The sequence below is a fragment of the Chaetodon auriga genome, chromosome 11 (assembly GCF_051107435.1).
Source record: "Chaetodon auriga isolate fChaAug3 chromosome 11, fChaAug3.hap1, whole genome shotgun sequence".
Classification (NCBI taxonomy): Eukaryota; Metazoa; Chordata; class Actinopteri; order Chaetodontiformes; family Chaetodontidae; genus Chaetodon; species Chaetodon auriga.
Window position 1 is genome coordinate 3,019,608 of NC_135084.1, and position 144,179 is coordinate 3,163,786.

General features: G+C 40.7%; 3 protein-coding genes across 6 annotated transcripts in view; 2 read left to right on the forward strand and 1 right to left on the reverse strand.

The window, feature by feature from the left end:
• The window catches only part of macroh2a2 (macroH2A.2 histone), a 9,719-nt gene extending 1,003 nt beyond the window's left edge, over positions 1-8,716 (forward strand). Inside the window, exons 2-9 of the mRNA XM_076743007.1 lie at positions 504-681; positions 1,481-1,587; positions 2,840-3,037; positions 3,793-3,891; positions 4,126-4,225; positions 4,328-4,417; positions 6,691-6,865; positions 8,182-8,716. Of these exons, the coding sequence (XP_076599122.1) occupies positions 510-681; positions 1,481-1,587; positions 2,840-3,037; positions 3,793-3,891; positions 4,126-4,225; positions 4,328-4,417; positions 6,691-6,865; positions 8,182-8,347 (1,107 nt within the window). The 5' untranslated portion in view covers positions 504-509 and the 3' untranslated portion in view covers positions 8,348-8,716. The remainder of the gene's footprint in view (positions 1-503; positions 682-1,480; positions 1,588-2,839; positions 3,038-3,792; positions 3,892-4,125; positions 4,226-4,327; positions 4,418-6,690; positions 6,866-8,181) is intronic.
• Positions 8,717-10,006: 1,290 nt separating this feature from the next.
• On the reverse strand, positions 10,007-102,697 carry gbf1 (golgi brefeldin A resistant guanine nucleotide exchange factor 1). Of its 4 annotated transcripts, none has more exons than XM_076742629.1 (41): positions 102,427-102,697; positions 99,233-99,337; positions 96,008-96,074; positions 57,412-57,543; positions 47,962-48,080; positions 46,714-46,822; positions 46,121-46,181; positions 43,567-43,621; positions 40,537-40,572; positions 37,797-37,944; positions 37,025-37,254; positions 36,594-36,762; positions 36,133-36,344; positions 35,842-35,940; positions 35,564-35,758; positions 34,904-35,096; positions 34,499-34,636; positions 34,313-34,401; positions 34,004-34,206; positions 33,698-33,821; positions 31,971-32,096; positions 29,598-29,680; positions 28,581-28,817; positions 27,711-27,804; positions 26,182-26,358; positions 25,923-25,987; positions 25,699-25,822; positions 25,070-25,141; positions 24,781-24,875; positions 24,458-24,611; positions 23,036-23,261; positions 21,518-21,675; positions 21,070-21,319; positions 18,766-18,974; positions 17,389-17,539; positions 16,075-16,205; positions 15,774-15,875; positions 15,227-15,340; positions 14,610-14,787; positions 14,249-14,437; positions 10,007-13,616 (listed from the first exon to the last, which is right to left on the reverse strand). In XM_076742629.1, exons 2-41 carry the CDS (start codon positions 99,326-99,328, stop codon positions 13,363-13,365), a joined length of 5,664 nt encoding a protein of 1,887 aa, XP_076598744.1. In that variant the 5' UTR covers positions 99,329-99,337; positions 102,427-102,697; the 3' UTR covers positions 10,007-13,362. The 4 variants fall into 4 exon arrangements, with proteins under 4 accessions (XP_076598744.1, XP_076598743.1, XP_076598746.1 ...); XM_076742628.1 differs by having other exon boundaries at positions 18,754-18,974; XM_076742631.1 differs by lacking the exon at positions 40,537-40,572.
• Positions 102,698-119,619: 16,922 nt separating this feature from the next.
• pitx3 (paired-like homeodomain 3) lies at positions 119,620-140,445 on the forward strand. The gene is made up of 4 exons (XM_076743218.1): positions 119,620-119,830; positions 128,115-128,232; positions 134,265-134,470; positions 138,947-140,445. Exons 2-4 carry the CDS (start codon positions 128,124-128,126, stop codon positions 139,514-139,516), a joined length of 885 nt encoding a protein of 294 aa, XP_076599333.1. The 5' UTR covers positions 119,620-119,830; positions 128,115-128,123; the 3' UTR covers positions 139,517-140,445.
• Positions 140,446-144,179: the final 3,734 nt, after the last annotated feature.

Sequence of the window (144,179 nt, forward strand, 5' to 3'; positions counted from 1 at the left end):
TCTAAGTGCAGGGATTAATGTAAAAGTAGTTAATTACCTTCATTTTTGTCTAACTGTAGCACGTCCACCCGCTACTGTACACCACAGTTATACTCAGATGTCGCCATTATTATCATATTAAAGGCTAAGTTCACCTTTACTACAGAAAGGTGACTGAAAAAAAAATCAAAATAAACAATGTTGACAGTTTTTGTTTTGTTTGTCCAGATTTTGAAATAAAAAAAATATTTGAAGAAGTTGTGTACAGTGTTCAGTTCCACTTCTGACCACAGAAATAGTCCCCGTGAAAACTGTTCTGTGGATTAGATCAATGCAAAAAAAAAAAAAATTAACTCCCCTCCATTGTATTGGCATCTGTGTGGACTGAAACCACTTTTTTTTTTTTTTTTTTAATTTAGCAAACCTGAGCTTTTGACCATACATGCATGTCTTCTGTTTGACATGCAGCAGGGATCATATGTTATTTCTGTTATTCACTGGCTGTGGTTGTACTCTGTGTCCAGAGCAAGATGTCAGCCAGAGGAGGAAAGAAGAAGGCCACCAAGCTGTCCCGTTCATCCAGGGCGGGTGTCATCTTCCCCGTGGGGAGGATGATGAGGTACCTGCGCACCGGCACGCACAAATACCGCATCGGTATGGGGGCACCGGTCTACATGGCAGCAGTCATCGAGTACCTGGCAGGTAGGGCGGCATCACATGACTTGAGATTCATATATACCAGCTTCAGTGTCTGAAACAGCGCATTTATGGATGCTAATGAGTCTAGCTGTAAGCAAGTTGTGAAAAAGATTCAGCACATATGTTGAAAAGCTGCTTCCTTTAGCATTGAAATAGTCAAAAGTATTGTGTTATGTTATTATATATTGCATTTAATTTATGGTGAATATGTTGTGGTGTAATAATGCCCGATTGTGTTGTGTTTAATACCCTTCACTTGAAACAGTCATATATTTGTGTTAATTATATTTCTATACATTTAATTCACATCACGCGACACCTAACAAGACAAAACATTGACAGTTACTAAAGAAAAACATACCAGGTACTTCACGGGCATCTAACAATGTTATTAATTACTTTCCAGTACCTTCCTGGAGTGCCATCTACAAAACTTTCTGATCAGAAATTACACAAATTATAACACAAACAGCGATCATATATAGACTAATTCCTTTAATAAACAACAATCAAGTAACAATCATTAAATAAATCTGTTGGAAATAGGAAAGGGACTTAGTCTGCTGAACTTTAAAGAGGATTGCAAAAGAGAACAAAAAGGCTTTTTATTTTGTTTGTTTGCTGTGTCTATGTCCACATCACTGCTGCAACAATCCTGTTTCTCAAAGGAGACGCTCATCTAAATGTCCCAACTATTGACTGATGGGCTGGAGTCCACACAGTGCAAAATAAATAAGTTTAAGTAGCCGAACACACACTGTATGTTTGATGGGTCTCCACACTGTGTTTGCTCTCGTCTAAGCTGAGATCTTGGAGTTGGCAGGAAACGCAGCACGGGACAACAAGAAAGGCAGAATAACTCCCAGGCACATCAAGCTGGCTGTGGCCAATGATGAGGAGCTCAACCAGGTAACACAGTGCTGTGCAAGTGGCTGACAGATGTTTGTGTGTACACCTTTACCTTTCAGGTAGTACAGTAATCACAAGTGGGCTATCATAGCAGCTTACCAGCAAACTGGAGGTGCGTGTTATTAATGCAATGTTTTTATTTGTAGTTTTAAGTTGTGTGTCTTGCTAAAAGAAGACACTGTTCTCTGTAGCGTTTACAGTAAATGTGTCTTCTTGAAGTCAGAGACTGTTCAGAATATGTTTTCATTAGTAGCAAGTTAAGAGAAAGGTGAGGAGAAGCTTCAGTGTGCTGCTGATACTGCAGCGGGAAGAGGAAGAAGCTCTTAAGGGTTAAACTCCAGCATTTAACTGATATGTTTTTATCTGATTTTCACCCAGTTTTTTTATCAAATAGCTAGAGTTAACAGCAATAAATTCATGTTTTTTTGAGTAGCAATCACAACATCTGACAGTATTATCACTTTGTAAAGTCAGCAGGGCTAATGGTTAACAAACAGCTGTCTATTCCCACATCACGTTAACATTCATTTGGAGTTGTGTTGAATTTAAGTCCAATATTCACTCTCCTTTTAGCTCTGTTTTTGGTCACTACCTGCTCCTGAGAAAAATCTCTGGCTCTTAAGCTGCTAGATGCTCCACTCTGGTCACCAGCTGTGTCAGTCTGCTGTTTGGTGCTGAGCAGGTAGTGTACAGTGGGTTCATCAGAGCTGAAACAGACAGTGCTGAGGGGTCCATCACTGAGCTTCACATTCCACACAATCATTTTATCCAAAGCTAAGGTTGACTCATCGATGAGTGTGGCTTTGAATTAAGTGTTTGTTTGGTCATTGTGGGAACATGTCTCCACACCAGAGGTGATATTCAAATTATTGACATCATCCAGCATGATCTCTAAGTAAAGAAGACCTCTCCAGTGGATCAGGTTGCCTGGAACACTTTTGACCTGGTCTACTGTGCCAGATCGTACAGTTTCCAGTGATATCAGATATGTCACAGAACAATTTGTACAGTACACTCTATGTATAAAATGCATACCATAACAAATGGAGTTATGTAAGTATTGTAACATAAGTAATATAAGTGTTCTCATGATAATGTGAGTGAGTGATTTTCCTTGTATTCATGGTGATTGTGAAGGCTTCAGATGACGCTGTTTCTCAAAGCTTGCTTATGAAGCAATAAGATGTGTAGATGTGTGATATAAAACAGCACAAAGTCCAACTCTTTGTCTCTGAAATGTTGTCTCCATCAGCTTCTGCGGGGGGTGACCATATCAAATGGAGGGGTTCTGCCTCGGATCCACCCAGAGCTGCTCTCCAAGAAGAGGGGAGGCCGAGTGAAAGTGGACAGCCAGGCATCCGTCCCCGAGAAGCAGGAAGAACGCGCAAAGAGCAAGAAACCCGTGAAATCCTTCAAAAAGGTCAAAGGCAAACGAGGGCGCAAGCCAAAGGTCAGTCAACTGAGGAGAACGGACAGAATACACAGGGAGACGAGGCGCCATACAGACCTCTGTGTGCTGTAAAGGAAATGCTTGTCACACAGTAACACACACACCCAGAGATGAGTGTGTGTAACTTGTTTAGAACTATTAATTAACAGCAGGAAAAACAAGTGTGTGTGTCAAATGATCAGTGCAAGAAAGTCCTTTTTAGTCCTGATGCCAAAAGGATCTTTTTCCACCACCTGAGTTCTGACAGTAGAATCATCTTTAGTCAAGGTTCACTTCTCAGCTGTTTCTGGAGCTTTCAACCAAGACCTCTGAAGTCAACTCTGACATGAGTCCAAGACGATGCAGCTCAGATCTGATCAGATGAATTTGCTTAAAATACAGAAGATATGGTTGAAAGCTCTGGAAAAAGACTAGTGAGTGGACGCTGAGTTGAGATTATTTTGTCAAACAACCTGTTTTTACCTTTATTTCATTGAAGAAAGTATGACAAACTGCAGTGCATCTGTGATAAATCAAGAAATAGAATCTGATAAAGCAACAAAAGCTCATATCTGATCAGATAATATGGAAATAAACCCAAGAATCTGACACAGCATCGGATGCCATTTTTGGATCCTTGACACTTCTTTGTCAATGTCGGCACTCAACAAGTAATGAGGTTTGATATGCAGCTCCGTTGTATTTGTTTAAGCTGTACACTCTGTTATGATGGAAGTGTGGTTTAAATATGCTGTTTTTCTCTCCACCTGGCAAAGAGCACAGACAGTGAGTCTGTACCAAACTCCACACTGGAAGACGGTCCTGGAGATGGATTCACCATCCTGTCAGCAAAGAGCCTGTTCCTTGGACAAAAGGTACCAGACTCTGACTCACTGCTCATAGTTTGTGAAGCTGCTGATTAACTCTGATGGGTCATAAAATGACCCATCAGAGTTAATTCATGTTGAGGTCTTCCAAGTGGCAACCACTGAAAATATGTAATCATTGGAGTAACAACAGTGTGAATTTTGGTAAAAGGTCAACCACCATATCAGTGTAATCTCTGACAACATCAGCTGCTGTCTCACACTGTGTTGATGAATCCACAGCTTTCACTAACAGAGAGTGAAATCAGCAAAATTGGAACAATTAAGGTGGAGGGGATAATCAACCCAACAAATGCAGAGATGGACCTCAAAGATGGTGTGGGTGAGGAGTACATGTTCAAATTATTTGGTTTCTTATCAAGCTTTCAGACTACCCTCTGTTCCTCCGGTCTTGTGCTCACCAGCTGCCGTGTGCTGTTTTCAGGTAACGCCCTGGAGAAAGCTGGAGGCCGAGAGTTCCTGGAGGGAGTCAAGGAGCTGCGGAAAGCACAGGGGCCTTTGGAGGTGGCATCAGGTGGGACAGAGTCTTCAAACATCTAAAACTGTGTCAGCTGGGCTGTTTGACATGCTGTGTGAGGTTAGGTTTGAAGAGCTATGGCTGGAATTGTGTCAGGCCTCCAAGCAAATTGGTCTTCCACCACGATCGAAGGCACATAATGAGCTAATCCCTGCACACTGTCCACAGCATTTCGAGTCAGGAGAAGTCGTCTGGGTTTGGTTATTCATGGTTTTGCTTCTCACTTGAAGACTTTTGTGGCAATCTGCCAGTGTCCACCAAAGACAGGGCCTCATGCTGCAGAGCTTCAAGTCCTGCTGTCAGAAATGAGCAAACAAACAAACAAACAAACAGAACAACTGAGCTGCCCAAAAAACTTTCTCTTCACCTCTCAGTAAATAGTAAAGTAAACCACACTGATCTGATGAACAGTGTGAGTGTTTATTTTATATCAGATTTTATTAACGGTCGTTTTTCTTAGGTTTGTTGATTTTATAAGGCTTAAATTTTCAAATAGATGAGATGAATGTATGATTGTCTACATTGAGAGCAGTGTTGTGTGAAGACAGGCAGCCTGTATGGAGCACCGTTAGGCTCAGATGACCAGACAATGCATCTGAGCAGCTTCCTAAAGCTGGAGAAGTGTTTCCCAAAAGCATTTTAACTAGCGACACTTTTAGACATGATGGTAGATTAATGAGGGCCTCCTTCCCACTCGCAGGGGCCCCAGAGCATCATCACAAGCTCCAGCAGCAGAACCACAACTACATATTTAAGCTTTTATTGTTGTTCATTTTTGAGTCTGTACTTTGATCCGGACGCTGATGGTCTGTTTAAGGCACTATGTGTGAGATACGGCCACAAGTTTAGTTCAAAAGTAAAAAAAAAAGAACGTCATGAACAGAATGTGAAGAAGTAACAGTTCTGATGTATTTCCAAACATGTTGTGCCTTGTGCTGCTGAGATATCTACTGAAGTTAGCATGCTAACCAGCTAGCCTCAGCCAGTCCTGTCTTGTAATACTACTGGGTACTTCAAGAGGTGATAGTCTGATGGTAAAGGCCACTGTGGGCTTTTTTTTTTTGCTGGCAGCAAGTTCACTGCATTTCACAAGGTCTCCTCCTTGTTTAGTCAAATAGATAAATGAAATAAACTCACAAAATGTCAAGAAACCAAGGTGAAAAAATACTCTACTTTTAAAATACTCTACTACTACTACTTTTTGAAGAATGTACTACACTTTGTTGCCTTCAGCTGTACTTAAGTGTGCTAAAATAATCCTTGAGTACCACCTGAGTACATGTGAAGTGTAAATATTTGCCAAATTGGCACAACTTTTTAGAAACTTTAAGTGTACTGAAGTGTGCTGTTGAAAATCAGGATTCATGAGCATTCAAAACATACTTGCTATACAATTCTAGTGTATCTCCAATGTGTTGGAAATGTACTTCAGTGTACTTGATGCTGGCCTCATGACACAGAAAATGATGCACATTCATGAAACCGACATGGAGCAAAGCTGCCTTTCTTAAAGGAACGTGGATATAAAGCTATAAAGCTGTAGCTTTTACTGCACACTAAGCTTTGTTTTCTTACACATGTATGAAACAACACCATGCGTGTGTTTTTAATGTACAGCACGGCGTACAGGCAGTGAAGTGCACCCAGCCTCATTCTGAGCAGCACAGACGCTGACGTTAAGCTCTTAACAGCGTGTGCTCGTAGAGAACTCTAAACTGCTCAGGGAAGGGGCCCTGGAGCACTTGTGAGTTTTGTTTGATCTAAAATTATAAGTAGAAGAAAATTGTTAAAAGAACAAGTTCTTTTAAACATTTATACGTGCTACTTAAACTGCATGTGTTCATTCAGGTGGTTGTTACATGAGAGCAACCTTTGAGCCAGACATGACTCCAGAGCTGGAGTCTTTAGAGAGCAGAGATTTATGTGTCACACCAGCACTGCTACACCATGTTACTGTGACCCTCAGAGAACAGAAATACATCCTTTCTTATGTCCATGTTACTCTATAGCATCAGTGACACAATGAGGCCAAACAGGAAACATAACCGTATCTGCTACCTAATCACAGTACCATGAAACAAAACCCAATACCCTGACTCCACAGACCTCAGGTCTGTAAAGCCTGAATAAACCTTTGAGAGAAAAAAGTAGAAAACACAATTTGGACAGAATCAAATTAATAAAAGATAGTTTGAAGAACATAAGCGACCTGAAGGCGTCAGTGAGATGAACGAGTTGAACGCTCGTGTTTGTGTGTTTGCTCCCTGCAGTGGCAGTCACCCAGGCCAGTGGGATGGCAGCCCGCTTCATCATCCACTGTAACGTCCCTCAGTGGGGTTCAGACAAGTGTGAGGACCAGCTAGAGAAGACAGTGAAGAACTGCCTGTCAGCAGCAGAGGAGAAGAAGCTCAAGTCTGTGGCTTTCCCTTCACTTCCTGCTGGACGGTAAGCTCCGCTCGGACAGCGCTCCCCTCAGAGCGTCTGTGTGGCAGTCAGCAACAGCCAGTGTCCACTGAGAGGTGACAGGCGGACCGTGAGAGCTCACCTAGTCCTGACTTAGCACACATTAATTTCATTTAGGCAAACGTGTGTGAACATTTAGCTGTGTGTGAAAGACCAAAAGGCTCATTTTAAACAGTTATTGTTATTAAAGTCAAACCAGCCGCTGTGCTTGGTTGTTTTGATGTCTCTTATGTCTGCTCGGGTTCAGGCTGTGTTCAGACCCTCTCTAGCCCAGCGTGAATACATGCAGCCCTTCATTCATTTGAATGAGGCCAGTCAGTCAACACAGCGGGGTGCCAAACACACTGTCACCTGGCAACTAAACCCATCCAGGCTCCAGCTTTGCTGCAGCATCTTGCCAGATGATGTCACATACAAGCACATGTGTAAGTTCATATTTCTGGTGCATCCCATATTTTCAGTGCCTGACTCCACCAAAACTCCCAGCTAGTCCTCTAGAGAGGTGGAGCGTGGGTGGAGCTGAGAGGGTCAAATGAAGCCTGGTAGCTGACACCTTGCTGTCTATCAGAGCAGCCCATAATTCTACATAACTTTAAGCCTTAATATAGAGAGATCTCCCTGTACAGCTGTCATGAACGTTAGATTTAGACATTTAGACATTAGAGTTAGAGACCAAAAACATTTTTTGTTTCAGGCTGTAAAGGTGTTTCTTTCTGCTGTCAAGTTGGGCAGTGTAATATGGGGTCTATGGGGACTGACTCACTTTTGGAGCCAGCCTCTAGTGGCCATTTGAAGAACTGCAGTTTGACTTCATTGTTCAGCTCTGGAGGTCTGCCGTCGCTTCACACTCACTGATCTGTTGCTCCAGCCACTTCCTGGATGTACAGTATTTCATGTCTCTCTGGTTCCAGCAGCTCACCTCCCTGACTGTTTTTCATGAAGAGCTGTTTTCACTAAATCACTCCCCCAAACAGAACTCTGGCTGACATGACGTCTGTCAACCTCAGACATGAGGCATTATCACTCTTTGCACAGTGCTGACAGTTTGAGTATTTCAGTGACTCCTTTTGAAACGATTCCATGCAGCTGTGAGCAGCATTTATCTTCAACAGCAGTAATGATCTGAGACTTCTGCTTACGTTAACATTTCACATCATTATTGTTTACAGCTTTGTTGTTTCTCGCACATCAGTCTTCATTAGTCCAGTATGAACTTTTAAAAGTGACTTTTATTCACTGCTGTTGTCATTTTTGCTGCTCTCTTCAGATTCATGTAACAACCTGAATCTCTCTCACAGGAACGGATTCCCAAAGCAAACAGCTGCCCAGCTCATCCTCAAGGCCATCTCCAACCATTTTGTGTCGTCCACCAGCTCCTCTCTGAAAAACATTTACTTTGTTCTGTTTGACAGTGAGAGCATCGGAATATATCTTCAGGAAATGGCCAAGCTGGACGCCAAGTGAGGATTGTTGTTTTAGGGGTTTGTTTTTCTAACTGTTGTTTGTTGCAGGTGGTGTAGATAGGTGATATGAATTTAGGGGTTTTGATGTGGAATCTGTCTCGGTTAAAGAGGAAAAAAACTATTTGTGAGTGGAGTGCTGTTCACGTTTATGTTCCACTGTCCCTTCAAGAGGTTGCATTTCTTTCTAGATTAGATAATTTAAATTCGTACAGTTTGCCATTATGGTTCCTCGTTTCAATGATGTTTTTACATTCCATGTACAAATATAACAGTTTTTTTCCTGGCCTCTGTAGTTTCTGATACAGTTAGTTTACTAAAAAACTGTGGTTCATTCTGCTTTGAAATAAAAATTCAGATGTTTTACACCAGAGATCTGCTCAGACTTTCCACACTGTTCTTTTTTCTTTTTGTCTCATTTTTGAGTGTATTATTTTACAGTACAGTAAAAATCACACACACTTTCTAGAACAGGCATGTCCAAACTATTCCACAAAGGGCTGTGTGGCTGCAGGTTTTTCCTCCAACCAATCAAGAGCACAAAGTCTGACCAATCAGCTCTCTGAAGACTGAGATCAGCTGATGAAATGAGTCAAGTCTGGTGTGCTGCTGCTTGGTTGGAAAGAAAACCTTCAGCCACTCTGCCCTTTGTGGAATAGTTTGGACATGCCTGCTCTAGAATGTCCAGCAGACACTGATCAAAGCATGAGCTGTTGATAGCAGACATCAGTTGTAATTTAACCATATGATGCTGGTGGCCAAATGCACAAAACATCCCAAGGCCCAAAGTGGCCTGAAAGAATAAGGCTGGTGTTATTTCATGTTTTTCTTACAGCCCATAAATCCCATGTGCAGACTCAAACCAACATCAGACTTCCCTCCTCTGTCTGTGGCTGTCAGCTCAAAGCCTGTCTGTCCCACTGAAGGTCTAAATCTTTAAATATTCCTCTTACATAAGTAGTTTCATTAAAATAGGGTCTGTAATTTTCTGCAACAGTGATTGTCTGATGTGTTTATCATGGAACGGAGGAGTAAGATAGATCAGGCTTTGACACACAGTAGTTGTTAATAGATCGTTGTACGTTTAGATCAGCACATGGGACTTCATGCAGAAATAGATAGAAGGCCTTTAAAGTAAGACGCGTGTCTGTCCTAACCTTTATTCACAACACGCTGAGAGCCGGTCCTCCGTCTCAGAGACGTTAGAGTCAGTCCACAGTCCCTAGTCACTACAGGCTGCTCGGCTGCTCAGGACTGCACCGCAGCATCAGTGCTTTGGAAACAAGAAGACATTTTAAAATGATGTGCTGATGGATTTCAGGAAATAAAGACTGAATCAAAATGATCCGTAACACAACTTCCTACTATTGTGACACTAGAAAAATACTGAACTCCTCTCCAGCTGATGTCATGGCTGTCACTAGATTGCAAAATCTGGCTCAATTTGTTCCTTGAAATGTAATTTCTTTCACATTCTCTCACAGAAATGATCCAGTGTCCACCAGTAACTGTGTGCGTAGTGAGGACGCTCATTGAAACATGGAGTTCAAGATCTAAAACACGACATCATAACGAGGTCAAGCCCAAACTTGTCAGTGCAGGGATAAGATCCTTTGTGAACTCTGTCTGAATTTCATGGGAAAAAGAACACGACACAGCAGAATGAGCATTTTCCTTATATTTATTACATAGTAAAAAGTACTTTACCTTTCATTTATATATACACATTATATTCATGTAATTTCCTGTTCAAGCAAGAATCAGCTCCTGATATATTTAAGAGTCCCGTACAACAAATAAACACAACTTACAAAATGTCTCATGTTGGTGGCTCTATAAGGCTGTAGTGTTACCTGACTGACACACACACTGTATCTATGTCACCTGTACTGCAGTGGAAAGGTCCATCTCTTCTTTCCCGACTCAATAAATAACATTAAACATCACTGAGAGAATCCCAGGGCCACTTTAAAAGGATGTTAAGCTTTCTGTCCACATCTACACCACAATCTAAATCACATATTTGGCATTAAAATGGTGAATTAGACTCAGTTTGTCAGGGTTCATGTCATTGTACACAAGGCAGCATGCAAGAAGGTCAAAAGTTCAGTATGAAAGCAAACTGGAGCAACTGACCACCTCAGTGTGGAATCCCACTGGATTTATAGCACTTCAGTAGATTACCTTGAAATCGAAAACTTGAGTTTCACATTTATGTTTTATATCCAAGTTTCTCAAATGAAGTTGAGATCATCAAACTCTGATGTAAAGATTCAAGTCAGGTCAAAAATCAGAAGTCACGCAGTGACACAAACAGGTCTGAGTCACTGTGTGGTCCTGCTTTGACTCACTTTTTACAGTGTGCCTCTGATGTATCAGCAAAAATCCCTGCACTCACATGCTGATTTTTTTGTTGTTGTTGTTGTTGTTGCCATGGCTACCAGATGATACATTTTCAATTTAAGACAAAATCACACATCTACTCTCACACATCCTGTGTGTGTCCGCTTTGTGTGTCGGTGTCACAGCCAGACACACTTCACGTGGGTTTGACTGACAGCTGTCAGTCGGACATTAAAGGTGAAATATTTTGAAACAGCTGCGGTTCCGAGCAGAAGCAAACGAGCCTCAGTGAAGCGGCTCACACCTCTGTCCAGTGAGTCACATGATCTGATGAGTGATGAGTGTCCTTGGTAGATTCAATATTTCATTTTGAATTTTAGCTGACTTGAATTTTTAGATTGAACTGTTCCATAAATGATTTTTTATTGTATTATTTTGTCCTGTGCGCTCTGTGGAGCCGCTGTCTGTGTGTGCTCGGTCTGCTTTTTAATAGTCCCACTGCAGAGGAATAAAGTTACTGAGATGAAATCGTGCTTCTGAAGTTAAACCATTAGAAATAAAAAGCGGAAAAATTCAAGCTACATAAATGAGATGGATGTTTTCAAAGGCAAAATAGTTCAATGCTATAAATTCAATGGTTCAGTGAATTTCAACATGAAGAATTCAGTAAAAATTAAACTTAACACGGTGTTAAGTTCCTGCTCTGCTCAGCTTCCACACGTCCCTGTGATGTGATGAGTAACCCAGTGTTGTTACGCAGAGCTCCTCAGGCCCTGGGGATTAATCATGAGTGGACTGCTGGATGCAGTGAGCTGCACAAACATGATAAATTACATCTATATTCAACTCTTTAAATTACTTGTTAGACTTATCATTGAACCATAAAAGTGACTGTTTGGATCTCTACCTGTCCCGTGAACAGTGGAGCGAGCTCACTGCACTCAACTACCTACATTTTGGAATGTTGTGGATGTGACATCTCCAGTCCATCTGAGGAAGGCTTCATGTGCACACAATCCCCAAGTCAAAGCCTCTTTTTTCTTTTGGGGGCAAAAAACTCACATGGAATCCAAAAGAAAGTGGTAGAAAGAAACAGTGCAGGCCAGCGTCTCTGCCTTCGGCTGTGACAGGAGAACAGGAGAATTTGGGTTCTTCAACAAGAACTGACTGATATAAATAAAGCTGTTTTTCTGTGCAGTGTTCAGTCAGACGCTGAAGCCTCAGTGGTGGGTGAGATAACGGCTCTGTTCAGACCTCTGGGACATCCACCTGAAGTTAAAGCTATGGAAACCCACTTTAATCAGCAACATGCAGTACCTAAAACCCAAATAACTTACTGTGTGAAACCTCTAGATTAATTTGAAGCACAGGTGTGCAAGCGAAGCCATGAGGTCAGCCTGGTCTTATCAAGTTGGGGCAGGGGGTCCTCTGACAGAGAGAAAACACTGCTGCCCACCGGGTGGGAAATATATTCTGTTCATCTGTTCTGTTGATGAGAAAACATCAGTTTTATACCACCTCCAACTATTCTAAAAACATTAACCTGATGTTGATCCTGACAGGAATAATCCCACCCTCATATGAAAACTGTTCTACATATTTAATCAATCTGTGATATCAAGTTCATTCAGGAGCTTCTTTTAGGGGAAAGTGTTCAAATCAGGACTATAGCCAGAAATTAAGACATGAGACCAAGTCTCCCAAAGCAGGTGAAATTTTAGATTTTTCTTACTACCGACTGATCACGTGTGCCAGTGAACATACCTGCTAACAAGCCCTGTGTGTGTCTTATATTTTCTTCCTCTGTACAACAAAAAGTCATCAGTGAGCCACACTGTCGCATTGGGTGACATGTTCATTCATTACCATGAACACACACACGCACTGGAGCACATGTGGATTAATCCGCTGTTGAAAATAGTCCCCAACAAATGCTCCATTTCCTTTTTTTAAACAACAAAACTATGTATTTAAAGACTGACATCTTCAGTTGGAACCACAGGAGCTGAGAAGTACGAGCACAGAAGTCAGGGAGCAGTGGGAGATGGTTTGGAAATACCGGGTCTCAATTTGTGTTTGAATTTTGCATTTAGTTTATTGTATTGGTCTAAAATATATCTGATGCATCAAATTTAAAAATTCTGGGATCAGGGGGTTCAGTGTTCACCGTGTGCAAGTGCAACATGAACTCTGCAGGTTACCACAACCCCAAAAAGCAGCGAGGACAGGACCTCAGTGTTCTCAATGGCAGCTACAGCCCTGCTTCCCAATTACATTTCTGGCAAATCCACTTTACCTCACTCAGACTTTCACTTGTAATATTTTCCTAAAATGACTCTGATCCTGCATTTTCTGTTCCCAGACACCCGGACATGACGCCACATTGTCTTGAAAGGAATAAGAATATGCTAAACACAAAAATGGCACAAAAAGGCAAAGTGCACCAGTAACTGGTGTTTCTTTAACAGTGTCGTGTTTTCGGGGATTTTTTCCTTCACTAACTGAGGTGCCTCATCTAACGTGTCCTCTCGTACATATTACATCATTTCAAAAACCTGGTGACAAGCAGATCTTAAAGTTGCAGCTGAAGTCTGTTGGGTCCAGTTGGAAAAGGGGGTGGTGGTCTGGAGAGACGATGCAGAGGGGAGAGGGGGGTACAGGGCAGCTGGACTTCTCTTACTTGACCTCATCAGAGGGGCTTGTAGGTCTGGGACTGGGAAGCAGCGGTACGGGGGATGTGGCTTCGATGAGGGCGGGGTTCAGGATGATTGGCAGGGACATGGGCGGGACTCCCACCTGTAGGGGAGAGGCAAGGGGCTGCAGGATGAGGGGAGACTGGCTCAATGGTGAAGAACCCTGGGCAGGGGACGTCGTTAACGGCACCGGCATGGGGGGCATCGAGGGTGGGACCGGAGACGATCGGTCTGATCCTGGAGGACATGAGCACAAACACAACAGAGACATTCAGCACACCTCACTAACTGCTCCACTACACAGCAGCACACAGCTGTGACGGGGCTCTTTCATGTTTAGCAAACTTGTTAAAAAAAAAAAAGGGAATTAAGGGAAAGATGAAAGTAAAATGTTTATTGACAAATGCAAACTTTTCAGTCACTGCTACACGTCATTTTCCCTGCTGGAAGTGTTGCAGATTTCACTTGTCGTGCAGCCACTTTCTACTCTAGCCTCATTGGAGCATGTTTAAGTGCAATTCTCAGAGGTTTAACAAACACAGACTCTGCGCTGGCCTCATACTATGTCCTGGATATGATGCACTTTGATTGGCTGGAGTATTTAGAACTTGCTGCACAGTCTGCTGAGGGAGACCATGAAATGTGGTTAAAACAGTGAGTTAGTAGACCTTGAATAAAGTTTCTATTATTGTATATGCAGTGTAAAGAGTGTGTGTCTGCAACACTCTGAACAGCTGTTACACATAAGACTGATTCAACGTCAGCATGAGACTTTGGGCCTCCACTGATTTACAGATTGATCTCTACGTTCCCAGCATCAGGCGTCATTGGCATGACGGTCTGTGCTCAGATGGGTTCAGTGTTTTTACCGTTGGCACTGGCTGGCTGGGACTCCTGAGGTGACGCTGGCCTGCTGGGGGTCTGGGTCTCTGCGGGGGTAATTGGGACTGGGACCGGGGAGGGCAGCTGGGCAGGTGGTGGAGATGCTTGAGGGGATGGAGGGCGGCCTGGTGCGGGTGCTGACTGCACAGGTTCTGCTGGAGGACTGGGTACTGGATCTGAAGACAAAGATGATACATGAGAAACGCTGGTGTCCACCACGATGACAGATGAATACGCACCTTTTGTCCTGGCATTACATCAAGCTGTACTTCATATTGTTTGTCACATGCAACGTGTGAAAGCAGATAGAAGTTCTATGTTCCTCAGCCCTGCATGTCTGCTGCGTACCTGGTAAGACTGTCTGTTTGAAGAGCTCCTCCCTCAGGTGAGGCAGGAAGCAGACGATTCGTTCCCAGGTTATTTCCCACAAGTCTGAGAATCCTGTCCTGGAGTCAGCGCTGTGAAAGATGCCTGCTGTGTCCATCACCAGCAGCATGTTCTTCAGAGATTCAGGGATTGCCTCTAACTACACATACAAACACACAGCCATTCAGTATCAGGCTCACACCTTAAAATATGGGAAATATATTCCTTTTTTTTTTCCAAGTTTGGTGGTGGTGGTTTACAACTTGAAGGGAAAGCTCTTTTATTTCCAGGCTGACAAACCCTTTAAGCCACCAGAAACCACCACCTTCTATTATTCAACAGGCTGTTTTTCTTTCAATTTATGTGGATCAGATATGATAATGACTGACAAACAGCTGTATTTCTGCCTAATTCTAATGAACACACATAAATCAGTCTGTCAAATCATTCCAGGATTATTCTTGATCCTGATCTTTAAATGTCATCACATCTGAGGTGAACAATGACTGATGTGCACACGTGAAGAAAGGCATCAGCTACCAGTCTGATATATCTGCTGTAATCCCATTACAATACTGTATGTTAGTATTAACACTCACCAGTAAGTCACTGGATCCTGCATGCATGTACTTGTCCATGAAATCCAGAATGGTGAGCCAGAGGGCAGCAAAGGTGGGCAGGGACAGCAGAGGAGAGAGGTGCTGGAGGAAAACCTGGACAGATGGAAAACAATCCAAACTCAGGCAGAGCAAAAAGCCTTGAGAGCCCAAGGCCAAAAATAAGATCACACTGGGAAAAGACAAACAACAACAAGGACTGCTGTAGTGTCTCTGCACATGTTGTGTTTGAACATGTCAAAGTGGAGCTCATCAACAACCAGCTACTGCGGATGGTTAACTCTGCTTATTTACGTTATCTATCACTTATTTGATTTTTATTAACCGTGAATGTAAAATTCACCAAACAAAGGCAACACAAAGATTTTCCACACAGAGCCACAAAAAAGAGGAAACGCAAACACTCCGATGAGTCTACGGTCAAATCTCCAAAGACCTCCAAATTATCTCTGCATGTGAGAACTCTTAATTCAATATACATGACACTGGTTGGCTGTTAGTGTGTGCTGTAGTGTGTGCGGCTTTGAACCTTTGACAAGAGTGTGCAGGCTCTCATTCTGGTCTCTTCCATACCGCCCACATCTGCTGGACTGATGTTATCCAGCAGCTTAGTTAGCAGGGGGAAAAGCACCTGCAAACACACACACACACACACACACACACATATATATATCAGTAAGCTCTTGAAATCTGTAAAAAAAAAACTGGTTCTAAAATGAACACAGGTGCAATCAAAGTTGTGAAATTAGCACGCTAATTATTCGTTACTCTGTATAATGTGAGAGCAGGAATGTAAAGACCAATATGTAGGTTCTCCTCTCCTTTCTTACCTTATTGAAGCACGACTCCCACTCAGTTGCGTCAAGTGTCTGCAGATCATGGACCAACAGCGCCCTCTGGAGGTACGTGAGGGCCTGCATACGAACCTGTCGTCTGGCATCACAGCACAGCCAAGCAATGCCTGGAGAGGGCAACAAAAAGCCAGACGTGAGCTGTGGGGGAGATTCAAACTGACCTAAACCCTGATATTCAACCCTGATATTCAACCTGGGATGAACTCAGAACAGACAGAAAGACATGTGGGGTCCATGTCCACTGAAATCCCAAAGAAATGTTGATGGTAATTTAGAAACTACCTAGCTTGAGAGAGACCAGAGAACACTGACAAGTTTATTTTCACATCTAAAACTTTGTGCTTTATATTTAACATCCCTTTAACCAGTGAGTCTATCTAAATGTCACAATACTTTCTAGACAGCCTTGTGTAAAAACATCTCATTGGTGTCTGACATGTCAGACGTGAGTTTAAAAGATTCGGATGAAAGTAGTCTCTTGCTAAAATGGAAATAAGTTTATGAGACGGTGGTTGTGGTTTGGCAGCAGCTGCAGGTGTAGGTTGACACACCTGTGAGTATTTGGGCTGATTGTGGCCATGTGGGAGGCAAGTAATGTGCTTAAACAGCACAGTGAAGCTGGGTCCAAGGAGAGGACTGAGACACAAGCTGGCAGAGGCCAGGTGCACGGAAGAAAAGGAACAGAGAGCTGAGTGCAAGACAGGCGTGCTGTCTCCATGGACATATATGTACCGGCCTGTACGGACGCTTTGTTTGTTGTCATGAGTTTTGTTGAAATTAAAGCCTGTTCACCTGCCAGTCTGTATCCGCTCCGTTAGTCTGAGCGCTCCAGTGGCACTCGCTTGTTCCAGTTTCAATTACAAGCACAGCATGATGAGAGGAGAAGCTCTCAGACCAATTCAACTGAGGGACTTTCATTTTCCAAGACTCTGACTGCTGTAACAGTCCCTTCAGGTAAACTTGAGTAAAACACTACAATACAGTCCATCATCAAGATGTGTCATATACATACATACTCTAAAACATGTATAATTTCAAACAGACACCATGTCAGAGACTTTTGTCCAAATCAGCAGCTGTCAGTGTTATGACCTACTGTAAGTGACTTGAACTGTACTACTGAGGTGAACAAAATGCACCCCAGTAAACACCACAACAAAGTCCAGCTTTAGAAGTGATCATGTCTGAACAAACATTATAAGCTACATTAAGACACAGTCTTAGACTTAGTCTTTAGACTAACATTACAAGTGCCGTTGGATTGGACTGCATTAGATGGTCTATCTGTACCTTGCAGCAGCGGACACCAGCAGCTGGTCCACAGAGTCTGGGAGTCGGCCTCGATCTTCCTGCCTACCGCCTCCAGATGGTGCTGCTCCTCTGCCCAGGAGCTGTAGATGCTGGCAGCCCGGGTGTGCAGTGTGTGCATCAGATCTAACAGCTGCACCATCACACACACAAACAGCATTGTTAATAACAGGATGTATGGGTTTATATCTGCAGTGTCAGACTAAATGTCAGGTGTGGAAAAATGACACAGTGACAAGTCAATACTGAACATATACAGTGATATCATGAGATGTGGAAGTTTAATCATTTACTACCAGCAACAAGCACTGAAGCCCTTTATATATCTTTAAATCTCTCTTTAAAAAGAGCTGTTGGTCTTTAAAACCACGAAGAATAGCTTTCAAAGACAAATTTCAAATTTTAAGGTAGTGATGAGGACATACAGAGTACATACACAGACTCCCTCAACCAGATAATATAATGTACTGTTTATAGTGTGTGTGTGTGTGTGTGTGTGTGTGTGTGTGTGTGTGTAAGGGAAAACAGGGTTCACAGAACTGTCATGTTCCCTCCAGCTGAAATTAAAGGATAACACTGGTGTATTATTCCCCTTTTCCTGATGTCATCCAAGAAATACTAAGCATGTATGCCATCCTGATTTTTCACTGAATCCAATCTGACACTGCCTTCCATTCTTCATTTACAGCTACACTTGGCTGCCCAAGACATCAGTCATCAAAAATAAGACTTTACACAGTTAAATTTACATGTGCATATTCCATATTCACATATTCAGCCTCTGCAGCCTGACTAATATTTTGAACACTGACATAGAAAAGGAAACTCTAACGTAAAGTTTGATGCTGAACTACATCACTGCTGAGTGTGACAATAATGATCAACTGATGGGATGATGTGCTTTTTGAAGACTGTCAGAAACTGGATAGTTATAACAGCAAAAGTTTATAAATACACTGGTATTATCCTTTAACCCTACATTCCCACCCAAGTCAGTACCACACCGGAAACACAGGACAACTGGGAGACTATCAGGAGGGGTGTAACGCACTGTTCAAATACTGACATCATTCTGAATGCTGCTTCATTCCACACTACGTAACATTGTCATCATAGTCTTCATATAAAGTTACACCCGTCCTAAAGGTTCCTTGGGAGCCAAAGCCATAGTTTCCCAAAATCATCTTGGTGCCACAATCCTCTTATTCTAAAGCTCTATTTATAGAGCCGCTGAAGAGACAAGAGGGAGCTGAGTAATAAACATTTGTGGGTGAAACAAGATACTTTTGGGACAGCTGGGCTCAAATCAAGAAAAAGTAGAAGGGTAAAGAGTGCTGCTGTACTTACGTCCTGACTAACCTGTAATGACACCGTGTGGTAGCTGGCCGGGACACCCTCGTCCTCCTCATCATCGCTGTGGGAACGTGATGGACGCTGGCTGGATGCCCGGCTGCCACCGCGCCTCATGCCACCTCCACCCTCCTTCTCCCTGCCCCCGGCCTTCTTCCTCATCCGGTACTTGGAGGAGTCATACTTATGGCTCTTCTTCTTGTCGTGGTTGCGGTAACCTGAGCAAATTAATCAAAACAGAACAAAAAAAATGTTATTCAGGATCTAAAACTAGAGGCAGTCTTAGTCTTCATTTTACATTTTACAGAATCTACATTTTTCACTTTTTAAATTTGTCCTTTGAGGGGATGAGGGGATAACGTCTATATTAAAATATCATGTATTTGTCATCTCATAACTATTCTGAGAATTCACCTCTGTGGTGTGGACTGCAGCAGGTACTACAGCAGTACAAAACCGTCTCCCTGGACAAAACACACCCCAGGTTTACACAGTTAATGCTGTGTAGCATGAGCCAATCTAGACATCTCATGATCGGCCTGCATACACTGCTGCTGTGCAATACTTTAGAATGACTGAAGCACTGAAAGAGACTCTGATGGTTCAAGACAAACATCAAACAAAATATGCTCACCACACCCAGTTTTCACTGGCACGCAGCCGTTGCCCACGCCCCGGTGTTAAGTGGCACGGCCCATTATCATGCCTAAAAAACCCAAGATGGCCTGATGCTCAAAACAACCACAGAGCTATAGACCATTTGCAAAACTTTCCATTTATCTTGAAACCACCTCTAACAAAAAGATATGAAGTCAGACCACAAAAGCTCAATAGAGTAATAGCAGGTTTTGCACTTTCTATTAGTATCTCATACAGATTAGCACCATCCTCAGCCCCGTGCTTTGATCGACCCATTGCTTTTGTCTGTCTGTGTAAAGCTCTGTTGACAGCATGTATCCAATGGCCTGAAGCACTAGGAGAAAATGAATAGGCCATTAACTATGCCAAAGCATAAGTGTACCACTGCCCTTTCTCAACCCTAATCCCTGTCTTACTGTAGATCACAAACAGCACAAGAAGGGATGAATGGAAAAAGGGGAGGTTTGAGAGGCAGACGACAAGGATAAAGCGCAAAGAGAGGAAGAGGAAGAGGGGGAAGAATGCAGGGCAAGACGCCGAGGTGGAAAACATGAGGAAGGACAGACCTCGTGGTTTATGCCTCTGCCAAACAGTCAAGGTGCACTTTTTATCCATGTCTGTCCAGACTCATATATGTAGTGAAGATTTTGAAAGAACTGAATAAAAGGCATTAAGTGTTTTTTTTTTTTTTTTTGGTCTAAATGGAGAGTATCACGATCATGACGTGTGATCCAGTGAATCATTTCCAGTGAGAAACATTCTGTCTTCACTTCACAGAGACTGACTAGGACACAGAGGGTCTGACCTTCTACATGTAAACCTTTGCAAGATTAAAGATCTGGTGATTGAGAACAAAAAGCCATTTTTGCCACACATTCATGATTTCACATGTTTTTGGTTGACATATTTTCACGACATTCGCCCTTAAAGCTGCAGTAGGTAACTTGTATAAAAGTAATTTTTTTGTCATATTTGCTAAAACTGTCCCTATGCCCAGACAGCAGTGCATGAAACATGTAATCTATGAAAAAAACTGCTCCATTGGTCCCACCTACTGCTCCTACTGTGATTTGCATGAATCCACCGCGCCCGACACAAAGCAACCAATCAGAGCCAGAGGAGCATCTGAGGGAGTGTCTGACATCTGTCAATCACTGCTGACACACGCTGTGAATCGCCCCCTCCCTCCGCTCATGCTGCCAGCTGCCGCTCAGTCAAACAACTCTGTGAGCGGCGTCAGGAGGCTACTGAAAGCTATGGCGGAGCAACAGCCACCCGCAAAGAAGGAACTACCCATACAACCAACAACAGCATATACAGCTAAGACAACAAATAACCAGAAAGCTAATATGGTGATTGTTACAGTAACACTTCGCAGCGCATACGATATGTTAGCAACTGCGATGTAGCGGCTGGGCAGAGTTAGCTTGTTTCCGATGCTAAGGCTAACGTTACTGGTTGTCATGGCAGCTGTGCACACGCCGCAAGGAGGAGGGGCTTGGAGGCAGGGCATGAGTGCAGCGGAGAGGGAGGGGGAGTGACATGGAACTTGTGTTTTTTTTTCAGGCTAAATCCGCTCTCTTCTCCATCTTACCTACTGCAGCTGTAAGTACTTCAGAAATCTTGTCTTTTAAGTCACTCCAGTGAAATTCAAAATGTATTTCAATGTCTCACCTCCGTTGAGGCTGGCCTCCACAAACACTCGTATAGCTCGAACACACAGCTCAAAGTTGTCAGGGGTAACGTGGGCAGCATCACGGACGATGAACGACAGCGTTTCCACACACTTGATGAGAGATTTGGTGTCGTGCTGTCCCAGATCCTGACCCAGCGTCAGACTGTACTGGTTGACCAGTGGGTGATTCAGCTGAGCTTTGGAGCTGACTAGAGGTGTCTTACTTGTCTCCAGGTCATCTTTGCCAACCTGGAAAAAAGAGAAATCAATAGAAATTCTGCAGAATTTGAACAGACACCAGTCCAATCTTTTATATTCTTCAAAAGGGAAATTAAACACAAGAGGTCTTTAGGAAGGTATGAGTTTATCCTGTTTTATCCCCAGCTCATTTGGCCTGACTTTGACTCAAAGGTTCTATACAAATGTGCGTGTGTGTGTCATGCTGACCACGAGCCATCCACTGCTTGCTACATCCACGTCTGTTGTGGAGCGAGGGATCCTGGTCTTGCTGTGCTCAGTGTAGACCTCTGAGTCGGACGTGTAGCCACGGTCTACGCTCACTTCACTAGGATGATGAGGTGACAGCTCGCTGTCTGACTGAGCTCCTGGAGATACCAAGCAGACAAACATATTTTCAATTATTTTCATTCTTTGCCACTGATTACATGCTTGACTGTTCTGTGGAACTAGACTCATTATGTGTGGCTGTTTACTTAGAATAAAAGAGAACAGATGAGTTGGTTTTCATGCATTTAGTTTGTTCATCCACTGGTTATTGTTTGGTGAGTCATGTTCACTTTTCCCCTCATTTTCTCTTTATTTTCTAAGACTGAAAGATTTTCTGAGTTGATCATAACAAGACAGTTACCAGAAACGACAGTAAACACTGTTTTCGTACATAAAAACACGTTAACGCAATCTGCTCCTTTTACAATACAGAGATATTTCTCAAATCCATTAAAACACTGATGAGCTTTTAGCACACGTATGGTAGCATTTTGTTTTGAACTGCTTTGAGGGATGACGAGAACCTTGTTGTAAACTAAAACAGTCCAAAGGAAACTGACTTCTGATGAACAGAAAGGACCAAACACTAGAACATTTTACAGAAATACTTCCACAATTTCAAATGAAGAATTCCTAACCATCATTACCACTGATAGAGTTTGCATTGAGTTACTCCAAACAAATTTTCCCACTTGTGAGATTTCTCATGCTGAGACTTTTCCTCTACAGCAGGTGCATGGACTTTGGTTTGTGTCGCTGAATGACATTCACACAGACTTCACAGCCCTGTCTTTTCAAAGTCAAGGTGAGGATTTCAGAAACAGGGATATCATGAGTCCAAATGCCCCCAGCACACCGCCAACCCCCTCACACTTTCAGCACACACCAAAAGGAAAGTCTTCTAAATACATTCAGATTTGATCTATTCAACTGTTCAATTATTGATTTTAATATCTTCCGTGCTGTGGTAGGAGTACAATTCTGGCGGGAAAATAATAAAATCCTTTATTTGTTGCTGTTTAATTTTTAATTTCTTAGCATAAAAATAGTTAAAATAAACTGTACAATGTAGATGTGCCAAGTTGCTGAAACTCCTAAATTTCAAGACTGTGTGGTAGTTACAGCCTCTTTGTAGAGAAATGTCCCAGGTACTCTGGATTATCCACACACATCACTGTGTTTTTACCTGAGAAATACTGACAGTCACAGATCTGTTGATCATCCTGAGTATCCTCAACATTTTCAACACAGTTCGGGCTTAAGAAATCATCATCAACACAGACCATTTCCTTTAAATTTAAAGGACAAATGTATGCATTTCAACACTGGTTTTGGAGGTTGCACAGAAGTGGTGTTAAACATGTGTAATGATGGTTGGATTGAATATGTGCTCATCAGTATAAAACCATTGGCTGCCGCCACCTGAGTCGAATCAAGATACTGAGAGAAATGCTGAACCTGTGTCATTGTCAGTAGTGGTGGAGGCAAGCTGGAAAGAGGCAGGAGGTTTCACTCCGGCACCGATGGACTCCAGCAGGGAGAAGAGTGTGTACCAGTCGTCTGTACAGTGGATATTAGCTGCATTAGTCTTCAGCAGCTCATGAAGGCCATAAGCCACCTCCCTGCTGACCCGGGACAAGACGTGATGTTTCATCATCAGCAGGAGACGCAGGGAAAGGAGAACCTGTGGGTGCACAAGGAGAGGTAAGACCAGGGCTGGAGGAGAATGGTGAGTTTGCCTTAACTTTAACAGATCTTTTCAGTACATTGAACCCTCTTCATTCTTCAATAACACCTTCATTTTGGTGTAGTTTTACAAGATAATGTATTCAAACACATTTAAAAAGGACAAATATCAGTTGTGGATGTGATACTTGACTCCAGCATAACTTTGCCAGAATTACTGAAGCAATTTTATTCGCATTTCCTACTTTTTCTCTTTAATATTTATTTTTCTTTATTATTCAGTTTATTTCAAGGCCTACAGTCATGGTCAGAAAAATTTAAACAAGAAATATTTTTTTCATTATTAGAAATACTCCCTTTAGTGAAATTGTACTTTAATAAATCAACCTGAAATGCATATTTGAAAAAGATGTTTATATAATAGTGTGGAGGGTTTTTGGTGTGTGTTACATTAACAAATGTCTTGACGTGTAGAAACATGCAAGTTTAATCGTCCTTTCTGCCCTCCGGTCATATTATTTGCAAGCACAGGCTAGTGTGATTTAAAATGCTGTGTGACCAATTGGAAAAGGTAAATCCTCACTCTAATAAATCAGGAAAACTTTCATTATTTAAAAGCATTCAGTGATCTTGATTTTATGTCATATTACAGTTCAGACTGTTTTTACAGGCAAGCAAACATTAACCAAACACAATGATGAGTATTAGATCATGAGGTTGAAATGTAGGCCACCCTCCTCGTATGAGGTCAGGTCAGCATTAAATTACCTGTTTATCATTACACTCAGTATACGCAGTACTCAAAGTCTTTGTTTGGATACAGTGGAGTTTTAGTATTCAGACAGTGTCCAACTGGAGTAGAGTGGGAACAAAACACCAACACTTGTAACATCTAGTGCAGTCCAGTTCAATAATTAATACTTTTGAGAGGTTTTCTACATTATACTGTAGGTCATCAAAGTTACCATGGTAACATGCCTCATCCCTATTATCAGTGACCCCCTGATATAACTGTAGGATTATGTTACTAGCCGTGGTGGCAGGCTTGGTGTGGACCAACACCACAATCAGCTGTTTGGACTTGAGCTGAGCTTTCAGGGACAGTCTGCTGACCTGAGATGATTACCTCAGCCTGTAACGTCAGTGTTTGTGTCCAGGTACGTCCGTGTGAGTGCGTGTGCGTGTTTGGTGTACCTGAGAGCTAATGTCTTCTCGTCGCAGCAGGCGGATTGCAAGTCGAAGGAGTCCAACCACAGCCCTCTCCACCAGGAAGCAGCTCTCGTTGGCATGGACACAAAGGTGATAGAGGTGGTCACGCACTGTCTGCCACACACACGACACACGGTCTCTACGCACGCGCACACGCCCATACACACACACACACACACACACACACACACACACACACACACACACACACACACACACACACACACAGAGGTTTGTTGTGTTAAAAATGACTCGGACAACACAAATGACAGTGTGTGAAGGTCTTACTGACAGAATCTCCTTCCTACCGGTTCTCCAGAACTATACGCAGCAACATCTCCAAGCAGAAGGCAGCATCCTCTTCGTCATAAGTCTCTTCATCTGGGGTGACTGATATCAGAGCCTTAGGAGGAGAATCTAGTTAGTTTTGCTTGTTGTCTTTATGATTGACCATGTTAATGCCATTTATTAGATACAAAACTAGCCTACAAGCACCCTGACCATATACTTCTACCCAGGAAGTCAAAATCAGTACACAACAAGACATATGTTGATAAGAAATGCATGAAAAAATAACAAAAAAAAAAAAATAACAACCTTCATGAGCTCCTGTAGAGACTCCAGCTGTAGAAATTTACTCTCTGTGATCAGCTTTTCTGGGTCACATTGCTAGAAGGAGAGAGAGAAACAGAAAACTCAGGGCTGCTGTGACAGTGAAAATCTGAATGGGTGATGTGAAACCACAGTGGGTTTAATATACAGGATACAAATTACTACCACGGGTTTTAAAAAGTCAAAGTAAAAAGCTTTGAACAGCTTAAGACCTTTGGGAGCAATGCAAAAATAAAACTAATGAAACAAAGCAGGTAAAAACATCCAGTTTTAACAGCCGACATAAGTTTGAAAACTGCTTAAACTATTATATCGGTATTTCGATAAGACAAAATATTGGACAAATAAATACAGACTGAGAGATGAATCATGAAGAAAATTATTTCTAGTTGTGATTAGTGAAGCAGATAGGAAGCTGGCTGTACCACAAACACTGTTCTGCATAAATCTCAGAGTGATCTACAGCAAGAAACCTGCTGTCACACAGTGAAAACATGAGAGCTTCATTAACTTTCTAAGGCTTTGTAATCCACTTTGACAGGTATGTATTTCAAACATTGTTAGGATGTGGCTTAACAAACAAACTATAACAACAACAACAATTATAACCTCACATTTATGCAGAGGATGGCAGCCTGCTTGGCCTCCTGGTTCTCCGTGGACGGTCCTCTGAGTCCTGACTGCTCGGCTCCACTCAACGTCAACCAGTTGACGAAACTCAGCACTGCCGACTCACCACTGACACGGAACAGAGACAGAAAATTGACTTCACTTTTGGCCCTCTGGGTCAGGTGACTTCAAAATACATCGGTGGATGCTAGATGAGATTTGTGCATACCGATTTGAGGGTGTTTCCTCTCTTTGAAGAGAAATTTTCCCATTAGGCTCCACAAAATCCTCCACCTGAGCCAACAAGCACAGGGTTTGAGCAGTGAACAGTAGGTGGCAGCAGAACATGTAGAATGCAATCTCTCTCTCTCATACAGAGAGAACAGGGCACAGACTGTAACTGCAGTCTGATCACAAAGCAGATACTGTATTATCCAATCAGTGACAGAATGGAAAAGAGCGTTTAGAGTTTAGAGATGGGCACTGACTTCGACCATGGCTTTGGGCAGGAGCTCAGCTCTGAACAGCTGCAGCATGGAGTCCATTATGTTCTTCCAGCCCTCCCTCAGGATGTTGCCGTGCCGATGAGCGAGGTCAAACACCGTCTTGGCTGCTGTCTGTGCCTTGCTGTTGCTGCCAAACACTGTCGGAAGGTTTTCCACAGACTGCAGGGAGAGACGACGCGCCGACATGCAGTCAACAGATATTCTGACAGTTACTGTATTGAAAAATCACTAATACAATTTTGGCTGTTTTAATTACAACACAGAATTTTGTTTACACACACCACAACATTAAATTAATTAATTTACAGCTGGTGTTAGACAGACAGCCTTTAATGTCCCGGGAGGGAAATTTGTACATTTAGCTGCTGACTGGCATTTCAACAGTGGTGCTTACCTTCTACAGGCTGTGCGAACAGCTTTTGTTGCCACAGCATATTTATAAGTGGCCAACAGAATAAAAAGGTATAAACACTTTTTCTTTAATTTTATAAAATACCGATGAATTAATTAGTGACAAACTAGTGTTGTATTTTCCATTTAAGGACTTTTTTCTATTAAATCAAAAGCTGAAAAAAAGAAACATGAGTGAGGAACGGTCCTTTTTCTGCCAGGAAAACCATCACAATGTACAGCATGAAAAACAGAAGGCACCTGCAGTGTTTTTGGGAACGCTATAATTTACACAGCACAGTTTTGTTCTCAGTTCACCTGTGTCTCCTTGGCGCAAGGTTCCAAAAAACTGTTGCACTTTTAATTGCAAGGAAATGTATGACAATGAATTGTCAACCTGAATATTCACCTACAGTATAAAACCTCACATTCATTCACAGAGAAAATTCATGGCCAGCAGAGCCAGTCAGCATTCTTTTTTTTATTGTTAATACTGTATGTATATTGGTGTCTATGAATGTAAATGTGAATCTTTGGACTGTATATGTGCTTTGTTTCCTATTTTGCTGTTACTGTGATGTGTTCTGTGTTTCCACAGTACATTGTGTTGTGATAACTGTTTGAGCTCCACTCACCGAGGGCTTGGGTTTTGGAAAGGACGAAGCATGATGATGTATTTGTATTACAATAAATAACATTTTAAAAAAGCAAAATAAAAGCAGGGGATCAGGTTTCTTTCTATACCTTCCTTTTTCAAAGTCTCACCTGTTTTTGAGACACATTAAGAGCAGCATTGATAAATTCTACAATAAAGACGACACATCTACCACATCAGAGGAGAAGGTCACCATTATCAAAAATACAAGCTGAAACTGTCAAATCCATTCATTATTCTAACCTCGGGCAGTAAACAATGTTTACTAATGTGTCATTTTGTAGTTCAGAAGAGGATCCTGCTTGTAGTTTATGTTCATAATATTTTACTTCAATATGTTCAAGTGTGAAAAAATGCCACATTTAACGACAAACTGAAGTTTGCTATTCACATTCTACACTGGCAGGACAATCTGGAACACTTCGGCAAAACAGGATGGCATGGACTTTTTCTTAATGGGCCTCACCTCACTGCTCAGGGTGGTGAACTTGCAGAGGGAGATGATCAAATTGTCAAAAACATCACTGAAGCCATAGTGAGCTGCTATCATTGCACATTTCCTGTAAAAACAGAAAGACCGATGACTGTACACCTTAAAACCTCTCTCACACTCACACTCACACTCACACACACACACACTCACACACACACACACACACACACACACACACACACACACACACACACACACACACACACACACACCTGAAGGAACAGAGTAACATTACCAACAACAACATACAGTATTAGAAGAGAGAAAAAAGACAAGATGGCTTCATACAAATTGCATTCTAAAGGATTTCAGTGCTGAAGGTCTGCTCTGCTGTTGAACATGGGTACATAGATTCCATTTCACCCAAATCTCAGAGGCTCCGTTCTCAGACCAATCAGAAAATTAGGGATTAAATTACACAACTTGGCCCCTGAAGAAACTCCTGAACTCTTCGAACCAGCCATCGTGGATATAAAATAGTGCATGTTATAACAGCTGCATAGATGCTTGAGTAGAAATGTGACAAGGTTTCCAGCAGAGCCAGAGCATTTTTCAATTTTATGAATTAAGAGCTGAGACCAATCACAGCCTCGGGAGTGCTGCAATCATTTAATCGTGTTCGGTTAAAGAAACAGTGTGCAGCCAATTGACATGATGCCAAAAGCAGAGCTAGGAAAGCAAAAATTGTGGGCTGGACAGGTGAGTTACAGTGGCCTAACTGAAAAAAACAACTCCAGTGGGTGAAGACATTTTGAAGGACTGCCAACTCATAGGATAGATGAAGGTTGTTTCATGCTGTGGTTGTATGTTTAACCACCTCGGCTGCTGACTCTTAAACTGTACCTGAAGCCAGTGATGGCCTTCTGGATGATGTTGTCATCCAGGCTCTTGTCAAAGACGTAGGAGAGGGCAGCGATGGTGGGACCCCAGGTCATGCTGAACAAGTCGTGGTCATAGCTGCCAGGCGGCAGGTGGAGGAAAACACCCTCGGGTGTGGCACCGCGGTGAAGCAACACACTCCACACGTAGTTCTCCTTCACCAACCCTGTCTGCTCATCTGGCATCACAATCTCCTCATTCCTACAGAGGAAAAACCACGTCAGCTCTAACACCACCTCACTCATGTCAGTTTATGAATGAAAGCTCCCGAAAAAGCTAATAAGTGAATCTTTGTCAAATCTGATGAATGGATGTTTTTTTTATATTACTGCAGATGTGACTCCTGTGACGCCGATATCAAAGCAATCATTTATTGATGCATTAAGCAATCAAGGAATTTTTCGTTTCACTCTGGTTTTTAAATTAAATGATGTTCTCAAACGTTTAATGCTATCTAAACACACAGATCTGTGAAAGATAAATTAGCATTTGCAACAATCTGGTCAAATAATAAATAAACAAGATTAGGAACCTAAACAGACATTTGATGCCAGCTTGCAGTAGAACTGAACGATTAGTCGATTCATGGATTTGCACAAAATGTCTGCAAAATTGTGCTAATCCATTAATCGTGTCAACATCTTTAGCAAAGCTACCCAACGTTCCACTGGTGCAGCTTCTCCAGTATGAAGTCGCTGCTTTCCTTTTCGTCCTAAATTAAATATCTTTGGGTTTTGAACTGTTGGTTGGACAAAACAAACAAGTCCATAAAGTCAGAAATTCTGGCCGCATGTTTGACTTCATATTTTGACCTTTTCTGGACTAAACTGGTGATTAAAAAATAGAGACAAAGCTGTGGAGAGCAGCTGTGGATTTTTAGATTCAGATTGGAGATTTTTCTCTTGATAGGTAATAGTTCTCTGCTGGCTAGATGCTGGATAATGAAAGTCAGGTGAGTGCTTTGGTGTGATGGCAGCTTACTTGATAGCAACATAGATATCCTCTAACATGTCCTGGTCAAAGTCTTTGTTTCCATTCACTCCCTTCAGATTTTTCTTGAATTGCTGTTTTAGGAAAAAGAATAATACAGTTAGCGGCAGAATAATCAACCTTTATTTCATGGCAGAAACTTTAGTCAATCACCTAATGTTCTTCTGGGAGAAAAATGGACTGTCATTTCTCCACCATCAACATGTCAGTCAATGCATCTCAGAACGGTAGCTTAACTCAGACACCCAAGCCTCTGGCATTCAGTGCTTCATTAACTGTGCATCCAACCAACAATTAAAAGGGCTCGTGTAGAAACATACTCGTTATGTGTCACTTAATACGCTTTAGTTGCAGCATTAGGAAAACACGGATTAGAGCCAAGAGCTTCCTGTAAATAAACATAACCACCCTGTGATGACTGACAGCCTCAAGCCTCAGTTTTATGCATTGACTGGGCAGGTTTGTGCTTCTGGCATGTAGGAAAGGGAGAAACAGGAGCTTCTCTGCAGGAAAAGATAGAAAAATAAACATCGGCAGAGACAGCCAGAGAAGCAGAAGGCTACAAAGGATCAAGCCTCTATTTGTCATGCTCATATCAGGGACACGCACTGTCTAACACTCTCACATCTAGTTACTTGCTATCAAACAGCAGCTCCTTGGTTACAATGCCTCATGCTCAAGCTGCCAAATGAGCCACATGCTGTGTTTTATGGACAAAATGAATATTATCCCACTGACCTTACCTGTGCCTCACTGAAAACATGTCATCGCATTGTCAGATCTTTGAGAGTAGGATCTGATTTACACACAGTGATGCTGGGCATAGTTTTCCCATCTCAAAAATAACTCCACCGCCAACACATGCTGTGGTGAATACTACACATGGCAAGCTGCTAAGTAACTAAAGTGCTCGGCGCCACTTTTCTTGGCCCTCTCCAAACTATTGTGTGGAAGCCTCTGCCTGTTGTCTGAGCCCAGAGGTCAACAAGCCTGCTTCAACAAACCACAACTGACCTTTTGGGAATGTGTAGGGATAACGTAAACACCATACTACACCAGCTGTACGATGAGGTATGACTCGACTCAAGAAAGATCAATTCTACAAAGTATGTGTACATAAAAGAGAGTGGGGTGGAAAATAAGAGAAGGCAAGTGCTTGCTATTGTTTGTTAGTGAGAGTGGCCCACCCACAAACTGTTCACAGGCTGCCCCACAGACCCTGTTTAGTCTTCATCTGCTGTCAATCAAAGACAGAAAAAAACAGAGACAGAGACGGCAGATGAAGAGAGACAGAGACACACACACACACACACACACGCACGCACGCACACACACACACGCACGCACGCACACGCGCACACACACACACACACACACACACACACACACACACACACCACCACCTCCTCCTCCTCCTCCTCCTCCTCCTCCCCCATGCCGCTGCCGCCTGTTTAAGATGAGTTCACCCCTCAGGCGGACCACCACTGGCTACAGCTGTTGGCTGTGGGCTTTCTGAGCCGCCAAGCTGCACCAGTGCAAATGCTCACACTCACAGAGGAATGTCATACCATCAGACACAAATACTGGCATGTCCCAGTGAAAGGTAAAAAATAGATATGTGAATACAGCTCAGCTTTTCCCTTTTCAGAATTTAAATCTACAAACTAACATATGTTACAATCAAAGGTAAATTCTTTTTACCATTTTTTACAGATGTGCATAGTAGTGTCATTCTGCACAGAACAACATGCAACAAATTGAATCTGATACCTTGACATAACTAAGATTGGTAAGCAGACCATGGTGAAGACTCTCACCGATAGTTTATACTCTCTCTCACTCTTTTTTTTTGACCATGGCACTATGTTTCTCATTGCTTAACTACTTCACATGAGCATGTTGGTAGTGACTTTTCACTGGTCTACAACCAAATTCTAAGATCTTTGTGCCTTCATCCTGGTTTTTGCAGGACAAAGACACAGGAATTTTACTGGCTAAATGACAAGAAATGGAAATACAACAGGGTCAATTACCCAAATCACACATACACTCATGTACGCACTCACACACACACACACACACACACACACACACTTTGTCACTTTTTGAGACAATGACATTATTCTATTTATTTTGTAAGAAGCACCTCTGAAAGTTGGGCTACAACAAAAAGGAACTGAATGACATTCAATGTGTGCTGCTCAGAGCACAGAAAAATGACATTTGAAACAGTCAACTCTGACGTCTCTTTCCAGAAGAAATGTCATGGTTACTTTGGAAAAAGGTTTCATCGGGACTGCTTATTCTGTAGAAAGGAGCTCCACAGAAAACTGTGTGTGTATGAGAGAGCGAGAGATCACTCACCTCTACAGTCATGGGGATGTTCTGCTTGCGGACATTGTGGTTATGCTGGTCAGTGTTCAGCATTATGACGGCGTAGGCCAAGGCGAAGCCTGCATCGTTGGTCATGAAAGGAGAGCCGTTCACTTTCTGCAAACACACACATACAGTGCACACAATCAACAGGCATCAAATCAGAGGATGGTTTTACTGTAAATTACACAAGAGCAGCTACCCTTGTTTCTCCAGTGAATCTCACCTTGCACATCCTGCTGATATTACAGTGACCCCATAGAGTGGAAAACTCATTTACAGTGTCACTGACTAAAATTACTCATCAAGGCCACTTATTTGTGTGTATGTGGTCAGCCTAAGAAAAGGACATTACTAGGAATAGTTTCCAGGTCACATGGTTCCTCCTGCTATTTTGAGAAGTCAAAATTCTCCCCTGTCGACTTTGTCCTTTGCCTACCATTGTGTACATGTGTCTCAGTTAACACTTGTGTCATCCTACTACTAGAATCTGGAGGGTTAATTGTGACATCAGATAATTGTGTTCCAGGTTGTCGTTCCTGGATGGAAAAGGAAGAAAAAGGTGTGTGTCTGCGTCTAAGTGGGTGTGAGTTTCTGTGTGTGCGCATGTGTAATGAAAGCAGGAAATTAATGAACCAACATAAATCATAGTTTTAAGGTACCATGTATATAGCAGGTGAGAACAAGTCAATCACCATTTTGCAGAGGTGAAAAAAGAGATTCTTGTTTTGTAAGCCACAAGTCAGTCAGGTCTTGGTTACGGAGTCCTACGTAGGTGGTAATGGAATTAGGAAGAGCGGCAAAGTTCAGCTAACTTTAACTCTGGGCACCCATCAATGACAGATAATGTCAAACCAGTAAAACATGGATTGTTTATTGATTTTAAAAGATAAATTTAGGGAAAGAAGTCCTGAATGCAAAGATTTTGTAATGGCCTGGCTGTGTTGAGGGGGTTAGGGTTAAAGTTAACTACTAAATGCTACATCTTAGCTGATGTTATCTTAAAACATAGTAGGGCAGAGACCATTAATGTTACATGCAAATAACCATTCTTTAAGAAGCCTCACATGTTGAACATAGTTGGATGTTGTTGCTGCTGATGGATTGATTAAAAGTATGACCTCTGTCAGGAAAAGGCTAAGATAATTCACTGCACAATTTCAGGTTTGGTCATTCCACGTCAAAAGGCTGAAGACATGAGTCACTGGTGGAAAGGTCAAAGTTAAGGCTTTTTGAATTTTGTTACCAGATTTGTGTTTTCAGTCCAACTCAAATCAAGTCCTGTGTGAGTCCCTATCTCTGCATATATGTCACAAGTAACAAGCTGACAGAGGCAAATCTTAAATCCCAAGTCCTATATTTTCAGTTTATAATATACGCTTCACCAAAAGTAGTTCTACTTCAAAGTAACAATCTTCTATTCTGAAAGGGAACTAACTGACTGGTGGTTGTTACTCTCGTAGGAGCATAATCTCCTCATCCTGATTGGGTCTTCAATACCAGTGAACATGTTCCGCTTTGGCTTCTGTGAGGGTGTCACAACATTTTTAGTCCATGAGGCTTGAATCTTTTATGCATTACTGCAGTCTGACTTAAGTCCAAAGTCTAACAGTCAGATCCAGAGCTCTGGAATGCAGTTCTCTATTCATGTGAGGGTCAAAATGCTGTAGATACATGATAATACAGGATTCTTCAGGAGTTGAGGAAATGTGCCTTACATGCCAGTTGTCTGTGAAGGTTTCCAGGAGTCTCTGGATGACAGGAGCCTCTCCAGGTAGTCTAAAGGCCTCCAGGTAGAGCCGTAGGGCCTCATCAATTCGAAGGCCCTGGAAGGTGAATGTGCTGCAAAAAAAATCATTATTATTTGAACAAATGAATTTTTTTAAAACACTTTAAAGATTATTCATTATGAACATCACAAAAGCTTCATCGGAAACAAAACCTCTACACACTTCAAGACATGATTGTAGAACAACAATTTAATGATCAACAAATTCACAATATGCTCTGAAATTTCACCCTACTTTACAAAGCTGTCCAGGAGCTCCATGTTCTTGCGATCACTGATGAACTCGCCAATCATCTTTTTGTCCAGTCGGGGGTTTTCTCTGAGCCACTGGGCTACCTGGTTGTTGTCCATGGGGTTACTGAGGAGGCCTTTCTCCTGCAGGAACTGGATTCCCTTCTTGGGCTTCTGGTTGAACTGCTCTGTGCCTGTGATCAGCAGCTGGACACAGGACAAAAAGGGAGGTTTGAAGGTGTAGAAGCAGATTTTATAATCGGTTGTGGATGTGTAATTTTTCATTGAATCTAGATCACTTAATGCCTCTCACCTTTTTCTTAGTTCTGATTTCCATCAACTCTTGGGAATCAGGTAAATATGATGAGAAGCGTTGGGGCTTCTTTGGGGCTCTTTTCTCAGCTGGGTAAAAAAACATACATTTATTTTAGCTTCAACTGATGACCTCAATGCTTAGGATGACTTTAAAGTAAAACTATGTGTAAGGTCAAAGTCTCACCAGTGTCATTGTCTCCTTGATCCTGTCTACCCAGTCTCATCTTCTCTGCCATCAGATGTCCACTGGTTGGTGGACACACTGGTGCATTCTCAGCTTGTTGAAGATTCAGACCATTGGTACTACCCAGTCTATTAAGATCTGAAGACAAAAAGAAAACATGCTCTGGGTCAACACTTGTACTTTTGCCATTGTTATCCGATATTTGTGTTATTCAATGTCGTTAAATTTGAAGCATTTTGATGGCCTGAAGAAAAAAAATACTATTCATTATTAGTATAAGAAAAAATGGAGAAAAACTACGAGCAAATGCTTGTGAAAATAACGGAGTTAAAACACAAATTTTTCATCTGCTCTGACAGTTAAATGTCCATTAAGTCATACTTATGTGTGCAAGGGTGTGTATACCAGTTGAAGTGTCCGTTCTATTTTTGGTTGAACCTTCTCCCTCTGCCAGCAGTGTTTCTGACTGGTCTTGCTGAGCAGTGCTGTTGACCACCTTGGCCTGGCAGTGGGCTTCAGTGCTGTCAATCACTGTGAGCAGAGCCTCCAGTGACAGGAGGTGGGTGGTGTAGAGCTGCCCTGACACTGGGAATGCATTCTGTAGCGAGGACAAGAAACATTTATTTCATTTATTTGATATAAAATCATCATTAGAGACATAAACTAGGTCAGTAATTTGTCTGATAGTAATCGCTGTTCATTGGTCGGAGTTCATAATGCTCTCCTGGCTTTCTATCAAATGTATTTACAACACAATCAACTACTCTCACTTGAAATTCGTAGATACATAATATCTCCCAATAGCCCACAACCACAAAAAAATATAATGTAAAACTCAAGACTCATTCCAGACTTTTAAATAATCTCTAAGGCTTTTTGTTTAAATTCAATGCTGAAGATCACCTTTATATTATGTCTTGCCTTACCCCACCTCCAACTTGGAGTTTGGCCTATTCAACAAGGACTTGCATAGTCTCATGTGCAACAAAGCATTCCTGATGTTTTGAATACCAATAATCTTAAAATCATCAAAATGCATAAAGAGATCCCATAAGTGGAAGTTACCTTGGACAGCAGCTTGGTGAGGTCCTCAAACAGGTTGGAGCAGTAGAAGTCACAGTCATAGTTGATGTACAGCTCAGTGACAAAGCTGGGGATCCTCCACAGCTGGACCAGTGCCTCCAAAGCCATCTCCTTCATCTCATAAGGCATCTTAATGTTCTCTGACGTGATGATGTCCATCAGTTTCTTTAGGTACATCTGCCAGTTCAGCACACAGGGTCATGATTATCAGGTCATCAGGATTAGTTTTTGCCATGTAGAAAAATCAGCAAACTGGTTACCTCGAGCTGAAACTTCAGATGTACTCTCATGCTTTCGAAGAGCAAGAAGCACACTCGTATGGAGGAAGCATATAGGTTCATTCGGTCCACGCTCAGCAGCTACAATACAGACAGAAATCATTAGAAAAGATACCTTAAAAATCGCAATATAGAAAATCAGTCCAGCTTTCTCTGACTCTTATTTATTCATTTTTTTTCTTAATGCCAATTAATTCATTGGTGGGCAGGGCTTAGCCAACAGTCAATGAAAGTATTTGCAGCATTAGTAATATATACTCCATTCTACTTTACCTGGAAGAGATGTCTGCAGAGCTCATCTTTAACCAGCCCAAGCAAAGACTGGTAATTAGCAATGTGTCCTGACTCAAGTGCCACAGTCAGCAGCTGCAAGCCCATGTGCATCATGGCGTCAGTGTTGTGGCGGTCATGGGGGTTGGTCAGTGAGATCAGGAAGCGAAAAAGCTCCCTTAGACATGGCAAGCCATAAGGGATGAGGGATGCTCCTGCAGAGCAGACAAGAGGAGGTTAAGTTAAAGAACATGTAACTGTGTAGGTAAGATTTTTTAGGTGACAAGTCGAGCATGTGTTTTCAGTATATAAAGAAAGCCAACTTGTATGCACGGATTCTTGTGCTAAGTGATTATTAAAAGAAACTGTTTGCATGTAAACTGTGTATCAAGAGTAACAAAATGCTTTTTGTGAAAATAAGATTACAAGAGAAATCTGAGGTTTAAATCCCTCAGAAGCCTTACCGTCTCTTTGTGTGGACTGTGTGAAACGGACTCCTCTGGGGTTAACGTAGTCCATGTCATGGACAGAGGTGCTGTCTGACTGCTCTATAATAGAGTCTTTGTCCTCCAGAACCTCTGGGATTGACTCCACTGAAGCCGACTGAGCTGGTTCAACCTGCCTGCCCTCAGACTAGACACAAATGGAAACAGAACACAAATCATAAGTCACCATGAAAGTTTAAGTTACATACAAGCTTCACAGAAAAACATGAGGGCTCTCACTTGACTTAACTGAGTACACACCAACAACAGACATATTTTCACAAAATGAACAAGGAGACAGGGAGAGGAAAAAAGTATTGACAAAAATGAAGTACGCTTGGTGTGAAAGAACTAATTATGAGCAAGCAAAAGATTGTTGGTCATCCTGTTGCTATTCCAAACAGTGATACCTGTGCATCCAGACAGCCAGGCTCAGTCCCAGGGAGTGTGGTAGCAGTGCTAGGGGTGGTTGCAGATGAGCTACATTGTTCCAGGTCAGAAAGGTCTTCCCTGGAGGTAGCTTTGGAACAGGCGTCCAGGCCACTGTCTGTGGTAGTAGGGCTAGAAATGGACGAACCAGCACTGTCTGAAGCTGGTAAGATAGAGGTGGACAAGCCTTGCTCAATGAATGGGACGCCACCTAACAGGAAAGAGATACTGTTATACAATGGTGTAACATGATGTTAACACTTCATCTCATCTACATCTTCATCTCAATTTGTAGCAATATGTAAGGTACATCCCTCTCAATGCTTCTTGTATGACTGCATATTTTATGTGTTTTTTATGTATATATGTATTTTATTTTATTCTATTCATTTATTTATTTTCTGGTGCTATATATGATTGTATGTTTATATGACTGTTGTACGCATACATATTTGATTTTAATGCTGTGTAACTGTAAAGCACTTTGTGACCGGTGTCTGTGAAAAGTGCTATATAAATAAACTTTGCTTGCTTGCTTTTCTAAGGTCCACCGCAGATTTCTTGTGCATTTGTTTACCAGAAAATAAGATCGATATTAGACAATTCTTCATGAAAAAGAGATCGTTATCCTTGTCTACTTTAAATTCAGACAACTGCAGAAGTTAATGTGATTTTAGCTTCTGGAAAGTCCAGAAAGCTGAGGAAGGGTCACTGATGATTATGAGTGTATAATTCCAATAGTGTGCCCATTACCAGAAAGGTTGTTGTTGCTGAGGGTGCTGGACTGGGTTGGGTCCATCTGACCAGAGGGACTTCGGACCATGTGGCTAGGTGGCCTCGGTGAACGTTTTTGTTTCTTCCATTTGGATGACTCACTCATCCCACCGGCGCGCATCTTCAACTAGAATAAATAGAGTCCATCACTGAGTAAGGCCTCTCAAAATACACCGTATTGTTGGACAGTCATTACTGATTGAGGCCATGATCAAATAGGATGCTTGATTTCTCATAAATTTCTTCCTATTGTTTTCCACATAGCTGTGAGCATTGCCGTTAACAGACAGTAATTGCACTTAATGCAAATTCGTACACTGAACAAAAAGCTTTTTTTCTCTCATTTTTTTATGAGTTGAAATAAAGGATTTAAGGTTTTTTCTGTGCACACAAAAGGTTACTTTCTCTCAAATTTTGTTCACGAATTGGTTTAAAATCTACGTTATTGAGTGTTTCTCCTTTGCCAAGATAATCCATCCCAACGACAGGTGTGGCATATCAAGAAGCTGATACACAGCATGATGATTGCTCAGGTTATTCTTGGGTTTTTCACAATAAAAGGCCACTGTAAAATGTGCAATTTTATCTTGAGAAAACAGTCCAGGCCTGTGGGATGTTAGTGCACTCCTATTCAATGACTGTACAAAGTTGCTGGATATGGCCGGGAATTGGAAGACACTGTTTTACATGCTGATCAAGCGCATCCCAGACATGCTCAATGGGTGACATGTCTGGTTAGTATGCCAGCCATGCAAGAACTGGGATGTTTTCAGTTTCCAGGAATTGTGTAAAGATCCTTGCAACATGGTGCTGTGCATTTTCATGCAGCAACATGAGGTGATGCCAGTGGATGAATGGCACAACAATGGGCCTCAGGATCACATCAGCGTCAGTAGCTTATGCCTGCCCATACCATAACCCAACCACCACCATGAGGCACTCATTCACAATGCTGACATTAGCAAACCACTCTCACACAACGCCATACACAGCCTGTGATCTGCCCAGTGCAGTGAAATCTGCGATTCATCTGTGAAGACAACACATCTTCAAAGTGCTAGATGCCATCAAAGGAGAGCATATGCCCACTCAATTCGGTTCTAACAACTAACTGCAGTGAGGTCAAGACCTCGGTGAAGATGATCAGCATACAGATGAGTTTCTCTGAGATAGTTTGTGCAAATCAACTGCTGCATCAGCTGACTGGGTGGCAGGTGCCCAATGATCTTGCAGGTAAAGAAGTCGGATGTGGAGGTCGTGGGCTGGCATTGCCAATGTGGTCTGCCATTGAGAGGCCGATTGGCTGTACAGTCAAATTCTCAGAAATGACATTGGAGATGGCTTATGGAAGTGAAATGAACAACCAATTCAGCAACAGCTCTGGTGGAAATTCCTGCAGCAAGCATGTCAAATATATGCTCGCCTAACAGGATTTAAACAAACTCGTGACACACGTTTTGAGCAAAATAAACCTTTTGTATGGAAGTCTCATAGTTTTAATTTCAACTCGTGGAAAATGGGAGCAAAAACAAAAGTCCTGCATTCATATTTTTGTTCAGTGTTTTGGGGTTGTTTTTTTTTTGTTTTTTAGCTTTATTTAAGCTTTTCTTAAACATGAAGAGCTTATTCTGAGAGGGGAACTCCTCTGACTTTACACATACAGATAATTATGCTTATGTGAAAAAAGTTGTTTAAAGCCTTTAGTGTCTCCAGAGGGAGTGGAGTGAAGTTTGATAAATGTCCTCAAGTGATGTCACTTGAGTCAGCATCACTAAACAGATGGATATTTTCAAAGCTATGTACTAAACTGTCCCAGGGCAGCTCAAAATTGTTATTTTCTTACATTCTGATTTATTACACTTATACTGTTAACCTCGTGCTACATGCTTTGGTAACCTTAGAGTTAATCAAGCTCGTACAAATAATACACATACAACAACATAAAAATAAACCCTGCTGGTTGCTGGTTCTCTGAGAAATGGGTGATGAGATAAGATACTGAGTGAGGTTCAAAAGAGAACATCCTATTTGATCACGGCATAAAACAAACAAAGCTTCAGCTGTTGGATTAACCAGCATTTCATAAAACAGTTCACTGAAAAATACGAAATAGCACAATACGTACATGCACACAATTACTGCAGACTATGAAAAGTCACTGCCACTTAATCTGTTTTGATGTGGAGTGATTTTATTTTAAAAGTTTCGGTAAAGGTCCTGTTTCAGGTTCATTGTGTTTATTTATAGAAATCTTGTATGGTTTCTGACACTCGTCTGAATCTGTTTTGTGACTTTATCTCACCTTTCTTAAAAAAAAGCAAAAACTACTAAGACATGCTTCTATCCTGCAAAAGCTGAGACAGCATATGGGTGGCATGAGATACAGCGGATGAGACATATGCATGAGGGTGTAAACCCAAAAGACAATTCAATTAAAAACAAAGTTCAATAATAATACAAATGTAATGTGAGCATTCACAAGCACAGACATGTCATAATGAACTGTGTTTAACACAATAAAGACTGTCCAAAATCAACTATCAGTTACTTTGTTCTTTAAAAGCAGATGATCATTTATCAAATACAGTATGTCAAGTTCCTCTTTTAAGTCAAGTTTAAAGACTAACAAAGTGAGAGGTTAGTGAGGTCTTAAAAAGGACAGGGGAAAGGTTATGGGGAGAGATTCTCCAGCCTAAATACTGAAAGTCATCTTCCTTACCTGCACTCTTTTGTTTTTCCACAAGATATTGTAAGCCTCAGAAGAGAAGGGGAGCGGGCAGGTGCCCGTGATTAGTGATGGTAACATGTCAGCAGTGGGACCAACACAAAACACATTTGAGCATACTCGTTTATGCATGATGGGAGGGGTGTGGGATCCAAACAGGGCACAGGGTTTGGGGACACAGACACAGCCACTATAGGCTCGAACTACTAGAGAATGAGCAGCCAGCTAATGAGCAGGCAGTGTGAGTGGACAGGCTGACAGAACATGCAAAAAGCAACTCCTGCTTCCAGCTCAATATTCAGGTCTCACAAAAATACTGCATGTGTAACACTAACACAACAGCCATTTAAACAAAACAACAAAATGGGGAAATTTTGGCTTTTGGTGTGTTTATAACAACATGTGGTTTGTTTCTTTGGTATGAACTATAGTAGAAACAATAGTGCAAAAGTTGAAAGAAACCAAATTAGACGTCCATTTCAGCCTAGACCTGCTTGGGACTTTCCCATCCACTGCACGGGGGATAGTCCCATAATATTTCCACTGAAAAGTTTAGGGAAGCCATTTTGTACTGCTCTTTATCAGAGATGCGAAACGTAACCAGATGTGCATTTGCCAAACCAACTAGCTAGCTCTCATCAATCTAACTTTGCTGCCAAACAGTGAAATATATGTAGTGATATTGTTAGCTAAAATTAGCTTGCTTGCTTGCTAATGCAGACAAATTGCTAGCTAGAAATCATACGTTATTAGTAGCAAAACATTATCTGTGTGGATATGTTACTTGGCTTGCTAGGCAAATTACTACTAGACTAGTGTATTATGACAAATGGTGTTGATTTTAGGCAACAAAAAATGATAAAAAGCAAGCTACAATTGCTTTCTGCTAGCCAAGAGTAATAAAAGGTAGAACAGCCAACTAGCTAACTGTAACTGTAAAAAATATGAAAAAAAGATTAATTTTCAACACTGGTAAGTAGTATAATGGAGCCAGCTGTCCCAACAAAATATAGTAACATTACAGATAATCCCATTATTCTAAATATGATTGTAATTTAGTTTCCAGCATTCAGTGTTCATTTTAGCATTCAGTCTCAAGTATGTCACAGCGTTTTGGCTGATGCTCATTTGCACCTTCAGAGTGCGAACACGAGGATCAGGATACTGACTACAGTTCACTTAACAGCCAACGGTATCATTAATAACACAGATCTTCTTAAAATTCCCCATAGCACCTTTAAAGTAAAACTCTATGTTTCAGTCTTAGTAATAGAGGAAGGAATGGGCTCACTGTCGTCCCTTGTGGCAAATGGAGAAAAGACACCAATTACACCTGCAGTTCTTACTAGCCATACAACCACAGAAGGCAAGGATGAGCCATTTCTGGCTTGGCACATTAAATCAGAATCAGGCAAAGAAGATGTCTAACTTGAAAGCTTGAATTAGCCACATGAGGGTGAGATTTAAGCATCATCAGATTTGTTTCACAAGACAGAAGGCTTTAAGGATAAGGACTTACTGGTTGGTATGGAAAATGTACATGAACTTTCCTCTGATAAAGAGCAGCATACACTTCCATAGCTGTCAGTCCACACATCCAGACTCAAAGTGACAGGTTCTCTCTTATCTCTCATGAGCCTGAAGCTTGCGTAAGTGTTAAGTGTTGAGAACATGCTTAACATACTGAGCTCTGACTGGGCAGTAATTTTGTCACATTGCCACGATACTGACACATGACAAAGTAGTTTATTTCCTGAGTGATGTGTTACCATGACATGCATTAAGTTGGACCTTTTTCAGCTGCCCCAAATTTCACTGCTGGGAGACTTTTTGAGTCACAGGGCCAGAGGTCCAATTTCCTATGAGCTGAACCCTGTCACGTCTCCACTGGATGAGCTCATATGTATGAAAAGGGAATAATCTTTTCAATGGGAAACATCCGGGACTGTCTCCAGTGCAGTAGATACATGACTGACTTGTCTTGGCACTCCTTGCTATACACTAGCTTTTCTGTGTAATTCAACTGTGGGTCAAACATGTTTATGATCACTGAGGTGCACCTTAAAATATTAACATCACTACTACTTTGGGTGGAGAAATTGGTAATTAGTCACCTTAAATGATGCACTGAAATGGCAGTATTTGATACTTGCAGCATTTTGATAGCCATTGCTAGAACTTCACTTCACTTCAGTTCTACCCCTTAATGTTCTCGTTTTCAATTGTTAGAGCAACTAGAATGGTGGAAAAACTGAAAAAACTTTCATCTCTAAAGGAATTAATTCAATGCTAACTTTTGAACTTGAAAGGGCATGAGAAAAAACTATTTGAAAAACCATGAAAACCACCAAAGTTTAATAGCAACCCAAAGCACCCCCATGCACTCCTGCCAAGAAGCCTTGTTAACCCTGCCTGTCAGTGCACTACACCAGCAGGCCAATCACGTAGGAAGTTCAATACCCTCTCTAGGCCATTCTGACTTGTGTTTCTATACTGCTCTTCACAAATCAGATCCTGCATGTGCAGGACACAGGATGGGGTCTGTGGGAACAAAACAGGCACACACAGAAAGATGGGCAACTCAAACTGAAAACTAAAAGTTCCGAAAAGCCAAACTGAGGTGAAAGGGCAGAAATGAGATTATAGGGGACTGCACTGTTAGGAGCAGGTGACAGGAGCAGGATGACCATAAATAGGGGCGTTGAAGGTTTATCCAGGCTTTGAATCCTTAATTACATTGTTTAATGAATCAAGGTCATTTTACCTTAATGTAAATAGAGTACTATAGGTTAGAATATGCAGAAAAAATGTGGTCAATCTTGATATTTCGGACATGTCTACATTTCTGTCAGTTAAGTGATGTTATTAAGTCATTAACTGTATTTTACGGCCACAGATACAATGTTCAGACAGAAACCTAAAACAGCACACTGACAATGAGAAAAACAAACGCTGTAAAAATGGAGAAAAACAGAACATTAAGCGAGCAGATAAAATAGACATTCAACATCTCAGTCCTGTTACCTTCTTCATGTTGGCACCCACATAACTCTTGGCCTCCTCTTTGAACTGTGGTAGCCTGAAAGAAACAGCCATACAACTCAATTAAGACTAAGTCTTTGGGAAAACAATCCTCTGATTTAAATAAATCCTATTTTTCAGACTATTGTCCAGGTATCAGTCCTGTTTTGCTGTTTTTTCTTTAAATTTATCTTTATTTGCTGGTTCAGACACTAGGTTTTCAAAAAGGTCCAAACATTGTCATCAGCATATTCCATGTTCCAGAGAAAAAGGATATTTGTGTGCACCAGAAATTTCAGTCAATTTTGTGTGAATTTTAGACAGCTTACTGGCATGGTTTAACTCAAATACTGCAAACACAGTGCACACTCGTTGAAATACAGCTTACCTTTCATTCACTGTGTTGTTCAAATGATTTGATGTGAATGAGGCACACACTGGTGTTAAGTCTTGAGGTGTAGCCTATTGATACTTGAGCAATTAGCACATGCAATCTCTTTGATTTCTTGTACTGGTTAAACATGGTGCCACACCTCTGAAAAGCAGAAACCTGTGGATTTTTAGCAGATTATCATAATTGTTGCAGACGATTGACTGATTGATTTATCGACCAATCGTTTCAGTTCTAAAGTCAGTATATCTCAGCCTCTCCTGCTTAGATTTTGACAATTTGTCAAATCTGTCTACTATGATTCCCCCAAATCGATGGAAGCACAATGAAGAACTGCCAGAGTGCCCCTTTAATGTATTTTCTTAACCTAAAACAGATGACACAATTCACACAAAAGGAATTTAGAACCTGTCCTAAGCTGCTTAAGAGGCAATATCACGGTGGGAACCTCAACATTTGAAACCTGAGCTAATAAACTTTTCCAGCAATGATGAGCAATGCTGGCTGCTGTTCCCAAGGCATCGCAGTCTTTCTGTGTGTGTGTGTGTGTGTGTGTGTGTGTGTGTGTGTGTGTGTGTGTGTGTGTGTGTGTGTGTGTGTGTGTGTGTGCCACTAGGTTTCTGTGGACTCAGAGCCTTGCTGGAAAATGAGATGTCACCACCAGTCACGCACATACACACAGACCAACAAAGAAAAAGGAGCCGACAGCCCCCCCCCTGACATTAACTCAGCGTTAATAGAGTGTTGTCTTGCGAGCACGATTATTGGATGATCTGTGGGTCCAACAGATTAACATGCCTAATACTTTCAGCAGGCAATCTAAGAGTCTTTCTGAGGAGCTGAGGAAAGCTGCTGCTCATTATTCTCTGATGGGGGGAGGGGGGAAGGGGGGGTGGGGGGGGCAGCCAAGACCCTCTCACATCTCTATTACCCAGGGTCTGTGGACAAGTGGGGGGCTGGGGGTTGAACACACGCAAAATGAGATGTGAAGTGTGTGCATGTGTGTGAGCAGTATCAGAGGGATGTAGTAAAAATCCCACACTAAATTTATATCTCCTGTTCATGTGCTGGGATGCCTCTGTTTATGACTGTGGCTGCCGTGCTTTTCTATTTCCACGCTCGCACAGTAAAATCTTGTTAGAGGACACGATAATAAGGTGTCATACAAGAGTCCTGCCAATAAATAAAACAAGCCAAGAATGCTTGGAGGGAGAGTCAGCGAATGGTGACAAGCTTGGCAAAAACCAACACTGGACTTCACTTGAGGGGAGATAAACCCTCACTTTATGGCAAATCCTGCGTCAAACTGTCTCGATGGAGACACACACGCCTTCACACAGGACGTGGATAAAACCATAACTTTATTTAGAGCTCTGTTTGTTCTCCAGGTGTGCTCTGTCACATTCAGATGAGCAGAAAGCTTTTCTTGTGGCTGATTTTCCTGATTGCTTCTGTCTGGGATCACTGGCAATGCTAATTCTGTATGTGTGCCTGTGTGTCTTTTTGTAGGTATGGGGCTGGGAGCTTTGCTGTTGAAGCAGAGACCAGCTTCATCTATATGCAGATCATGCAGTGTGAAGCTCAATTGGCTCATCCGCTTGTCTGTGACCGAATGTGACTGGCACTCTGATGCATCTGGATAAGGTGGTTTGTGTGTTGGGGGAAGATGGGAAGAGAGGAGCTCTTACGCTAAATGCCAAAGGAGAAATCATGTTATGGCATTAGTGAATCAGTGGTTCATTGACCCTGTGAACAGTACAAAATGAAATTCATGAGCTTCAAGGGGCATAATGAGGCCTGAGAGACAGATGTATGCAGAAAACCGTCTATCTGTAATCCAGAGGTGATGGAGGAGTGCAGGGGCAGTCTGGCCTGCTCTTCCTGTGGTGAGACAACTTGAGATTTGGAATTTTAAAGTATTCTTCACTTTCCGTCACTTCGAAGCAGCATTCATGCTTCAATTTTAGCCCCACAAAAGTGTTTGGATTTGATAAAAAAAAAAAAAAACCCCAAATAAGCATCATAGGTGAAAATATAACAACAAACTGGATGTAAAGGTACTGAGTCCTAACAAATTCCAAAATGTCCACATTAAAGTATGTCTGAACACAAACATCGACCTTCACATGACACTCATCTTCATCCACCACTGTCCCATTCACTTACCTTGAAAACAGTAGCTGTACCATGTCAACCAGTGTATGTTCAGCTGATTTCCTGAGGAGCTCTGCAAACACATGGGAGAAAGAGACTTTAGAACCAAACAGATTGAAACAGAGGAAGATGTGTGAATTGAAGAGTTGGCAACAGTCAGGCACAAAGACATTTCGACAAACTTCAAGGGGAGTATAAGCGAGGTAGAGTTAATAGAGCAGGCCCGAGAAAAGTGACGACATTTTTTCAGCTTATGTATTTGAAATTTTTCTGAATTAAATAACTACATTTTTTGTGCTGTCATTCATTCTCAACTGACCATTTCAGCACCAAGAGGAAGACCGTGTGTGTGTGTGTGTGTGTGGGGTAAAAATATTGAGTACTTTATAATTAAATAGAAAAGATTATTAAAAAGCCATATAACTATATATAGTCATATAACACATTTTAGATTGCATTCCTAACCCATTTGCAGGTCCTGACCCCCAGAATAAATATTTTGTAACATGAGTTGATATGAAGTAAAACAACTTTAAAATCTTGTGAGTCTTCCTAGAAATGACCATCTCAGAAATAGTGCTTGATGAGTGTTTGATGTGACTCACCACTGAGGCGCATCTCGAAGCAGATCCTGAAGCAGGACTGCATTATCTCACAGACAGACTCATTGGTCAGATGGGCTCCGACCGGAGTCAGAAGCAGAGTCCTCAGGACCTGAAACAAATGAGATAAGGATTACAACATAATATGACTGTACTAAAATCCACAGTCATATCAATCACGTTCATGGAACAAGTAATTGACACGAGGACACTGAAAATAATGTGTACTGGAGTTGTCAAGTGAAACTGTGCAACTACTCACTCTGCTATATGTATGTTTTTTACCCAGCACAGAAAAACACTCACTAAAACAGTCTGAAAATGTGTAGTTCATTCCTGAGCAAATGCTGGGTTTTACTCTGAACATGAGGGGAAAATATGCACCCCTCTGCCACATCAGTGCCCAGGGAGACAAAAGCTTGGAGATATTGGCGACACTCATGGTAAAACAGTGAAATCAAGGATCCAGTTCCCATAATGATTGTAGTGCTAAGTGACATATTGATTATTCAGGTTATTTTATTGTTGCTTTTCTGTTGGAAATATAAAAAAGACATTACTATTAGTAATGCTATTTTTGTGTATTAAATTGGCTGTTTACTGTTATGAATAGGCAGAAGCAGGTATAGCCCTGTACCGGGCAGTATCACCAGACTTAGTGCTGGTACTGCATCAAATTAAAGACCCGCTGACGTGTCACCCCCAGAGTCAGTCTTCTGCTGCTTTATATTATATGATATGTTGATTTTCTTATAACAACAATGAAACATAGCATTTTAATCTTGTTTAAATATTTGTAAAATAAATAAAGTTTTAAATAAAATTTTATTTTAAATAAAGTAAAAATAAACTAAATAAATAATATAGAAATGCTTGTATGGTGTGTACTTGCCTGTGCAGTGTTCATTTGAATCTGCTGTCTCATAGTAAAAAGAAGTCTTTAGCACAGAGATTCATGAATATGCATCATTTTGTCAAAAGGCTGAAAAATACACTACTTGAAGTTAGGCTATCTCATTATGCTCTACTTGTGATGCTTCTCTCAGAGAAGTGTTGTGGCAACTGTATGTTCATTGTCAAGACTCCAGAATTTACTATGAACTTAAATATATTCAAAGGTCTTCGCTATTGAAAGGCTGCCACACTACACTGGATTAACTTGCACAGGAACTGAGACAACATGGACCTCATTTGTCGGGTCTATCAGGTCAGAGCAAGACCGGTGGAGTTACTACAGTAAACATTCTGTACCTGTAGAATTTTCATAAGGACGACTTCATCGCTGGCAGGGTCTGTTCCTACAAATCTGGCGTGTGTGACTGCGTCAGCCATGTTCTCAATGGCCTCTGCTGCTGCTTCATGGTTAGCATCTGCAAACAGACAAGAAACACACAATTTTTTCAACAGGCCGACTCAAACTCTACATCAAACAAAGCTTGATAAAATGAGCTTTTAATGGGAAAGAACACTTCAGTTGGAGGGACAGTTGGAGTCTCAGAGTTGAAACTGATTATGCATGGGGGGCACACATCACTGGTACATAGGTACACCGGCGTAACAGAAATCAAGTGTGTAACATCCATTCCACTTCTCAGTGTGATGCAGTTTAATGCAACACCAACAACCATTTAACACTGTTCTGACACCATACAGTAGTGGTTCTCCATGAGAAATGGAGAAATGATTATTGTTTTGTGGATGTAAAAGGCAAGCCAGTGTGACTAAGTTAGTTTGTGGGGACGAGCTCACAGTAATGAAAAAGGCCAATAGCTTATTACAGCCCAAAACATCCTAAACCAGATGAGTTGGAAGGGCATATCTGCTTGAGTGAAGGGAGCAAGTTCACGCTCTTTGGCAGTTTGGGTGCCCCACAAGACGACATTCAGACAGGGACAGTGTTATGCAGGCAGGTTTTGCTGTGAACAAGTTTATAGCAAGGAAGGAGTGCCTTGTTGCTGCTGTGGAGCTGCTAGCACCAGACAAATCAAAAGTGTTCCAAAGTGTCAGTTTGTCTGGAGTAATTCATAGAGATGAAGGAAAACCTGAATCATTTGAAGTGAAATTAAAGCTGTGGCAAGTGTAACTGGAGAGAGGAAACACTGTCCATTTTCCTGCCCTGCAAGAACAAAAGTCTGCTGGTCAGGCATATTTAGAAGCAGCTGAACATATTTGTTAGAACATTTAACACGGAACCAGCTGATGTGTCTGACAGCATCAAACACGAAATCGCTGAACTGCGAAGCAATGATGAGCTCAAGGCTAGAAACTGTATGTACATCCTGAGGATCTTCCTATCTGAGGAGACATGCACTGAAGTTTGTATCTCTATTTGGGACAACCTACTACTGTGAGCAGTACTTGGGAAAACTGATCTTATAAAGACTTTGTTCCACCACACAACGAAAAGAGGAAGAGCAGTGTCTAACTACCCCTGCCTGTGGTGGAAACCCACTCCAGGAGTTTAAATGCAACTGAATGGAAAGTGGTGTTTTGGGCAATTAAAACCACTCTGTGTCAGACATGTCAAAAAAAAATGTGTCACAATTCCAGTGGTAATGTAAAGGCTGAATGAGACATAACATTAAGAAGTGGAGATAGTGGTTTAGTTCACTCAGTAACCAAGAACACAACTACAACAGCTCAACACATAAACAAAACTAGACAAATCTAGTATGGTCTGTCCACATTGTCCTTCAAACCCCGGGATCTAATGACCAGATGTGGCCTTTTGTTGAAGGCAGGCTGGGACAAATTGGCTGTCAGAGCGACAGAAGCCAGTGTTTTTGAAACCCGAGCCACTGGCCAGCTATCTGCCTGGAGCCAGCCTGTTTTCCTTTCCCATCGCCCTCAGGAGCAGCAATTCATTAACTAATAAGCACAGGGGGAAGGAAAGGGGAGGAAGGACGGATGCAGAGACGGAGAAAGAGAGGTGCAGATGAGGATTTTTCCGAGTAAAACAACAATTCAGCTTGTCAACATGAAGACAGACGTGGAAAAGATGAGTAGCATGTGATTACTGGTGGACATTAGATAAATGATGTTACTCCTTAAGACACTACCCACTTAGCAAATGTCTGGGACGGTTTAGTGATTGGTGGCTGTTGTGAAGACCTGGAGTAAAGACAGTGTTTCAGTGAGAAGCTGGTTAATGGCTGAGATCTGTTTTTTTTTTTTTACATGGTTGAGGCCATTGAGACAAAGCAATGCCAATATCCCTCCAGAGGCAAGGGCGACAACAAGCATGGAAGTTGCGCTGAAAACATCCAACGTCCAGACACAGAAACTGGAGCCACAGGGGGATCCAGCACAATGTCAGAAGTGATATAAAACACTAATCCTTCTCTTGGCACACAGTCTATACAAGTAGTGTCCAAAAGAGTGGTTGGGGGGGGGGGATTGTTAAAATAACACTGAGGAGAGGAGAGGCTCAATATGTGCGTGTGTGTTTGTGCGTGTGTGTGCGCCTGAGGGTATGTGGGCAAAGTCAATAGGGGGTTGAACCAGCTGCCACATAAAGCAGTTTAAGTAATACCAAACTCTGGTCACAAAAATCAAAGACGTGGCGTGAGTGAGGGAGAGCAGAGAGGGCAGAGTGGATGGTTTTAAGCATGCAACACACAAAAAGCTCTCAAGCTGCACTCTGCACGAGGGCCAATACATCTTTAGAAGCCAAACAAATGGACTGCTGGGTTTTTCCATGGTCAGAGAAGAAAATGAGTTTGTTCACCTGTTCATCTTCTGAATAGCACAAGATCACCTTTCAGCCCGGCTGCTGCGCTCCCTGCTTTAGCCACACATTTGGTGTAAATAACAGCAAATGTATGGAGTATTTTTTATGGTATTGTGGTGTTTTTGCATCTCCTTTGTCAAAAAATGCAACAAACGTGATCTCTGGGATGTTTGTGCATCCCCAAAACAAATCCAGGAAAAAGGCGGCAATCAAGGTGTTAAAAAAGTGAGAAAAAAATTAGAAGAATATCAAAAACTATATTTGTACAGGGACAAGTATGCAGCATGAACCAGTACGACACACCACAGCATTTACAATGTGGTCTAAGCTACTTTGCAATGCCTGACCCTGAATGGGCTTTAAAAATGCATTTAACTCAACAACAAATATGCAAGACATTAACACAAATCCAATAATACATACATACATTAAGAACACACAACTCAACAGTAAAACACAGACAGAACAATCCAAATGACAAATGATGGCTGATTTCAAATTTAAAATGATCAGTTTGAGTTATGTAGGTATCAACGTAGACCATGCGAACTGCAATCCTTTTATCCTTTAATTTCTTTTTTTTCCCAAGTTTTTAAAAAAGGGGCACTCCAGCTATTTAGTACTGTATTTCCATGAGGGCTGGGGACCTGCAAGAGGGAAATTTCAAAATAATTTCTGCTGTCATCACTGGGATATTTCCTCAGACTTTTTCTCCTCTTTAAATCAGTCATTTTTGTTCTTTCTGTTATCATTATTTTCCTCTTTATCTTTGATTTCTCTACTTCAGCTTCACAGCTTCATGTTTTTTTTTTTTTTTTTCTTTATATGTTTGGTTTGTGTGGATCTTCTCACAGGTCAAACTGTTTTCCTGTTAATTGCTTCTTATGTGTTCTTTAAAAAGACATGTGACAAGACACGGAGTGACTGTTTTGCTTTTTTTAAACCTCTGGACTGCCACCTTTTTCTTGATTTTGTATTTGGGATAAAAATTGGGGCTTTGACCCATGATGACTTTTTCCTCAGATTTTCTGTTGGTGGATTAGGTGTTACTGTTTATTTTGTTGAACTACACGTAATATTGCTGCCCATGCTAATTATGAACTTCTTTATTTAATCATAACAACCACTTTAATCAATACCAACAATTTATTCAACCCTGAAATCATAGGCAGGCTACAGTTGTACCCTAAGCTCATCTCTTCTGGCAGTGGCTGCCACTTAAGCCTCAGCTGAGCCTCACTGTGAGCCCTGCGTGGGCTGGTGACCATGCGGTTGCTAGCAGCACAGTAAGGGGCTTTGCTGACTCTGCTGGGCAGTAGAAACAGAGGGGAGAATGAAGGAGGAACAGGGGAGGAGAGATGAGCTCTGGGAAAAGAAAGGATAGGGCAGAGATCTGGATATCCGTCAGCACAGAGGCTTAGTTTACTGCTTCCTCCATGCCAGGAGACCTCAGGCCACAGATTGAGAGGAATTATCTCACACTAAATGAAATGGGTGAGTGAAATGAGTGTCTGTGTGTGTGTGTGTGTGAGAGAGAGTGAGAAAGTGTGAGTGAGTGAGTGAGTGAGTGAGCGAGCGAGCGAGCGAGTGACTGAGACCTTTCCCTTTCTCTAAGGCCCTAGACAAGCGAACGATTTTAAAAAGAGTGTCAGGACAAGGGGGAAAATGTCCCCAGTGACACACTGAACAGGAGGACTATATTCAACACAATACTAAGGATAACGGGGAACACAACCGCCTGCTGGAAGCTGTTTTTTCACTGCAGACTGCAGAAGAGGACTGACGGTGTACTGTGTCCAAACCTGAACTGATCCTAAACACGAACACACTCCAACCTTTCCCGAAAGCTTACCAGACATAAAACGGTAACATGACATCATTCTGCAAGCATCACAATGCACTCGGAACATCATGGCCACTTACAGAAGTATAGCAAACAGCCTCTGTCTTACTGCAGGCATCAGATCTGAAGCTGAGGTCTCACATGCAAACCTAATGCTTAAGATAATCGGACTCCAGGTGAGATAGTTACAAAAAAAAATGTTCATCAAAGACTCGAAAGTCAGATTTTTTGTATTTCTTCCTAACCAGAAGATGGCAGTACTTGACAAGACCAATGTTGTTGTAATTTCTATAAATCTACCACTCACATCTACTCAGCTATCACAAAGGCAGTGTCACTTCCATATATCCTAACTTCAGTTATGATTTAAGATCATGAGAGATGGTTTTATTGTCAATGTTTGTCATGAATGCTTTTTGATTAACGGTTTATTAGAATATAATAACAATGACAAACTTTATATAACATAATTCTCTCATAAAAGGTAACATCAAGTGTTTAACATAAAATAAAATAATAATAAGATGTGTGATAAAACAATAATAACAGGAAAACAAAAATAAAATAACACAGTAGAATTAAAACAACCAAATAAGACAAAATAAAACAACTGTTAGGTGAAAAGACACAAAGCGATATGAAGAAGATGTGTCTTAAGAATCTGTTCATAAGTCAGCGGATTTAGAACCCCTAAGACCCTCAGAGAGCTGTTATTAACAAAGACTGCCTCTCCGTGCCTTTCAGTACTGGCCTCAGAACAGTCAAGAGGTTTGAGTCAGAGGATGTAAGTGACCTGACACATTTGTCTTCACCATGTCAGACAGATAAGATGGGGCAAAGCCATTCAGTAATTTAAAAAAACAATCAAAGAATTCGAAAATGAATTGTGACAGACAAGTAACCGATGTAAAGATTTTAAGGCTGGAGTAATGTGGACTCTGCCTGGTTTTCGTCAAAAGTCGTGCCGCTGCCTTCTGCTCAAGCTGTAACTGACCAATAGCTTTCTTAGACACACCAGATAGAAGCGCGTTACAGTAGTCCAGCCTGCCGGAGATAAAAGCATACATTAACTTCTCTGTGTCTGCCCAGCATAGAAATGATGTGGCTTTGGCAATACTCCTCAACTGAGAGAATGACACTTTAGTCACGTTTCTAATGTGATGTTCAAAATTTAAGTCTGAGTCAATGATAACACCAAGGTTTCTGACCTGCTCCTTGGTGTTTAGTGTAAGTAGATTTAGGTGTTCAGTCAGTTTCTCTCTCTCAGCTTTTGCTCCAATAACAAGGATCTGTTTTGTCTTCATTTAGCTGTAAGATCTGAGTCATCCACAAGCTGATGTCTGAGATTCATGTAATTAAGCTGTTGATAGAACTGTAGTCATGTAAGTTTACAGATATACAGAGCTGGTATTGTCTGCATAATTATGGAAATTGATGTTACAATTTCTAATAATATTGCCAAGTAGTAAAATACAGAGACTGAAAAGTACTGGACCTAAGATAGAGCCCTGCGGGACACCACATGTCTGGTCTGTTTTACTGGAGGAGTGATCATCCACGGCAACATAGAACTGTCGACCAGTTAGATGAGTCCTGAATCATTTAAGAACTGTGTCAGAGAGACCCAGTGTTCAAGTCTGTCCAGCAGAATATTCTGATCCACAGTATCGAATGCAGCACTGAGATCTAACAGGACCAGCACAGTCAGCTTTTTCTCATCACTCACAACTTTGACTAGAACTGTTTCAGTGGTGGGTCCTAAAACCAGACTGGAATTTTTCAAACACTGTTGTCACAGAGGAAATCATTCAGCTGTTTAATTTTTTTTTTTTTTTAGAAAACTTGGTCCGTGGTTCGACATGGAAAACCAGTCAAAATTGTCTTTTTTAAGCAGTGGTTTAATTAGAGCAGTTTTAGAGGCTTTAGGAAAGGTGCCTGTGAACAGTGAGTGATTAAATATTGTTAAAACTTCCTCTGCAAAACAATTAAAAACAATTACAAAAAAGGTAGTGGGAATGGGATGAAGAGCACAGGTATAGGACTTAAACTTACAGACAACTTTCTTGATCATTTCCAAGTCCACTGCTGTAATTAACTGCATAATTCGCTTCAATTGAAATTATGGGAAAGTCGGTATGGTCTATGTCACTATCACTGCGCAGTGCATATGCAGTACATTTTTTGTGGTTTGCCTTTTATTCACTTCCTTCCCTTCCTGATTTATATGACTTTGGTGGTGTTACACTGCATTTTGCGATTAGGATTAAATAATTAATAAACAATTATTATAATCTATTTGTCTATTCATCCATCCATCCATTCAATATACCCCATCTATCTACCTACCTACTTGAATATTCTTTCATATCTTTCTTTCTATCTTGAGTTGCAGTTGTCAAACAAGGAAAATAACCAGATACAACATGGCAACTATCCATGGAAAAACTCAGACAGACTAATGCAACACTCACCTTTAAATGTATTTTTAAAGCACATAACAAATCTGCTATGTGTTTTACATTCTTCAAGATCTAAAATTTCAGCAGTCACTTAAAATGAAACAGAAACCAAAGATGGGCACTGGACATTAAAAAGGGGGCACTGTTTAAGAAGAATCACATTTTAAAAACCTAATTGGAAAGCTAGGCTATATTCTGCAGCTGACGTAAAATTACCACATGGTTCAGTAAAAAATGAAATGAAAATCAAAGTCTAATTCTCAGTCGCTCCACATTGTCATGAGAAAATGTGTCTTTGGTCTCCTCATGGAGCTTCTGACACATTCTTCAGATCGAGTTTCACTACTCTTTGAACTCGCATTCAGCATTGCATGCTCCTACCCCCATCACCCCCACGACCAGGAAAAAAGATGCATGGCGAAGTAGAAGAACAAGAAGAGAGTCAAGTGTTTTAATGCTGCCTGCTGGAGACTTTGTACTGTGTTTGAGGAAAAAAAGTCAGTCTGAGATACAGCAGGGTAAATAAAGACGTCAAACTACTGTCATATTTTTTCATCCTTAGAGCAAGTGGAGAGTGAGAGCCGTTGCCTTGAGAGCGACTGAGCTGAGAACCCCTGAGAACAGTGCTGATGAGATGATGGTGGTGGTGAGATGGCGTCAGGATGGGGGTGGTGGGGATTAAGGGAACTGGTGTCAGGTCTGCAGTGACAGACTGAGACTCTGGGACTTTGTGATGTGATCTTTGAACAGATATTATGTGTGTGTGTGTGTGTGTGTGTGTGTGTGTGTGTGTGTGTGTGTGTGTGTGTGTGTGTGTGTGAGCCTTAGCAGTCTGGAAAGCATAGACTACTGCTGGTCTTCAGTTTGAATGAACATCGAAACATCCTGAACCCTCATCTGTTCCAGAGAATGTTTCACTTATACATGCATCGCATCTTGTTTCAAAGAAATTTCAGATCTAACATGAAATCCTATCACCTAATGGTTACTCACTTGAACATGGTAAAAAGAGAACTACAAACTGTTTAATGGATCCAGAAATGCGAGGTGCATCCTTAGTATTTTTTTAATAGTGTGCAGTGTTCCTGTAAGCTCAGGATCTGATTCAGTATTGCGATGACTGCAGCTGTGTGGACAGCAATGTAACACTAACTCAACTCCTGCTATTTAGACTAACATCTGGTGATACATGCTCATTTCACACTTAACAAAACAACTGGCAGACACTGGGCCATATTTCTGTGATGAGGCTAATGAGGACAGGCAGTCTTGACTGTACGCCAGCACAAGTCATCTTCTGCATCTATGATGAGAATAGAGCATTCCTGGCATTCCTGGACTGACCATCAGACGAACAATCACCAACAGATATAACCAAAAAAATGCCCATAGCCCCCCCAATGGAAAACTCAGACCTTTGGACATTGTCAAAATGACACACAGGCTTTCAACTAACCAGTGAAAGTATTTCTGTGGAAATAGCTTTGACCATAGATTTCAGTGGCACTCAGGTATGTCATACTAAGTGATCGATAATTATATATGCTTTGAAGAGTTTGACCCCAGCTCCACCTTGTATCAACATATGATCTGTACCTGAATAAAATATCTGGATAACAGGTGATGATGACAGCTCAAAATAGCTTGCATTTCAGTAGCTTTGCTGGCAAAGCTAACATCAGTGGAGAATCATATGATGCATTTCATTATCGTGGTCCTGAGTCTCCTGAAGTGATGCTGCTGCATGGGCTCTGCATTTCTTTTTTTCCTTTTCTTTGCAGAGTAGGGGTTAGCTAGAGACGTGAACTCGGGTGACCTGGGAGGAGTTTTTCTTAAGACTGTGGCCAAACTGTTCAGATGTCACTAACACCTGCCTGAGATCTGAGTTCTGCATGCATTTACACCTTGAATTAACAAGTGTATTTCCTTAATAAAACACTTTTATCTTCCATATAAGATATCCACACACAGAATGCTTGTCAGTAAAATCATGGAAATCGGGTCTATAAGTCTGTGTAAAAAACACTTAAGATTTTAAGGAAAAGGCTAGCAGGTGGCCCCTGACTTAAAAAAAAAAGCCAAGCCTGTGAAGAATACTGCTGAACTTGTATTTAGACAAAGAACAGATGTGACAGCAACTGCTCACAGGGATCTTAATCAGTGTCAGTGAATGTGACCTGATTAGAAGAAGTACAGCAACTGAAACACTGGTTAGAGTACAAAGCAATGAAAAACCAATGGACAGCAAGACATTTGAAGAGTCTAATTAAGTGTGGTAATGCAATGCAGTAAAATCACTTAATGTGGTAATGCCAACTAAATATTATCTTAAGCTGTGTCCACACTGCCTACTATGAACAAAGAACAAATAGTTCTTCTTTTTAATGACCATGTGTTGCAGAAGAAACTCGTTCTGTGCCTCTGTGCCAACACATATCTAAGATGGTGATCACTCAGAGTAGCTACGTGTAATTAATGTAATAATAATAAAAAAAAAAAAAAAAAAGATAGACAACAGTCAAAACTAATACTGCAAGCATTAGTATACATCAAGTAATCCACCTCTGAAAACATTGTGGGGCCATGTGCTTTTAAAAACATACAGCAGATGTTGGTATACTTTTATGGTAAAACTTATCAGGCACATTGTTAATGTCAACATGTCTTACCTAGAAGGCCATAGGAAAGGAACTTGTTGACTGAGGTAAGAGCAAGGCCTGTAATCGGTCCAGTGGTGTCCTCAGAGCGGACCACTTCCAAGAAGGGCCTCAGAAAAATGTTGGGTTCAACATCTGACAGCACTGAAGAAGGAGAGAGACAAACAGTCAGGTAAACACGCAATGAACATCAAATTTGAACATTAGGACATGACTGTCACCCAAATCTAACATAATGCACAGGATAGGATGCAGTCTGACACATTCCAGATACTGTCTGAGACACATTTGACTTGAGACTTGTGGACTACAATGCTTCACATGTGGATGTTGCTGCAAAGAAGCTACAAATTCTGAAACATGGCTGCTTCACACACATCTTCAACCTGGCAGCACAGAAGATCTACACCATCAGCACCACCACAAAAAGTGTTTTTTGAGGGTGCTTGTGCCAGATGTAATGACATTCCCGCCATCTAAGAAATCGTGTTCACGAGAATGGGATGGACATGACCTTTGACCTTTCACCATAAAAATCAAATCACTTCATCCTTAAGTGCAAATGGATGTTTGTCTTAAATTAAAAAAAAAAACAAAAAAAAAACAAGTCCTCAAGGAGTTCTGTTCACATCAGGGGGACAGACGACAACCTGAAAACATAATGCTTCTGTGCATGGCTGCTGCTGTGGAGGCACAGACACGGTGATGGAACAAAGCCTTTCTGAACAGTGTACCGGGTGGCCTGCTTCATATTCTTTGATCACGGCAGTAGTTTTCCAAAAAAACAATCTAATATTTTTGTTAATTTCATTTGTATGTAGCGAACACCATTTCCCACAAGCCCTTGACATTCATAGGCAAAACAAGAAAAGTCCATGCGTGAGTCGAGCTCAAACTCTCTGTAATAACAGCACTATTTAGACTGCAGAGATTACCATTAGTTGGTGAGTTTTACAGCTATGGATGAAACCAAGAGACAACGACTCAAGTACCCAAGCTGTGCTCACAAAGTAATCATTTTCAGAAAGAATAATGAAAGAAATGCTGAAGGGGAGATGCATTGACTTCCAAAAACTAGTGGACCATGTGCTAGCCTGGATGTGACGTCATGACTGCGGCTCTCTATACAAACCTTTCAGTCCAAAGATAACAGATGTAACAAAATGTCATTCCCCTCTTATAAGACACAAGTCTAAAAACTGGACAAATGAACATTATCATCTCTCCTCCTCTGCTGTACCTCCTGTACCTCTACATGTCACGGCAAAGCCACACCATGTGGGGTCCTTCTGTGAAGGCCTCATCCCTACATACAAACAAGCAGTACAGAGTGGTCTGCAGTGCTGTGTAGAATTTAATGTACTTTTCCCCTGCACTCTGTATGATGGTCTGTGTAAACAGCACTGTTGGCCTAAGGGGGCCAGATCAATAAGGAATTAACGTCACAGGAGGCTGAACCTCTGCTGCTGCTCGAGTGAGAGAGAAAGCAAGGAGGAATGTATGAGAATTAAGGAAGCGGGACAGGGATGGGAAGAGGGAGAAGTCAGCTTAGAGAAGCTGACAGTGCATTTAAACGAAGAGTTCAACATTTTGGGAAAAATGCTCATTTTCTTACCTCAAGATAATAACTTTTTCTATAGCATTTTCAATACAGAGATAAGTGGAGCAAACAATGTGAAGCATGGATAAACAGCTGACATGGCTCCGTCCAAAGTTCAAAAATACACCTACCGACACCTGTAAACATTGCATGTTGTGTGGTTCATTCCTAAATGTACGACTGTGGGTAACATCTGCCAACAACTGGTCATTTCAGCTGCAACAACTGATAGTTGCCAGCTAAAAATGAGAAGCTTTCTTTTTGTATATTTCTGTCGTAAATTAACCAAATTACACGACAAATACCAACTGGCAAATCTGTCACGATTGTCATTTTTAACTGCCTGACTTTTCCCCTGGCACCACCATGAGCTTAAAATTTCAACAACAGACTACCCAATACTTTGGTTTCTGACCGAATATCTACAAATCTAACACATTTTCCATCAGCTGAAACTAGGCTTTTTATGCGTTAGTACAGTAAAAGTTAGACTAACGCACTAACCTATGATGGTAACCATGGTCAGAATTATACATACCTTCCAAACTGTCATTGTGAGCATGTTATTTCAAAAACAGGGCCCTCTGGTGTCAAGAAAAATGCTGACCATTTTTAACAATTTTAAAAAAATCATACATTTCTTTCTTTCTTTCTTTCAATAGGAACCTCAAATAATGAGCTATGATATTACTGACCTCAGTTAAATATCAGCTATCAGAAGCAAACTATGATCATCAGCACTAGCATTAAAAAGCTACACCAACTGAATCCTACAGTTTATTAAATCCAGCTGCAGTGCAAGATGCAGCGGATCCTCCTCTGTAATCAGTTCACAAAGACGGGAGCTTCGCTGGGCATTCCACTCTGGGAAAACACCTTTGGCCAATCCACCCCAACTTCAATAGTCTCTCTCTTTCTCTGGTGAATTCAGAGAGGAAGGGGGTCAAAAGGGGGAAGCAAAAATACAAAACAGGTAAAACAACAACGGAGAAAATTAGTGGAGTCACGAACGCCGCTGTGAAATGTTGTGCCAGGGGAGTGCTTGCCACAGCAATACCGTGAGGATTATGGCTTTCTTAAGAGCAGCTCCAGTCCGGACGAGAAAAAACAACTTGGACATCAAAAGCGCCGAGGAGAGTGTCCAACCAATTTCCAAAAGTGCGCATGTGACCGCTGCGCATTAGTCTGTGATATCCAATACCCCTGCGGCTTGTTTAGAAATCAAATATGAAATAATTTGGAAATTTACACAGTCCCTTTATCGGCCGCCAGGTCACTTTTAGGCCTCACTTTCAAAAGCAAATCTCTTGCTTTCTGCTTTATTGAATATTTTTTCATCTGGTGCTTTATTTTAGTTATTGTTAAATCTGAAAGCTCGAAGCAGTTTTGGTTTAAAGGGTGAAGGGTGACACAGAGTGTAAGTTTAGAAATGGCTGCACGTAAAATAAGCAGTTTTCTCCATGAAAGACATCATAAAAACATAAACTTGGGAATTACACAAAATAAAAATTAAAATCAGTGTTAACTTCAGAGAGTGGGGTAGCTCTGTTGGTTTGATTGGTCCATCAGCTGCCATGAAACTTTTTAAAGAGGGTTTTTGTGTCCCATTACTTTACAGTGTAGTAAGGGTGAAAGGAGGGTGCTCAAATGAATCTGTCAATAGACCCTGATGAAGACTTCATCAGATGTGATCACCCTGTAAGTGCTATGGCTGCGTTCCCAAAGACCACAGATTGGAAAACTCAATTGTGTTGTATTGATCCGGCTGGCCATCGGTGAACACAGGGCTGACTGGAGCGGTCTGTCGGTGGCCACCACCAATCTTCTTATATAAAGTCTAAATACAGGCTCTGTACTTCAACTCAATCTCCGGGGCTTGTGGAGTGGAGTGAAATAAATAACGACGGCTGCAGCCGTGGTGAGGCAATCATTCTATAACCAGGTTAACCTCTGGCTGACATTGACCAAAAAAAAAAAAAAACCCAGCAGGATTAAAGCGACTCACCGAAGCATGCATGTTGCCATCTAAGGGCTGGGTTTGCTGGGTACAAGTCCTGATTTAAGAGTGCGTACAAGTCAAAACTTGAGCTTAATTGGTAAAAAAAAAGAGGTTTGTGAAATGAGCCTATTACGATTCACCATGAGCCTAATCCTATCTACCTTTACCATGCTGGAGCTCCTTCTTTCTGCTCGGAGCTGTAGTGAGAGTATCCAGCCATGTGTGGATTACCTCTCCAAATGACCCCAGCAAAGAGAGAGAGGGGAGGCAGGGGTGAACCTTTGCCCCCAGGAGAGCACCTCGGGATGAGGCCAGCTCACCGCTAAACAGAAGCCATCTTTAACACATGCACATCTATTGGCACTGGAGCAGAAAAGGCTTAGAACACAGAGAACAACAGCAGGAGAAGACTCTGAGCTGCAGATACACCTTATTGTCGAGAAGAGACCGGAGAAAAAAACTGCACAGAAAACATGAAGAAATGAAACACAAACAATCTCCACATCCAACCAGACCACATTTCCCTGTGGAGTCTCCAAAGATCTTTGCAGGTCTTTCTAAGCAGAGTTGAGACATTTACAAATAAGTCTGTCTTCCACAGAATCACAGTGTAGAGGTGCTGAGCAGCAGAGGCAAAATATCAAGTTCTTTTAACGGCTGATACATCAAAACAGAGGAGGTTTCCCTTCATACTGGCATTGAACCTGAGCGACTTCCTTGTCTTACAAAAAAAAAAAGGAAAGAACACAGGGAAGATTGTCGAAGTAGTGCAAGAAAATTGTATTGCATTGGACAGCACTGTGTTCCAAAAAGCCCCAAAAACATGCAGCATTGTTACGCAAAGTCTATGATCATCACAGTCCATCACAATAAAACAGCTGAGTATTGAAATATTACCAACACAACTTGGAAAGTGCAATTTATGTCGAGTTAGAACTTCCAATTTGGTATAACCAATTGGTCTAACACACACACACACACACACACACACACACACACACATATATATATATATATATATATATATATATATAGAGAGAGAGAGAGAGAGAGAGAGTGTATATATATATATATATATATAGAGAGAGAGAGAGAGAGGTATATGGTTCATAGAGGTTTTTCATACAAATATACTGTTGTGATAAACTTTGACTGTTTACATGTCGAAAACATTTTTAATATTTTTCTGGATAGAATGTGACACCACATTGATAAGGCAATGAGCAGCTGAGTCATTTTTGAGTAACTAAATGCAATGATGTGAAATAAGGCAAATGTGAAATAAAACATGGTAAAGAGTGTGCTGGAACCAGAGTAAACCAGTGCACAGGTCTTGTGGCAAAAAACCCAAAAAGACGGCATCTGGTTCCCATGTGGAAGGATATAGATGTCCTCGAGGCAATCCACAAGGTATTAAATCCATTTCTACACTTCACAGATGCCCTCTCTGGGTAAGAATATGTCAGTGTATCTTTCTCCAAAACAGTCCCGCAACTTCAATAAAGAGGTGTTAAAGTATGAATGATGACAGTGTCACTGAACATTTATAAGAGAAATATGATGAAATCACCACTGATGACCTTCTGGACATGGCATTATCAGTAAATCCTAGTCTAGATTCAAGACCAAGTACATAAGGGAGGAGAAATTAACAGCCATAAAAGTCAGAGCCACAGGTGACATGTTGGAAGAGGAATGAGCCACAGAAGCAGGAGCTGAGGAAGGAGCTGCTGCAGCTGCACCTACACCAGCAGAGATGCACAGGAACTGGGTACTTCTTTCAAAAAATCCTCCACCAGCACCACATCAGGTCTTGGAGAAGAGCAGCCTAGTGAGCCTGAACTCAACAACTACCTGCTACCTCCTGATACAGACAGTGGGACCTTTCCCCTGGCATGGTGGAAGATGCATGGAACACCCTTTCCTAGAGTGAGCCTACTGGCAAAATGCTACCTTTGCCGACCTGCCACCTTCCTTCTCAGAGCATGCTTTGAGAACAGGTACCAAGACTGCGTCCTGCCATAGGGCAGCTTTAAAGTCTGAGACAGTCGGCCAATTAGTCTTTCTGGCAAGAAACGTGTGGTGAAGTTGCCAAGCATGTGTAATATTCAAAGAATTTACAGGAGTATAACCACCTGCAACATCTAAGTTTTTGTTTTATTTTTCCATGTTGGCTCTGCTGAATGTTCTCGTTCTCTGTACTCGCTCTGTTCATAAATATATTTTAATCATAAATCATAATTGACTTTCTGGTTTCTTTAGGGTTCTGTCCTGCAGACACCAGTCTTAAAACTGTAAGTTGAGCATTATTACTAAATATGTTTTATAATGATTATCGACATCAATCAACATTAACATTTTTGGCCTTATCATTCAGTCCTATCTACTGTGCGACCATTTTGCTTGCAAATGCTAATGATATTTAAGGTGGGAGAAAAAAACATTAATGTGCACCTTTTTGACTGACTTTGAGCTTTAACATGCATGTAGCAGAGTACCTGGGTTCTGATTCTAAATCTGTTCTTTAATCTTTTCTCCCTCCCAGCTTCTAATGGTCAGCTGTTTTCAGGCTGTAGTCATGCTGTGCACATTACCACACAGTGCCACTCAAAACAACTGATAGATTTTGTATTTTTATTGATATCTATAGTGATGTTAATGTTATTCCTTTAAAAATGTTTAACAATAACTGTGTGAATGTGCATTTTATATTTAGTGTAAAAAGACCACCAGACATAGCTAATTTCTGTTAATTTCTATTCTGATGTACAATGGGACTAAATAGGTCAAGATCCTCTCCGTGTTACCATTAAATTAAAAAAAAAAAAAAAAATCCAAACTGGGCAGCTGTTGGAATATTATGATGCAGGGAGTTCCACAGCCCTTATGATCAAGGTACTGTGGTGCTGAAGGCAAGAGAGAGAGACTCACAAAGAAATACTAAAGCTGCAGCTGCTGGCTTAGGCAAATCATCTGCTGTTGATTCATTACAATCATAAAAGGATGGAGAACTGAATCCTCCAGTCTAATGTGTCGAATTCTACAGTGACACAGGCCTCTGCTTCAACTGCATTACCATCTATTTTCTACTAGGCATGACATCTGACTTTTAGATAATGCTTCAAAATATCTTATTTTACTGTATATCATTAAAATATCTTTGTTGTGGAGTTCACAAAAAGAGAAAGCATGTATGATTGAGTAACGAAACAGTAGATCCTTTGTTATGTGAAATCTTGAGACGGTTAAACACATAAATATTTAATAGTGGTTTTGACATAGACAGACATGTAAAAAATCAATGCATCTATGGGCAGGCAGCAGCAGGAGAAATCTGTAAAGAAACAACATGGTCCAGCTGTTCGACATCACTGCGGTATACACCTGTTTGTACGGCGCACGCACGCACGCACGCACGCACGCACGCACGCACGCACGCACGCACACACACACACACACACACACACACACACACACAGAATCAGCCCCAACACTGACACACACTTCACAAGCTTTCAGTGAAAATGGACAAAATAAAGTGACATCTTCTATTAGGTGCAACAGAGGCAAGGAGAGGTGGAGCAGCAAATGCGGGAGGGGTGAAAGCCCCTTTTGACTGACGCAGCGGCCCAAAACCAAACACTGATGGTTATTGATCTGGACCTCTTCAGCTGCTAAAATTAAGAGTCAGGGTCCTTGGTTGCAATACCGAGGCTCCTCGTACTGAGGAGAAAGGCGACGGTTTAACAAGACCGGCAAGGCTAAATGAAATCCACGGAGAATTCTGCTGCTCGTCTGCTGAACAAAGTCCTGCATGACAGTATTTTTATACATCTGTCGGGAGAAGTTTGATGAATGTCAGCTCTCCTTAGCCCTCTGCCCCCACCGCTGTTTCATTCATTCTTCTTTTCAGCCCTCAGTCCTTGTATTCTCCTGAATGAAATTGACACTTGTAGAAAGGGGCAATTAGGATGGAACAATGCTATGGAGCACATATGGTCATTTCTCTGGGTCACAGTGGTATTTTATAGATGCTTGGAACAATGCCTCTCCGCAACCTAAACAGGCAATTTGAAAGCCCCGGAGAAATTAAAACTTTTCTAAAATGCTTGGGAGGACAGCTGTAATGGCTACTGCAGGAGAGCATTTCCTAAAGGGCTCCACAGAATATACTTTGCATTTGTATTTACAAGAACGCTCTTACTGGATTGTTCCAGGAGGAAGCAGCAGAGAACCAACAGCCCAACAAGCACGTATAAGCTCCTGAAGTCCAATCAATCACGAAGTCAATCAAAAGATGACTTCACACTGCTTCCTCAGAAAAGTAACCAAGTAGTTAGTTTAGCAATTGAACTGGCAATTAAACAAGCTCAGATCCAAGTTATTATAAGTGACGCCCACAAAGTACAGCTTTGTGTGTGAGTGGCTCTGTGCAAGGGGGGGCTCTTTGAAAGATCAAAGATCCCACTGTTCTTTGCATGAGCAACATATACAATTTCTTTTTATTATTCTGTTTTTCAAGCTCTGAGCTAAATACCAGACATTTTCACCTAAAATACAGCCAAAAGATGCAGAGATTCTCAGGGTCTCACTCAAATGTGAAAAGTTATGCGGTGATGCATTGTCAAATGCCATGTCAAATACAGGAACACTGAAGTTTCTGAGGTGCTTTAACTGTTTGTCAACCACATTACCTATATCTATACCTATATTGACTGTTTACGCAGAAAATAAAGCTTCTACTTCTGGAACCCTGGATGCTCAAAAGAACTAGTTTCAATTCACAATTCTATCTGGTTTTAAAGCTGAATAGATTTTTGCCTTTTGAGCTGTAATATGCTGAAAAATCTGTCACTCATTCAAAGCTTTATCCTTTTATGTTAACGCAAATCAATGTGAAACCAACAACAATGGCACAAAATAGTGATATTAGATGAGAAAATTACACAGACACAAGATGCAACAAAAAGTGCTTTTGTGTTTGGAACAATCATCTTTTGCTGTACTGCATCATCTAGTCACTGTTACTGATTAATAACCCGGCGAAGGCAGTCTGTCAAAAATGCAGTTATTTCAAAAACTATTTTAAATAACATTACTTACAAGCAAATCATATCCAAAGATGGAGCTATAATGAATAGCACTTTAAGAGATTCCACCTGTGTGTGGCCATAATTATGCGAACATAAGTATGTGTGTTCTGTCTGCCCATCATTTTTCACTGAAATGCTTTGGAAAGTCACAGAATGAGCCCCATTGCTGCTCTTTCATGCTTTGTTTGCTGCAATTGAGGCCCTGATGTTAATGATGACACCACTAAAGACCAACCAAACACACAGCACTGGTGGCAACCTCTGACCTGAAGGGCTGTGTTCAAATTGCCCTTTGGACTTCATGCTGATCATTAAGACAAACTGGACCACCTGTCAATGGGAAGGCATATGGCTCCAATTATGTATGAGGCATGAGAGAGTAAGTGTGGGGAGGTGAGGTACTACAGCAAGGTGATAAGGCTTGGACACAGGGTTAAAGAATGTAGGAAATGCAGTAAACTACAATGTTGTAGGCATTATGAATATATTTCAAAAAGGTTTATTTAATTTCATTTGGGGTGCATGGATTTTAGAACCAGAACCAGATAACAGCTATAATATGTTTCATAGTGTATACTATGTTTAAGTGTGACCTTTTCATACCAAATGCCTGAACCTGGGTGATAAATCAAATTACAGCATCTTTACACATTAAGGTCAGTTTACTGGTCATGGGATTACTCCTCAGCCTGTGAAAACATTTGTATAATGACTTCAGTGGCTCTGAAGGAGCCTTGTCAAGACTGAGAAAATAACCCTGATGATGTAAGCAGGGTTGGGCTTGGAGAGTACGTTTTTTTTCCACAGAATGCTCGTTGAACAAACTGGAAGTGTGGAGTTCAAAAGACATTTACTGAGCAAGACTGAGCAAATGAAAACTAGCTATTGGATGCATCATGGGGAATATAGGATCCAGACACATACGAGGGACTACCATTCAAAATCTCAACTTCTGTGGCCTGTTGCACCAACAGGGATTACGCCTGGTCTTAAACTAAGTCAGTCATAACTTGGTGTACTTGGAGTCCAAACTAATAGTTACACTGGTTGCATCATCTCGGCTAAAGCCTTCTTCTTGCTAAGATCAGCATAAATCTTATGCCTGGTCAGGAGCAGCTGTAAAGTCAAGAACTGGCTGCAACATAAGCCCAAAGCATGATCAATCCACCCCTGTGCTTGACAGTTGGAGAGGTGTTCTTTACATGAAATTCTGCACCCTTTTTCTCCAAATATACCTTTGGTCATTGCAGCTAAAAAGTTCAATTTCCTCAGTCCACAGGACTTGTTTCCAAAATGCATGAGGCTTCTTTAGATGTTCCTTTGCAAATTTCTGAGACTGCATTTTGTGGTGAGGATGCAGGAAAGATTCTCTTCTGATAACTCTTGCATGAAGGTCATATTTGTGCAGCTTTCACTGCAGCGGAATGACCTCTCTGGTGTCTGCTAAATCTTCATCATCGGCAGTCAAACGGGTGATTTGATTTGTCTGTCCAGGGGCCCTATGAGGACTTCTCTCAGAAAATTCTCTTGGTCTTCCAGGCCTGAACCTGACCACCACTGGTAAATGTCATTTCTTAATTGAATTACAAACAGAGGGAAGAGCTATCTGAAAACTCTTTGCTATTTTCTTCTAGCCTTCTCCTGCTTTGTGAGCATCAATTATTTTAATTTTCACAACAGTAAGATTCTACTTGGAGGAGTCCAAGGCTGCTGATCGTTGGGATGCAGTGATGCATGGTCACAGTATTTATAAAGCTTTGAAATTTGCATCACCTGGCCTTTCCTAATGATGATTGCGAGCAAGCCATGGCCCTAACAAGCTAATTAAGGTCTGAGACCTTGGTAAGGTCTTGGTAAGTTAACTGAGACTCAAATCACTTGGGATGCCCAAACATTTGCGTGGTGCTCCTTTCCATTTTGTCGCTCTAAAATTGCACAAACCAAAAACAATGCACTAATCTTGAACTTTAGATCAGTTCCTCTTCCACTTATTTAACATATTACAGTACCGGAAATTTTGACCTGTGGTGTCCAAACTTTTTCATGCCACTATAAACTGATGGACCTGGCAAGGAATGCATTCATCAGAGAAGCCACCAAGAGGCCAATGGTAACTCTGAAGGAGTTGAAAAGACTTGCAGCTCAGGTGGGAGAATCTGACCACAGAACAAGTTAGTTGTACACTGCACACATCTGGACGTTCTAGAAAAGTAGTGAGAAGACAGTTGTTGAAAGAAAGCTGTATAAAATCCTTTTTGGAGTTTGCCACAAACGTGGGAGATGCAGCAAACATGTGGAAGGAGGTACTCTGGTCAAATGAGAACAAAACCAAGCTTTTTGGCTCTGACGCAAAATGTTATGTGTGCTGTAAATCTAATATTGCAAATCATCCCCACAATGAAACATGGAGGTAGCAGCATCACAGCATCAGCAAGTACTGGGAAACTGGTCAGGATTGAGGGAAAGATAGACTGAGCCATACACAGGGCAATTCTTGAAGAAAACCTGTTTCCATCTGCAAGAGACATGAGACTGGGTGAAAGTTTCCCTTCCAGCGGCACAATGACCCTAAGCATATAGCCAGAACTACAATGAAAAGGTTTAAGGCAAAGAATGTTAATGTCTTAGAATGGCCCAGTCAAACCCTTGACCCCAATCCAAATGAGAACCTGTGGCAAGATTTGAAAATTGCTGTTCACAAACAGTATCCATTCAATCTGACTGAGATTGATCTTTTTTTTTTTTTTTTGCCAAGAAGAACGGGCAAAAATTGCAGTCTCTAGATGTGCAGCCTGGTAGAGACATACCCCAACAGACTCAATGCTGTAATTGTACCAAAGGGTGGTTCAACAAAGTAATAAATCAAGGGGATAAATACTTGTGCATGCAACAGATGTCTGTTTTTTTGTGTTAATTATTGTTGGTGTAGTAACAAAAGATCACTTTAATTCTTACCATTTTAATTTGATTAATTCATGCCTTTGCACAATGTTTAAAATGTCAAACATGAATTCTATTCCTATCAGGAGAGAAAGCTTCTGAAATAACATATAGTACAAAACTTGGATCTCTAAAAATCTCTAGAAAAAAAAAGCACAGCCAGTAAAAATAAAGAAGGTGCATTCAAACAGCATGACTTCATTACCAAACCTTGCCTGGACTGGAGCCTACCAGCCACTGCACTGCTTTGCACCTGTTATCCTGTATATAAAATGTATTTTCTATGCTGCATACTTTGCACAGAGGCCACATTATTCCGTCAGAGAGCTGGCTGGGCCCCAACTTCCACTTAATGTGTTTCACAGCCTGCTGTCCCCTCTGATGGATGGACATACTTTACACTCAGTGTACTTATAAATAACGGATGTTTGATTATGCTGAATTCAAACCTGAGGGAGTGCACATAAACATTTCTGTATAAATGTGAAGTGTATACTTGGGAAATATTCTGTTATCACTGTGAGCAAACGGAAGTAACACATCAGGATATCATTTGTGTAAAATAACATTCTTCATGTGAATTTATATTTCATAGTTGCATATCTCTGTCCTTCATTGGAGCAGACAAAACATCAACTCCTTACACATTTCTTTAGATGACCTGCCTTGGCATAAATGCAGCCAACTAATCCAAACCATTCTATTTAATTTTGATTCATAAGTGTTTGCTTGTAGTGTCACAGTGAGGTGCCCTTCAGATGAGGCAGGCTCGTATTATCACTTCTATTTCCAGAAAAACAAACAGTGGAGAGCAAGACGCACAATTTCCATCCCATCCTTTAACCACGTACCCTTGCCAATGTCAGTGTGTGTCTTGGTTAAGATGTTGGGCGGGGAAAGAAGAAAGGGGATGAGGACGGGATCGTGAGGGAGGGAGGACGCATACAGTTGGGGTAATGAGGTTTGCTCAAGGTTGGGTACAGTATAGGGTTAAGCTGCAGATGGCATCCATTTGGCGGATAAACCAGCACACATGCTTGGGCTCGGACTGGATTTCACACCGCTCTTGATGAGTACCGCTTTCCACAAGTGCAAGGAAAGAATGAGGGATGGAGGGTCAGAGAAGTATGGTGAGGTAGTGAAGCAACTGTAACGTGGGGAAAACTGACAGTGACAGTAATTTGCACACATGCAGGGAATACGGTAATTCTGACTCAAATCAACCGATGTCTGAAGCAAAACGTGCAGACATATCAGTATATGTGTCAACTGATAAGTACCAAAAAATTGCAGCACAGAGGAACTATTGCATTGACTGTCCACAAGAGAGCACTGACAAGCTGATTTTTTAACTACATAATGCCTCGCTCAGTATACATCTTTGTCACAATTTAATAATGACAAAACACAAATCTAGATTAGATAATCTAGATTATTTATGTTTGCTATATGTTTATGTCTGTTGGCTGACATATAGACATATAGCTTTTGTAAACTTCCAAACACTGATATCAGTGTATAAATCCGTATTGGATTGAGTGCTTTTTTCTGTACAAACAAGTAGAAAATCCTTTCCACAGCAAGGAAATGAAGTGGCACAGAGGAAAAACAGAATGTGGACTGATAGGAGTTGATGAGAGAAAGAATATGTGAGATGTGGAGAGAGAAAAGACTGAGACAAAGCAGCCAACACAGAGACAAAGCTGTGGTGTAAGGGTGTGTGCGTAGAGGAGTGGGGAGTTATCGTCCTTATTTGTTTCACCTGCTGCACTCCTTCAGCTCCCCACTAATGGCATTCCCCTGGGGTAGGAGAGATTCCAGAAACCACACACTGTACAGGCCGACTCTTCTCTGTTCACATGAGACACAATACACCAATGCCACAGAGGCTCACACTGCAACTGCACTCTGCCGGAAATCACACACAGCCGCTATGAACAAACTGATGCAGTGTAAACAGTGAGACTGCTGTTGAATGGATAATGTATCTTCACAGGAAACACTCCACTATCACAAAGCACTATTTATATTGGTTGGGATTTTAGATATAGTAGAAGAGCTGCTTTTTACATCTATATTTAAGTCAACATGACATCTATGGAGTTGTGAGTACATTTAACATAATCTGGGCTGAAAGCACTCAACAAATCAAGGATTTTAAAGGTAGATGCTGGTGATATTCTTCACATTTTAGACAATATTCAAAATATTCAATGTTTATGTCAGAACTTTGAAATGCACAGCATCATCTTCATTCAGCATTGCTGTTAGCCAGTGAATCATATTGCTGTAATTCATTTCATGAAGCATGTAGCCAGGGTCAAGAGGTTAAGTTACAGCTTGACTAAACATTAGAGTGACAACACAAGTGATTTTACGGACTCTGCAATGATGTGTTGGTGTTAGACGTTGTAGTTCCAGTATCACAGAAACAGCCATTCCCCTTTGTGCCCTACAGGGTCCAGAGTTTCCGGAACACTGTGCAACATTCATTGATGTCTTTTGATGTCTTGGAGGGCACTGCAAAGCCCTGGTCACTGTACGCTTCCTCTAAGTTAATAATAATGGTGGATCTTAAACTGGACCAGCTCTCTATCAACAAATTAACTCAATCTTTTTCAGCTCATAAACAACCCCACCAGATCAAATTTCAAAAATCCTCTTAACTCTACTAGTTGTTATCATATTTACTAACCAACCACACAAATACTCTGCCTCTAGAGTTTTTCCCCATGATGTTAGTGATCACTGTCGCCTGTGTCAGGGACACTAAAATTCCTAATTCTCAAATTATCACCACAAGAAACCAGAAGCATTTTAATCTGCAGAATTGTTTTAAATGATTTGTCATTCTCTGACATTGATAATATTTTCTCACTTACTGACCCTGCCGTGGCACTGGAAAACTTTTCAGTCTTTTAAAGTTATTGCTGACAGACATGCTCCTTATAAAAAACAGAATGAGTAACAGATACAGTCCTTTGTTCTCCCCACAACCCTCCAATGCCATCCATAGCAGAGACAAAACTGGGGCCATGGCTGGATCCAATGATATCCCTTATGACTGGTTAACTTTTGGGCAACAGAGAAACATCTGTAAAAGCATGATTCAGAAGGCTTAATCAAATCATTATCAGTCAGCTCTCTCTGCCTGTGATAGTTCCACTAAATTTTGGAATGCTGTAGTATCTCTAAAAATCTCATCATGAGAACACCTCCCACCTAAAATCAAAGTATCTATTCATATTACCAACTGATCATCCATGAGTGAAGTCTTTAATCACCATTTCCTCTACCCTGGTCTATTATTTAATATGGCTGCAGATTAAACAATAGAGAATTACCATATCTGTCCAGCAGAGGGACTGCCCAATGCCTCAGCTTCTTCTGACTGCAAATTTTCTTTCAGCTTAGTAAGCAGTGCAGATGTTTACAAAGCTCTGCTCAATACAGAAACACCGGTGCAGATAATCCTGACCCATATCTTCTTTTAAGTGGCCCCTTAATATGTCCACATTTAGCTCAGATTTTTAATCAAACCTTTTTAACAGGCATGATTCCATCTTAGTGGAGAACCACCTTACTTGTTCTTTCAATATTAAACAATATAATAATTTAAGACTTAATAATTAATAATGAAAGTGGTGATGTGTCCGATCACAACAACTACCGTCCAGTATCTAATTTACAAATTCATCCCTTTATTGACTCTGTAAACATACTACAGCACAGCACCAGTTTGATTCACTGATAACACTGTCTCCTGGCTAGATAAAAAACCATTCTGTGCTGCCCTCTTTATCAGCCTCTCAAAACCGTGTGATACCACTGATCATAAAATCACACACAACAGTCTGTAGGTCTAAATGAAGCCACACTTAATTGACTCCACTCTTACTTAACAGAGAACTCAGCCTATTGTTGCTGATGGTACTCAGTCAAGACCTCTTACCACTGGAATTGGGTTGCCACAGGGGTCTATCCTTGGTCCATTACTGTTTACACTATATATATAGAAAAAATCATAATTCTTCCTAATCAATGCTTCATTTTTTGCTGATGATACTATCTTATATGGCACAGGCTCTGCCACAGCCAAGGGCCTTAATCATTCTCAGTATGCCTTTGATGTATTTCAATTGTCAATCTTTGGTAAAGTGAATATGATACAACCAGAAACATTCATTGATTTATGATTTATGTAATAGCACAAAATACCCTAAAGTTGAAGACTTTGTGACTATATATGTGGAATCAGATATTCTGTTGGAAAAAAATCAAAAAGCTACACCCGTTTCTGGTCAAGCATTGTAAAGAGGAACATTGGCTGAGCACAGAGGCTGTCGTGCAGAAAATTTATTGGATATAAAATAGTGTAATGTTGTGTTAGATCAAATTAATCGATAATCATTAAACTTGGAATATTTTCTAATTGAATTACTGAAATCTCATTCTTTGACCACGCAGTATTCAGAAAAATTAACAGAAAAAAACATATAAATATAAACCATATTGTCCAAGCAAAAAGGGGTGTCATGACATGACAATTCACCGCCACCACCATCCTCAGGCAGTTGAGGCAAATCAGATCCAGAGTTCCAAACTCTGGCACTCCTCCAGAATAAAATCCCTCAAGAACTACTGCTGAACTATCTCAGGGTCACGGTTGATTTTCTTTACATTACATTCACAGCCAGCTGTACCATCACTGGAGGTGCTTTAACTATTCTTAAGGCTGGGTGAGGCTGACGATAAGTCAATAAATCAAAACATAAGCCTAGGAAATGTGTTTGATGGTATTTCAGATTTAACATCTAATACAAAGAGAAGAACTGAGCATAAAAACATTGTTTCACTCATTTAAAGCTCTAAAGTTTGGATGGATATGTAGTAGCAGTTGTAGTAGTAGTAATTTATTTTACACAGCTCTATATTACAGATAAATATGTGAGGTGCTTGTAGAATATGCTTAGGAATTTCAACAACATGCAGGAAAGCAGGAGACCCAGTGGAGAGGCCATTCATCCCATTTTATCCCTGCCTCAGTGTGTGAACCCCTCATTTGAATGTAACCATTCACAGCACATCTCATCAGTATTAATAGGCTGATACCAATGTATTTAGACGTGATTCTCGCTTTATACCCACCCAGCATTGACAGCAAATCCTCTGTGTGTGTTTAATAAATCGCAGCAGTTAGGTGGGATGGCTTAGTCTCAAGTCACCTAATGACTATATTATGACCCACAGCATTAAGAGGGATTAATACTAATCTTGGCTGTTTCAGTTTACCCTGGGCTGAAGGGGTGGGTGGTTTGAGGGGACAACAGAGCAGTGTGTGTTCCCTGACCAGCAGCTAGTCCGCTAGTTCCCAAACACAGCAAAAGTACATTACTGAGCCGGTTTTGCATGCTGAGCACTGCCAAAGAAATAGCCTGGCTGATGGTCCATCTCCAGGACTACATGCTGTTTAGCTATTCCAGGGCACACACATAAATAAAAAGCCTCCCCACACATAGCATCTCACCCTTTGCTCTCAACAGCTATGATAAACACCCAAACAAACAAAATCTGAGGCTGGGTATACAGAGCTGAAAGCCTCAAGGTGCACTTGGTGACCAGTCCTGAGCCACAAGTCCGTAGTCCTCAAACCACACTCAGTTTTGTCCCATAAAACATATAACTTTACTGTAACCTAGCTAATCAGTGCTAATATATTTTTACAACTCTAATTCCAAAAGCTGAGATACTGTGTAAAACTTAGGTAAATACAGAATGCAAACATTTGCAAACAAACTTTTTTCCAAAAACGGGTTTACAGATGTTTCTGAGCCCATGTATTAATATCCTTGATATATACTTATATATACTTTTACTATAGTTTCATTAAGTGGTGAACCTTGCTCCATCCTTGCTTGTGAATGGCTGAGCCTTTCCGGGGCGCTCCTTTCATACCCAATCACGATACTATCGTGTTTTGTTTTCCCTCCCCTGATACCTGTGCCAAAAGTGTACTTTTCAAGTGGTTGATGCAAGAAACCAATAAAACAAACAAAATAAAGATTTTATGATTCTGGATTACAAATTCTGATATTTGAGATTTAATGTAGACACACATACTGTTTCACTTTTGGGATTTTTGACCAGGTCCAGACCTGTCAAAAAAAAAAAAAAAAAAAAAACAGGTTGGCTGTAAAGTTGATGGGAGATCTAACTGTCTGCCCATCTCCCTTGAGGTGGCAGTATGTAGAACATTAGTTCTAACATGAAATGACAAGAAGGCATTCACTCAAACTGCACCCATCAAGAGGAAGAAGAAATGGGAAAGGGATAGAGTACCTGCCAAAATGTACCTCACTAAATGGGAAGAGGCTTAAAGAGCAATATCGGTCAAAATCCTGCTTCTTGTAAAATATGCCACACACAGCATTTCACTTTCAACCAAATTCTGACCACCTAACTGTAGTCACTTAATGCAGGAACAAGTTAACCCATTCCTTGTTGCTGTGATATCTTAAAGCAAGTGGTTGGCTGGTGGTGATTTTAGGATTCACTGTGTGTACCCTTGTATAAATGGAAGGAGAATGTGGACAGTGGCAGACAGGGCAGGGCGCCAGAACGCCAGATTTCCCTTATTTTCAAATCCCAATGTTGACAGGTATGCAGGTAGGGTAGGTAGCTGATGAGACCTGCTGTCACTGACAACAGAGTGAGTAGAACATGATCTTGTGAAGCTTGTTAATTAAGCTTTATTTACTCAAGAAGTCTCATTGAGATCAAAATTTCCAGTACCGGTACCTTGACTTCAATACTGATTCCTGAACGACACATTTTTCGATATCAATTATCTAAAATCTTCACAAACAGAAAATTACATTACATGTTAGAGTACAAGATAAGACTTTATTGATCCCACACCGGGGAAATTAAGTAACTGTTATCTCTCTGCGCACTTTTCTTAACCTGGACAACTTGCCTGAAATGAAGAAATTGATGGAATATCTGTACAGTAGTGTACTATATACAAAATATAAATAACTGTCAAAAGGAACATTAATATACAGAAGAGGGAAGCAATACATCATTTTAGCATCTAGTCTAGTCTCGTCTAGACAGCCAATCACCAGCATTATCTGATCTCGGTGCAAGTATGCTGCATCCTTAATGTTCATTTGCACCTTAGGTATTGAAATTTGTTACTGAATGAAAATGCATTTTCCGATACTCCATAGCATTCAAGCAAGTCAGTGAGTGCAATAAAAGTATCAACGTTCAGGACCCAGCCCTGGATCAACAGGTCTTTTACAAGAGAGACCAAAGAATAAATAACATCTATATAACATTAAAACAAAGGATCATGAATCAATAATGCTGTAAAGGCATGTAAGATAAATTTGTATTGCACGAGATAAATTCATGTTGCTATTTGGTTCAGTTGGTATCCATTGTACCCATTTCCCACTGCAACCTTGAAGGTCTTAGTATTCTTAAACTGAACTGCGTAGTAGGATGTACTATCCAACCATGTCCAACATATAGCCAAGTATATTGGATAATAACAAACTAACAGTCTCTCCCCAAAAGTCTTTGTGTGAGGGATATCTCAAAGATTTTTGGATCTCAATCCAAGTCCAATCCAATACTCGCATTTACGTAAAAACAGAAGACAAAGAATGTTGATTAAATATGTGTCTGGCACATTGAAATAACAACTGTAGCCTATTAAATCTGGCCCAACTTATTTTTCACACGATGGTTCAAAACTATTAAACTGATCATCTTAAGGTATTGCCATGTCATGGCCTACTTTTGCAACTCAGATGCAGCTTCCCACTCCACCTGATTCAGTCATCAGAATGGATGTTTCAGTTGTTTCTCATGATCTGGCAATCACTTCATTGAAGAATAATTAAGGATAGCACAATTAATCCTTCACAAGTGTGACAACTTGCCAAATAAAATGAAATTACAAGAGAGGGCCAATCCACTGGATTTTTCCTAATGTCACTTGCATTTCACAACAGCTCCTTCTATAAAAGACAACCATGCACAAGCCATGGTGTCATGTAAGCTTTCCATTTGCAACAGGATGCCCTCTCCATGGCAACACATGGTGACTCTCGAACAACAGAGGCTTACAGGGGACATTTCTAACCACTGATGCCACACAGGCTCCATGGCAGGGAAACATTAAAGCCTATCGGGTTTATCCCCATTGGGGCACTGAATTGCCCCGCTCAGAGTGGTTGGAGATGGCCCGGGCTGGCTTAGCAGACCAAAGTGACAACTGTCATAAATTACTCCCCTGTGGGCCTGCATGTCTGCCATACTTGAAACAGCTTTAGGGAAACTCTGGGGCAACACCCACCCCCATCCCCCCACCATACACCATACCTTGTCACCTATATATGAAGGAGCCACCAGCCAAGACCTATGGACACTTTAATATGTTATCTCAACAATGAAATTTTTCTAATAAACCTGGTATACTGCTTTAAAATAAGCTCTCTAACACTGTAGCCTTCTCTTCTGCCTCCATGAGAAGTTTCCTCGTTTTTCTTAGCGTGTCAACTCAAGAAGGGGGCTGAGTGGTTGAAGAGGAGAGAAAAATGAACCACTTCACTGCTGTTCACATGGCAGCTTACTTCCACAGATGTATAAAGTGCACTTCCCTAGGGCTTGCTGTTTGTCATAAAACATCTCTCAGCACATCATTTAACCAAACTTGAGAGGCAAAAAAGAGAAAAAAATGGAAAACAAACATAATTTACCAAAGTAGTGTTGGAATCTAATTCTGAGGCTGTTTGCCAAGACTGCAGTAATTCTAAACCATGCTGCAGTAAGTGGCTCCTCAAAAGATACTGTGAGGTAATGTCAGACAGCTGAGCAAATGGGATGGGATCCAGGGAGTGCATTATCTTTATGAATTCATGACTAAATTTTGTACAAAAGTGACAGAGGCATAGGTGTTTGTAAACACACTGTCTGTGGCCTGCTCTTGCAAAAGAATGTTGAATAACTGAAATGTACAGTGGACAGCAGGCTGTCTTCATTTGTCTCATTTAACTTCTGCCTGCAATATCACTCGACTGAAAAGAGAAACAGCATCATTGCTACTGCACGCATCACTCTCATATCATTAACGTCACATTAATGTGAAAACTAGGAGTATATGGTTTCCAGTTACTTTGGCTTACACTACAGGCTTTACCAGAATTAACTCCAAACCACAAAATGGTGGGCCTCACACTCTTTAATGTCTTACACTACAAAAAAGTGAAAAGGTAGCAGCATCAACATAATACATGTCTGAAAACTACACTGTACTGGGTTAAAAGCATAGAAATGCCAATACTGACTTGCAAAATTCCAAATAATGTGTAACACAAGACTGACGGGTGCACAGCACAAAATATTTTTTGTTTGCTGTTAGCTCTTTCAAACATGTAGACAAATTCTTTCCCATAAAGTTGGTTTCTGCAGTGCAATGTGTCTCCCTCACACCAAGCTCGTTCTGCACACGCAAGGCTGCGCCTATCCAATCCGACTGGCATCACGGCCATGGAATGCTGAAGTCCACATTTTTCCCATTCAGCAAGGAAAAACGGCCTTTCAAAGCCAATCAGCTAGAAATGTTGCTTTGTTTTTATTTTCGACTGAACTTCCTGGAACCTATTATGGAGCTGTCAGGGATGTATATTTAGCTATGGCAACACAGGGCCTCCTCGCCCCCTTGCGCCACTGGTCATGTCACCTCTGATAAACAGAAAAACAATTGGTTATCCCTTTTGTCACCTTTAAAGAAAATGGCATGGGTAGTATTTGGTAGTAGTTGGCATAAGTGACAAATACTGTCCGTATGGCTAAACACAACCTCTCTGTAAACAACAGTAGAGGGATGTAAAATAAATGTATACCATATACATATTACTTTAATCCTCTCAATTCTTCAAAAAGGACCAGCAAGGGACAGCATTTCTACTCATCACTGATACTGTGATAAAAGATACCAACACTATTAGTCACATCTGATGAGATCTACTCAGATACAGCTATATATCAGGGGTTCACAGGCAGTTCAGCAAATACCTTACAGTATAATGAAGTCAAATAAAAAAGGTTGTGTTAGCACTCTGTGTTGCTGTAACACTCGTGGTGAAGAAAACCAAACTATAAGATGGATAAAAGCCAAGGTCCAAAAGTTTTTGATCCTTAGCAGTCACAGTAAAACTGGTAGTGCTTGGTTAGCATGCTAACATTTGCTGACATGCAAATTAGCACTGAGGCTGATAGAGTGTCATTAGTCTTGCAGGTTTTTTCATCATAAACCAGAGTTCCGACATGAAAGGGGAAGAAATCACCACAAGGGCTCTCCCCAATACATTTTGGGGTTTTGAAGAATTACCCACAAAAATGAAAAGCTATCATATTTTGCGCAATCTTGCAGTTATGAGTTACTTATATACATTGCTATTATTGTAATTATGATGAGAGACAAGGACAGGAGAAGATACATCAGCCACTGTGTATTTCATACCTGTCTCTAAAGTCTCAAAAGTCAGTGAGAGAGTGTTGAGCAGTTGCAAGCATGTAGGAAGGGTTGAGCTTGTGCTTGTCACAGCCCCATGCTCGAGGGACCGCATTTGAGCAAAAATGCTCCCTCATGATACTGTTCTGTGTGCTCATATCACATGCACATGCCTTTTTTATGTGTGCCAGTTTTGAAACTCATTAAATACCACAGAGGAGGTCCATGCCTCATGCTTTACCAATCATTTGTCTCTTTTGCATTACAGCAAATGAAATGTCTCCTTCCTCTTCAAAAAAATGCCTTGTTCCCACAACTACAATGAGCATATTGTATCATGTCAACATAAGGAGTCTGAACCTCTGAGATAAACTCTCATTCATATTAGATCAATAAATGAAAATGTAATATATAAGTATTTTCATTAAGTAGCTTGTAAAACTTAAGCTGTGCCAAATTCAGCAGTGTTTTTTCAGTAGTTACTTCAATGAGTCAGATACATAGTCAGTTAAAATTTAGACAAATATATGTATCCACAGATACTAGGGGTGTAACGGTAGGTGTAAGGGTCTCAAACCATTCCATACAGGACGTTCAGTTTTGGTATGACACTTCCTTGGTTGGTACACACTGTGTGTTTATATATATGTATGTATTAACTTATTTATTTATTCATTATTTGCAGACTGACTGTATGTGAAATCATGTTCACCAGCAGGTCACATTAATTCATCATTTCAATCATTCCACTCTTACTATAATGTCTAGTATATACACATAACAAGGCAGAGCCTAGCCTTACCACAGTGATAATAATCAAAGGGATTTATTTATCATTTTCACAACAGCAACAGTTCTAATATTTTGGCTAATTTTACATCAACATAACTTCATAACTTCAATGAGATTAATTAATTACTGTCAACCTGTATGCCGCCATTGCTCCAGTGATGTTGGGTATGTCTGTGGAAGCACCTCAGACATGTCATTAGTGTCATTAAGCCCTGTTTAAATGAGCACAAGATGCTGTTGTTCAGGAAGGAGCAACAGGTCAGAGTCTTATGATGGAGCATTACGACATGTGTTATCTATTTCTGTTATTTATTTCATCTAATTAACAATATGCCACTATTTAAATTCCTTGGCTGTTACAGTAATTTGTGGCAAATGTTGAATGTTGACTTTTTTTTTTTCTTTTTTCAAAATAAATGACAAAAATGTTATTTCAAACTGTTTTTCCCATATGGAACCTTCACCCCAAAATGAAGGTACATGGCATTGAATGTACTGCATGTTGGTTTGAGTGTGGGTGCCATCCACATATGATCAGTCCAAACGCTTGGAAGCCAATCAGCAAACTATTCTCACTACTTCATCAGTGCAACATTAAATAACACGTCCTTCCTTTGTTTTGTCAGGAAATTACTGGTAGTACATTTATTGACATATAAGGAGTCATGTAGACGTTTTAAACAAAGCAACTGGGTGGTGTCCTTTTCTCAAAATGTTATAGCCCCTGTACGACAAGGTACATTAGTTGCATTTGCGTACTCTGTTTTCTCGGAGCACATGCAGTCTACAGCCCAGACCAATACATCCATGGTGTTGAGTTTAGGGGAATCTGTGCTTTGAGCCCTGGATTAGTTTGGCCTATACTTGACTTCAACAGTAACATTGACTCCCCACTAGTTCATTCTCCCTTGACCTCTGTGTCTGACCCCCCACCACCCCACCACACCAGCCCCATCTCAAGTCTAGCCAGAAGACACTGATTGTGATGACACATAAGTCCTCCAAAGTCATAAATTGAGCATCATTTCACTACTCACAACCTGGTCAGCTCCTGCCACTTTAGCAGGAATTTTACAGTTTAAAACCAGCATAGACATATCTGCATTGCAAAGATGGCTGCTAGCTTCTCTATGCTTACAGGTGCTTGTTAGACTGAGAGAAGGCAGAGCCAGAGTTCTGTTCCTCTCTAACAGGGATTATGAAGTACAATGGTCAAATCTAGGGGGAAACATATCAAACACCAATGGGAAAAGCATAGAGGCAACGTATATTTTAACAGTGCAAAGATTAAATTGTGGTTTTCTGGTTTACTGAATGCTTTTCAGTAGTGCACCGTGTTGCAGTATGACGTTCACTAAAAAGACTAGCACAGCATCATTTTCCCTGGGTACGAATGTAGGAATACAGATAGGTAGACAGACAGACAGATAGATCCAGATAGATAGATATACACATGTATGATGTATGTATATACGTATATTTGATAAATGAAATTAAAGTTTTGAGAAATACCTACTATTTGTACACTCTTTGAAAAATGAACACTGCATATTATGTTCTGATGAGAAGTAGTTCCTGTTTGACGATATTATTTGAGAATGACCATTTCATTGTAAAATGCAACAATTATTCAAATTCAGCAATGAACAAATACAATGTTGTAATGCTCTGATAAACTTTATGCATAATGCATTACTTCATTACACACAGGCTTCATTTTGTGTGCCAAAAGAGATTTTGCACCCACAATGAGGAGCATTAGGAGCATTTTGTGTTCAGAGTTTTGCAAATGTGGGCACCCCAGGAGCTCACCTGGTAGAGTGTGTGCGCCGTGTAATAAGACTGAGACTTAACCGCAGCAGCCGTTTCATTCCACACAGGCCCTGTGCTACATGTTATCCCCTCTCTCTCTCCCCTTTCCTGTCTCTCTTCAACTGTTTCTACCCAATACCAGCAAAAGGCCAAAAAAAAAAACAATATTAAAAAAAGAGTTTTTCAAATGTGAAAATTCAGCCAAAGCAACCATAAAACACAGCACAGACATCACACTCACCATGGTCTCTCTGAGAGAGGCAGTGAGTTAAATGTTAGCGATTTCAGTTTTTTCTGGACATAAGGCTTTATCACTGCTGTTCAGAAAAACTTCAGATTTCACTCTTATTATGTGCTCAGTATTCCAGTGGACAAAGCTTCATACTTGTGTTCATATTCAACAGCAGCAAGGTTATTTTTTTAGCTGTGCAGTTATCAAGGCTGGAATGGTCCGTTCCACCTTACTGAAACTTTTTTTTTTTTTTTTAGGCCAGTAAAAGCATCTTTTCTATTTCTACATAACATCTTGCTGAGTGGAGGAATTCATTCCATCCACGTAATAGGAACAAACTGATTTGCTTAAAATTCATACTCTCCTCCAGTCTGAGCACACACACAGCAAACATGATTCATATTTCTACTAGAAATCCTTCAGCCTCACTTCTCTACTTCTCTACATGGCTGTGCAGTCCAAAGCTGTGAAAAAAAAACACTGGGTCAGACAGCAGGGAGTGAACATGGTTGTGCATATCGGCAGGTCTATTTTGCTTTCAGGGCAATCAACACCCTCTTGTTGTCCTAGGTTGTTAGCATGTCTCCTCGTCAGCTGCACTGGCCCACACCGGCCTGCTCGGCTCCCTCTCCTGTCAGCAGGGCAGCTTTTGTTAAAATTTGTTATCAGTGGCAATGATCCCACTCTATTTAAGAAGGGGTGCGTCAACAGGTTTAAAGCACTCCTGCTGCATGTGTCACCTCTTTTTGATTCAATATTTGTGCTACGAAATGTAGCCTGTTGTTTAATCCCCCCGCCCCCTTTGTAGATGCCCACCAGCATGCCTGTCTTCCTCTCCCCACCAGTCACCCTCCCACCATGCCTTGACAAGAGATTTTTGACCCATGTCACCTTTGAAGCCCACACTCTTTCATATCCCCAGCTGCAGCCCAGAAATAGGACATCTTTTTTTAATTCTGGGTGTCCACTCAGAAGGCAAGTGCCTTGTGCCAGTATCTTGTTCCAAGCTCAAACAAGAGGGGGATGACAACAGAATGGATGTTGTGCAGTGAGTTTGTCAAATGATTTCAATGATGAAATTGAGCTCAGCCTTTCCATATTCAGCGAATAAGCCTGCATACAGTCATTCTTCATTTCATCAACAGAAATTATGATGAAAAATATCTGACAACTTTTTCCCCATGATAAATAAAAGGTTTACCTTTGAGCACAAAAACTACAATTACAATAACAGTCGATGAAGGAAAACTCAATAATAATATGAAAGACAGACAAATGGGGCAAATGAAGTAATTACTGTTTTAATGGGGAGTGTTATTTAACGACCAGCAGGCAACTGTGGATGCATCCATTGTATGCTCCTGATTGGTAAAACAATACCTTCCACTGCCAAAAATATCCTTTCTTCAGAAGTATAGTAACTCCTGTATTTCCACAAACAGTGACTGAGGCCTTTATTTCCATCAGCTGCAAAAGGTGCAAAGCCTTTATTCGAAGCAGGCTTGAATTTGAGGTAGGCCTCTATTTCTAGTTCCCTTTGTTTGGTAAGTGTAATTGGCCATATTCCTGTTTGTAGCCTTGTTTTGATCTGCTCCTGTTTACCCTGCTAAAGTTACTGCATTAAACTGTTAACATAAACTCAACATTTCCTGCCTCTGTGTCAATTTAAAAGCAATCTAGTGTTTCAGTTACTTGCGAGGCAGCTGGATTTGCGATACCTCGAGATCATGAGAGCTGAGAGAGCTGCCAGGATTCAACTTATGTGTTGGTTGGTTTTGGACCTTTCAGTTGGTTTTGGACCTTTCAGCATCCTATGAGGAACTACTGGCAGCTATGGACATGGTAGAGAAGCAACTATTTATTTGAAAACAACAATTGTGGCTCCTAAAGAGGTTCACGTAGATGCTGCAATAGCATGAGTTATATCAGAACCGAAGAGAGAGAGAGCCAAGAATGATGCTGAAGGCTTTTCTTGATGGGAAAAATGTTTTCACTTTTCTCATGACTGGCTTCAGCAAATTCCCACTACAACGTGATACAGCACTTGGACACTAACACTAGAAAATCAAGTAAGTAATCAAGAACAGGAAAGTGCTGAAAAAAGCATGATTATGTTGTTGAATTTAGTCAGAGACCAGCCAATCAGTGACTACTGGCCTTTCCCGCGTATTTTATTAAGTTTCTAAGGTACTGCGTAGGCTCTCTGTTTTGCTATTACCTCACTACAACTGAACTTCCAGCAAGCGGTGTCCTCCTCCAGTGTCCTATCCTCTGCACAATACACACACACTCACACACTGACTGCCTGCACACAGTGCAAAAGGAGGGGGAGACAGATTACATAGCCTATTTCAGTTGTCCTATTACTGTAGGCTACTTGTTGCATTGCTCTTTTGGAGTTCTTTGCAATGTTCTGTCGATTGAATGGACTAAGTAAAAGCATGCCGTTGATAGAATAAGAAACCTACAAGATCATACAAACAAGAAAACATTCCAACTTTTAAGTTGCTGGTAGCTGCCATTAGCCTTTGACCGAAACATTTAGTTAGTAAAGATGAAATGGCATCAAATTATTCTTTCAATCATTATTACTCTTCTGACGGTTTCTTTATTTGTGATTCATTTTGCTTGATGTCTGCCTGCACTGTAACTTTTCCTCAGGACGGCTGTTTCAAATGAAGCTTCATTTGCTCGGTACAACTAAGTCAGGATATCATTCAAAACACAAACTACTGTGTGTTCGCCTGTATTGCTTAATGCCACGCTAATCATATCTATGATATCACCTAATACTACTTAGCTAGATGTTTGGTTGACTGCTGCATAATATTCTCAGTATGATGATATTATTCTAGTATTTGATTGTGTGGTCAGTTATAGTTGACTAATGTATGTAAACTTGCCACCATAGGAACAACAGTTCTAAATGAGCCATAACTTAATCATGCACATCATAGGTACTCCGGTACTTCAACAAATACCGCTATACCTCTAAACAAGACTGACATTTGGTGGTTCTTTACTTCACACCATACAGTCACACAGCATTTATAGCCAAGATTATACCGCTACCTAATGGAGATCCCAATACACTATAAAGCAGTCAAATTAACCTACAATACAGCTACACCAGCAGCTTTAAGAAAAGAAAAAAAAAGATCAATATGTCTCATAGATGATTGACAATCTGTTTTGGAGGCAAAAACACATGATTGGGACATTCATAGCTAAAAGCTGTCTTCATAGCTTTAATTTCTACTCCAAAAGCAAAAAAGTAAAACAGGTAAGTCTATGGAGACTTTGAAATAATCATTTCAGTAATGGTCTTAAGATTGTGTTCATCACACCATAAAACCTGCTACAGTCTCAGAAACAGGGGTAAGATCTCCTTTGACACCAACATTTCTTAAGTGTAAAGTATAAACTATCTATTAATTGCAAACAACTGCAATGCTGAGATAAATCCATATTCAACTTAACCAATTTTTAGATGAGTAAAGCCCTGCTTGAAATAAAAAACCCTATTCTTAGATGGGAGACCAACAAGAAAATAAATTCTGTATCCAGTACAACAGAGCATGTATGTATCTGTGAGAATCCCAGCTTGAGACCAATGGGTAATGCAATGCTTAGCTAATTGGATATGTGTATTACAATGTCCGTGGTCACAGCACCCTTATGGGGCATGAAATAACAAGCAGCTGTGTGTGTTAAGAGACTTCATGTGTGTGTGCCCGGTTTGTCTGCCTGTGTATGTGGGAGGGATGGCTGCTGAGAGGTTTATTAACCCAGTCCATCAAGGCAGTGTGGGATTCACACTGAAACACCAAAGGCTTAAGGATGTGAGCACCACACAAGCAAGACAGCAAGACAGTGCCTCTCCGCAATACTAATAAAGGCCCTTATTTTCTACCACAACAACCCCCCCACACACATACACCCTCCAAACCCCTCCACAGCCAACACCTCTACACCAGCGCTGCTTCCATAGCTAGTGGACTGTGAGCTTTGATTGCACCAGCTTTGCTGTCGTACTGAGGAGATTGTCAACAACGGCCTCAATTCTTTACTACTTACTTTCCATTGTGATTCACCCTGCAGAACATTGTACGATTAAGATAATAATCAAAAGAGCAGTGTGAAACCTAGTTTACAGGAGTTTACCCTATATAACTGTCAGTATGGAATTACAGGGCTCTGTCAAAGGTTCAGCGGATTTAAAGACCCTATTTTAGTCAGTGCTCTCGCAAACACATTTTACAACCAACAGGCACCATAGCAGACATCAGAATAATGGGAAAACCATTAACTAGCCATGACTTATGCAGCATACACATAATACCCAAACAGTTTGTTGACACTGACTTAGCGTTATTTATGTTGGATTGTTTTCCATTGTTGGATTGTGCCACAAGTCTTAGGACAAAGCACTGTTGTTAAAGAAAGAAAACAGATCATACAGAAACGAATAATATCCAGAGAACACAAAAAGTAACATTTGGCAAAAGTAACTATAATATAGTGATTAGTGCCTGAGATTTTTCTTGTCAATGAACAACATGCAAAATCTTAAATTCATATGAGAGAAATTTGCTTCATGGTACTGTTATCTTATTGAAAAAAGGCTCAATTTGACCCCGAACTGTCTATAATTTTCTCAACAATGTTTGTTGTTGCTAAAGACTTTAAATGTTTTGCAGGATGGGGGATATGAAATTTTGTTAGTTAAAGACCTGTTCAGTTTTACTAGGGTGAAACATAGTGTTCACGTGTTTCTGCTGTAGGGAATAATGTGCACTTAAGAAAAATATCCCAAAAATATCACCTTATATTCAGGCCTATAGAGTATTTTAGAATGCTGTCTTTGCTGTGCTGCACCATGTTTTCTTTCCATCCCTGTCTTGGAGTGCCCACAAAACCAAGCAATGAGCATTATGCAACAGTGTGACAAGGGCACAGTTCTTGAATGAAATATTTAATTTGGAGGAAAATGATGACAGCGCCTGACAAAATAATCTTAACGTGTACAGTCTTCAAGAACAAACTGAACATTGCTCAATTGTCATGTTGTCGAAAGCTCTTGTCAAAGTTTGAAAGCAGATTTTGATTTAACATAATTTTGTCAGAATAATATTTCCAAGTTTAAGAATGAACTTAATACTTTCCTGTTTCATTTAACAGTGGTGACGACCTCAATCTTGCTCTCACACTTCAGGTGACAACAAATGAAAAGAAGCATGAGGTTTGATTTAAAAAATGTAAAAATGATTATTTTCAGATGACACCAATTGCTAAAACAAAACCTCACAATACTCAAATGTGGCATTCACAGCAGGTACATTTCTGATTGTCATTTCTGAAAGTCATATACAGCAGGTCATGTTAACAAAATTCAGAGGCCCGCTAACTTTGTCTTACATATGGGCTAAATTTGGAGACACACTCATTTACACATTGAAAACCTACACTTGACACCTTCAGAAATTGTGAATACCAGCTTGTATAGTCAATCTTGAAAATGCTGTTCGGCCAATCAACATGTCACCACGTGCAGACCAGGAGTCTGTTTTTAGAGCAGACCTCCTGTGAGGAGTGGGCACTGGATTCAGAGGTGTTGAAACATCCAAAACCCTACCTTAATACCCCCTGTTTTATTAATGCTCAGAGCTCAGTGTGGAGTAATTAAAGCAACAGTGAACTCAAAGCCCATTAGCTCAGGAGCGAACTAAAGTGAGGTGGTGTGGGTCAGGGTATCTGTCTTGTATTGAACCCCAATTACCACCTCATAAGAATATGCTTAACAGAACATTAAAACACAGTCTAGGTTGCGCAGAGGAAAACACTAAATCCTCACCATCCAGTCACAGCTGACAACACAGAGAAGGTCTAGACCAGGGCTGCCCGGTGGGGCCCGTGGGTCTTATGGCCTGCCATAAGGTACATAAGGAATTTGGCCAGCCACATATTTCTAGCAAAAATAAATAAATAAATAAATAAATAAATAAATCAATCAATCAATCATGAAAACTAGAATTGCTGCCTTTTGGTTCCACCAACAAGTGAAGCTGTAGTTCCACCCACGTCATTATATATGTCTTTGAAGGAATTTAATAAAAGGTATGAGGTGTATTTTTTGGCGAAATGGAAATTGTTACTGCATTGATGTCTGATTCCAGTGAATCATTTCCAGTGAGAAACATGCCGTCTTCACTTGAGATAGAGAGCTTCACCACCAATCACCTGAGGCTCAATATCAGCAAAACAATGCTTCAAATGTGGTGGTTGCTACAAAGAACTTACAAATTCTGAAACAGGGTTGCTTCACACACATCTTCAACCTGGCAGCACAGAAGATCTATATAATCAGCAGGTTCAAGGTGAACACCCAAGATTAGTGTCATCAATTCAGTGTCTGATCAAATGTGAAACATGGTCACAATCTCAGAGTGATGTGTTGAATAGGGGCCAGAAAAGAGTTTTAGCAAAACATGATGTCACAGTGAAGTTGACCTTTGACCTTTTGAATGTAAAATGTCTTCACTTCTTCATTTTATCCTATGAGACATTTGTGACCTTTGACCACCAAAATCCAATCAGTTCATCCTTGAGTCCAAGTGAATAGTTTTGCCAGATTTGAAGAAATTTCAAGAAGTTCCTGAGATATCGTGTTAACAACAATGGGACAGACGGAAACATAATACCTCCGGTCATGGCTGTTGTAAGCACAGAGGCATAAAAATTAGAATATAAATCACTGTTTTTGCTGTTTTATTGTTTTACTGGGTAAAAATGCTCTTTAAATATGTAGGATGCTCAATTCTGAAAAGCTGGAGATGGTAATGCTTGAGAAGCCTGTAAGAGTAAGTAAGCTTTCGAAGTATACAAACGAAATTTCCCATCCTCTCCCATAATGCCTCCCACCAGTCACTCCCCCAAAACCCATGAATGCGCACTGCCTGATAACTGCTGGAGGAGTCACCAAGAGACCGTTGGAGAGAGGAGTGATGAAAGTACGGGTTCTCTCAATAAATAAATAAATAACAACTCCATTAAATGCCACAGTCATATCAACGCAAGCAAAAGAGCAGTCAGAATTGGCTGCCCAGCCTGGCAGTCTCTGCTCACTGCTGTGGATGCGTACTTGGTGCTGCTGGGTTAGCTACTGAATGAGAAACTGTCGCTGGGCAGCGGTTCACTTGTTCTTCTGCTCAGGGGGTGTGGACTGGAGTGCAGCGCATCATTGTCATCACTAACCATATCCAACTACCTCCTGCTTTATTCACGTGGAAGAAAACACCTGAAATTATCATAATGAATGGGAACAATGAATATGGCTATTGTTAGTACCCACAGCTGTCAAGCTAGCATGTTAGCCTTGGGAAACAATTTCGTTCTGGCTAAATGAAATCATTGGATGCAAAACCCACAGACACTGGATTTGTTTCCTTTTTGTCTGAGCATTTGTTTTATTGATTGCTGTCAAGAGAGATGTTTTAAGTGGCTTAATGTAGCCTCTAATGTGTTCTGAATAATCACAATTTGAACGGTAATAAATTGTGTTGTTTAAAGTGATAGGTTTCATCAGTGACTGATTTTAGAAGAAATGAATTTCTGTATTAATGAACAAATAATACAATGTTAAATCTGATTCAAACAAATTCAAAATTGTCCATGCACTCTGGAGTATGAGTGCAAAGCACATTTGTTGTGTCCAAGCCCTGGTCCAGCCTCCCCTCCACTTCCTCCTCTCTTTTGGGGCTCATGGGGGCTAGTTTGTTTTGCTCACATCTTGCCCACTGTTCCTGTCAGCACATCCAGATCCTCCACGGCACCCTCAACCCTCTCTTCCATCTAACCCTCAGCTCTGTCCATGCCTGAGCCCGACCCCCCTCCCACACAGACACCCCGGCCGGCATGATTAATAGCCCTCTGCTGGGACTCTCCATCCACTCAGCACATTGTTGAGAGCCTCTGAAACAGGACAACAGTTGCATCCCCTCTGCACACTGGGCCTAAGCCCTGCCTGTCAGTTCCCGGTTAGGGCACTGTTAACTGGCCAGATTTACAGCTACTAACCAGCACTAGGTGGCAGCCTGTCTGGGGAGGGGGAGCCGCTCCGATTAATCATAGCTGTTTTGATGGAGAGTTTTACAACTGGTAGACCAAAGGCTTGCCACTATATAACACCTGGATAATCCATGGCGCCTCCCATCAACCGTCAATCACAACTACACACAGATGACGCCCAAGAGAACTAAGTCTAATTCTAAGAAGTCAGAATACACTGTATAATAGTCAAATGGACTAAAAAGTTTCAAAACTCCAATAACCTCTATCTCACTCAGATAAAAGTTGACTTACAAATGTTTTACTTTGATTTAATAGCAGTATCTCAACATGACCACTATAACCTTTGGCATCACATTATCTTAGGTAGTTACAGGGGTTAGAATCACCTTCGTGCTCCATACCAAACCCCTCCCACCACCAAAATCACTGGCCTTAAGGGATAACATGTTACCCATCTTTGTCCAGCAACTTCTATAATAATCACATGTGATGCATCTTCTGCATTTGGGTGCAACAAAGATGTTTTTTTACATGAGGCTAACCTGGGACATAGTCAGGCAAACCATCAGCATGAAAGGGTCAACGCCTTCACAGTAACATAACTTGGAAAAATAATCTGTGAAATTGTGACTGTATCAAAAATGACATCGTCATTTTGACAGTGTGTTCCATTTTTATAATTCTGAATTTTTTCATTGATGTTACTGTCGCTATATTTCAGAGCTCAAACCATTGGTCAATCACTTGATTATTCTATTGACAAAAAAACAACAATCCCAAAAATCAATTAAACATTCAAGTAACTCTGTGGGCAAAAGTACCAAAACGCTGCTGGTTCCAGCTTCTCAAATGTGAATAATTTCTTTGTCTTCTATGATAAGAAACTGAACATCTTTGGGGTTTGCTTTCAGGACTAAAAATAAGCGATTTGGTTTAGTATTTCCTGACATTTTATAAACCAAATGAAAAACATCAAGAAAATTAAATGATGCTAATTAATAAATAATGGTTATAATAATTAGTTGCAGCCCTACTGTATTTCCTATGCGCATGCATTACTATTAAGGGATTCATTCATCCAGGTATGATGCCCACCCAACGTCAAGCCAAAGTAAACCTGACAAGGCATTAATGTAAGTAACAACTCCGCCCACTCAGTTCATTGACTTTCAACCATATCATAAAAATAACACTGACAGCATGACCAAGAATTTAACCCATGATCTCGTGCTTAAAGCGACGGGACACGGGGGCCACGTGGCAGACATGTAAAGAATTGGCATGAGGCAGATTCTCCTTGCTCAGAATGCCTTCATGAGTAAACATATTTGCATAAGTGACTGAGCGACATGAATTATGGTTCCTCCTCCTCAGCATTTGCCAGCTGCCTTCTGTTGGTTCAATTGGGAGTGATTTATGTCTGAAGATCAGGTGGCAGGGAAGAGGAAGGGAGGGGAGAGAGGGTGGAAGGGGGGCTAAAAGGCCACAACCAGTTCCCAAGTGCTCAGGCTCCAACCCCAGAGGCCCACTAGTGCCAGCCTGACTACAGCTGGGGACTGAGACAACATACACTCACGCTTGACCTTGAAATAAGACTGAGAGGAACGGCATGTGTGCATTCTCTCTTGATGACTGACAGGACAGTAAAATGTGATGAATTAGTGGGGTTGTCAGTAACGCATGGATTAGGCCGTGTGAAAACAAACGGAAAACATTTCAAAACACACATATCACACTAAGTGCCTTCATTTTATTTGAAGAGATAAAATATACAGTGAGGATTACATGTTGGGGCCTCAAACGACATGATAAAAAACATCATTTTTTGTCATACTTCTACTGTTCCATAAAAAATTAGCACTGCTTGTGTAATTGTGTTCTGCTTTTGGGAAAGCTGGATAATTATTCAAAGGTCAGCTGGAGAGTAATCAAATCATCCTCCACAATGTTCATTCTGCAAATCCACTTCCATGCCCCCTGATATCCACCTCTGCTGCTGTGTTGGTGATTCAAGTCAATTAAAGGTGTGCTTTTGAATTTCGTTAGTGTTGGGATGAAAAGGAGAAAGCTGTCAGTCAAAAGGCCACTCTGGCTTTGTATCTGGGGGGCTGCAAGGGGCTCTAAACCTGTATTTGTATGAATAAAAATGAAGGGATTTAGGATCAGACTGTTTCTTCTGCAGACTTGTCAAAAATCTGACCTTCGCTGCAGCAGAGGGGGTTGATAGGAGAGGAGGGTGGGAGGAAAGAATTGAAGATTTGAGAAGCTGAGGCTCAGTGACTTCTGCATAAAAAGGTGCAACTGAAAAAAAAAATAGGTGAGCAGGAGATGAAATAAAGAGTATGGTGGAATGAAAGGCTGTTCTACACGCTCTCTTACTCTCTGAGGTATAGTCCAGCCATAAAATAAATCCACAGAATTATTCAACAAGAGATTGAGACAGATTTGTCTGTGTGATGACAATCCTATACAGCAGAGACCCCCGTCAATGTCAGGTAAGAGACAAAGACTCAATCTGCAGTTCATAACAATGCTTCAGGTGTTGGAACAGAAAATACAATAAGATTTTTCTGTGCATTCTTATTTTTGGTAGTTGATAATGGGAGTTCATGTTTATAGGCAGCAACAAATCAAATTTTAGCATTGATTTGTTAATGCTAACATTTGCTTGTTTTTAATTTCAATGTACTGCCTGGATTAGATGTGACAAAGCCCACATGGCTCTTCATGTCATCGCAAGGGCTACTGGTCCTTCTAGCCAACTACCACTGGTGAAGTTATATTACATGACAAGACTTGCTAGATGAAGGTTCAAAATGTCATGAAAATATTTGAAATAATAATAAGAGCTAACAGATTTTATGGGTTTTTTGGCACAAACGATGCACGGTTCAGTACCTAGCTTGACTTAGGGGTGTATGTTGTCGATGCAGAATGGAAAAACAAACATTTTTACCTTTATTCTGACAAAGGTAAACATTTCAAAAATGGCTCATTAACCAAAATCCTTACTGTAAAAATTAGGGCATTCAAACTTTGCCATACGGTCAATAAGAAAAAATCTTTTGTTTTTTCTAGTCTGACGACCTCTCTTTTACAACACAAGTCTGCATTCACCCATTCACACCCATTCATACGATGGCTGAGCCACCTGCTCATTACAAGCTTTTAACCATTCATACACACTCACACACTGATTGCACAGCATTGGGGGCAATTTGGGGTTCAGTATCTTGCCAAACGATACTTGGACTTGCCGAGGCCAGGGATCAAACCACCAACTTTCTGGTAAGTGGAAGACCGCTCTACCTCCTGAGCATAGCCGAAATGTAAACAAATGTCAATATGCCAGAGGGGCTCCATCATTATGACAGCCTCTATATGACAGCCTCTATATTCGTGATACACATAGGGAATATTTTTAAACATAAGTGATATATGCACTACTGTGTTCTATAAGTTTCAAACCAAAGAACCTTTGACACAAAACACCAGATTTTTTGGCAATCCAGTACACATTTAAAGACAGATGCTGTGGAAAGCACTCAATTATATGGGTCTAATAAGGTTAGGGATGGGGCATTAGATAGCAGGCTAAATCCAAACCATCCCATTTAAATCAGAGGAAACGCTCCTGCTTCCTGGGTCTGATTTGCCTGGCTGACGGAGCAAGGTGGAGCTGAGGCATCACAACATATGGTCCTTCGTTGGCCCAAGCTTCTTCATCTGTGCTCTCATTGTTCAACAGTCAAGAGAGGACCACATTTTCCAGGAGTTGAAGGAAACTTTTTTTCCTGCTTTCAGAAAAGAGAGACAACACTTCCTTTCCCAGAACAATTTATCTCTCTGCTTGACAAGACTCCCTGCTATATTTACCCAACTAAAATTGCAGATGATATACTTCCAGCTGCACTTCTCTCCAGCTCTATGGCACATGGCCCTGTCAATCACACTAGTTACAACAGAACAGGACCGCCAGACCAGAGAGACCCTCAGCCAGACAGAGAAAGCAACCGAGAAAGATGGAAAGAAAGAAAGTAAGTGAAGACAGACAGAGAGGGGCTGAGAAACCTAATTCATATTTCCTTTGCTGTTTGGCTTTTGTTGTTAAAAGGGAGCGGAGATACACAGCAGAGTAAATGGGAATTACTGGGCTTTCATTAAATAGACAGCTGGGCTGCTGCAAAACCTCAAAGCAGCAGCAAAACAGCCCACCCGCAAGATTTCCTACCAAAATATTGCTGCGTTTCTGTATAAAAGACACAGCTACAGAGATGTATTAGGTTGTTATGCTGCTGTAAAAACAAAACAAATTGATCAGTCTGTCAAGCACAGAATTCAGCTCTACTGTGGTTATTTGATCTCCATTTTGTCTCTCATCAGGGCATGGATGTTAACATTTGAGAGACTGGGTGCACAGGGGATTTGAGCTTAAGGATGCAACAAGGCTTTCAAGCATCCTTGACATGGATTCATTACTTCATGCAAATGTCCTAAAAAAGCTGAAAGAAATATTTCAATTTTATATTTGAATTTCATTCTGGTCAAATACAGTAACTGTAATAGAATCTGTATTAGTGAGGGTAACAGTGCAACATAGGCTTTTGGTGATTTGAGGGCTGAAGGGAGACGGTTGTAGGGAGAGGGAAAGGGTAGAGAAGGGTTAACCAGTGTGGTGGATTCCTCCTCAGCCAGCAGCGCCTGTCCATCTCACAGTGGCAGAGGCATTCCCTGGAGGAAGGCAGCAGCGGTGGGGGCTCAGACTGTGCAGCTCCATGTGTTGCATCTTTCCCATTGCTTACAATTCTACAACTGGAGCTGTAGGGCTGAGGGAGCTGCCAGGACTCTCATTGCAAAGACATGACAACATGCAGGATTTTCCTCAGAGCCCATCTGGGCTTGTCTCAGAAAAAAAAGTGGGGGGGGGGCGCTGTCAGACAGGCACCACTGCATTCACGCCCCATTGAACGCACAAATGATCAGTCACCACACTTAGTGTGATTAGCACTGAATCCAATGTCTTGTTTTGCCCAATCAACAGACCAAATCCAAAGAGTTTCAAATTACTATTACATAAGACAAAGCAGGCAGCAAATCCTCCCAATTCACCTTTACATTTACCTTCCTTGTCTAAAATTGGCAAAGGAAAAAATGTCTTTCACTGTAAAATGCAAGTTTGAAAGGCCAAGGCATTTCTCAGTGGAAAACTACTGAGCACACATGATTTAATATCCCTAGCTATACAGATGACCTGAATATGCTCAAATTTACAGTGCTAAATCACTGAGATATATTCAAGTAATGTGTTAAAACAAGGAACATTGAAAATGACAGTAATTTTAGTGTTTTGTGGATTTGGGGTATTTTCACACCTAACCTACTTTGTGCAATTCAACCTGACTTTGGTGGATTTGCCTGTTTTGTTCGGTTTGTCTAAGCTGATGTGAAAGCTGTCACATTCAAACAGCTTAGTCCACACTGTTCAAACTGGTGCTGATCCCATCACCTTACACCCAACCTACATCACCACAGCTCCACATACCTTTTATGCTGTTGAGTACTTCCTTGAGGTGGCCAAAGCTGTTCAGTAATGGGTCCTGTTCTTCATCCTGGGCAGAGAGAAAAACATGATAAGAACACGATGGGAGCATGGGAGGCCATCTAAGACATAATTTTTCACTCAGAGTAGTTGAATCTAATTTGATACTTGAATGCTCAGTCTAAGGATGCATTAGGTAGAATGTGGGCTATAAAGCCATCCATTCCTAGCAATAAGCACAGCACTTTATGAAAAATATTCTACATAAAAACAGAGATGGCTGAGTCAACAAAGTCTCTATAGGAGTATTTGTTTTGTTTATGTTCCCAAAGTGCCCAGTATGTTGACTCTGGACAGAAATGGCAACTTGTTGCATCATAGTTTAACACCATACTGCAGCAGTTCTCAGTCCCTGCTCTAGAAGAACCATTTTTCATGGGGTTAGCAGTTTAATGATGTAAGTCTCTGATTAGATAACTGAAAAACAACACAACCAGGGCTGAGAACCTCTGCATTAGGAAGATAATAGCATATCCTCACAAATAAGTTGTAACAGTCTGGAAGACATAGTTAGCATAGTAAGTCAAGGCTAAGATACAATGGGACAGACAAACAGGCAACTCAAAAACATAATGTCTTTGGCTCTCGCTGCAGAGGCATAACAACACCAAGTCTCCTTTACATAATGCTCTTCTTTTTTTACCTGGAAATTAGACTGAATTTACAAGCTTTGCCACACAACACAAGTTATAGTTGAAGTCAGATGTTTTGTGTACCAGTTTCTTCCCCCATACTTGATAAAAATGATTTCGTATCATTAACTGTAGCTGTTGCCATAACTACCCATTTGACATGATGTTGGAGTCAACTATAACTGTTTCCTGCATACAGGGCAACACATCACTACCAGACGGAAACACCACAGAGACAAACCGTAAGGAGGGCAGTGGACTCCTCATCAGAAGTACACTTTGTAGACTGATATATTCTGACAACTTTTGATGAAGTTTTAACAATTTGTCGTTGCAGCCATTAATAGTTGTACTCATAATGTAATACTGCTATGTATTTGTCTTTTGTCATATTGTTTGCTGTTCATAAAGAAAATTCTGTTACAGCTGTCCAGGCAACTGTGTCCTGCAAAGATGGGTGTTGGCACATCCACTGTTCACTATGCAGCTCCTCTGAGCCTCCTAACATCCACACCAATAAAGAGACCTCGAGGAGGAAGAGGCAGCGAGCTGGATGCTACCTATGACCCTGCAGACTCTGTCACAGCTTTGACAAGAGTTGACAGACATGTTGTGAGTTACTCAAATATCCATACATGAGTTGCCAGCCTATTTGTTGAAACAAATGCAGTGCAATTCAGCATCTGAACCTTTTTTGTAATGTTATTCCAGGCTCAGTTGCAGGCCTTGTCTCCTGAAAAATTTTTAATGATGTGAAGAAGCTGAGCCATCACCACTGAGGCCTTCCACAGTGTAATCCTATGGTTCTACATAAACAAAATGCTTTGTGCAATTACTGAGAATAGTCAAAGAAACGAAGAATATTCCAATGTTTACAAAAAAAAATATATATATATATATCAGGAAAAGTATTGTCATTGTTAATATTGTTAGTGATTAATTGTTAATAATTCACACAAAAACAAATCATGCCTACCAGAATTACCAATAACTACTAAAATAAACATCCTAAAAAAACGTTCCAAATGTCACAACACTTTCACAGTATCAGGCTACATTGACTCTGGAAGTCATCCTCATAGAAAGCGAATTAAAGAAGAAGAATATTTAATGTCAGTAACTAAGGTCGGAGAGGCTGGGAATAAAAACATGGCACGCTCTAACAAGCTAGAATCAAGAATTCCACAATTACAATGGGTAAATGGGCCATTTTGGTTTCCTCTGGTCATACTGTAATCACTGTCACATTACCACTGTGATCAGCACACACTTACATGCTTCTCCTTCATTCAAGACCAACTTTATCTTCTGTTGTACATGGTTGGTGCTGATAAAACATCAAAGAACAATGTACAAATAACAGTCTGCCATGTTTTACTGATTATCTGAGTGACCTGATGAAGCTGTGTTTGATTATGCCTTCCTGGACCCACCAGACTCTCCTCACAGTATAAGAAATCATCAGAGGAGTAAGTTATTGCTCGGCAGGTGCTGTGCCTCAGTCAAGCAAAGACCTGAAGACATCACAGCAGCCAGCAGCATCAGGAAGTCTTGGTATCCACAGGACATGTCAGGATGTCCATTGTGACCTAAGAGCTCCATTACCAGCTGACACTACAGCATACAAGAAACAACATGACCTGGACAGTTCACATAAAAGTTATGGCTTTGCTCCTTTGTGGATTACACAGTGGCGTGCAAAAGTGTAGATACCCTCGGTCAAAATTTCTCTTACTCTGACTAGCTAAGCAAGTCAAAGATGACCTAATTTCCAAACTGCATGAAGTTAAAGGTGGCACATTTCTTTAGTATTTTAAGCAAGAGTACTTTTTTATTCCCGTCTTTTATTTTTTCATAATAACAAAGAAGGAAAAGGGCCAGAAGCAAAAGTTTGGGCGCCCTGTTTGGTCAACACTTAGTAACACCACCACTGGCAAGTATCACAGCTAAGAGTCTTTCAGTTGTTTGGGGGATTTTCGCCCATTCATCCTTTCAAAAGACTTCTAGTTCTGTGAGATTCTTGGACCATCTTCCATGTGCTGCTCTTTTGAGGTCTATCCACAGATTTTCAGTGATGTTTAGGGACTGTGAGGACCATGGCAAAACCTTCAGCTTGGTGTTGGATCTGTATCGCACGTGTGCTACTGAGGTCATTTCATTCATCGCACAAACAGATTTTTTTCATAGCACGTGCAACATGTATGTTGCACTGTAGAGCCCTGTAACCATACGTAAGCTCCAGGAACAAGGAATGAATCAGCAATTACTTTGGACTTTATAGCAATGTTATCCCTGTGATTCTCACTGGAAAAGTGTCCTTAAAAATGTAACTTCCATTTCCATCATTTTGAACAGAGGAATACTGACCCTTACAATATCAGTCTGAAGTTACTGATGTAGTCTGCCCAATAAACCTGCAGTTTGGTGACTACAAAAATCTGAAGTTCTATCCTTCCCACCAGTCAGTTTTAATGTCTTTCGTAAATCCAACCTTAAGTCAGTTAAAATTAGCAAATACAACTGCTGTTTAACTTACCAGTGGAGTGTGTGTATTCCATCTGGAGTTCCTCTTGATAGCTCCAACAACAGCACCAATTTCACCCTGGACAATGTAGATATTCTTGTCCACCATCCTTTTTTTCTGGGACAAAAACAGAAGAGGGGATGGTTAGTTTTGTCAGAAATTCAAGCCAGGACTTGGAGATAGTTCTATATTATCATTTACAGTCCCTCTGTATTGCTACAAAATTCTCATATCAGGATATCATGGTTCATAGTTGAATTATAGAGGTTATATTTCATTAAAATCTGTCACAGCATGAAATGAAATACCTATAAGGGCAGATTACAGCCCCCAGTTTCACAATGAGATTTCTGGTTTCACTATGGGTAATAACAGCTACTTGGACAGAGGAAATAAAAATAAATCATTCAATAAATGCAAACAATGCCATTTTCTTCCTGTATACTCCTCATGAAGCCTACATAAAAATGTTTTTATCAATTGAATTACTGACATCAGTTAGCCTGGTAAGACCAGTACTTTCAGCTGTTCTGCTGATAGGACAGCTGGTTCTGTGGACAGTGTCACTGTAACAGAGCAGAGATCAGAGTTGTTTTGGATAAAATGGCTTGATGCATTAGAAGTATTTACATGCCAGTGATGTCTCACATCTGGTGTAAATGTGAGAAAAAAAAAAAAAAAAAAAAACACTACAAACCACTTGACTCAACATTAATAACATGATGTTATCTTTACGTGACTTGTAATACTAAAGTAGCTATTGTATTAATGCTGTGATTAATAGAAAAATTGATACAATATTTGATTTCCAACCTGCAGATAACTTAAAATTGAGAGCTTGCATAGGTGGATAAGAGATCAATGATCCACAGAGCTAGCATATACAATAATATGGAATTTTAAAGAGCACAGCATATCCTGGCTAATATAATGTGCTAGAGACCACTGGGCCATCAAGTAAAGCAGTCTAATAGTGTTTCTCATGGGAAACACATTTTGTATACAACAACTCATGTGCATACAATGGAATTGAAGCGATGGATGAACAAGCCTTTAGACTTAATATATCCAATATGAAAACAGGAAGTACAAGAAGTAAAAGAACATTGAGTTGCCAGATTTAAAGTCAACCTATGAACTCTCACCCTCAAATGAATATAGAATCTAAGAACCAAACCACAAATTTCTGTGTGTACCTTGACAATCCCTAAAATCAATATAGATAACCAAACAGAATCACAATGAGATGCAGTTCATATTTGACCAGCAGTATACCTCAAAATGGTTGGATTAACCTTTTTCCTTGTGTCATGAAAACCGTGCCAGATAATACTCTTACTTTACAGGAAGATTTATGAATGTGGAGACTGGGTGGCTGAGGCCACCTTCTTTTAAATTCATGGTAAGCAGCCTATTCAAAATAATGAGGATGAAGGTATGATGGGTAAACGCTAGGATGTAGGGACAGACGGATAGGCTTATAGCTGAAACAGCTATCATATAAATGAGTCTTCACTACAGATGTACCGATTAAGGTACAATATCAATTCCAATCTGAATCAATGATGTTGAGTTCTGATCTGATGTTGTATTTTCAAAAATAATGCAGCTGCACAGTGTACACAGCAGGTATAGTAAACCAAGTCATTTTAGGTTAAATGTTTGACAGCTGAATAGCTCTGCATAAAGCAAAAACTGTGCATCACACCTTATTTTTGATCTCTTTCATTTATTTTTTAGAAAAACAGCAAAGTGTAAGAAATACTGCCACAGACCATTCTTTCTATCAGGTGACAGTGCGAATCACTGCACCACCCCTACACCTGCACTTCATCTTAGGGGTTGTGAATAATGCCACTGCTTCAGACATGCTACTGGAGGATTTTACTGTCCACATCCACTCCACACTGACTGGCTTGACTGGTTTTATGTCTAATTCAGACAGAGGAAAAGGGTGAAGGGGTAGGAACTTCTGCTCAGGAACAGACAGAAATAAGGAAGATTCATCAGATATTCATTTCATAAACCTCAGCTGTTACAGCATGATGTGAAACTGTTTGTTCAACATGAATTCAGAAAAACACAAATTAGGGACAGATCACAAGATCAACAGGTTTACAGTTTCCCTTGATTCTTCAGGTAAAAAACCCAGTTTTACAATCAGAGGGCTTTACAATCTGTACACCGAGGGCTTCTCAAAGACTGTCCCAACCTACGAAACAAATTTCTTCTTTCTGAATCCTGAACATACTCAGATTAACACTTTCTGCCCATTCATATTCTAGACAGATAATTTAAAGTTCTATATGTTTACATGTCTCCCCTCCAGCTCAATACCTTATATAACATTTAAATGACTGCTCACAGGCCAAAGGGGCTCCCTGTTGTTTGAAACGGTAGATATCCAGATTTAGTAGTGTTTATGGAACAGTTCATTTTGGAAGATGATGTTACTTACACCTGTCTTGCATGATACTAAGAGCTTTCCTTGTGATGTTTTTAGGCTAGCAATGAAGCACATGAATCACTACATGTTGTTGAGTAAATTCTAGATATCAGTGACAGAAGGTAGTTCATGTTGGTTTAAAATAATTACATGAATGTCACAATACCACAACATCTCAGCCTGTAACTTGCCAGAAATACTGAAACAGCCAACGAAAGCCAAGATTTCAGCATCCAGAATCTAACACTGTCATAGTGACATCCTTAACACATGTTCGTAAATGCAACATAGTACAGTCATACACTAAAAGCAAGTGACATAAGTCAGCGACTTCGCTGTCAGGTGAGCTAGGAAGGCGCTTGCTAGGTAATTAGATTAACTAATGTTAAGTCGGAAGCGTCTACTCAAAGGCAAAGCTAACAAGCTAGCTCTCCACCAAACTCATGCGTTGAAAGACTGTTGACAGTCCTCTGGGACAAACAAAAACGCAATGAGAGGACACATGACTACTATTTAATTCTTGTCCATCAACGGACTGAATAGTTAATACATTTGTTGCATAAACAAGAAAAATTACCTGCCCAGAAACCATACAGCTAACAACTTAGCTCAACCAGCTAGCGTGCTAACCGGCTAACGGCTGGTTCAGCGTTTGTCCTGTCAGACACCAGTAATTCATTTCCTTGATTTAACAACGTAAAATGCCTGTTGTCAGATATGTGACAACGCTTTTCTGGTTATCTAGAAATAAATATATTACCTGTGTGTGGCTGCTATTTCAAAGATGGAGTCCTGCTGTAGATAATGCTAGCCTAGCTCTGCAAGCTAGCAGGCTAGCCGGCCAACAGTGAATGAAGACCAAAGTTCAGTTCACTACGACAAAAAGACAAACTAAAAATTTCGGACATTCCACTGTGTGATAACGTAGTATCCCCAAACACCACTTATTAATTCACTCTTCAAAGAAATGCTCCATGAGTAAATAAATTGAACACCTTCCTGCAGCTGTCAATCTGGTCTTGGTAAACACACTGACGTGGAAAACCTCTACCGTCTCAACCTACCTTGATGATTGCGTATTGATTGACAGTCCACTAAAAGGGTCATTTTAAGCGTGACACAGGACTTTAAACTACAAGTAGATAATAGAGAATTTACGTTTGAGCTCTATTGGTGCTTGTGTTATTTTTTAGTCATATAGGATGAGAGGGACTCACAAAAAAGCAAATATTATAGGGATGTGAGGGCGGGACAAAGGTAGCAATAGTGGAGTAAAGGTTGGTTACGCCGGGTTGATGACGAAAGCATGGTCAGCATCACCATTGAAGAGAGCAATCTGACAGTGTAGGCTACTGTCAGTGGGTGCCGGCGCAGTAACTCTGTTGCAGGTTTAGCAACGTGACCAATTAGTCCTTTCCAAGAAAGAGCCGCAGAGGGTTTCGGGAAGCCTACAACTAACTGGTGGAATTGTCATATTTTTTAAATTAAATTGTTCATGGCAGCGAGAGCTGCGATACCATTGCAGTTTGGTCACAAGTTTTATGCTCATCCAAAGACATAATAAGGTTAGAGACAGAAACTAATATCCGTTCTCTGTGTTCGATCAATACCAGGTGCAATTTTGTGCAATTGTGGAGGGCTTCGGTATAACTGACTTTGAACGGAAGTTGCGCATTGTTACTTTGGATTTATTTAATTTTCAGTTTCAGTTTACATCTGCATCATCTGAAACTGAGTCTTTTACGTAGTACGTTAAAAGTGGTTTTAATGAAATGGTTACATTCATTCATTCATTTATTCACATCCTTTATTTCAGTGTTTCGCAACCACTGTGCCGCGGTACATAAGTGTGCCGTGAGAAATCATCAGGTGTGCCGTGGAAGATTATCCATTTTCACCTGATGAAATCTTCTTTTGTGTCTTTCTTCAATTCCTGCAAGAATATCAGATTTGTGTTCAACTAAACAGGCCCAGGTTTCACACTGACTAAGTAAATTGAGACTACATTTTCATTATATTTCAATAAGTATAGTTTTTGTGACATTTTTGTTTGGTGTTGTGCCTTGTGATTTTTCAAATGTAAAATATGTGCCCTGGCTCAAAAAGGTTGGGAAACACTGCTTTATTTCACGTCAAAAGACCATTGAGGGGGTATCCTCATTTAAAATAACAGCAGACAATAAAACAGTTATATACAGAATAATAATATGCTATCAAGAAAATACTAAGAAAATAGGAATAAAATAGAATAAATAAATAAAAGAGAGAAATACAATATTTAAAATGGAGTGCAATAAAGAGTTAAAAACCTTTGAATCAATTAGTCTAGGTCTAAAATAAAACCTTTTAACAGCCATAGTGGCGGCAGAGTCCGAGTGTAAGGCCTTTTGCAGGTCATTCCATGTCTATGGTGCACTCTAAGAAAACAAGCGCCAAGTGAGCAGGGCTGCACTCATGCCCTGTCTCCAAGCCCCTCCCACCTGTGGCGTCTGCCATGACAACCAGTAACGTTAGCTTTAGCATCGGAAACCAGCTAACTCTGCCCAGCTGCTACATCACAGTCGCTAACATACCGTACATGCTGCGAAGTGTTACTGTAACAATCATCATATTAGATTTCTGGTTATTTGTTGTCTTAGCCATATATGCTGTTGTCAGCAGCAGCGGTATGGGCAGTTTCTCCTTTGCGGGTGGCTGTTGCTCCGCCATAGCTTTTGCTAGCCTCCTGACGCCGCTCACAGAGCTGTTTGACTGAGCGGCAGCAGGCAGCATGAGCGGAGGGAGGGGGCAGTTCACAGCATGTGTGAGTAGTGATTGACATATGTCAGACACTCCTCTGGCTCTGATTGGTTGTTTTGTGCCAGGCGCGGTGGATTCTTGCAGATGGCATTAGGAGCAGTAGGTGGGACCAATGGAGCCGTATTTTTCATAGATTACATGTTTCATGTATTGGTGTCTGGGCATAGGGACAGTTTTAGCAAATATGACAAAAAATTACTTTTATACAAGTTACCTACTGCAGCTTTAAAGCTTTTTGATGAATAAACACCAATGCCAAAACTAAGTATTGTTCTAGATTTAAATTGCACCCACCCTTCCCCAGGCAAGGGTGAGCTGAATGTCTTCCAACACACAATAAACTATTCTTTTTTAATATTTAACTAAACTTTGAATTGGATGCTCTTTTCAGTAATGCAATTTGCACACTGCAGGGAGCAGAAATGCACTTTAACAATGTGCATTATTGTTAATTGGACTTAACCTTTAAAAATTAAGTTGCAGTTTTCTTAAAATAAACTGCTGTTGCACGGATTGTGCAGATATATAACATGTTTCCCTGTATACTATGAAGAATAAGAAAGTCTTTGGCAGCTACAGGTGAGTGGCATCTATAATTTTTGCAACCTAGTTTCGATGAAACCACACCCACCTCCATATGATGAAAGTCTTGACGGCTGGTTCCCATGGAAACTGCACTCACGTGGGTCTCCCTTCCTTCAGAGCCATAATGGAAAACATTTGAGTAAAGCATGCAGACTATATTTTGTGCAGCTGGCCCACGGCCACTTCTCTGCTTCATTCTCCACCAGGCTAGACCCACACACCTGGACCAGCACCTGCCACAGTCGGCACTGGTAGGTCCACCTGGCTGTTCAGTGGACCCACAGTTGCCATCTGTTCTGGTCTGCTCTCCAAACAAACCATACTGTGCTGCTCCTGAAGCCAAGCAACATTAGTCCTGGCTAAGAGATCAGTGTATTCACCGGGGGAAAGTACAGCCCACAGTCCACTGATCAACACCACTGCTGGCTGTTGGTTTTACAAGCCAACTGCAAGAAAAACAGACACAACTCAACACAACTCATAGTCCTTCATAGTCATTCTGGGTTGTAAAAAGGTATCCCTCCTGCCCGTAGCCGGAAGTAGTTTCTGATGGGATGTTGATAGGTCCAAACAATAGTGGCTTGGCCACAAGCACATAACTTTAAGCCTAATAGTGGCTGTGGTTTCATCTAACCTGGGCTGGAAAAACCACAGAGGTAGACAGACGTGACATGTTTCAGTTGTGACAACAGCACGACTGTTCATTCAAAAACAACAATGGTGGCTCCAAAAGGGGCTAGTGTTGAGGCTACTCTAGCATCAGTTATATCAGAATTGGAGAGTATTTCTTCATTGAAAGAAAATCATTTTCTCAATGGAAAAGAGATTTTCACTCATTTCCTGACTGGCCTCAGCAAGAGTTTTACACTCCCACTACGGTTTATTGATCTGACTGGTTAAAGTTAGCCTGTGATATACATGATGGCCAGAAGGTTCACTCAATCACCCGCTAAGTATTTCTTGAAAGTGCCTGCCCTTTTCCAAACAGTTTCCATTGACACTTCCCATATGATTCTCAATTCAATTTTCAATTTTCAATTTTATTTGTATGGCGCCAAATAACAACAAAAGTTGTCTCAGGACACTTTCCATATAGAGCTGGTACAGGCCGAGCTCTTTTATCTACAGAGACCCAACAATTCCCTCATGAGCAAGCACTTGGCGACAGTGGCGAGGAAAAACTCCCTTTTAACAGGCAGAAACCTCAGACAGAACCAGGCTCTGGGTGGGCGGCCATCTGCCTCGACCGGTTGGGTGAGAGAGAGACAGACAGAAATGCAATCACAGTAACAATGAGTGGATGTAATAACAGTAGTAGCAGTTGCAGTGGATGTCAGGCAGGACCATGGCAGGAGACATAGCTGTAATCCACAGTCCATATTCAGCCACTATCCGTGGGAACCTGTGAGACGATAAAGCACAGAGACTCCGGGGAAGGAGCTAAGTTAGTAACACGCCGTGGTAGGACATGAAAACGTGCAGATAGAGAGGGAGAGAAGGACAGAGGAGCTCGGTGTGTCTTTGGAGGTCCCCCAACAGGCTAATGCTATAGCAGCATAACTAGGGGCTGGTCCAGGACAAGCCTGAACCAGCCCTAACTATAAGCTTTATCAAAAAGGAAAGTTTTAAGCCGACTCTTAAATGTAGAGACAGTGTCTGCCTCCCAGACAAAGACTGGAAGATGATTCCATAGGAGAGGGGCTTGATAGCTAAATGCTCTGGCTCCTGTTCTGCTTTTGGAGACTTTAGGAACCATAAGTAAGCCTGCATTCTGGGAACACAGTGTTTGAGTGGGGTTATAAGGTACTATGAGCCCTTTAAGATAAGAAGGTGCCTGACCATTTATGGCTTTGTAAGTAAGGAGGAGAATTTTAAATTCTATTCTAAACTTTACAGGGAGCAAGTACAGAGCAGCTAACATCAGAGAAATATGATCTCTCTTCCTCGTTTTTGTCAGAACACGTGCTGCAGCGTTCTGGAACAACTGGAGAATATTCAGCAACAAATTTGGGCAGTCTGATAGTAAGGAATTGCAACAATCCAGCCTGGAAGCTACGAATGCATGGACTAGTTTTTCTGCATCATTTTGAGACAAAGTATGCCTGATTTTGCAATGTTACATAGGTGAAAAAGGCAGTCCTTGAAATTTGTTTTACATGGGAGTGAAAGGACATGTCCTGATCAAGGATAACTCCCAGATTCTTTACAGTGGTGCTGGAGGCCAGCGCAATGCCATCCATAACTGCTATGTCATCAGAAAGTTAGTTTCTAAGATGTTTAGGGCCTAGTACTGTAACTTCAGTTTTGTCCGAGTTTAGCATTAGAAAATTGCAGGTCATCCAGGTCTTTGTGCCCTGAAGACATGCTTGTAGTCTAGTTAACTGACTAGTTTCTTCTGGCTTCACTGATAGATATAGCTATCATCTGCATAGCAATGAAAATTTATTGAGTGCTTCCTGATAATCTTCCCTAAAGGAAGCATATATAAGGTGAATAGAATTGGTCCAAGCACAGAACCCTGCGGAACTCCATAGCTGACTTCAGTGAGCACAGAGAAGTCGTCATTAACATGTATAAACTGAGAGCGATCTGACAAGTAGGATTTAAACCAGCTTAGCACAGTTCCCTTAATGCCAATGAATTGTTCCAGTCTCTGCAATAGGACACCATGGTCAAGGGTGTCAAATGCAGCACTAAGATAAGACTAATAAGACTAGTACAGAGACAAATCCTTTATCAGATGTAATTAGAAGGTCAAATCAGTTTAAATCAGTGATGAGAGCATTACATAAATCAAAATTAGTCAATGTCGACTTTCGGTTTCACAAACAGCCATTTCCTGGGTGAAACTCCTGTGTTAGATTGACCTATCCTTCCATCCCATCTCCTCCTTATGCAGACTTTTTATACTGCATTACTTGACTTCCTCTTTCACTCCTGTCATAATTACTACTGCCATTAGAGGTCACGGCCTAACAATAAACGTCCAGTGTTCTGAGGCCTTTCAATCCTACATGTTTGTCTAGATCCACCTGCTTTATCTCTGTGGTATGAAAGAGTACTGTAGCTTTTCGTTGCGAGAGATTAGCTAACAAATTAAAAAAGACACCCCTTAGGATGTATTTTGGTGAGTGACCAGAAATAATCTGCCTATTTGCCTACAGTGTTTCAAATGGCTCAGGCCCATCCTACATCCAGGACTTAGTCAAACTAAACACCCCAGCCTTTACGTTCCACTACTGCCAAAGGGCTTCTGCTTCTTCCTCACTACGAAGAGAGCCCACCAACTGCACAGCAAAATCCAGACTGTTTGCTGTCATGGCTACACAATGGTGGAACGAGCTCCCCATTGATATCAAACAGCAGAAACTCTGCACATCTCCCATTGCAAACTGAAAACTAATCTGTTCAGAGTGTCACTTGGCCCATCAAATCTCTTATTGTTTCTAAATGTTGCCCTCGAAACAGATCAGCTTATTTGATGAGGCTAATATACTTACATGGTTCTTGCAGTTGGTTGGTCCACATAGTTGAATGTACTTATTGTAAGTCGCTTTGGATAAAAGCATCAGCTAAATAATGTAATGCAATGTTTGTCTGTGAATGTGTATTTCTCCCCATTGTTGCTGTCTTTTTAAGGCTCCTTCTTGTTTGTGGCTATTGGGTGGAACGATGGAATGGAATATGTTTTTGTCTACTTTTGTCTATGTGTGTGTGTGTATGCTGGTGTTGCAGTATATGTTAAAAATTTGGATTATATGTATATTGCTTCCCTCTCTCCCTGGTATGTTCTGCTTTGATGTTTCAAAAATTAAAAGGAAGTGTGCAAAATGTACTAAAGACTTTAAAGAACGTAGCATTGTAGTCCAATGACCCAACAGTCAATCACAAAACAATGTATGTGTGTTTGCTTTGTAAGCTTGAGCAAAGACTGCACAGCTACAATCCTACAATCTCTTATCTCTCTGTGCAATCTCTGTGCTCTACACCTACACTCAAAGTATTGCTCTGTGCTGCATGTCAAAGCTACTTGTGTCAGACCTCTGTTTGCTCTTTGCAAAGTGTTTGATCACCTGTGGGATTTATAATTGCAACATTTCATCTGCAAATATACGCATGTCATTTTCCACAGTAGCAGATACGTCTGCACCACTGAGACAATAACAACACTTTTCTTTGTATGTGTCTCATGCACTTGCATGTACATTTGCAATGTGTTCACAGATAGTATAGAAAATCAATCCACATGTGGGAAACAAACATGCAGTCACAGACTGATATAACTGTCGTTGCTTAAAGAACCAGGTTTGGTCATCAAAGAAACAGTGTCTTTCCTGTTATCTTTAATAACCATGATGTCGTGTTTCATATCCTCATTTGATCCACCATGTCCCTAATGTCCCTATCCATGTTCAGTTGCATGTGAAACAGCTGGATTTCTGTTGATTACATTTTCTTCGTCCCAAGTGAAAATATTTATGTAAGCGAGTGTCTTGGATGTGAGCCTGTTCATCATCAATTACAGACATGAGAAAGAGAGCAGTGAAATTCCATTAATATTTTAATCTCATTCATCCAAATCCCTAAAACACCAAAATTACACATTCTCACCACTTTGTCAGGCTCCAGGTGAGGGTTGTTTTATGCTTCAGTGAGCAATGCCTTTGTCATTTTGTTCCTGTTTGGTCTTGCAGTGTAAGTTCATATTCTGTCCTGTTGTCTGGTAAGAAGACAAAGAATCAACATTTTGGCTTTACAAATTATACAAACATAAACCCAGACAATGTAAGATGCTTTGTGTCACAAAATGGGTGGGTCATATTTGGCAAGTGTGTTCTTGTTTGAAAGATGTGGAAGTGATAAATTGAGACTTGTTTATCACAAGTTCATCCAAGATTGTTGGAGATATATTCTAGTGGTATTTGAGGCCTGAGTGCACAATCATGTATCCAAAATGGTATACAGGACAGTCTAACAAGTCACTGTCTACCAAATTAGCAGAAGCCTCTGGTTCTGGGAGTGTTTTTCTCAATTGCTTATACTCATTTCAGTGATATGCTTTGTTTTACTAAGGTGTCACTGTGGTACCAAACCTGACAACCTCACTGTAATAGCCTGACACTGTGAAGCTGCACAACATCTGTGGCTAAAAAATGAAGCCAAAGTGCCAAAAATTGCAATTCCTTAAATCTCCACTTGAGGCTGACTCAAAAAGACAGCTAATTTGCCTGTTCATGACAACTGTACAGGGTTTTTTTTGGAACTCACTCATTTCAATGATCTTAAGGCTTAAAGTTTAGCATTATTATGGGCATGGCGATTTTAAATGACAGCTAGCCGCTATGATTCAGCAACCAGGCTTCATTGGGCCGACCTCAACTCCACCCATGCTCCACCTCTTTGCCCATTTTTGGGTTCGCTGGGAGTTTGGTGGAGTCAGGTCCTGCCAAGATGGCAACGGCCAGAGCCACTGACACTAAGCTTCACAATGGCTCTTCAGAAACCTGTGTGTGATGTCAGCTAGACTGTTGTTCACTAGGAAATAGTTCCAGTGCAGAACTCCCCCTACAACCACAAACTGTCATTTTTACATATCTTTCACTGAGTGTTAAACAAAAGAGATTCAAGAGATAACTATTAACTTCAAAGGTGTTGGTTCGTGTACTTTTCACTTTGGACAGAGCCAGGCTAGCTGTTTTCTTCTACTTTCAGTGTTTTATGCTAAGCTAGATGTAAACTCACCGCAGGTTGCTAATCCCACTAAATTCACAGGGAAAAATCCAAGGGACATGACAAGTTATCTTTGAATGCTCCCCACTCTAAACAAACTAACATTACTGAGTATCGCTTGACCTGCAGAATACTAAAAAGCAGTTTATCAGTGCTGGCATGCAGCATGGGCTCCCTTTCATACACCAGGTGTTACAGAAAAACAAATACAGCTGCATTCGAGTTTTAGTCATTTTCATACCCACCTGCTTTGGCAGTGATTTTGCAAGCCCCAGAGTTCCAGCATCACCAGCATAGTTCATTGAAAGATGACAAATGTTAACATTGTGTACACCAATGTCATATCTCAAAGCCCACAGAGCCCTAAGAATTGCACTACTCAAATATGTGTGATTCATAGCTTTCTTTGAATCGGTGTAACTCCAGGATGATTACTCTCTGCCTACAGTTCAACCTTCCACTGCCCTTACAATAAAAATCCTAAGTAGGTTTTCCTTTTTGGTAAAATGAGAATAATACAGGAAAAAAGAAATGGGCACATTTTTTAATGTTTTGCATACAACAAATATTATTCCATATAATGGCAGGTGTAAAACATTTAAAGGTTTAAAAATACAGTAATTTTACTTTACTGAAATTTTGAAGTTGTTATTTGAAGTAAGAAGGCTTAGAGTATACAACATGCACAGTGGTGATTTAAATTAACAGTAGTAAGAGCACTTTGAGTGGTCTTCTGACTAGAAAAGCGCTATACAAAATACAGTCCATTTACCATTTACTATTACAACTGAGGGGGAATATCTGATGACTTCTGAAGCATGCCAAAGGGTCAGAGTCCACCTAAACCAATCCAACCTATTCTCACTCCCACGTCACATATGGACACTTGGCCAGGATCAATTGGTGTCAGGCAGTGGGCACCCTTTGGTGTCATTTTTAACATGCAGGGTAGCCCGATAGACTTCTATAGACTGACTGTTCTCACTCCCAACATGTCAAAGGGCAGAGCATAAAGAATAGAAAAAAACCCACCTATAGAGGAGGTTTTGTCAAGTTGATGACTTTCACCCAGCAGACTGGGGTTTGTTCTCTTCCTAAACCTAACAAGTAGTTAGGTTTGCCCTGCACTTTGAAAAATGATGCTAAAGTGGTATCCAGGGCCCCAAAAAGTGACACCAAGAGGTCCTGGCCAAATGCTCTTATGTGACGAGTTGGGAGAGAGAATTTGTTGACCAATCACTTTATTTCAAGCAAGCGTAAATAACCCAGAACTGAACTAATGATACTGGATTCTGTAATTTTCAGTCTCTGCAAAATTTAGCTTCAAGATTTTTATTTCAGTTCTGATTATGCTCATTCCTAAATAATGTTGTGCTGACTCAAATTATTGGTGTGTTTTTGAAGGTCACAAAAGAGGAAGTAGTTGGGCTGGGAGTCCCACAGACCAACAAACCAATCATCAACAAAGAGCCTCGTGGCTGCAGACTGCGTTGATTCAGACCTGCCTGCCAACACAATTATGTTATTGTGGATGGCAGTTTTATATAATACTTTTGTGGAGGCCAACATTTCTACTGCTTTCATCTCTGACTCTTCAACTGACATTTCAACTGCAAAACTTCCTCTGTAAATTACCATATTTTTCCAAGCACAGAGGTTATGTGATAATATCCATCCTGTGCGAATCGGCATCTTGATGATTTGGGGTTGTTTTTTTTTTAACATCTGTTTTGTGTTGTCAGATATTGAACAAGAATGAAATTTGATCGTGGCTCATAATATGCTCAACAGCAGTCAACAGCTGTGCTATGAGATCGGCTCAATGGACGTTTAAAATAAGTGATGACAAAAAAGGGAAGAGTATTTTATGATAAAGATATCATCTGACAAAAATTACAAAGTGCAGGTTAACAGCTGTGTCAATGTTTATATTTAAACATTTCTTTCCTCTCACGAATCTTCAAAATACATTTAAACTGCTTCCATATTTTTTTTCCACTATCAATTAAACTGCTTTTAGTTTTTCGTGGGGAAAATGAATGGCATCCACGTTAGTATTTTGAAGTCATTTTTACTGGAGGCCTCTATCCACAGTGAATCACCTGAACAATAGAAAAACACTTAAGTGTCTTTTTCTTTGATAAAAACTGCTTCCTAATTGCACTTTCAGGCAGCCTTTGATCCACACTGGTGGGGTTTCAAGATTTATACACTCTAAATCGTTTTGGAAAAGTGCAGTATCGAAGTGAAAAATGCTGTTTTAACATGGAGGAGCATTGAAACTGTGAGAAAATTTGTGTTTACAAATTTGATTGGCTAACTTTGGACACACTCTTACTGTTCTAATGACGTTTCAACTGCTTTCAGTGCTTATGCATCAACTGATGGTTCCACTAGTTCCATCTCTGCTTCTTTAACTGAGAGTTGATACATCTTCAGTTATGACACTTTAACTGATACTTCAGTTCAATTTATCACTAAGCTTCAAAACAATTTCTACACCTTTCAGTGCTTGAACTTCAACTGACTCTTTCGCTCCTTTGTTGGGCTTTTACTTCAATTGATACCTCAATTTCTCTCAATTTATATTGAGGTTTGAAGTTAATTTCTTGTAGCACTTTCATTTTAACTGCCATTTCCACTGAGATGATTAGATTTATATTTATTTGTAAATACATAAAACTGGACAGAATACATCAAACTTGACAAATAAATAGATGAATCCCACATCATACACCCACTACCAGCAGATTCTCAGACTTTACTTACACAAACACACAAACTCAGGCACATTACAGTTTGGATGTTCTATTCAGTTCTGTTCAGTTCTGTTATGGCAGAGGGGGCGAAACTCCTGCTGAACTTCACTTTGTTCTTCTTCTTTTAGTACTTGCATTGCGACTACCACTTCATCTTCAACTTGTTCCAGTAATTCAACTATTTGAATGTTTTAACTGCAAAATTTTTGCAGTGAGCACACAGAAAATGTGTCCTTCAAATCTGGTGATGAAGATGTATTTGAATGAACACCTCAAAGGGTCAAAATGACCTTTGGCTCTCACTCTTTCTTTACGTTTTATTTTTTCTTAAAAACATAAGATAGGATAGGACTTTATTGAACCCACACCAGGGAAATTTAGTTGTTACAGCCAGCAAGTATTACAGAGAGCAAGCACAGTGGCATAAAGAGGTCAAAATAGTAATATAAAAGTATACAAGATACAGAATAGAAAAGCAGATTCTAAAAAAATAGTAAATGCCAAAGAATCCTACTGCCATAAAAAAAAATACTGTTGCTAGTAGTCTTATGAGAAAACTAACTACTGACATGACATGACATGTATTGTATATAGGTCTATGTATATGCACAATATATACAGTTTAGAAAAATACTGTTACCGATATAATAAATAGTGTCATTGCACAGTTGAGAGAAATATACAACTTAGAAATTGCACCAGGTGACATGGATAATGTGAGCAGATATTAAAATTAGAGCAGATATTAGCATTGACAACAGCAATGCAAAACAAAAGTGGGTTTATGATGTAGAATTGAGAAACACAGCATCAACACAGTGCTACATTACATGATGCTGGAGTTTAACGGTCTGACAGCTGTTGGAATGAAGGACCTGCGGTAGTGTCCTTTCTTACAAACTGGATGCAGCAGTCTGTTACTGAAGGAGCTGCTTAAGCCCCCAACTGTCTCATGTTGGGGATGGGATGGGTTGTCCATGATCGATGTCAGCTTGGCTAACATCTGTCTCTCACCCACCTCCTCAATGGTGTCCAGAGGGCAGTCCAGGACAGAGCCAGCTCTCCTGACCAGTTTGTTCAGTGTTTTGCTGTCCCTCTTAGAGCTCCCACAGCCCCAGCAGACCACTGCATAGAAAAATGCAGATGCCACCACAGGGTCCTAAAATGTTTTTAACAGTGTCCTACATACTCCAAAGGACCAAAAATGATTGCTGGCTGGATTTTGCTTGAAGCTCACCATGAGGTATAAAATTGAAAAATTGTAACTTGGGTTAAAGTGTGCGCCAATAGACCTTTTGTGTCTATTTTGGAAAATATTGCACATTGCAAAGAGGACTACTTAGACAATAATGCTTTGTAAAATTCACATGTAGGCAGGGCCAAGAGTTTTCGTACTTTGTAAAGAATTAGCTGCAAGTTCAATATCATGTTCTGAAAAGGAGCTTTCCATAGTTGCATGCTGATGTTGGCTGACAGTTGGAAGTTTTCCATAAAGCAGGGGTTCAAGTGTTTTGAGATACATAAAGATTTTAATAGTATTATTTCAATATGCCATGTATCCTTTCATGGCCTGTTATTGGTCTGGATTCTTCACTGATTTCTGATATTAGATTACTTGATAAAGACTGCTATAGATGCTGTGAAAGAAGTTTACCAGCTCTCTCCCCATGTTCAGAAATATGTCTCGTCTTCAACAGATTCTAAACTAAAAGGCTTAATCATAAACGTAAATGTTAATATGCATTGTCTACTTGCTTAAAACACAGCCACAGAAGAGAAACAGCACTTAGAAGTGGAAAATATAAAAGTTTGTATGCAATCATCACAGGCAAAAAAGCGAGAAAAGCACCAGTGAATATAGCAGTAACACTATTGTATTAGCACAAGAGGAAGGAAGTACAAAATATATCAACAGAAAGAGTAAAAGGTTGCCTCTAGTAAAAGCAATTGAAAAGGAAGCAGTTAACATGACAGCATATTGAGATGTGGTAGTAGGTTTGTGCTATTAATGCTGCTGTTATGTGCTCATAATCATGACTCACAGCCTGTGCTAGTCCATGTTATGATTAGTTATGGGTTAGTTAACATAGAGCACTTATCTGTTAGTCATATGATTCTGGTTCGGAAGACAGTTTTTTATAACTGTCTTTGGCAGCAGCTGCGTCAATGGATATTTTTCTCCATGGGGAGACCTTAAAGGCACACTTAAAGAGAGTGTGACAAACAACAACAGGTTTAATATTCTGTGTCTCTGGGGAACTGCTTTAAAATTTATTCTTCTTCGAACCAGTGACATCATTGGTTCTCTGAAGAACTCCAGGATTTCTAGTGTCCACCTCTTGATATCCAGAGAATGTGCTGTAGATGCCACTCAAAAACAAAGCTTCCCTCTTGTCTGCTTGTATTGGAAATAAAAAAGTCTCCTTTAATAATGTAATGTTGGAATTGGACATTTGGGGCTAATTGTATGAGAACACAGAATACCAGAATAACTCCAGTGGCCATTTGAGGAACTATCATTTTTGGCACCTCTGTGTTGTCTTCATTTCAGGCCCAGAGATTGTTGCTTGAGGTGATTAAAAGGCAAACGGTAGTTGTTCTTCTGTGACCTTATTTAGCCCATGGTAGTCAGTACATGGGTATATAGAGTCATCTTTTCTGGCAACAAAAGAAACCAGCACCAACAGAGATGAGGGATCAGTAATGCATGTAGTGTGTGAGTCAGTGGTCTCTTTTGGGACGAGTCTATTGGTGGGAAGAGGCATGCCAGGAAGAAGATCCATAGTGTAATCATAGGGGCAATAAGGCAAAGAAAGTGCTAGGTGTTTTCCGAAAACCTCAACCAAATCATGATACTCAGCACGGATGGTGGACGGATCTGTGGCGTCATCTTTATCCAAAATACTATTCCCTGCACTAGAGTTGACCAAAGCAATAAAAGGCAAGTTGAACTTACTGTAACAAAGGGTATCTTGAATTTGCATTCTAGGTTTGGATGGGGCAGGGGAATCAGTCTGGCTCACCAGTACTCCCACTTCTACAGGTAAACCATGCCTTTTTGGTCAAACAGGACAGGAAGCAAGAAAGTGACTAGATTGAACAGAGTAAGGGCATTAACATGCCCTCATCCTGTGAAGACACCGAGCAGGAGAAAGACCGGCTTGACCTAATGAATGGGCTCGTCACAGGAGGTGAAGGAGCTTGGGCCACAGATGATGAATTAACCCCTGCTCTTGTGAGAGGTGGTGGAGAAGGCTGATGGTGAGGGAGACGAGAGTCAAAGTTAGAGGATTCATCACGAGAGGCAAGTTCATCCTTTATCTGTTGACTCAGTCCATTCAAAAACACTAGTAGAGCTTCATCATTTCCACAATGATCAAAAACTCTTTCCATGTTAGACATAAATTCATCAGATAAGAGTGATGGACTGAATTGCAGCAACTGCTTCGCCCGAGCCAGAGCCCTTCCCCTCAATAGACCTATTACATAATGTGCCTTGGATTGATATCAAAGAAAAGTCAGAGGCTGCTGGTCGAGCGCTGAAGGATGAAACCCCTGCCCTCCCAAGATTGCTAGTGAAGGCCTCTTGATCTGCAACATAGGATTTTCTGCGCTGAGGGACATAGTGAAGACACAGGACACGAAACGAGAGGGAATGGCTGATTCGGTTGTGCTGCAGAGGCTAACAGGGGGAGTTGATAAGTTAATGTCCATACTTCATTAGTTAACTGGGTGATTTGACTATAGCCTGGTTGCTGAGACAGAGTCCACAGGATCTATTTATGATGTCCCAGTAAGAAGCCTTGGCTGGTGACTCACTCAACCAGTGGGTGATTCTTGATCTGAGTCTCCTGACTCCATAATGGCCAGGTCATTCTGTTATGTTCAGCAAATTTTGGAGTCAAACGCAAGACTCATACAGAAGCTGGCAAGAATTTCATAGAGTTTACTGGAATTGAAAACTGGAAATTGGGAACAACTGGAGGCATGGCCATGGCAGTGACAGGAGCAAGATCATGACATTATTCAGGTCACCAAAACACTGCATTGTATTGAAGATTGTACATTTTTCAAAACTTTGTGAGTAAAACTTTAAACATCTGTTGATTGTAGCTTGTTCTGTTGTATGTATGTCATATTCGTTAGTGAGGACATGCTATTGCGTAGCAAAAGTAAGGTTTTTGCTTCTTGCTATAGTTTCTCTTTGCACATAGCTATTGACTTTCTCACAAGACATGAAATGTTTGTTTTATACTAGTACATTTATTACAATAATCAAAATAAATGAAGAAATAAATTAGTGATCCCAGTGCAGGAGTTATCAACCCAAAAGTACTTCATTTCATAACCTATCTCTGTTACTTGTGTTTGCAAAATACAGAGCTTTGTTGTTTCTCTTCATCTATTACAATAACACTGAATGAAATTGACATTTGACATTGACAGAGCAGGCTGAAAATGTGTCGATGAGGATTTTAATCTGAATCACCAAAATCAACAACAGTTATTGCACGTTATTCCACAGTTCACCCACACAGCCAGAAATCTGTCTGCTTCTGAATCGACTTTGGAACTGGGTCACTGCAGCCCCCTTTGAAGGTTTGGCCATTGGTGCAATGCTGACTGGCAGTGCAGGCTGAGGGAAAGCAAGTGATGATGCTGGTGTGGTCTGGTCTCTAAGCTCTGGTTAAACCTGTCCTATGGGAACGGCCTGAGAGTGGCCTTGGAAGGCAATGCATTCTGGTTGTTGTAGGTTTTCTGTCTTTTGAGCAAAAGGTAATACAACAGCTCACATAGCACCAATTTCAAAATTATATGCACTCCTCTAGTACATACAGTTTTATGACAAGACCCTCTTGCCAGTGGTGAAATGCCCCTTTAAGTCTTCCTGGTTAAAGCATTCTGAATCACATGTGCTGGCCATGGTGGCACTCCTTTACTTCTTTGAATGTGGCCCTGCAATTCACAACAGTGAGTGGCAGGTGTGGCAAACTCATTATCTTGTCACTGTTGTGGGTCAGCAGATGCATGCTTACCACTCTCAGGAGCACTTCCAACTTCTGTTGTTCGTGATGAATTTTTACAATGAAAGCCCTGCGTTGATGTCCTCTTCCAGGTTCTGGTTACAGACTGCAACTGGCCCTGTCCAGTGTCGGTGTTGTGTCCAGACTGTAGGGACTAGTAACTGAGTGGGTAGGGCAAGAACCTGCCTCAAATTTTTTTTTTTTTTTTTTTGTCCATGGAGCATCTTCTATGCTAGTTCAGTGAGCTTGCTAGGCAGCACAGGTAACGATTACCAGTTCTGTTTTAGTGTGAGTTCTAAACTAACCATGTCAATCATTTTATGCAGTTTGTGTGATTTCTGAGTGTATGTTCTTGTCCCTCTTGTCTATTCTGTCTGACACTGTCTGTTCTAAGTCCGCTTCCTTCTTGGCACTGAGGCTTGTTTCTGGGAGTGTCTCCTCAGGTGGGCTTATTGCATTGCAGGCAACCTTTGAGGTACTGCCAAAAGTATCAAATTGATTTTAATTTTCCTTGAAAATGCATTGTTGCACATTAAAGTAATATATATATATAAATATATACATATATATATATACATATACACACGCATATATACATGCATGTCTACATATAAAAAATGAATAAAGAAAAAAAAATGGACCTATAAACTAAAATATATCAAGTCCCCACACCTTTGCAATCCCAACCCACAATAAAAAGCTGCACTGTGGAGGCTGGAGGAAGAAAGAGATGGAAGAGATGGAGAGCATTTGTAGACAAGGAGCCAGTGGGAGAGGGAGGGGTGAGGGAGGTTGGAGTTTGTGTTTGCTCGTAGTGTGTGTGTGTGTGTGTGTGTGTGTGTGTGTGTGTGTGTGTGCACCATGTGCGCGTAAAGAAAAAGAAAGAAAGAATGAAAGAAAGAAAGCGGGAGAGAGAGAGAGAGAGCGAGCGAGCGAGAGAGTAGGGGCTGTCCTTTCAACAGTGGACCTGTCACACACAATATTTAGCATGAAGTCAACCCCCTCCCACCCCCACCCCTCCTTCCTTCCCTATACTCTGTGTGGGGATCGAGCCTCACTCCTCCACAGCCTTCATGTCTGACAGCACAGAGGGAAGAAGAAGAGGAAGAAGGAAACTGACTGACTGACGTTTTTTTTTCTGACTTTCTGACGCGCCGTGGAACTTTTTGTCCATGTCACCAGCAAACCTGAGGCCAGGACACCCATCAGCCTGCAGCAAAGCTCTTTGCCTTTTCCACGGATTAATTTAACCAGACCGGGAGTCGATGTAAGTGCAAATAACCGCACTTTTTTTTTTCTTCCTATTTTTGTCTCTGTGTGTCTGGAATCCATCCAGCGATTGTATTTGTGCGTAAAAGTTGGCAAAACCTCTCCGAGGTGTGAAACAGGGGCTTCATTAACTCTGTGCTAAAGTGTCGTTCGCAGCTTTCCACAATGTCAGCATCGCTTGATTCTTCATGTGGGCCTACAAGTTAAAGCGCCAAGAATAAGCTTTTAGGGGCTCTGGACATGGCTTGAAACACACAGAAAAAGAAGAACAGCAGGAGATGACTTTTGGCTGTGCGTCCACGGAACAGATAATAACGCCAATGAGAGGCAACGCATCAGCCATTCCATTCAGACAAAACGTTCACCGTGATCACAAATAGTTCAAACAATATTTGAAACTCTTAAATGAAAAAAAGGAAACACCCTCTGCGTAAAGGTTCCATGAATATTTGGCCTCGCGTTTTTTCGGTTTTATTATCAACTCTACAGTGCTGTGTTTCAAACGGAACGCTTCATTTATCAAAGGCCGAAATTCTGTGTGCGTGTTTGAGGCCTTTGGGCAGAAAAAAGTAGACTGTTTAGGAACTGACAAAGCGTCGCTTCCACGCCCCAAAAATGCCTTTTAGACAACCCGTTATACTAAATTGTCATGTTTACAGCTTTGTATGTTGTTTATTTTTCCCCAAATTCTAAGAGATCGCAGAGGCGGACGTTGTGAAAATATTTGGGACGTCAAAAATGTTTGGAGATGTGGATGAAATTGATAGGCGGCAGGTGGCTGCCGGGACCACAGCAGACCGTGGACAGAAAAACAGAGCAGGACCCCCACACACACACCCTCACCCCCCCAACCCCCATACATACATGGATACGCGCGCACGCAAACGCATACCCAAACTTCAGTCTCACATACGCTCATAATATTTACGTCCATTTTTCAAACATTATGGCGAGATCATCTCAGGTTTTTAAAGTTTTTATATTAAGACTGAATATTTATTCTTGACTTTGGAAACAGTAGTTTTCACTACTACTTTTACAACAGCAAAAACAACAACAACAACAACAACAAGCAATAATAATAATAATAATAATAATAATAATGACAATAATAATGACAATAATTAACGTCCACCTATCTTTTTCTGAGGCTTTCTACAATGTCTTCCTCAGGGGGATTTTTCACATTAAAATGTTTCTTATTGTCCACGGCCCGTTGTTAGACCGAGGCTGACACACTGGAGCCCATTCGGCTTCACTCGATTTAAATACATTCGTGAATAAAAATACTGTCGTTCTGGAAATTATAAGGGGAATTTTCATTGAATAGTGGAGCCCACAATGCAAGAGTCGTGAACAGATTTGTTATATTTAGATTTTATATTTTACAATAAAAAGGCCTAATCCGTATTTTATGGTTTGGCATGGTTTATTGCTAAACTTACTAAAAAAACAAAAAACAAAAAACAACTAAACCATGAACTTTTTTTGTTTGTTTGTTTTTTAGGCCGCTTTTTAAGTTTGTCATAAATGAAATGAAAGGCCGGGCAGATCCTTTCGAGAATCAGAGTTCCTCCGGCAGGCCTTCAGTTGGTGTCCTTTTTTGCATGTGCTCTCTGGTCAGGACATATGAAAATACCATTTGTTTAATCGAAGTTTACGTTTGGCCTCAGGGCGCAATGTAAATGGTTATCAGCCGACCATGTGCGACAGAGCCAAGTGAAGGCCACGGCCTGCTGAGCTGAGGCCGGTGCTGCAGGCTGAGCGTCACAGCGCATCTCTGTCCGCTAAAACATTTAGAAATCTTATTTCATTTCAAAATATTTCCTCAGTTTGTCATTTAAGTGAAGAAATACACTTCATTACCCTTAACAACAACAACAACAACAACAACAACAACAACAACAACAACATCAACTTTATTTCAGACTCATGGGTCCATATCATTTGACCTCAACACGCACAAATCCAAGAACTCACATAATAACAAAGCGATTAAAACAGCCAAAAATCTACATTTACATACATTCAAAGTCGAATACTATTTCGTTAATTGTATTTAATTTCTATGCGTTTAACTCCTTTAAATTTAGGCCTACTCAAATTCACATTCTTATAATATCATCACTTACATTTAACGGTGCATCTGTTAATAAAATCGACAATCATCATGTTATCTATACTTTAGTATTTTAAAATGATAAATCTCACATTTCCCTGGACTAATTTCAATCATTTCCTATAAATTAGAGACGTTGTTTTACACTTCTTGAGTCAGTTCAGTGAAATATATTTTTGGTGTACTGTAATAAATTGTTGATGTAGAAAGGCTCTGTATTAATCACTGTTGTGGACTTCTATTGGCTTCCACAGCCAATTATTCGTCGGCTCTCTTTGCATGGAGGAAGGACTGCTCGGCCTCAGTCCCTCAATCATATGCAAATGGATGTTATAGGAGGGCAGAAATTAACATCTACAAACATTGGACTGAAATTCCATCTGCCGCCTCTTCGAGGAGGCCCTTAATAAGTTCTCAGACAGCAAAGTGACACACATCTTAATCAACTCTTAATCCCGGGAATTAATTCTCGACGCGTTTATGAATAATTCCCGGGCTAATGCCTGCAGTCCGTGGAAATGCAAGCAGTCTGCGGCGCGCACCGCCAGATGGACCCGGCAATCTCCCGAAAAATGAGAGGATTTTTGCTTCCATTATTATTTTTTATTATTATCTCCAGATATATATTTTAATGAGATCGGTGTCACCCTGCGACTGCTTATGCAAAGCGCTCAATCTTATGCAAACCGGAGACTCTCATCCTGCAGTTGATTTGCGTCCATTTCTGAGCAGGAGGCCCCCAGCATTAAGAGTAAACATACAGTCCCATCCGAGCAATGTTTTCGGCTTTATTTAAACACAGAAGTAGCGCAACAGCATGTCAGGTGGATGTGGAGGTGGAGGTGGCGGCTTCCGTGCCGCAAGTGCACCATGAAATAGCCTGAGCCCCGTGGTAGGTGAGAGGGGGGTTCAAGCTGAAGCAGATCAGCTTTCTGATGTTCATAAACTGCTCTGAGTCCGCTCACACTGGGACGTGTCCCCGCAGAGGGGAATCAGCATCAACACAGCCACCATTTAAGCATTAGAGTGGCTCAGTGATCAATGTAACTGTCAGATACTGAGCACCTCAGCATGCTCGTTAGCTCAGTGATAGCTTGTTGGCCATATTGAGCTCAAAGGGAGGGGGAGAGGGGCTCTTGATTTTGGAAATATAATCATGTGGCGCCCCGGGTGTGTGTAGCTGGGATGGGAGGGGGGCGAGGTGGAGGCGTACTGACACCTTGTTCTGGACAAAATGACTGGCTTGCATCACCCGCACGCCCCTCGCTGCCAAGCCAGCCAGCCTCTCAGCACCACATTGACACCAGGCCGTCTGTCCATCCATCACTGCCACAGTGGATATAGTCCCCCAGGCTGGCTCATGTTCATATTTCTGACCAAAATACTGGACCTTGCTGATACTAGACCTGGGCTCTGCACTCACAAAGGGACAGCTGTTGCTCTGTCAGGCAAGCATCTTACCCTGACTGAACTGCTCCAGCTGCCACTGGGACCAGTTTGTGGAGTGTCTTTGATTTTAAAACCCAGAGAAACGGCTCAGCACACATCGGCAGCAAAGGTAATGCTGTTTAAAACCAAAAAGTAAATGGTCTAATTTTAAAAACTTCCTTATAATATCGAAGTTACATGTGTGTTGAATTCATCTCCTGTTACTTCTTTTGCTGTAGCCTACATTTGTGCTGAGTGGTGTTACTTTCACAAGGGGAAACATCAGCTCTGCCTCAGTCAAAGGGACATTAAACAGTTTTAACTTCCTTGAAAGAAGTCAAAAGAACCCTTCAGCAAAGGTGATAGCATGACAGTTGTTATGTTTGCCAGATCAGTAATTTGCTGCCAGCAGTTTAGGTTATGCAACCCGTTCTCCGTTATGAACACAGTGCTACAGCTCTATCAGATGAGGCTTTCTGAAATGTCAGACCAGGGCTGTTTGCAAAACTCAAACACAAAATGAGATAAATGTAAAATCAAACTTGCTACTTACAGGAAAGCCAACAAATGAAGTTCAATTTCAGGTCACATTTTGACAACCCTTTGAAAACCAAAAACAGGCAGATCATTTGCTCTCATTCAATGAAACTGAAGAGGAAAATAAACAACATTTGTGCAGTTATGAAAACGGGAAAACTGATCTTTTTAACTCACAAGTCAACTTTAACCCACAAATCCATATCAGAGGCTCATTAATCCAAAGCCTCAACACAGAGGGAGCGTGCTTAGCGAGGTAATCTCTCTACTGGAAGGTTTGACCTTATCCTTAGTCTCACATCTTTTTTCCCAGGGATGCAAAGATGGCCTCTGGCCGACAGAAGAATACCCATTTTCCTGTCTCCTAATCTTTTGTGAAATGCTTTGGCCATTCTCACGAATACTAAACAAAAAACAGATGCAAGTCTTTCTTTAAAGTCTCCGGCAAATGTTACTTGTGTTTGCAGTGACAAATATTAGAAGTGCATTAGGCAGCCTTTCTAAGTGTTGAGGCTTTGTCTGTGTGGCCAAAAGAAGACGGCGGATGTGTTTGATGGAAGAAAATGTTGACTCACCTATCAGGTGTCCTAGATATTCACTGGTAATAAGGTGCTAAACCTTTCATCAGAATATGCAGGTTGGCTTTAGTGCAGCATTATGATGCTTTGTCAGAGTGACTGAAATAATGTTAAGTGAGGGTCAGGAAGAGTTTAAGGGGAAAATGATGACAGTGTTCATTTTTGTGTGCCAAGTCAGATTTTACTGAAACCATTGAAATATGGAGCTCTGTGTGAAGTGGTTGCTGACAAAATAACAAAGCAACCTCTATTCGATGAGTTTTTATAACTTTTAAAACCCATTTTAAGTGGATGAAATAGCTTTTAATGTGAATTTCCTTTAAAACTGGACTATTCACATCATTAATGATAAATGATTATTTATGAAATTGATCACAGTTGAGTTTTAGAATCCTTGTGTGTCTTTAGTGCTTGAAGCTATAGATTTATGTTTAGCTGCTGAAGTGGAAGTCTGTCATTTCTGTGACATTTCCTTTACAGGAAAGCACAAAATATGTCAGACAAGTTTCCTGAGAAACGGACCTGACATGCAATGGAATTTTGAATATACTGTATTCTTGTGGCAAAGACGTTTGTTAGAGGTGTTGCACTTTAGGCTGGAGGACACAGTGTGTTTTCAAGATGTGACAGCTTGTGTGCTGAGAAAAGTAAGAAGTAAGAAAAGCACTTCACTGATTTCACCAACAGTAAATGAAAACTGGAGATACTGATCGACTGTATGCAGTTTTTAGTAGAATTTTCATATTACAGCAGAACAAACCTCTAAGTGATTAATTTCTCTTTAATCTAAATTCTATTTTTGCCATCTATTATCTCTGTCTTTAACTTCAAATTTGAACTTTTATCTGAGTCTTCAACAGAGTCTGAACTAACATTACTGAGGTCATATAATCAGAATTGTGTCTGAGTGTTGTGTTGGTGTGAAGAGGAGTTTACATTCTACAGCTGGAACCAAATTACACATGGCAGGGTGTGAAGGTGGATTCTGATACCTTTCTGTCAAAATATCTTGCATTTGTATTTCGAAAAAAAGAAGTACATTTCTTTAAAATAAAAAAGATAATAAAGAGACTACGCATCCCTCCAAAAATTACAATAAATAAAATTACACTATGTTGCTGACTGAAAAAAATGTTTGCATCGTAGCAACTCATCCTCTTGTTTTAAAGAGTTTCAGTAGGAGGATTCAGCCTTGTCAGCTCTAAAAATAGAGCGGCTGATAGAGTGTATGAAGCGTGCGCTGATGTTCAAAGAGCGCCGAGGGAAATAATGCCATTTCAACAACTTCATATGGTGACTGTGAGTCTGGTTCAAGAGTTCAACCAAGTTGTACAATGTGTTGTTGTAGTCGTTTGACACCGTGCCATGCTCTGCACCCTGCCTCCCCCGCAAGGCTTCAGATTTAACCCCAGCACAAGTCACATGTGACTGGCACACAAAGGACTGGCACGGGGGCGGGCAGAGTGCGGGGAAGCACAGCGGGGCAGCTCGTTCTCCAGGGGCGAAGAGAGGCGAGTAGGAGTGACATATGCACCTTCCCCTGAAAATCTAAATTTGCTGCTTCCAAGTATAAAGCTCGTAACCACAACGCTGACTACACAGACACACAGACACACACACACACACACACACACACACACACGGTGGCAACGTCCAAACAGTCAGCAGGGATGGTTAAACCCCAGCTCAAAGTCACTGTTTGATTTTCAGAGATGAGGTTTATCGCCTTGTTAAATCTTTGATGACATGGATTCATTGTAGTCGACAGCAGCCTTAAGACTTTCCTCTAAAGCTGTAAACTTTAGGTTTTACTCACCAGTGTCCCGGTGAATGCAGGGTAAATAAAAGAAGGAGGGTAAGCAGTTAGCAGTACGCTGGGTTTAGGTGGGCTGAGCCTTCGTTTGACGCCTGCTTTATCCCTTTTACTCCTCCATGTAAATATGTGTGTCCCACATTTGATGCAGTGGTTTGACATTATGTTCAATACTTTACCAGCTTCTAAATGTAACATGACATCACAGGTATATTAAGTCACATGAGGACATCAGGAGGACCTGACTAGTTTTTGGAGCAAAACTCTTGATATTTGAGTCTTTGTCTTTCTGACTGTCGACATGAATTAGGATGTATTTTTTTGATAAAACACATATGAAGTGTATGACAGACATTATTCTTCTTTTTGGCTTCGTAAGTATTTGCGGCCATAAATAATCCCAACCGTCTCTCAGCTTGGATGGAGTGTATGTGCCCCCCAATGTTTTCGAGGTGTTAACTGCTCGGATAAATAAACGGCCAGCTATTTTTGGGCTCCATAGAGCAACAGTTCTACCTCGCCGGCTAGAATTTGGCTTGGAAATGTCATCCTGTATTTTACAGCAATAACTCTATTGCTCTCCACATGAAGCTCAAAATAGAGTCAATTCAGGGCAGGTCTTGTTATAGCTGCTTATGTCAGGATCATATAAAGGGATCAGGATTACACCCACAACCAGGGGTGAATGGAAAGATCAAAGAGAAAATAGAAACAGATTGCACCACCAAATTAATCAAATACACACTCAAATGGAGTCCATACTGACAGAAATACATTGATACTTTCCCCAAATAGGAAGCAAAATAAGAAGAAAGCAGGGTGTGTGTTTGAAAGGGACACAGCAGGTCAGGTGTTCTCCAACCGAAATCACACATAAAATAAAATACATTTACATCAATCCAGCAATTAACACATTATGATGAAACTGCTAATCGTGTTTGTAATCCAACAAAAGGACCAGAAATGCTATTGAAATATTGTAGAATTAATGAAATGCAAAATTTTCAAAGTGATTCCATGTGGGGTTAAAGATTTTATGGTAAATTAGGTGCTATTTTAAAGGATGCAGGGTCCTTTTCTGCCTGGTCTTATTCATAAGGTGGAGATGAAACTATTTTAGTATTTGGAGTTTTTTTTTTTTTTGTTTCTTTGTTTTACGCTCATGTTTTTTTTTTTTTTTTTTTTTTTTTTTTTTTTTTTTCCCATGGAAACCTGTCCAGGAGAACTTCTGAAGACTGGTGGAATGTCGACAGTCTTTCTGTCAGGCTGCAAATGGCTCTGAAAAACTTAATCTCTTAATAGGTCAGCTGATGTGATGTCTGGGAGGCATAAACCAAGGCAGAAGAGTTCATAAAGCTTTTTGCTGTCCTAGATGAAGGTATCAGTTAATATATTAATGCCTGTGCATCTCTCTGAGCAGCCCGGGTGTACAGAGCCCTTACTGTTTCCCCGATGAAGTCATTGGAATATTAGATAAATAGGCGAGGAAATCAAAATAATCGAACAGATATAAAACAATGAATATATTATAATAACATGATGATGTAACCTTCACCTCTATTACAGTTGGAATATTGTTGTAGTGACAGGAGAACTTTGAAGTTAGGCCGTGCAGATATACTAATTAATAATTATGATTTCAGTACAATTCAGTGTGTTCATTTTACGCATTTCCAACAAAGACATGCTGGGCCGACATGGGCCGCACTCAGATGATTAAATGACGAGGGCCTGCCGCTGCGCCCCGTGTGACGGTCCACCTGAGGATGACAGAGCCTGACATGTCTGTCTGTGTGTCTCTCTGCAGAGCCTGGTTATGGATTTTAACCTGCTGACGGACAGTGAACCCCGCAGCCCTGCGCTGTCGCTCTCCGACTCCGGGACCCCGCAGCACGACCAGGGATGTAAAGGCCAGGACAACAGCGGTCAGTGAACACCTTTCACCATGTGCGTTGTGTGTGCATCTGTACATCTGTCCGGGCTGATGGTAGATACGGAGCCGACGTAGCTTTCCCAGCGCACCACTGGATCAAACCAAGATGACAGAAAACGTTCAAAATGGCTAATGGCGAGCATGGAGAATCCCGGTGCCGCAGATACGTGCAGTGGTGGATGTCATGCGGAGAAAGTATAATAATAATAATATCATCATTATTATAATAATAATAATAATAATAATAATAATAATAATAATAATAATAATAATCGGGAGCGGATTGCGTATTTCTGTACGATAGCTTTTATAAATTATGGATGCAAACTGGCTCCAAAACAAACAGGCTGTAATTCCTTTGTGCTTTAATAACAGACCTTCAGCCTGTTCTGTGCTCAGTCTGTCTGCATGCTGGATCATACCGAGGAAGCAGGAGATAACCATTCCCGCTGTGCGATCAGTTCTCCGATTACGCACTCAGGTGTAGTTCTGGCAGTTTAATCCAGGTCATTTACTAAAAAGAAAACATGCTCTAAACTACGCAGCATTCTGCTTGTAAACGGCTGTAAGAGGAATGAAATAAAACTCGGCGTCAGTGTGCAGAGACTTGATCCTGAAACCAAAGCCTCTTTAATTGGAGAGCTATTTGTGTGAGTTCCTCTGACGCTGATCCGGCTCAGGCGCAGGTGATGGCCTCTAATAACATATCACTCATTTGACTTTGAATATGTAAATTCATTGCAAATGAGCGAAAGCTATTTCTCCTGAGAGCATCAGACTCACAGCGCGGCGCTTGATTTGATTCAGAGCACAATCAAATCAAGCAATATCTCATTTATTATGATCGACCTGATCATCTGTATTTGATCATCTATAGACTCTTTGAATTATCTGCAGCTGATAATAATAATAATAATTATAATACTAATAACAATAATATATCTAACGAATAAATGGTTAACTAAGGCTGACATTCCATGAGGACATTAAACTTACAGACTGAAAGAGAGAGGGAGAAAAAAAAAAGTTAGACTTTGTTTTGAAATATTTGGGGTTTTGATATATATTAAATCAAGATTCACTCACTTTTCTTAAGGCATCTAGCAGCTTGATCCGAGTGTTCTTTGGTGGAAACAGGTGGTAAATGCTGCCTGTTGATTGGTGGATTGTGACATAATTCTTGATGAGGATCAGCTGGAGGTCATATTTTGTCAGTTTCTTCTTCCTCTGCTTTCATAAACTTGCAGTGTGATCAGGCCTGACTGCCCCCGTGACAAATAATCACAGGGGCAGGTTTTCTGAACTCCTCCATAGAATATCCGCTCGTAACCCACCCACCTGTCTATCTTTATCTGCTGTATGTGTGTGGCTGTCTGTGTTGATGTGTGTGTAACCCAATCTAATTGCTAAACTGTGTGAGGTTAGAAATACAGTCTTAACAAACTGTCAAACACCAACTATTCTGGAAAGAACTGTGGCGTAATAATGCTTCCATGTGGCTCGTCTTCTCAAGGACTCGTGTAGCTCATAAAATCTTTCATAATTTAGTCTTTAGTAAAACTCATTTGCTGTCTGTCTCTGTTGGGACCTGCTGCTTTTATAGGGCCTGAATGTCAAATTGATGATATTAACAAGGCCCAGATGGTGTATATGTATGCAAGCACAGCAGAGAGAAACAGAGGCAGTTTTTACATAAATCCCTTATTCACGGGTATCTCAGTTGCATGTCTTTTGCATAGATGGATGGATTTTATTTGGAAGGTAAACCACCATCCACCATGCTGGGGATGGGAGGTTTACCCTGTTAGAAAAATGTGGTAAGGACTTATGTACTTATTTTACATCATACAATTATTCTTATCATTGTTACTTCTTTGTAAAATGAAATCTAATTGACATGTTTTTATTAAACACATATAGTTCCACATGAAGCCTTAAATATTTGCCTAAGTGTTGAATCTGTGTACTGTTCAATAACATGACTTAAAGAAAATAAAAATCATTTCTTCTTTTGCAATAAAATATTAGGAAATATTATCTGCTAATATGATGCATATTATACATTCTATATTTAAAAGCTGACACATTGCAGGCATTTTATACGGGTCAGTATGTTGAGGTTTAAATCTGAGTACTTCAAGGCCAGTAAATAAAGAGTTCAGCATTTCTTTGACCATTTTTCTTAATGCTGGCAATGCGGGAACTCAAATGTAGACGTCAAAGTTTCTTTGTACAGTTCCAGAGATATTAGTTTTGGTTTGTGTCAGCGCTCTCTGAGTGTAGTTTGCATTGTGGGGACTCCTCACATCAGTATCTGTACAGTTTCTCCTGTGCTTTCTTTCTGAGAGCAGAGAGAATTGAGAGAACACTCATCATGAATGATTTCTGAGGCTGGCATTTCAAACATATTTTGTACAGTTAATTGTGTGCTTTTGTTCCCCTTTATAATGAACACAAACCCCAACCTTTAATCTGGACTTGGTTATACTGAAGGATGATACGACTGCCACATCTGACCACACCAAGCCCGTGCCACAGCCATAGACGAGTGTACTACCTCACACCCATGACTTAAGAGCAAGTTTGGCAGCCAGCTTTTAAAAGCACCTACCTGGACACCGTCGTCCATGTTTCGTCGTTATTGCTCTTTGATTAAGTGCAGAACATGACAGCCTTTTATTTTTTTGTCTTTTCAGCTGTGGAAAAGTGATTTTGTTAAAAGCCTCTTGCAGGTCTTTTCCAGATTAAAACCCTCTGAGAAGCTGACCTGCGACGGCTTTGTCATGTCGGCACATTATCAGTCAGATTGCTCCTATTGTTGGTCAGCGCGTCGCTCTAAAAAGGGCTGCCCTTTTCTCTGTATTGTATTATAGACTTTGGCCTTAAGTGACAGCTTACCCAGTGTCAGTTTACTGCCAGATAACAGCCTCGGCCTGGCCCTTATTGGTTTTGCTGGTGGCCCTGTGGAGCCTCTTTTTAAACCCTGCTGATCATTTCGAACTGCTCCAAGAGCTAAGCCCTTGCCAAACAGAGCCCAACTTGCCCCAGTCACAAAAGCCTGATCCGTAGGATTAGCTGGCAAGCTAATTTCACTTCTTTCTGTGAGGTCCTCAAATTGCGGGAGTAAGATCTGGCAGAGAAGAGCCCTGGCAGACATAACATGGATGTGTGGTCCCTTAAACTCACTGCGCTGGGGGCCAAATGCAATCACTCACTGCTCCTGCACATCTTTGAACCTAATGCAGTGTTTGGAATCATTCTCTCTTGGCAACGTCACACCCATGCTTGTCAATTTCCAGCCTGTGGGATGGAGGGATTTCAGATGATGTTTGATCTGTCAATATTATCCAGTCAGTTTCAGCACGGATTGGATAGTGCTGATGCAATCTGGGGTGAAAGGTGTTAGAATAGTGTGCTGTTTCACCGATACAGAATGTGTTCGCTTTTGAAGTGTTGACACTGCTTCTCTATGCAGAATTCAGCCAATTAAACCTGCAGGAGCAGGGTTCAGATGTTCTGCAAAAGAGCTCTGCTTTCAGCTGCTTCCAGTGTATGTTTAAGAAATTCTCAGCATGAGTGTGTATGCTTTTTTTTTAATGTCAAATTAATTTAGTGCATTAAATGCATTCACCGTGTGCTACAGGGACACTTTATTACAGATCCCATAGAATCCTAGTTATTCTCTAGAAAGACCTTGAAATCTGTGGAAACCTGGTACTAGATACAGGGAAACAGACAATGTTCAGTTGGTACATTTCCATTTAATTAACTCAAATTCATCTCTAACCTGCACAGATAGTCTTTTACTCACGGCACAGCAGGGCAGGTGCTCAGGTGCTTCAGGGAATAAAGCTTCCAGTTAGAAGGGAATATTCATTCATGGAAATTCTAATATCTTCTCTTTAAATCAGTTCTTTTTCAATCGTCAAGCTTTAAGTAGTTCCTTCTAAGGAGATTTCAACAACAGCAAATATATAAAATTCATCCAACTTAATCTGCTCTATTTTAAATGCAGGGTGGAGGCGACTAAGCACATTTAAATACCAACTAGGTAAAAATGTTGAGATACTTCAGTGCTTCCATTTGATGCTGCTTTATACTTCTAATCAGGTACATTTCAGAGTGAAGCACAGACAGTAATACAAGTTTACATACCAGCCATAGTGTATAATCAACAATTAAATGGTATATTTGTATGGATTAAACTACCCAGCATTCTAAAATGTGTTCAAATTATCTCCACCTCCACCTGCGACGACACTGAAATGCTGCTGACATATTCAAATAACTCTGATAATCCACTGATTTAATATATATGATAACGCTGTGAAACATGACATTCTGCATAATGAATACTTTCACTTTTGATGCTTTAAGTACGTTTTGCAGATAGCACAGTTGAACTTCACCTCAAGTGAGATTGTGAATGCAGACCTTTTATTTATGATTGACTTTCTTTACATTGTGGTACTTTTAATGGACTAAATGATTTGAATACTTCTCACCACTGTCTTCTCATCTGTTATGTTATAACAATATTTTTTTTTTTCCTGATTCTTACAGACTCATACGTGATTGTGCAAATGCATATTTTGCCTCCTTGGAACACTTTATCCATTTTCTCTATAATTAGCACAAAATTACATACTGTAATACTTTCATTAACAAATTCTGGTAAAATAAAGTGTAACTACTTTTAACAATGTGTGAAAAAGATTTTATTTTATTTATACTTTTGTTTAAAGGTCATGCTGACATCCTTTCATCAGTATCACTGTGATACAAAAAGAAAACACTAGTTTTGTGATAATTTTGGTTAAAATTCTAATTTTGACTAAGTGGGGTGAGAGGTGTTACCACCAGGGCAAAGGGTCCAGGAAAGTGTGGCAGTTAGTTTGATTTATTTGACTACAGATTTGTTTTTGTAATGGATCACTAAAGCATTTTACACAGTGAAATGATGGGGACCTTAAGGCAACATCTGCATTATCGCCTAATCTTGAGGCCCTGTCCTGTTGAGGGGCCCCAGTTTAAAATCTAATTTTATTGCCAGTTTCAAATTCTGTTTATTCTGTGCTTACATGGTGGACACTATTGAATACATGTGTGCTTAATCAAGCTACATACATACAAGCGTGCGGGCCAATAGGCACCTACAGCTCCTACTGGGTTCATACAGTCCTGAGTGTAATGCAACATGACAACAAACTAATGAACAATGCCAGCACACATGTGTGTAGTTTGTAGCTGTGAAAACCTTTTTTAATATTGAAAAATACATGAAAACAAATGATAATAACCCTCTATCTCATTTCATGTTGTGTTTTCACAATATTTCACTTGATTGAAGTTTACACAATCTTTTCACACATTTTCAATTATTTTTTTATTTATTATTATTTTTTAATTATTTTCAATTCAATCATGTATTTCCAGAAAAACAATTCCACAGCTTCAGTTTCCTCTGTACATCCCTATCATTCTCAAAACACTACGTGAAATATTCCACATTGACATCTACAGCGTGCATTTCTACACTGTTTTAGTACAATTATCTTCAAATTACCCAGAGATGCATTGATCAAAACAGACTACATTCATTTCATTCATTATGTCTGAATTTATGTATGTAGAGAATATAAAAATAATAATATATTATCATTTTATATTAATTTTTTTATGGAACATATCACATTTTTAACATTACTGTAGTAAGTCCTAAATACTGAAATCCACAATTTTGATTTGAATAATTCTTATTGTAACTGACGACCGCCCCAAAAAAGTTTTTAAATGCATGTCATAGTCTTCATCGTTTATGGAGTTTGCTCAGTTGTTTTAGAGATAAGCATGGAAACTATGGCCATCACATTGTGCTGTTTAACTGCTATCTTGAGGGTCACGCTCAGTTGTTTTGCTGTCATTGGTGCGTCATGTTGTTCTGTCTGCTCTCCTCTATCTTTCTAAGATGAACGTCCCTCCAACTGTTCTTATGAAATCATTTTCCTTCCTGTCTGTCTGTAGACGCAGAGAAATCCCACCAGAACCAGCTGGATGAGTCCAGCGCTGAGGATGGCTCTCTGAAGAAGAAGCAGCGGCGGCAGAGGACTCACTTCACCAGCCAGCAGCTCCAGGAGCTGGAGGCCACCTTCCAGAGAAACCGCTACCCTGACATGAGCACCAGAGAGGAGATTGCAGTGTGGACCAACCTCACTGAAGCGCGGGTCAGGGTGGGTACACACAACTCTGCCATGGTTCCTCTGGAACAGAGAACACGGACCATATTTTTACGACAGCAGCTCATTTCAATGATGACGCCCTCCTGTCTGGTTGAAGGTGTGCTCATTAGTGAAGTGTAGTATTTAGTGAGAATGAAAGGCGTCAGAATTATGGAGCAAATGCAAATCATCTGAAAAAGATGGAAAGAGTCTTTTGGGCCAACTGCTGCCCATATCAACTTAAAAGGCTTTGGCTGCCCCCAGTGGCCAAAAAAAATCTATTCACACAGATTTAAAGTCTATTAGGTGCTTTCAAGACAGTAGGGATTTTGATTTCTGTCATGTTCAGTTTAAGCTGTTAATAACCAACACTTAGCAGTTTTCAAAATCTTTAAATTTGGATATTACCTGAATACAGTATAGAAAAAAAAAGTATAAGGTTAGAGTCCTCCCATGGATACTGGTGTAATATTATTGCGACAAATCTAATAAGTGTTGAAATCTGCCATTATTATTTCCAAAGGTAAATACGGGTCCAACCCTAATCATTTTGTAGTCTTCTTGACCTCTGCCAGATTATACAAATCAATTTCCAGCGATGCTACAACAGGGAAAATATACAAGTCAGAAATGGTCAGAAAATAGAAATATTTCAAATGCTAGGTGAGATGTTTTATTCCCTTCTGCCAAAGTTTAAGTTCACTCACTGAACTTGAATGTCAAAGGTGCAGCAGAGTGTGCCTACGCCCAGTGGTTTGGTCGTTGTAGCTATATGGAGCAGGAGGACACACATTCTGATGGATGACAATACAGTCGCTGGCCTGCCTGACAAGTAATGGATCAAATTAATGTTGGCTGGATGAAAGGTCACATAGCATGCACTCATGGTTGTTATTTTGAAAGGACAACAGACTACATCCTTAGTATCTATCAGTGGCCCTTCTTCCCCCTGCATGCAGGCAGACTCTTACATGCCCAAAATACTTTGCCTGTCAGCTTGATTCATGTGATTTGTCAGAGAGCTGTTGTTAATCATCACCGTTGCAGCCTGACGGAACATATTGATAACACTCAATTGAGGGTCTTGGGGTAGAGGGTGTCATGTGCTGTAGAGACTGTAAAATCCTTTGAAGCAAATGTATGATTTGTGATTTCAGGCCACATAAATACAATTATCTCAACTGAAACATATTGATCAAGATCATGTGATGGGAACATCAGAGTATACCACAAAAACAGCTCATATGCTCCACATTTTGTGGTTTACAGCTGCTGTGAGCAACATCTCAGAATCCAAAACATTTTAATCTCATGGTGACACTAGAGGGAAAGTCAGGGGATCATCAAAATCTATAGATACATCATCTGAGAATGGCAAACATCTGCACCAAATTGTCTGCATAGATGTTTAGATATTTCACTGGATTAATGAAAAATCTGCCCTGCTGGTGGTGCTCGATAAAAGGCCAATGGATCGCCAGAGACAGTAGGATTCATCCTGTCGGGGCCATGAACGTGTGTTGAAAAGTTTGCAGCAATCCAAACGGTTGTTGAGGTAATTCAGTCTGGACCAAAGTGGTGGACGAATGACATGACTGACTGTGTCTCTGTTTCAGCACCACAAGAGCTTAAATATATCAAAATACTGGGTGGGTCATAAATCTTACACAATATCATATATTATATGTTAGTTAACCTTCATTTCTCAGCAATCTGTTCTGGCTGTACTAGCACGTCAACATCTTGTGCATGGGAGACATGATTCTAGGAGTACACATAAGCAGCTCACTATGTATTTTGTATTTAGAGACCAGTTTGCTCACAGAAACACTGAAATATGTTCAGATGCAATTTTCAGTGCTTCAGAGTTCAGTGCTAACATTTTATTGTTAAGACAGATTACAGTGTGGTTAAGGCATGGTTAATTAATGGCACTCATTAATTATATTCTGCATGAACAATGAGTCAAATATGTAAAGTGAAAGGTGTTCCTCATATTGACAGACCACAGAGGATCACTCACTTTACACCGCCTGTCCAGCAAAGGAGACAGAAAATACAGTTTCTTCAGAAATCTGTGGAGACCAAACTAGAGCGAAAAGCAGATGGAATGTAGGACTCATCAGGTGTTTAAAAATATGACTCACGCTAAATATCATGCAGCTCCATGTTTACAGGATCTGTAAACAGGCAACTGTTTGCTAGCAACTGCATGAGGTGATAATATATCAGATATACAGCCTTTTACGCCAGTGGCCCAAAAATCAGTAAATACAGGTATAAGGTTCAGCAAGTTGAATGTGTTACTTCCACACCCTCCACTTTCGTTACTCTACAAAAATGTCACACTACTTCCTGCAAATACTTCCTGCATTGGCACTGAATGTTTCAGTTGGGCATTATTCCATCAGAGACTAGACTGCTCATGACATCAGGGTATTTTTTCATGTTTTAAAGGTGATGCCCACAGTATGCTGACATCACCAAGAATCATTAGCCTAGATTTAAAATGAACGCCGGAGTTACATATATTTCTCCATTAGGATCTCAGAACTTCAAATGTTCAAACAAATCAGAATCAGTCAGAATATAGCCTGTCTGCTGGGAGTCCTCCTTTTGATTCTAAAGTCAGCCATAGACAGGCAATACACTTTAGACCCACCATCATCAGGAGTCTTTGATTGTTTGATTTACATTTACATTTACATTTACATTTTGATCTCCTTCTAATGCAATCATTTGACTGTTTCACAGAAGATGAATGAATATGGCTGCAGATGAGCCACTGAATAACCTTGACATTGAGCCTTTTCCACAAACCTTCAAACAGCATTGCCTCAGAGTCAGAGTAAAGATTGGGTAGCTTCTGTCCTCTGGCGTGGGGTTTCCCCTGCTGTCACTGAGTGGGATGGAAAACTTGGAGTCATGCACTTTATACTCAACATATTAATGATCAACAGCATTCTGTTACTATAATAACAGAGGATTGGATGATACACAGCATGCACGCAAAGGGGGTAGAGACACGGCTGTGTATCAACACAGGAAAGGCCTGTAAAAGTTTTACGAGGATTAAAGAGATAGAATATTTGATACCAAATCATTTTAATATAAAATAAATAGATGAATGTTAACAGATGACCAGGAAATCTCTGTCAGATACTGTATTTGTATCCTTTTATATCTGCAAATGAAATGTTTGTCCACAACTTTACACTTTCATTTTGAAAAACCTGCAATTTAGATTTCCACTAAAGCTTTAATCCAATTCATATCCTCCAAATATAGGACCATAAAATGACAAATGTGGAGACTGCTCGTCCCTGACATTTGTTTCATTGGGCTCTCACTATTCAAATAAGTCAATTATTAGTTTTAATAAGCCTTGCCTAATATGACTGTTTGATGATACACCTCAAGTTACTTTCTGGGATCATTATTTCTTTCAAATATTCTGGATACATATGCACACGATATTACTGACAGTATTTGAGAGGGGTTAGGATACTCTGACTGGATGTGCTTTAGAATTAGACTTTATTGACTCCTGAAACTTTCTGATAAGTTAAGGAAAAAGTCATTTAAAAATATCTTCTTCACTCATATTTTTTTCTTTGTGTGGAAAAATAACACTAGTCTAAATTATATGAGAAGCTTTGAAAACATCTCATGTTTTTTAATTGACAAGTGGGCAAAATGATTCACTCCTGTCCAGTTAGGCCTGACTGACTGACTGTGTGCAGGTCACTGATTTACTGGAATAGATTTTACTTCACATTTCTTCTTGCCCAGTCACTGCCATTTCAATCTTCAAACTAATCTTACCTTTCTGTCCATGACTTCCCAGCAGCTTCAAATGGTGTGTGTACGCTGAATGAGCCTCCACAATTCTAATTTTCCTAGAGTCTGCCTTGAGAGATGCACTGCTGGTCTCATCATTACTCATGCATACTGCACACATAAGCTTTATACTTTACAACATTATGTTATGTTTTTCTTAATTTCCCTTGGCCAAATAAATGTCAGCTTGGAAGCCACTCACTCTACATCATATTTGTTCAAGCCTTTTAAAAAAGCTGTAACTTTCAAAGTAAAACATATAAACTGGTCCATGACTCCCATATTTTAGTGATATTAACCTGTTCCCATTTTTCCCACACATTTTCTTGAGTGATGGGATCTTACAAGAAAACAAGAGAATCTGCAAAGTTAGAACAGTTTAGGCTATTTCACTTCAGAGATATCAACATTTGTGTTTTCCTTTGTCCTCTCACTGCTCTAAGGTGGGTGGTGCTTAGTTAGAAAAAGGTGATGTCACATACTTCTGATCAAACCTATTTGTTATTTAGTCCCTAACCCTTCATGTTACGACAGAAATCTTGAGATTTGAAGTGAAGTTTTGAAGGGCCTTAATGGGAGCAGCAGGGTTGAAAGAGGGTTCATCAATAAAATGTATAATCATTCTTCTTCTCCTTTTGGATTCCACAGGTATGGTTCAAGAACCGGCGTGCCAAGTGGAGAAAGCGGGAGAGGAACCAGCAGGCAGAGTTATGCAAAAATGGCTTTGGTGCCCAGTTCAATGGACTCATGCAGCCCTATGATGACATGTACACGGGCTACTCCTACAACAACTGGGCCACCAAGAGCCTAGCAAGCAGCCCACTGTCCGCCAAGAGCTTCCCATTCTTTAACTCAATGAATGTAAGCCCCCTGTCATCCCAGCCTATGTTCTCCCCCCCTAGTTCCATCCCCTCCATGAACATGGCCTCTAGCATGGTGCCCTCAGCGGTGGCCGGGGTTCCCACTACGGGACTCAACAACCTGGGCAACCTCAACAACCTCAACAGCCCCACGGCACTGAATTCGGTAGCGGTGACTGCAGCCACATGCCCCTACGCCACCACAGCCAGTCCCTACATGTACAGAGACACCTGCAACTCCAGCCTGGCCAGTCTGCGGCTCAAGGCCAAGCAGCACGCCAACTTCGCTTACCCGGGAGTGCAGAACCCTGTGTCCAACCTGAGCCCCTGCCAGTATGCTGTGGATCGGCCGGTATGAAGACGAAGCTCCGACAACGACCTCTGACCCAGCCGACCAGTAAGTCCACAATTCCCCCACTTCACATCTCTTCAGTTCCATCTCTAAGCTGCCAAATGTGCTGCAGACTGGCAGATCATGTGGTGATGGTACTCAATGAGAATAATCTTCAGAACTGACAAACAACAATAGACATGCCCAGATGGACCACCGCACTTCAAAGGAATTCTCTCTAGTTTGTGAGACTTTGTTGCTGAACTGACCAACTGCTTAAAAGGATTTCTAAAGATTATTATCCATTATCATTTTTTTTCCTTCTTTTGAACTGCATGATTAGAGTAATCGTAGAAATGAAGGGTAAATAAAACATGGATGCTTCAACTGGACAGGTGGCCTATAAAACATCAAATGCAATCTTTGCTACTATCGCAGGAAAAGGGACCTGTGGTTGCAGTGTGGGAGAAATGGAGGATGTATATAATGGACTTTTTTTTTCTGTTTTGTATGTGACAAAAAAATATATGAAAATGTACTTTGAAGATGAGAAAAGCATGTTCTTTAAAAGCAAAGGCCCTAGGTTGATGTACTGTAAGCACATCCTGTAGGAACTTCAAACTTTGTTGTGAATTCTTCTCCCCTGAAGGTCAAAGGTCAGCTTGGACGGGCAAGAGGAGGCCAGTCCTGTAAAGTTAACACAACCTCAAGCGGTTAAACACAAATGCAACAATTTACTCACACCTATACCAGAATATCAGAATGATTTTTCAAGTAAAACTCTAAAAAGCCATTGAGTATATAGATTTGTGTGGTGTTATACAAAGGGAGTCCATGACTGTAAAAAATGTATGTAAGAGTGCAGTTGTCATAACAAAAAAACAAGCTTTTTTTCCTGGTGTAGCCTGCTTTGTCTCATTAAAGAACCAATTAAAGGATCTGTTTTTATGAACTACAAATGGATTTTCACATTGAGCTGAACAGTACATGTCCTTCCATGTCTCTAATCTATAGCCTATGACACACGCTAAAACACTATGTTCTCACAACAATGAGAGCAACACCATGGAAACCCCGACTCACTTCCATGGCAACACTTACGCAACGATGAAAGAGAGTAGTTGGCTGAAGAGGGAGAGGCGGGGAGATATAGATGTTCCTGATGGCTGCTCACTGATATGTTTGACCTACACTCCGAGCGGTAACCGCAGGCTATCCAGTAACACAGCAGGAATTCACAGAGGCCGAGGCTGAAGCAGCGCCAGGATTACATAAGGGCCTCAAGGAGCGAGGTGTCCCAGCGGAGGCACAAACGAGGAGTTAGCAGCCTGTCAGTCCCCATCAGCCCCTGCAACTGTTTATTGCTCTTTCCTTCGTTATTTTCTTTATGCTTGTTTCTAAGTAAATTCTACAAAGTCACATTTTAAGTCGTTTAGCCTCTCTAAAATATCTTGTCATGACGGTGGACATGTCTCAATGTTTATACCACTCAACAATTAAGTTCTTTCACAAACAAATTGGACTTCAGATACTACAGCTCATAGCAATGTAACTACTGCTCCTGTAATATCTTTAAACAGTACAAGTGCAAGATACAAGTGAAAAATATGTACACACTCGTGGTTTTAAAGAGGGCATGGACAGCAAAAGTTTGTAAGAGGACCTTGATTTTAGATGGATCAAAACAATAAATTTTACAGTGAAAGGGCACAGTACAAAAAATGAAATATAAGATAACATATAATTTTCATGAACAAATGTGGAGAATAAAAAGACTAAAAATAAAAGAATGAAACATTTTGCATTAAATTAAAAAAAAAAAATCTAATAATTTAGCCTTTTTCTTCTAATTACACCTCCGAACTGTGCTTACTGTTTTCTTCCCCCATGTTGCCCCTGGTTTAGAAATACTAAATTTTACAGCAATAAATTGGGCCTAGAAATACTTACATCAGCCTCAAAAAGGTATAACTTTACAAATGCAAACTGATATATTTTCAGGAAAAATAGAGAAAAATACCTCAGGGTCATCAGTGGCAGCTGTTGACATGCAATCAAAAAATACGAACCAGAAAGATTTTTCTTTGAGCAGAGCCATGAATCAGAGTCACCGGTCGGACAATACAATACAATAAAGTATACAAAAAATACTCACTGTCTGTACACTGGTCATACATGTCTCCAGTTTTGCTAATTCTCATGTTTTAAAATCAGTTTGATAAAAGTCAGAATAACACGCTCCTCCAAAAGAATGAGGGCATTTTTAACCTCTTATACCCATGAATCAGCAAGTTTCTCAAAATCAATTCATGTGAGGGCACTGAAGAACATCAGTGTAGGAATGATCCACGTCACGTCCAAGACAGATGTCATGAACCAGAAATCTGAACAATCAGAAAAGGCCAAGTTCACATGTTTTAGATTAAATGTATTACAACTTCATCAGAGCGACAATGTGTTATTGCATCAAAAACACCGTCAGTGAGAGAGAGACTCTTTCAAACTCTAAAACAGGCAGTGAGGAGCTTCCCAAAGCAACCCGCTGATCTCACAGCAGCTATTCTCCTGGTGGCAGAGACAGAAACCTGTTTTGTGGAGTGAGGTGAAGCGGTCACAGTGTGTGCTCCTCACCACCACACCACACTAAAGAATCAATATTCCACTGGAGGGGAGATGTGTGACGGTCCCTGATGTTTACTCACAGTGCAAAACTACAGCAAGTGAAGAGAGAGCACAGACCGTGGTCTGGAAAAAAATACAGAAGCAGAGGAAGTTCTAACGATTACCTCAGAGAATAGAGAGGAGGAAAAATAACAAAATAACAGATGGTGGAATTAGAGGTGGAAATATCTGAAGCAGCATACATTATATGATTCTACAGGACACTGTGGTTTCATTAATTCATTCATTTCTACTTATATTTCAGGAACGAAACATTGGATGATATGGAATATTTAGTACATATGACCTTTAGATTATTAAGATCATGTTACATCATGTCCTTTTATGTGGAAAAATAATGATACATGCAAAATATAAATGAGTATGATAACTATTAATAGTATGAGTTGTGACTGAGAGGTTTGTGTTACTTTTGTCTATAGCAAAAAAATATATGCAAACAGGACAAATTACATGTAGAAATACACAGAAACACACCAATATACATGTAAAGACATTCTCTAAAAGCTATTGGTTAAAGTGAGGTTTTGGTTGTAAGGGCACTTACAATATCCAACATAATTTATTTAGCCATAATAATGTCAAATGTTGTCAAAGCTGTCAAAACATGTACATGCCTAAAGGACAAGACTGGCATTCTGTTTTTAGAATAATCATCAATGAATTTTTTGAAAAGACCAAAAGCATCAGTGTGGCTCAATCCTTCCTGACTTCTCTACCCTGTCTGTAGTGCTCATTTACATGTGAGATATTAATCTTTAAAAGCAGCTCAAAAATATAGTTTCTCTAAAAAATAGGCTCATTATTTCTAAAAAAACATTCAGCTGTCATTTTTATTAAATCTCCCTCAAACATAATGAAAGTGCATTTGTTGGGGACTATTTTAGCTGCAGATTAACGCACATTTAGCGCTGTGGTCAGTATCTGGGCGGCAGGACGGTGTAGCTTCCCCATGGATTTAACATTCAAGTGAGCTTTAGATGTGTTGCACTTTTTGACTTTGGACTGAGCCAGGCTAGCTGAATCCCCCAATCTGATTCCAGTGTTTCTGCTAAGCTAGACTAACTCCAGCTCTGTGCACGAAGACATGGGAACATCTGAACATCTACATCTTTAGAAACAGAGTGCTGTCCTTGTAGAAGTTTGTGCAGCACCAAAAAACTAAGATGAGAAAAAAATGCCACAATTTTTATTTCTTGCTTAGAACTTGATACAGGCAGTGTCATGTCAGCACGGAGCTAAGAGCTCCTAAGTGGCATGCTTCTGAGCAACTGGATCTGTCTGTACCCCGTCACTGCAACTTCCTGGGGACCAAGATCACTTTTACAGTCAACGGCAGATTAGCGTTAAGGCAGTTAACATTTACATCTGTTTCAAGCCTCTGAAACCCCCCCCCCCCCCAACATGGAGGGAGATTTCAGAGACATCAAATCACCATTACACATGTGCGTGATGGTTCATATTTTCCACTCCAATTAAGATTAAAAAAAAAAAAAAAAAAAAAAAGAAAGTCATGATGCGGTAACAAAGCAGCTTTGACCAGCCATTTGTAAACACACAGTATTAATAATCACATGGATGTGGAAGTGATTTAACTCAAAGCCTGATTATGCAGGAGCATCCTTGTTAATCTGATCATGTGTGTATTAGTAAAAACTATTATTTCCACAAGGGGGGTCAGTTCAGAGGCTCGTGTCTGCTGACCCGTACACATAAATCTGCTGGTCTATTTGCATTTCGCTATTCCTCATTGATATGGTAGATTATTGTCTCGGAGGAGGTGGACTAAATGAAAGCAAGGAATGTGATAAATATAATTAGGACTCAAGCAGAAAACACCTTCATAGTAATTACTGTTGAAAATACAGAGCGAGGGGGAAACTCAGCAGGCTCTTCTTACTGTTTGTTCCTGGTAGGGGATTAGAAAAAAATTTGAACTGGCTGATACAAACCTTTCAAAGTTATTAACTAAGCAAAGTGACTTTTGCGGATACTTTTTATGAGCTGT

Excerpts from the sequence above, each read along its gene's own strand:
- pitx3 (XM_076743218.1), top strand. The coding sequence starts at position 128,124 with ATGGATTTTAACCTGCTGACGGACAGTGAACCCCGCAGCCCTGCGCTG. Across the intron at positions 128,233-134,264 it reads TAAAGGCCAGGACAACAGCG|ACGCAGAGAAATCCCACCAG; the intron begins GTCAGTGAACAC and ends GTCTGTCTGTAG. Across the intron at positions 134,471-138,946 it reads TCACTGAAGCGCGGGTCAGG|GTATGGTTCAAGAACCGGCG; the intron begins GTGGGTACACAC and ends TGGATTCCACAG.
- gbf1 (XM_076742628.1), bottom strand. The coding sequence starts at position 99,328 with ATGGTGGACAAGAATATCTACATTGTCCAGGGTGAAATTGGTGCTGTT. Across the intron at positions 35,759-35,841 it reads ATCTGAAGTTTCAGCTCGAG|ATGTACCTAAAGAAACTGAT; the intron begins GTAACCAGTTTG and ends CTGAACTGGCAG. Across the intron at positions 32,097-33,697 it reads CCTTCACAGACAACTGGCAT|AAAGTGAACGGCTCTCCTTT; the intron begins GTAAGGCACATT and ends GTGTGTTTGCAG.